The 144,179-nt window shown below is 40.0% G+C and overlaps 2 protein-coding genes across 3 annotated transcripts; both read left to right on the top strand.

The window, feature by feature from the left end:
• The first annotated feature begins 53,343 nt into the window (after window positions 1–53,343).
• On the top strand, window positions 53,344–55,151 carry SPESP1 (sperm equatorial segment protein 1). The gene has a single exon (XM_051968701.1). It carries the CDS (start codon window positions 53,687–53,689, stop codon window positions 55,067–55,069), a length of 1,383 nt encoding a protein of 460 aa, XP_051824661.1. The 5' UTR covers window positions 53,344–53,686; the 3' UTR covers window positions 55,070–55,151.
• Window positions 55,152–58,252: 3,101 nt separating this feature from the next.
• On the top strand, window positions 58,253–103,798 carry VAMP7 (vesicle associated membrane protein 7). 2 transcript variants are annotated; one of them, XM_051969208.1, is made up of 8 exons: window positions 58,255–58,551; window positions 76,355–76,510; window positions 77,114–77,171; window positions 78,469–78,606; window positions 85,966–86,056; window positions 87,807–87,874; window positions 93,088–93,180; window positions 101,751–103,798. In XM_051969208.1, exons 2-8 carry the CDS (start codon window positions 76,365–76,367, stop codon window positions 101,817–101,819), a joined length of 663 nt encoding a protein of 220 aa, XP_051825168.1. In that variant the 5' UTR covers window positions 58,255–58,551; window positions 76,355–76,364; the 3' UTR covers window positions 101,820–103,798. The 2 variants fall into 2 exon arrangements, with proteins under 2 accessions (XP_051825170.1, XP_051825168.1); XM_051969210.1 differs by lacking the exon at window positions 93,088–93,180 and having other exon boundaries at window positions 58,253–58,551.
• The last annotated feature ends 40,381 nt before the right edge of the window (window positions 103,799–144,179 follow it).

The raw sequence follows: 144,179 nt of genomic DNA, 5'->3' as shown, positions 1-144,179 counted from the left end.
TTTAACATAGCTAGTGTGGGGATTTGTTTTATATAACTATACACATTAGTAGTGAGTTTTGTTTTTGTCTTCTCAATGAATGGGACAGAGGAGGAGAAAATTTGGAACTAAAAACAAAATAAAATTGACTTTACAAAAAAAATTGATGTAAACAGACTTTTGGGGAGAAAATGATGTAAACCACGTCCCCTTTGGGGGGACTCTCAAACTCTGGGAAAAGCACATGTTTCCCAGACAAGGCCTTTCTCTAGTTTAGTAGTCGCAGACAACAGCCCTTCCCAAGTTAAGTGGTTTCATTCAATTGGAGATCTTGGCCTGTGGCATAGTCATTGAATGGCTCAAACTGCTCCCCAGCCCCCAGGGCAAGATTTACCAGATATAATCAAGGGTCTGTTAACCCACTTTTGCCAAATTCCTAATCAGGAGATTTGCCTGTTAAGAAGCTGTCTTTGTAGTAAAAATAAATCTTAGTGATTTTTTTAACCACACATAGACTTCAGGTTTGCGAATTCTTCCACAAGTGGCCTGTGGCACCAACCAGAGGGGATCTCATGTGGTCTATTCTATAGCTAGGATGACCCAAATTCCCTGGAAAATTTGGGTTGTTTGGAGCTCCACGCTCAGCAGAGTTCTCTGTCTGGGGACGTTTACACTGGAATTCCTGCACCCTGACAAAAAATCCCCTTAATCAGGGAATTTTTTGTCATCTCTCTCTCTCTCTCCCTCTCTCTCTCTCTCTCTCTCTCTCTCTCTCTCTCTCTCTCTCTCTCTCTCTCTCTGCCTCTCTTTCTGTCTCTATCTTTGTGTGTGTGTGTGTCTCTGTCTCTGTCTCTCTCTCTCTCTTCCCCTTTTTCCCCTCCCTCTTTTTTTCTATGGATGCCTAGGAGAGTGAGGAGCTATAGAATCAGGAAATCTGGAGCTTGTGGCAAAATGGGGCACAATCTCTATTCCTAAAGATTCTCCCTTACTTAGGATGTCTCTTAAAAAAGAGACAAATTCGGTTAGAAAGATCTCAAGACTAAGAAACTCATTTACTCTTGCAATGCTGCCTGGCCTCAATAAATCTTGGAGAACCGGGAAAATAGCCAATTAATGGCTCAATTAACTACAGCACTATCCAGCAGCTTGATTTGTTTTGCCGAAGGCAAAGCAAGTGGACTGAAGCTCCCTGTGTCTAAGCCTTTATGGCCTTGTCTCAAGATCCTGAATTGAGACAGAACTGCCGAATGCTGCTGGTAAGATTGACTGCAGGGAAACTAAAGGTAGATACTGACCTTCTAGATGACCCCTTCTTTTCACTCCTTTAGGGGCAAAAGACCCTTCTCCCGCTCCCCAATGCAGTCCTTATCAAAAGGCCTGCAAATCCCTTCCAAAAACCACCCCCTTATCAAAGACAGGACCTTGGGTCCCACAATATTTTGTCAACCTGATCCCCTTCACCTCCTGAACTGGATTCTGAGGCTGCCCAGCCCCCACTCCTCAGATCTTCTCATAGAGGGAGTGGGACCCCCCTTTCTCCCCCTCAGGAGCCTAATTCAGCCACATCTTCTACTTAAGACCCTGATCCAGCCACCCCCTCTAACCCTGAGAGTAGTAGCACTCTCGGGGAGGGACACTCAGAGTACAAGTGCCCTTCTCAAGGTCAGATCTTTTCCAAATTAAGGAAAGACTGGGCCAGTACTCTGAGGACCCCACACGGTATATTGAGGTCATTGCCCTCCAATTCGATCTTTCCTGGGGAGATGTTAATATCATTATCCCCTCCTGTTGTACTACAGGGGAGGAAAAGAGAATCTGGGATCGGGCCCGGAAGTTTGGGGATGACAAGGCTGCCTCCTCTCTTCTGGTAGATACCGCCCCCCCACCTCCCGAGGCTGTTGCTGTGCCTGTCCACCCAGGGTGGAACTACCAGGAGGGGAGTAGAGATAGAGAGCAAAGGGATCACCTCTTAACCTGCCTCACTGAGGCATGAAGAGGGGAATTAAGAAGCAGGTTAATTATGACAAATCGAGGGAGATCACCCAAGCAGCTGAGGAAACCCCTGCCCTCTTTCAGAGCCGCCTTGTGGAGGCTCTAAGATCATACACTAATCTGGACCCCACTTCTCCAGAGGGGGCCACTGTCCTCAGCATGCATTTTATTAACCAATCTGCCCCAGATATACGGAGGAAGCTGCAGAAGTTAGCCTTGGGCCCCCAGACTCCCAGGACCCAGCTGTTAGAAATGGCTTTTGGAGTCTTTAACAACAGGGTCCGAGCTGCAGCGGAGGAGGAAGACCGCAGGGCCAGAGCAAGAATAGAGAGCAGGCCCTCATCTTGGCTGCTGCTATTTCCAGGAAACAGAGGTTTGTGCTTCAAGTGTAATCGGCAGGGCCACTGGGCACGCAACTGCCCTGGGTAAAAACCTCCCGGCCCTTGCCCTGAGTGCAAGCAGGAGGGGCGCCGGGAGAGGGATTGCCCAGAGAGAAGTAGAGCCGCCGCCTCAAGTCTCGCCCTCTGGTCTCCTCAGGACTAGGAGTGCCGGGCCGGGCTTTGGCCGGGCCCCCCTTACTCCATCACCACAGCCGAATCCAGGGTTACTTCGGATGTGGCAGGTAAGGCCATTGGATTTCTTTTTGCTATGGGGGCCTCTGTGTTTTGCTCTGGCACTCTGGTCCCACTTGATCCTTACCCCATAGGATAACGGGAATTGAGGGGAAACTTAAGAACTGTTTTGAGACTTTCCCTCTGCCCTGTCAGTTTGGTGAACTGTTGTTTAAACACTCCTTTCTTATTATTCCCTCCTGTCCTGCTCCCTTACTGGGGCTCGATTTAATGGTGAAATTGGGGACCCAATTTTCTCCCCCTCAGACCTCCAAGTGACTTTTTTGTGCTTCTTTCAAAACTCTCCCATATTCCCTTGAAATCTGGGAGAAAACAGATTCTTCTGCCTGGGATCAAGGGATTGCAGGAAGGGCCACACTCGCCACCCCAGCCTTCATTAAGCTTCGGGACCCCACTATATTTCCCCATAAATGTCAATACCCAATAAAGCTGGAGGCTAGGGAGGGGTTGCAACCTCTGATTGAGAAATTTCTTAAGTAAAAGCTTCTCATTCCCTGCCAGTCTCCCTGCAACACCCCAGTTCTTTCTGTTAGAAAATCCAATGGGGAGTTTCACATGGTGCAGGATCTCAGGGCAATTAATTAAGCAGCCATTCCAATTCACCCCAATGTGCCTAATCCTTATACTATCCTTCTCAGATTCCAGGAGACACAGTTTACATTCGGCCCCTCTCCCAAAACTTAAAGGGGACACAATTTACATCACTCCCTCTCCCCAAAGATCTCAGTTTACATCAAGATGATATGGCATTTCTTTTCCCACAGGACATTGGAGATCAGAGAAGATATGTACAGATACAATGCTAAGACATCTGCGTCTCCACTTCACAATCCCAGAGGAGGCTAGAGATCAGGCAAAAGATAGAAACCACATGATAGAAGTTATACAATCTCTCCTCTTTCTCCAAGAAACCTATGCAGCAAGAGGGAAGGAAGATGATCAGATGGAACCCTCCTCCTCCTTTTCACCCAGTCCTAGTGGGGTCAGAGATCAGGTAGTATACAGACACTGCAAAATTAAAAGCCCTCTGACTCTTCTCCCATTTACTTCATTGATTTTGTTCAAACAAAACGTTTTAATTTTATGTCATCAAAATCACTCATTTTATGTTCTGTGATACCTGGTTGATTATTAACTCTTCTTCTATCTAAAATTTAAAAGTTAATTAATTCCTGTTCCACTCATGTCTTGTCTTATTCAAAGTCATGTATCTGTTTGTCACTTATCTGGTATAAGGTGTATATTCTGCCAGACCACGTTCCAGTTTTCATCAGTCAAAGGTATGCAGGCCTGAGCCTAGTCGCCAGGGCTTTTGGGTGTATGGAATCCTAGACTGCTGTTATGCTTGCTTTTGTATATTCTGTATCTAATCTGTTCCACTGCTTGGCCTCTATATCAATAAGAACTACTGCTCCGTAGTTTAACTTGAGTTAAGTCCTTCCTTTCCACTTAAAAATTACCTCCCTTGAAATTCTTGGCCTTTCCCTCCTTCAGATGAATTTCATCATTATCATTTTAGTTTTATTAAAAAAAAATCGGTAGTTTACTTTATATGGTTCTGAATAATTAACCCTTCAATATTAACTATTGCCATCTTTTGTCACCTTTGCCAGCTTATAAATGTGAAGGGAAACCTCAGGGTCGTTTTGATTGGCGTCTCTCTTAACATTAGTGATTCAGAGCATTCTTTCATATGGTTAATGAGTTATAATTCTTTTGAGAACATTTTTTAAAAAAAATATATCCTTTGGCCACTTCCAGAATAGATTTTGGATATATAAATCATATATATGATGTATTCCACATCATATATGTAACAGATAGGTACACATGAAAGACATTTTTTGAGTTTTCTATAAATCTTGGATAGCAAACCCTTGGAGAGAAAGGAAGAGAGAGAGACATGTAGTACAAAGGTTTTTTGTTTCCATTCATTCACTCTCTTTCTTATCTTATATGCATTTATTTTGTTGGTACAAAAGCTTTTCAGCTTCATTTAATCAAAATCATCTGTTTTGTCTTTTGCAATGGTTTGTATCCCTTATTGTGCAGGGCATATAATCTGCTTCTCTTCTAATTTTTTTATACTAAGGTTAAGTTTCTCTTTTGAATTTATTGGGGAACATGGTGTAAGTTGTTAGTTTAAGCCTGATTTCTGCCAGACTGTTTCCTAGTTTTCCCAGAAATTCATGGGTAATTTATGTTATTGAGGGTTTGGGGGGGGGTTAATACTGAATTATTAAGTGCCATCATAAGTATGTTATTGAATTTTTTGAATACTGTGTTCTTTTTAAATGCCATTATTTTTTATTTTCCCTTGTCTAGTTTATTTTCTTTATCTACTTCTCTGTCATTTAACCATGCCCAGAGTAGCAAGACAATGAAAAAAGTAGGCATGAAGCCAGGAAAGAGGACTTCTAGACTTTAAATTATAAAGCAGCAATCATTAAAACCATTTAATATTGGTTAAATGACAGAGAAGTAGTGGTAGGGAAAATGCTTGCTTTTGGTTTTAAATACTTTTTATTACCTTATAAACATAATTCTCGGCATATTTTTAGTTTTTAGTGTAAATGTTGTATTTGGTTAAAGACTTTTTCTGCCACTATTGAAATATTCATGTGATTTAGGATGTTTTTGTTTTTAATATGAAGAAAGAGACAGAAAGAGAGAGACAGAGAAAAGGAGTGGGGGAGGAAGGGAGGGAGGGAGAGAGAGAAGAAGAAAGAAGGGGGAGACAGGGAGAAAGAGAGAGAGAGAGAGAGAGAGAGAGAGAGAGAGAGAGAGAGAGAGAGAGAGAGAGAGAGAGAGAGATGGAGATGGAGGAAAGGAGGGGGGAGGGAGGGAGAGAAGTAATTGACAGCGATGTGGCCACCCACAGAGTCAGAGTCACTCATATAAAGGAGACATGACAAAGATCTCAGTGGGAGGATATGCTCACACTGGGATTTGAGCAGGGAAATTTTATGTCTTAAAGATAGATTTGGTTGAGAATAAGTAATCAAAGCCAGATATGGGAATGGACATTCCTAATCAGACCCAGACATGGTGGGGAAATTCTCCAGATTGCTTATCAATACCAGACTCAGGTGAGGGAGTTTCCTAATTAAAACCAGAAATTAGCTGAAGCTTTGAATTGGTAATCAGGGACCTTAGAAATGAGCGCTGGCACACAGCCACTGCAGTTAGCCAGGAGAGTCAATTAATCAGGAACCGTGAACATTTATATGTTTGACACAGGATCAGAATCTTTGCTTATATGTTTATGGTCATTAGGATCACTTAACCTTAAGTGATTCCATATTGGAGCCCTATCATTTATACTATAACATCAAACACTATATTTCAAAAATCACACTGTATTTTTCATCAATGCTTTCTTTGAGGAATTGCTACAGTCTATGACAGTTTTTCATTAAAAATTTTTCATCAATGCTCAGTGATGTTAGTCTATAGTTCTCCCTTTTTATTTATCCTTCCCTGTTTTGGGTGTTAGGGTTGTATTTTATGAGAAAAAATAGTTATACAATGTCAAGATGGAGTGAGAGAGGGCTGTAAGACAGAGCCATTGAAATGTGGAGGTTGTCCCATGTGAAATAAACATTCCTCACCCTAGAAACAATCTGAGACTTGAACAGCTCAATTAAAAATGAAGAGGCTAGAAATATGATGAATTGTACTTGGAGGGGCACAAACTATAATCACTCTGTTGTTTCTTCAGTGGAGTTAAGTGACTTGCCCAGGGTAAGTAAAAATAAGTGTCTTAGGCTGGGTTTGAACTTAGGTCCTCCTTACTCCAGGGCTTGGTGCTGCATCCACTGTGCCACTTAGCTATCCCTACACTCTTGTTTGTAGAGATTCATATGAGAACTGACTGAACTCAATCTAATCACAGTGCTGAGGCTCTAAAGAAATCCATCTCAATTAAAAACCATTGCCCTTAGGTCCTCTAGGTGAAGAGAGCTTAAGACCGTCCACCAGAAGCCCATGAGTGAAGGTGTAAAATGACTTCATTTGCCCATCAAAGAGAGAGCCCAGAAGCAGAGCAGCCTACCCAGGTCCACTTTTTGAATGCTACTTGGCCCAGTCTAAAAGCAGTTATCAAAGCCCAGCAAAGGATTTATTTACCCATGGCATCTAATCACCATACCTAACCATTAGATGGATTCAAAGCTTGTTGAGTATGTGGACTATGAGAATAGTTACTAATGGTTCGATATGTCAACTTGACAGTGCCTCAGGGATCTGTGTTTGGCCTGTGCTATTTCACATTTTCAGCAGTGATGGGGGCATAGAAGGAATGCTCATCAAATTTGCAAATGACAAGCCTGAGAGATATAACCAGGGGTACACTGGTGTCAGCGCAATACGGCTTGCAAAAGTTGTTTTTAAATCCAGTCTTGATTTATTGTTTTGTTGATTGTCTAGACTTAATGCAGCTTAAAATAAAAATTGTATGCACGCATTCCCCCCGCCATGAGCCCAGTTGTTTACCAGCACACCCTGAATTGCTCCATAATCATTATAAATTGAACTCAACAGGTGTGTGTGAGTAAAAGGCTAAGGCGGTGGTTCTCAAACTTTTGTTCTCAGTGTCTTCATGTTGTTAAAAAAAACTATTGAGAATCTGTTCAAAGAGTTTTTGTTCACATGGGTTATATTTATAGCTATTTACTATATTAGAAATAAAAAAAAATTGAATTTGTAGACCCTCTGAAAGGGTTTCGGAGACTCCAACCATTCTTTGGCCTACACTTTGAGGACCACTGGGCTAAGGGAACGAAGTTATCGCTAGAGTAAAATCCTAGTAACTATAGGCTAATAATAATCATATTAATAACTGGGAATTAGAGAGTGCTTTACACCCATTATTTCACTGGAGTTTCACAACACCCTGGACACAGCTAAGACGTTGCATGACAGTTGGAAACCAAAGACATCTTGATAGGCTAGCAGGGGTCCTCAAACTACGGCCTGCAGGCCAGATGCGGCAGCTGAGGACGTTTATGCCCCTCACCCAGGACTAGAAGTTTCTTTATTTAAAGGCCCACAAAACAAAGTTTTTGTTTTGACTCTAGTCCGGCCCTCCAACCGTCTGAGGGACAGCGAACTGACCCCCTATTTAAAAAGTTTGAGGACCCCTGGTATAGAGTATTGAGATGAATTTGCTAAGATGAAATTCAGTAGGGAGAAATACAAAGCATTACACTTGGGTTCAAAAAAAACTATCACCTTCACATTTACAAGATGATAGAGGAACGGTTAGACAATAGTTTGAAAATGAATCGGAGATTATAGGGGACTGTATACTCCATAGCAACCAGCAGTGTGCTGTAGCAGACAAAGACTTAATGTGGCCTTGGGTTGCACTAAGAGAGGCAGAGATTTCCCTAAACAAAGAGGTTTCTATCTCATTATATTCTACCCTGATTAGGTAACATCTAAAGTCTTCTGTTTGATTTTGGGTACCACAGTTTAAGGAGGACATTAAAAGAGGAAGATATGAAAGTTATCTAGTTGCAACTACAAACAGAACTGTCCCAAAGAGGAATGGGCTACCTCTAGAGGTTCCCCTTCCTTGGAAGTCCCAAGGAGAGACTACTTGATGGATATGTTACAGTAGGGATTTCTTTCATAGATGAGCTGAGCATTGAGTTCTCTTCTAACTCACAAATTCTGTAACTGGAATATTTATTTGGGACAGCTAGGTGCGTCGCCTAGAGTGCCAGTTCTGGAGTCAGGAAGATTCATCTTTCTGAATTCAAATGTGGCCTCAGATACTTTCTAACTGTGATCCTGGGCAAGTCACTGAACCCTATTTGTTTCAGTTTTCAACTAGAAAAGGGAAATGGCGAGTCACTCCAGTAGCTCTGCAAAGAAAATCCCAAATAGGTTTAGGAAGAATTGAATATGACTAACAAGTAACAATATTATTTATTTGGCAGGTGGAGGAATTGAAGCAGCCATTTCAAGTCACTAAGTCCTGACCCTTTCTTTTGTATTACCAAGACATCCTATTATGTGGTTGCATCTCCCACGTGTATGGCAAGACTGGCTCTCTGCGTGATGTGAAAGAAACACCATAGGCAAGAATTCAAATGGTTAAATGTATTCCTTTTCAAGGCTCACCAGGCATTTGAGCAGAGTCTAACACTCTTTTGCAATGGTCGGCTCGCCCATATTCTGCCTGGCCTGAGTCAAACTCAGGATGTGTTCCTGCTGGAGAGAGAATTGTCCAGGAGGCCCATGGGAAACGTCATTTGGGGCAGTCGATGAAATAAACAGGAGCAGGTTTCCGCTTTTGGTGCCACAGTTACACTGCAAGCTCACTCATTCATAAATACAAGCCTAGAAGAAAAAGCTTATTGAAATTGTTTCTCCTCCAGGCCCTTCCCTTTCATATGAATGTGTATAAATATATACATGTTTATACACATATATGTCTGTGTTGTTGTTTAGTTGTTTCAAGTTGTGTCTGACACTGTGATCCTATTTGGAGTTTTCTTGGCAAATATACTGGAGTGGTTTGCAATATATATGTTTACTTCTATCTCTGACCCCCCCCCTCTCTGTCTCTCTCTGTCTCTTTCTCTCTCTCTCTCTTTCCCTCTCTCTCTCTCTCTCTCTCTCTCTCTTTCTGTCTCTGTCTCTCTCTCTGTCTCTCTCTGCCTCTCTCTCTCTCTCTCTCTCTCTCTCTCTCTCTCTCTCTCTCTCTCTCTCTCTCTCTCTTCTTTTCTCTCTCTCTCTCTCTCCCTCTCCCTTTCTCTCTCTCCCTGTTTCTGAATCTGTCTCTCTCCCTCACTTTCTCAAATTCTGTCTGTGTGAATGTCTCTGTCTCTGTCTCTCTCTATACACAGACACACACATACTTTATTTCTATTTACCTTATTTATATGGATATATACCCTATGTCTATTATTTCTATATACAGACAGTTCTTGATGAACATAAATGGACCATAATGCAAATTTGCCAAGTCCTGGGAATGGGAGGAAGGGAGGCAGGAAAGAGACTTTGGGCCTGTGGCTAGAAGAGATCTGCACACAATTCAAGGACACATGGGGACCAGAGCCTGAGAAACAAAAGCAGGAGGAACACGTGGGGTCGGGGAATAAAAGGGAATGGCAGTCACATGCGAGCTGGACACAGACAGGACAGAACATGCAGGGCCAGAGTAGACACAAGATCCATAATCCAGCTCCACAGAGACCACTACAGGAGATGGGATCACAGCGCAGGTTGGGGGGAGTGGTACAAAGGTCTCTCTGGCATAGGAGGTCTCAAGCAAAGTCAGAGCAGGAGGAGGTGACAGCAGCATACCATTTTGCTTCTATTTTGCTTAAAGGGGCTTTTTTAGATTTTTTAAAGGTTTTTATTTGGGGGTGTGAGGAGATGGTGGGCAGGAGTGGAGAAAGTATAGTACTGTATAATAAAGTTAACAGGTGTTTTCTGGCATGTGAATTTCTTTAAAGAGGAATTTGTGTAATTTAAATGGATCATTATATTATTATTTCTATTATTTCCATGTTTATATCTATATATCTGATTTCTCTTTCTATATACTCTATCTAGAGAATGTCACTGACCTTTGAAATCATCTCTCAGGTTTTTAACCAGCACTCTCACCCTTTCCATATCACCTAGTCAGATACACCCCACAGTGGCTGGAAGAGTAAGAGCTAACATGAATCGCTTTTCTTATTTCTTCCGTTGTCTTCCATGCAACTATAGGGCTTTTTACAGAAGTAGTCCATCTCTCTTTTTTTGCATCTGGACACTAGGGGACATACGAGCTGATAGAAGAACCTACGTGTTCTATACTTTTGTTCTGAACGTCCTGTTATTTTCCATTCCAATTCCGATTCAACAATATATCTATGGAATACACAGATGCAAATATATAATGAACATGCCCAGGAAATTCATTCCTTTGCTTATAAGATATGTGAGTGTAGAAAGAGAGAGACATTAGTCCTTGAAAACTTTGTGTTAAGATTGCCAGGGGTACAGAAGATTGGCTCCAAAGGAGAGTTTAAGACAACTCATTTAGAGCTTACAGGCGGCCTGTAAAATGGCAAGAATTCTTGTTAAGAGCAAACTAGAAAAGGATCTTGAGCAGCCAGGAATTTGCCTCAGAAAAGACTGGGTTCCCCCCTCCTTGAAACCCCAGGTAAAAGGACTTCTGTTTCACTCGGGGAAAATAATAATATTTGTAACTTACTTAGCAGAGTTTTACAAAGAGCTTTACAAATATCTCAGTTGACCTTTACCATTATCCCCTGTGGTGTTCTTGTTCTTTTTAATAATATAATCGTTCTCTCTGAGCAGGTTTCTTGGGGAGGTTTTCTGGAGGCAGGCTTAGTTTCAGTTCAGAGTAATAATCACTCCAAATCCAGCCAGCTGATTAAATCCAAACGTTTATTTTTGGTTCCAAGAGCTCTTGCAGCTCGTCCTTTGCCTCTGCTTTCTTCAGCCTCCAGCCAGCACAAAAATGGAATGAATCTGACTCCACCTCCGAGAGTGGGCTTGTGGGCTTCTGTATCTCCGCGAGTGCTCTTTGGCCCTGAGAGCTTCTTGCTTATATGCTGTTCATTGAGTACACACCAGTCATTATATCACTGGGAAACCATTATTTGTTGTAGGATTAAATCAATGCTAAACTAGATTTAACCACTGTCTCCTCAATTCCACTTAGTACCTTGTTTCAAGTTCTGGCCCATAACATCTCCTCGTAGGATCAGATCAATCATACTGAACAAGGCTAAATTAGATAATTATTGTCTCTATCTACTCTAATGAGTTAATACTTGGTAAGGATTCCAACAATCCCCTAAAGTAGTTGATATTATTCTCATTCTACAGATCAGAAAACTGAGGCTCAGAGAGGTTAAATTCTTTGACCAGAATCACATAGCTGATAAGTATCTGAGGCAGAATTGGAATTCACATTTTCCTGATTTCAAGCTTCACAATATATCAGCTATGTCTTATAGTAAACATCCACATTGAGATTTTGTGAGTCCAACATGAGAGTAGTGACCTTTGGGAGTTGCTACTGCTGCTGCTGAGGAATAGTGTGGAAGGATTTCTAACAAAACCAAACCTTACCTCACAATTTGGCCTTGAGCTAGCTCTGCAGGAAGTTCATCCAGATGCCTGTTTCTTAGTTCCTTATTCTGATCTCTAAAACTTTTAGAGATACAGCTAGTTGGTGTCATAGTGGATAGACTGCCAGGCCTGGAGTTAGAAAGATTTGTTTTCCTGAGTTCAAATTCGGTCCCAATTTTCGGACAAAGAAAATGAAACTAAGTAAATGCTCCAAATTACCATTGATCAGAGAAATGCAAATTAAAACAACTCTGAGATACCACTACACACCTGCCAGATTGGCTAAGATGACAGGAAAAGATAATGCCGAATGCTGGAGGGGATATGGGAAAATGGGGACACTGATGGTGGAGTTGTGAATGAATCCAACCATTCTAGAAGGCAATTTGAAATTATGCCCAAAAAGTTATCAAACTGTGTATACCCTTTGATCCAACAGTGTTACTACTGGGCTCATATCCCAAAGAGATACTAAAGAAGGGAAAGGGACCCGTATGTGCAAAAATGTTTGTGGCAGCCCTGTTTGTAGTGGCCCCAAACCAGAAACTGAGTAAATGCCCATCCATTGGAGAATGGCTGAATAAATTGTGGTATATGAATGTTATGGAATATTATTGTTCTGTAAGAAATGACCAACAAGATGATTTCAGAGAGGCCTAGAGGCCTCAGCATGAACTGATGCTGAGTGAAATGAGCAGGGCCAGGAGATCATTATACACTTCAACAACAATACTATATGATGATCAATTCTCATGGAAGTGGCCCTCTTCCACAATGAGATGATCCAAATCAGTTCCAATTGTTCAGAAATGAAGAGAGCCATCTACACGCAGAGAGAGGCCTGTGGGAACTGAGTGTGGATCACAACATAGCATTTTCACTCTTTCTGTTATTGTTTGCTTGCATTTTTGTTTTCCTTCTCAGGTTTTTTTTTCTTTCTAGATCCAATTTTTTCTTGAGCAGCAGGATAACTGTATAAATATGTATACATATATTGTATTTGACATATACTTTAACATATTTAATGGATTACCTGCCATCTAGGGGAGGGGTGGGAGGGAAGAAGGGGAAATTTTTGAACAAAAGATTTTGCAAGGGTCAATGTTGAATAAATTACCCATGCATATGTTTTATAAATAAAAAGCTATCATAAAATTTTTTTTAAAAATCTGTCTCAGACACTTACCAGTTGTGGGACCCTAGGCAAGTCACAACCCTGTTTGCCTCAGTCCCTCCTCTGCAAAATGAGCTAGAGAAGTAAATGGCCAACCACGCCAATATTTCTGCCAACAAAACCCCCAATGGAGTTACGAAGAGTCAGACATGACTGAAATGACTAAACAACAAAACTTTTAGAACTAGAAAGTCAAACTGCCACCCCAAAGCTCTGTATTATCCAATATAGGTTACAATGGGAAATACTGGGAGTCTAGGCTATTATTGCTGCTCATGTTTCTCTGCTTTTCACTGGATCATAAGTTCATATCATCACCATCATCATCCTCCAATCATACTCTCATGATATGAACAGAAACCCAAAGAATTTATGTTTAACTCACAGACTAAACTTTGGTTAGCTACTTCATCCCTTTCAGCTCCTGTAAATCTGTACAATTAAGGATTCAGGTGAGATTATGTCTATAGCCCTTGTAGCTCTGAAAATACATGACTATGAATCATAGCTGCCCTTGATGACTTCAAGTCATCAGGTCCAGAATTCCAAGAAGGAATAGCTAACACAGATGACAGAGTCAGGAAACCAAAAGAACTGTCACATGATTTCTAAGCCATTGTCAGTGATCTTTGAAAGAACACAGAAAATAATAGTGGTACCACAGGACCAGAAAAGGAAAGATGCTCTGATTTTCAAAAGAAGAAAGAAAGTAGACTCCAAGCTATAAGTCGAGTTTCACGTGATTCCTGGCAAATTCTCTAACATATTGTTAACGGGATGGCAAAAAAAGTAGAAACTTTCCATCATTGCTTATATGTTTATAGTCATTAGGATCCCTTGACCTAAGTGATTCCATATTGGAACCCTATCACTTACACTATAACATCAAATAATAAATTTCAAAAATCACATTGTATTTTTCATTAATTCTTGCTTTGAGGAATTGCTACAGTCTATGGCAATTTTTAATTAAAGTTTTTCATCAATGCTCAGTGGTCTATAGTTCTCCTTTTTTATTTATCCTTCAGGTGTTAGGGCTGTATTATATGAGAAACAGTTATACAATGTAAAGACAAAAGCTGAAAGTAGGATGAGAGAAGATTATAAGACAGAGCTATTGAAATGAAGTGGAAGTCTTATATGAAATAGACATTCCTCACCCTAGAAAGAATCTGAGATTTGAATAGTTCAGTTAAAATGGAGAGGCTAGAAAGACAACGAACTGTACTTTGGGGGACACAGACTATGTTGTCTCTTCAATGGAGTTAAATGACTTGCCCAGGATAACACAGCTAGTAAAATTGAGCATCTTAGGCCGAATTTGAACTTAGGTTCTCCTCACTCCAGGGCTTGGTGCACTATCCACTGCACCACTTAGCTGCATCTATATTGTCATCTCTAAAGATTTATAGGAGAATTGAACTCAATCTGCTCACAGAGCTGACACTGAAAAAATTCATCTCAAACTAAGACTCATTGGGGAACACATATCTACAAAAGGAAGTGGGGATGATCAGCTTAGGAACAGATATTAAAGAATGTAAGTAATTTCCTATGTTGATAGGGCTACTACAATGATTGCTCAGAGGACCGCTTTCAGTAGAGTTTCTCTAAACTTTGGGAGAGCATTCAACAAAGGATCTCATGGTAGTTTAGTGGATAAAGGTGTAGATGAGCTGGAAGGATATTTAGGTGAATTTGGAACTGGGTAAATGGCCAGACTCAAAGAGCTATTTCTTGGTTATGATGAGGAGAGTTAATCAGGCTTTGGAAGCAGGTGCTAGTAAAATATGCCAGGAGTCTGTGCTTGGTGCAATGCTATTTTAACATGTATCTCAATGATTTGGATGAAGGCATAAATTGCATGCTTCTCAGATTTACAGATGATAGAAAGGTGGAAGGAATTGCTAAGGGATAAAAGAATTATTATCCAAAAGAACCTTGATAGGGCAAAACATTCAGATAAATTTATTGTTGAAGATTAATAGGATTAAATACAAAGTCTTAGACTTGGGTTCAACATGACTCAATTGTATGATATGGAAAATCAAAAAGGCAACCTAATAATAAGCATATATATATATATATATATATATATATATATATATATATATATATATATATATGTGTGTGTGTGTCTTATAAGTATAAATTATTCTTCTTCTCCTCTTCTTCCTCCTCCCCCCTGCTATCCAATCTTTCTCAACATTTTTATCAATATTTCATGTATCTGGCTCTCTTTTTGGATTTTTATTTTTTATTATTGAATTTTTCTGCTTTTTAATATAGTACACATGTACTAAATTGCTAAGGTTCTATTCAACTCTAAAATTTTATGATCCATGATAATTAGTATGTTCCTTGATATCTGGCAGGGCAAAGTGCTTTCGCCATTTTGCCCTATAATTACCCTTCATGGTCTTGCCTGTTTTGTCATAAAATTTGAAATCATTTGATCAAATTTCATAAAATAGTCCTTAGGAACTTTACACTAAATCTAACCATTAAACTTGAAGGTGCTGGCATTGACAATCTATTGTCTAACTTGATGCCTTCTAAGGATTCAGTCCATCATTCAGTTCTGTCTAAAATGCTTTTTTTAATGGGCAAAAATGCATTTTCTCTCCTTTCTACTATCATATCAACATTCAGTTCTTAAAAGAAATAAAAATAAACCCTCAACAAATATGTCCAGTCAAATCAAATTCCCATATTGCTCGTGTTCAATAAATAAAAATTTATTCAATGTTTTCTAACTGTACTAAGCACTGGGGATACAAAAGGAGACAAAAGACAATCTCTGTCCTCAAAAAAACTTACAATCTAATATCCAAAAGCATATGCCACATTTTGCTTTTTTAAGTCTAACTGTGGCTGAAGTGAGGTATTATTCACAGTCTTCCTTCCTCTAGAATCATGGCCTGTCAATGCACTGATTAGAGTTCTAGCTGTGACGACTGCGCTAGCACCCAGGATACCCCAGAATCAGCTGGAGTCAGGATAAGCAAAAGTCCTAGTCTTTATTCTTGGTCTTTAGGGTTAGAAGTGAGGGGGATAGAAGCAGGATCTCCACAACCTCCTTCTTCCTAGTCCACCGCCAGTGACTCTGGATAGTCTTACTCCACCCCCTAGTCCCTCCTACGATCCTCTGTATACACCAATCATCGAGCCAGCACAGGATAGTGGGAAGGGCCATTTTCTAAGCATATGCCCATAGATCATTGCCCAATCAGTAGTTAGCCTCAAGTGCTTGGCTGTCCTGACTTCAGTGCATCGACTCAAGAATTTTCAGCCCTCTACATCTTGCTATTGGAAGGTGTATTTCTTTACAATGCTATTGTCATTATGTGAATTGTCCTCCTAATTCTGCTAATGAACACAGCAATAAAGTGTTTGATCAACCCAAAGAACTCAGGGACTCAATATTTGACAAAAACTGCTGAAAAAAACTGGAAAGAAATCTGGCAGAACTTGGGGAAAAACTAACATCTCACACCCTAAAGCAAGATAAACTCCAAATGGATATGCAACTTAGATTTTTTTCAAATGTCAGTGAAAACAAATTAGAAGAGCAAGGAAGAAACTGCTTTTGCTATAGGAAAAGAATTCATGATCACAAAAGGAATAGAGAAGGAAGATCATACAAAATAAAATGGATGTTAAGTTAAAAAGCCCCTTTGCAGAATTTTTTTAAAAACATAAAGCAGTGTTCTATTTTATCAAAGGATATTTCCTCATCTACTGAGATAATTATGTGCTTTGGGATATTTTTATTCTTATTATGATTAATTACATTGTCTTTTTAATGTTGAACTGTCCTTGCATGCCTGGTATAAATCCAATTTGGTCATAATGGATGATTTTTTTGATGAGTCACTGTAGTCTGACAAGTTTTTATTTGAAGTTTTTTATATTAATAATGGTCAGTTCTTTCTCCTCCTCCTCCTTGAAGACAGGAACTATTTTTGCTTTTCTTTGTCTCTTCAGTGTTTAGCCTACAATAGGTGCTTATAAATTCTACTTGACTTTATACATATGACATAAAAATTGTAATATGTGCTGAAAGTGAAAAAAAATTGCATGTAGGTATACTTGGAGCCCCAAAGTCCAGAAGTGTAAGACTGTCTCCTTATTGGTGGTGACCAATATCTCACATCTGTGTGAAGGGTGGGACAGAATTTGCAAAAGCAGTAGAGAAGACAGATGTGGTCTCTTCTGTCTCTTCAGATCTTCTGGCTTCCAGCTTTGAGATAGAAGATGCATGATACCAAGCTGACGGGAGAGGAGGTAGCAGTGTTCATCATGTCTCTATTCAGAACTTGCTTCATTAGAGACAGGGGAATTTCCTCTTTGGTTGAGAGCTGAGATTCTTAATTGAAACTGCCATTTCTCTCACAGAGATAGAACTTATTTGCCTCTGTGTGTTGTTTGGAATATATTTTCTTTTTTTTATTATAATAACTTTTTATTGACAGAACCCATGCCTGGGTAATTTTTTACAACATTATCCCTTGCACTCACTTCTGTTCCGACTTTTCCCCTCTCCCTCCACCCCCTCCCCTAGATGGCAAGCAGTCCTATATATGTTAAATATGTCACAGTATATCCTAGATACTGGAATATATTTTCTTATGTATACTTTATCTGATTTCTATTTTGCTATTGACTTGGATAATTTGGGAAGGGTATGGATATCTGCTATCTGTGTTCATTATGGAACTAGTATTTGCTGAGAAAGAAGTCAATCCTCACATATAAAACTTGAGGGCCCCTTTCCATTAAAATAGCTAGTGGGAGTTTGGCTTGAACCTGAAATTTATATCCCCTAGACTAACAATACTTAAGGGAGCAAATAGATAATATTGATCCCAGTACTCCTCTATCTGAGGAAAGCAGAGCGATGGCCTCTGGCTCCAACCCTTGGCTTCCCCTCCTGGCAGGCCTTGGAAAGAGCAGGGAAAGGAAATGCTAGAGATGTCTATTCCTGCCTCTGAAGCACACACATGCACAAACACTCCATTCTTTACTACGTAGGTTAAGAAGGAATAGTAACTTTTGCCTCTGTTACTCATTATAGGGAGACCAAACCAGTAAAAAGGTTAAAATGAGGCTATATGAGAATTTTTTTTAACAATTTGTTAGAAGCAAAATCATCGGGACAAATTGTTTCTTCAGAACTACAGAGCATGCGCTTCAGTAAATTACTCTCATAGAAAGAAATGGTCAACTTCATTAATAAGGTTGCTAGTAATCTCCTTAGAACAAAATAATGGATGTATGGTTACTTTAAAATGAAGATCAAACTTAATACATACCAACGAGTTATGAATTTAAACGCTTTACGTAAAAGTATGTTTTGTTCAAAAGTCAATAAAAGCATTACCTAGAAATAAATAAAATAGATAGCAAGATCTTTTTCAAATATGTAGAAATCCTTATCCATATTGGAACCTAGAAAAATATATTGGGAAATTATTGTTAACATATTTTAATTTGAAGAGCACTTATATTTATTAGTGAAATGTAGAAATGACTTTTAAAATATGCTGCCAAATTTAAGTAATAGAATTTAGGTTTTGTAGACAAGATAAGAGGCAGGTCTCCAGTTCTTAATAATAAATAAAACTTCCCCTTTCTCTAACTCTTCCTTCTCTCCCCTCAGGTTAGTGACATAAGCTAGTTTAAGGTAAGGAGGTGATTGGAGGAAGGGGTACATTTTTATAGAAGGTGTGGTAGGCACTAGAGGAGGCTACAGGAGAAAGTGAAAGAAGAGGGACAAGGAAGGAGCAAGAGGGCGAAGGGAAGTGACTGTTTGAGAAGGAGCTGTCTATTGCAAATCTCCAGCATCTCTAGGAAGCCTGGTGTTGGCCACAGCTGCCAAAATTGCAGAAATCATCTTGCCATAGTTGTTGCTATAGTTTGGTGGCACAGGACAGTCATTGTGGCTGGAAGCCATATTGTGAAGCCATGTAGCAAGCCCTATATTGAGCTCCACTCATTTTGCCCATTTTACTGCTTAGGCCTGATATACTTCCCATCTTCAGTATGAAGGCCTACAAGGTAGCCAACCCCAAAGCTGATTGGGTAACCAGTTGCACAATTGCCTTCTGCACAGTTGGCCATATAATCACCTGCAAGGCTATCAGCATAATGAAGCGGCAGTCTGCAATGGAGACACCACAGAGCCACCTTCAAAGAAGCACTTGACCATGTGCATTCCAACGGCCCACACTCAAATGGCTCATTTTTGGCCAATCGTCCATCCCCTGGTACTGAGGATGCAAATACCTGGACAGCAACGATACTGTGATTCTGACCTGGGCCTGGGACCTACCTGAGACACAGATGTTTTTCTTGGGTGACTCAGAGAGTCACAGCCCCTCTTACCAAGTTCTATGCAGCTGCGGTTGTGGCCAATGGAGAAGAAACCAAAAGCACGGGGATCCAACCACCACCAAGTAGTAAGTGAGCTACCAAAAAACGCCTGAAAACAGGCCCTGGGGTGGACTGCTTGACAGCTCAGATAAATAGCTTGCATTTCTTCTGTGAGCTCTCCATGGTACCAAAGCTCACTGCTGTTTAGTCCCATCTGGCCAAAGCACTGGTCAGTCCAAGTTCACCCGCTGGAACTGAGACACTTAGCAGTTACAGCACTGGGGCTCTGGAGGTAAATCAGTAAAGCAGATTTAAACATCTTGGAGACCAACAACTATTACTTAGGCCCAAGTGAGCTACCAGGACACAGAGATGGGTCTTAATCTGAGTTTCCTGCTGCTTGCAAAACAGAATACAAAGGCAGCCAGATGTTCCAAAGATCCAAGGGTATAATTATAAATTCCAAGGAAGGGACTTGTCATGGTATAGGATGCCAAGAATGGCTTCTGGGGCTCAGGCCCAGTTCTAATTCTGCTAATCCAATTCAAAGAGATTTAAATCAGTCATTCAATAAGCATTTACTATATGCCTATTATGTGCAAAGAACTGTGCTGGATGGTGAGGATACAACGTTAAAAGTGAAGTCGCAAAAACCTTCAGGGGACCTAAAAGCAGATAAAGGCATACATTGTACTTTGAGGAAGATGAAAACATTAAATAATTACAGAAATGAATAATAATGGTATTTATAGAGTGTTTTAAGGCTTGCAAATATCTTTGCCTAATTTGATCCTCACAATGACCCTTGAAGATAGGTGTTATTATTATCCTCCTTTTACAAATGAGGCAGTTGAGGCTTACATAGGTTGAGTGACTTGGCCACACAACTAGTAAATGTCTGAGGCTGGATTCAAACTCAGATCGTCAGCATATTATTTACTATGCCACCTGGACCATGAAGGCGCATATTACTAGGAAGAGATGCTATGAATAAGAGGGAACTAAGAGGTATTGGAAAGGAAATGCTTATGTATTCTAGGCAAGGACATGCTAGATAAGCCAGAAACAGAGAACTTAGTAAGGCGGACCAAAGAGGCTATTGGAATTTGCAAGGTCCCAAGAAAGAGGCCAATTACACTGATACTTTGTCATGGACTCCTTTGGAAACGCCGCGCTAAAGTGATAGAATATTCCCATTGGTCATTTGTGGCCAGGATTTTAGAAGACTCTTTACCAGGGCCCTAAGATAATAACAGGAACAAGGTGGAATTGAAGATGGAGAACCAGAATATGGTAGTGATCTTTTTACTTATTGGGGTTAAGTGACTTGCCCAGGATCACACAGCTAGGAAGTGTTGTGTCTGAGGCTGCATTTGAACTCAGGTCCTCCTGACTCCTGGGCTGTTGCTCTATCCACTGCACCATCTAGCTGCTGCTGGCAGTGATCTTTATGTGCCTATTTGTGGCCATAATGTCATACAACTTTAAACTGGTATTTAAATTCTCCTTATTTCCATCAAGTTTGGCTTTTTGTTAAAGAAGAGGCATTGGAAAGAGGAGCTGGAAAATCTCAGTTCTGCCACTTAATATCTCTGTGGCCTTGGGTAAAACACTTCATTCTGGTTCTCTGTTACCTCATTTGCGATATGTAAAGGCTGGAGGGATGAAAGCCAGATGAAAAGGTCCAATGAGTTGAGGGTACTTTCGGAGAAGCACAGTCGAAAGGCCTACATAAGTGATTGCTGCCATCTTCTAATCCCCAGCTTCTTAAACTGTAGTTTATGACCCCCTATGGGGTCATGTAACTGAAGGGGGAGGTCACAAAATTATGATTTATTATCAGTAAACGTTTGATCTGAATACCTATTTTTTATACCTATTTACTCAAGCTCACATACAAATTTCTTGGGCAAAAAGGAGTCGTGAGTGGAAAAAGTTTAAGAAGTCCTGCTCTAATCCATCTGCAGGATCAATCAGAGGATCACAAATTTCGAGGGGACCTTAGTCCGAACCACTTATTTCATAGGTGAAGAACGGAGAGCCGAGGAAGTTATTTGTCCAGGGTTACACAAAAAGTAAACAGCAGATCTGGGATTTGAGAGCAGGGCTTCTGGCTCCATATCCAGCCCAGTATGATACTATAGTTCTATTGGGGTTAGCACCAGATGTCATCTTTTAGATGAGACAGTAACTAGCTGTCTTATTTAGAGTAAGGATATAAGCAAACTCTTTTTACAAAGGGCAGATAGTCAATATTTTAGAGCTGGTAGGCCAAAAAGCAAAATCAAGGGTATTATGGTTATACTTATACGACAGAGAAATAATAAATTTCCACAGATTTTTAATTGATGAAATTCAAAATACAATAATGATTGAGTATACTCTTTGCAATACACATCTGCTGGTGAGAAGAATGGAATTCTTTGAGGGAGGAATATCTTGCTTAATTGGGATTCAAGATCTTCACACTCAATCACAAATGGTCATCCTTAAAGCTAACCTGTTATAATTAGATTTTATATATTCCACCTTTGAAAATGCCTTTTCACTTAGAGAGGTACAAAATGATATCAATCCATGAGTATTTGATTTTAATTTTGTTGAAAGGCTAATAGTCTTCAACATGTTTGTTTTCTCTGGATACATCTCTTTGGCTTTATCGTTATTAAATCAAGCATGATTTAATTAACTCACCACTGGTGAATGGTTTTACTTGCTTGGCTAACACATGAGCCACTTGAAAATTTAATTTGGTTGGAACCTTATTTTAATTTTTTTTTCCATTTTTGTCAAGAAATTCTGCTTTGATGATAAATGCTGTTTTGAATTTTTTAATTTTTCTGCTTGCTGCTTTCCTATGAATTGGGAATATTATAAATGCTTAGTCTATTAATGTCAACAACATATATATATTTTAGCACAGCTATGGTATCATTGCATAATAAATATAATGCCTTGCCATCTAATTTGATAAAATAATCCTCTCTCCACTGTGCCTTAAAAGTTTGTCATTTGAAGTCTTTTGAGTCGACTCGCAACGGCCAATAATCCCAATATATTTGGGGGATATCACCCTGTACCCCATCATTTTGGTGCCCTTGTATGGATGGGAAGAATTAGACTGCATCACTTTATATCAATGCTATAGCTCAAATTTTTCCCATCTAAACATTAATAAGTTTCTGTAATAACAGAAAATTTTTAACAGAAAAGTTAGCCTAAGGATCATGTTTTTTTTTTCTTTTCATTTCATTTTCTTTTAAAAATAAATTTATTTATTTGTTTAATTTTTTTTTTGCAAGCATTTATAATGTGTCCATCTCATAGACTCTATGACGTATGATATAAAGTATTGATCTAAAAAATTTTCTTCCAGACTACTGTCCAGTTTTTTCAGCCATTTTACTCAAAAAATAACAAAATGCCAAAGAATGAGTCCTTTTTCTGGTAGCTGGGGTCTTTCTTTGGTTTTATAAAACACTATATTACTGTGTTTCTTTGCTTCTGTTTGTTTATATGCAATCTGTTCCAATGAACAATCAATCTGTGTTTTAACCAGTAACAAATCCTTTTAGTGATTACAATTCTGTAGTACCATTTGAATGTAGTATGAATAGACTCCCTTCCCTCCCATCTAAAAAAAAAAGTATTCTTCTTGAGATCCTGGATTTTTGTACCCTCAGAAAAATTTTATTATTATTTTTCTAGGTCTATAAAACATTCATTTGATAATTTGATTGGAACAGTAGTGAATACATAAATTAATTTACATAGTATTTTATTATATTGTTTGACCTGGCCATGAACAATTAATTTTTTCCCAATAATTTCCCAATTATCTGTTTCTAAAAAGAGTGAGCATATTGTGAGTTGTATTTCCATTATAGAGACAAGGACTTAGAGAAAGATCATGTCAACTGACTGAGTTAGTTGTACCAAACAAGAAATTGCTGAAATGATAAACTGATAAAAATCATCCAAAAACAAGAAGTAATTTAAAGGAAACTGCAAGCACTGACTGCACATGCTTAATGAGCTAATTAATATTAATTTCTCCTCCCCAAAGGAGGAGTTTTCTGCCATTATTGAATATAGATTGTATGATGGGGGAGGGGAATCATGTCAAGGAGAAACATGCAGTGGGAGGATCAAGAAATCTGTTAATTTTGTCATCTCCATCCAATTTGGGGGATGGGAGGAAAGACATTGCACTTCAGGACAGGAAATAAAAGGCTTATTTCCCCATCTATAAACAGAGATCTGCTCAGGGATTGCCCCTGGGTGGATCATAGGTTTATTTCAAGACTGGTAAATAAACCAACTTACTTCATACACTCCTGAGTCCTTTTTATCTTTGCAGCATATTTATTACTCTCTCTACATCTATATCTCCAAATATTTTATAGTTTCTACAGCTATTATGAATAGAATTTTTCTTTCTAGCTCTTATGCCTGGGATTTGTTGGCAATATATATATGAATGTTAATGATTCATGTGGTTACATTTTATTTAGTACAACTTTGTTAAGTTTATTATTTCAATTAATTTTTGGTTGACTATTTAGAACTAAGTAAATCATCTTATCTACAAAAAATGATACATGTTTTCCTCTTTGCTTCTATTCCCTTGATTTCTCCCCCCCCCCCCAGTTTTATTACTATGGCTAATATTTCTAACACTATGATAAATGCTAGTGATCGTACTAGCATCCTTTCTCTTTCTCTGTTTTTATTCGAAAGGTTTCTGACTCTTCATTTTATACTATTTGTTCTTGGATCTAGATAGATATCATTTACTACATAAAGGAAATGTCCCTTTCTAAAACTTTCTAAAGTTTTTGTTTTTTTTCCAACAGAAATGGGTGCTTGATTTTGTCAAAAGTTTTTCCAGCATTTATTGATAAAATCATATAGTTTTATTACAGTAGTTCCCTCTTAGCAGCAGGCGATAATACCCCTACGGGATGCCTGAAACCATAGTATATAACCCAATACTGACAGTTCTCAATTTATGTAAATTTGCATTAAGCAAATCAACTTTAAGAATTCTGAAAGAAATCCACATTCCAAAAAACCCCCAAAAGCAAACGCACTTAAGCTAATTTTATTATATAGTACTGTTGTTTCTCTACTCGTGTCTCTAGCTTTTGCATTTCATACCCTCTCCCTAGCTGAACTACCATCCAAAAAAAAAAAAACCCTTTAAGTTAAATTAGAAGAATGAACTGAGTGGGGGGAGGGATACTGCTGCAGGATCAGGACCTTGGCCTGAGACCTCCTACTTGCCCAAGTGTTGGCTTCAGATATCTGTCTTCCAGCCAACCTCCCTAGCCCCCATCTGTCCTTGAACCATGGACTGGCCCTGTTCCTCCACAAGATCACAATACCCTTTCTGCCTCCCTCATTTTCCTAAAATTCATGGTTTTAAAAAGAGTCTAGAGCCAGGGGTCCTCTAACTATGGCTCACGGTCCCGATGGGGCAGCTGAGGATGTTCACCCCCCTCCCCCAGGGCTATGAAGTTTCTTTATTTAAAGGCCCACAAAACAAAGTGTTTGTTTTGACTCTAGTCCGGCCCTCCAACAGTCTGAGGGACAGCGAACTGGCCCCCTATTTAAAAAGTTTGAGGACCCCTGGTCTAGAAGTCATCTGGCAAGAAATTGTTAAGGAAAACTGCCATGATATCTTAGAACCAGGGGATAAAATAGAAATGGAAGGAATCCATCAATTATCTTTTAAAAGAGATAGCAAAATAAAAACTCCCAGGGATATTATAGCAAATTCCAAACCTCCTAGATCAATACTTCAAGCAGCCAATCATTCAAATATCATGGAGCCACAGTCAGGATCAGTTATCACAGTGAAGGATCAGTCTGCTAAGAGGAATCTAGCAAGACTCTTGCCAGAAATGACTAAGAGAAAGGACCGACTCTTCCCCCAATTGACACAGGATAATCTGTTTCCTTTATCTTTATAGAGATAGATTGTGGAGGCATCCTTGAACTCCTGGGGAGATAATCTCCCTCTTCTACAACCCAGAAAATTTCAGTCATCTTTTACACGAGCAGTGGACATTGTCTTGTAAATTTCAGCCGAAATAGGATCCACATCCACACAGGAGAGGAGCTTAATGACATTCGAAATCTCTTCTTCAGTAGGAAGTTCAGCTAGAGAGGAATTGAGTTCAACCTGACGTATATGGCTTCAGCATTGATTGACGACACTCTCTTGAGAACACTCTGGAAGTGTTCAGCTCATCTGTCCAGGATCATGTCCTTATCACTAACAAATGTGGCTCCTTCATTTGCAAGATGGTCGTCTATTTGCGAGCCAATGTGGCTTCAAAAAGGACCAAGGAATGGCTGACATGGTGTTTGTTGCCCAACAGCTACAGGAGGAATGCCAGGAGCAGAACAGAGATCTGTACATAATGTGGTCAATCTGACCAAAGACTTTGTGCTTTCAGTGACGAGGGCTTGTGGGAAATAATGCCAAAATTTGGGTGCCCAGAGAAGTTCATCAGTATCGTATATCAGTTTCATGATGGCATTCTAACTCAGGTTCTGAATGATGATAATGTCTCACACTTTCCCATTCACCAATGAAATGAAACAAAGCTGTGTGCTTGCTCCCATGCTTTTTACCATGCTATTTTCAGCAATGTTGTCAGATACCTTCAATGAGGGCAAACATGGTGTCAAGACCAGTTACCACACTGGTATATTCTTCAACTTGAAAAGGCTACAAGGCAATGTTAAAGTGGAGGAGGAGTTGGTGCATGATTTTTTTGATTGTGCACTCAGTGCAGTCTCTTAAGCTAAGATGCAACAAAATGATGTCAACTGTGTCCCCTTTGATCTTTGGGGGAAGGGTGGTCCTGGGTTAGAGACACCCTAAAATCTCAAACCCCTCCCGACCTCTGGGAGGGGCCCCACCTTCATTTATAAGGAAAATTCCCAGATAGTAATCTCCTCATTCAATTCAATTGGAGATCTTGGCCTGGGGCACAATCACTACCCTCTATTGAGTTGAAAATTAGTCCCTCAAATTCATCTGGAAATTAGTCCCCAGCTCCAAGACAAAAGAACCCAATATAATCAAAGCCTATGTGCCCAAACCTTTGCAAAAAGTCGTAACAGGATTTTGCCTGCTGATGAAGATATCTTCTTCTCAGTGTAATAAACCTATTTTTGCCACAAAACTTGCCTACATTCGGGATTGTGAATTCTTTCGCAAAGCCTGCGACACCTGCCATTGCTATCAGGGGATCTCAACCCTCATTTCTCACACCTTAACAAAAGTATGGATCGATTCTCTGTTGCTTGTGCTAATTTTGACCTAACAATTAATACCAAGAAAACAGAGGATCTCTACCAGCCAACAATACAAAATCCACATGTGGAATCATCAGTTATAGCAAATGGAGAAATTTTGAATGCTATGGAGGAGTTCACTTATCTTGGTGCTTTCTAAAGATGTACACACAGATGATGGCATTGACACATGCATTGTTAGAGCAAGCTCAAATAGTTGGGAAACTCCAAAGAAAGGTGTAGAAGGGGAAGAGGTACTACCATACTGAAGGTCTACAGTGATCTCATTGTTGTTTGCCCACCCTCTGGTGGGTGTCACAATCCCGAATGTAGGCAAGTTTTGTGGCAAAAATGGGTTTATTACACTGAGAAAACATATGCTAATTATCACTTTAAGAAAGATTCCATTAATTCCTATGCTTTCTAGTGTTTTTAATAGGAATGACTGACAGTATACCATCGTCATGCCAGAAAACTTAACAGCTTCCATTTGAATCGTCTGTCTGGCAAGAAAAGGTACGAGTGACACTGAGGTCCTTTCTCAAACTAAATGGCCAAGTATTCAAAACAGAGTGCGACTCTGAAGGGCTGGTCATTATTGTTGTTCAAATGCCAAACACATGTTTACCTAAAAGACTATTTTATGGAGAGCTCACACAAAGGGAGTGCTGGCATGGAAGTCAGAAGAAGCAATATAAGGACACTCTCTAGGTCTCTCTGAAGAACTTTTGAATTGATTGCATGTCATGGGAGACTGACTAAGACTGCTAAACATGGTGTGCCCATATCAAAGAAGGCACTGTACTCTGTGAATGAGAATTGCAGTAGTTCAAAAGAAATATGAGATGTGCAACTTTAAAGACATTTTCATTGCAAACGTTCAGTTGGACCATTTGTGTCTGACCCATGGTAGAGCCTTCCAAGCCCATATTGATCTGATTGGCCACAGTTGGACACACTGTATACTTTGACTCCGACATAGTAATGACGTTTGGTCTTCTTCAAGAATGAAGGACAAGAGCCAACCACAGTAAAGAAATATGATCTCCCAAAAGTCACAGGAGCAGAGATTACAACCAAGAATAACCTACCTAGCAAAACTGAGTATAATCTTACAAGAGAAAAATGGATATTTAATGAAATTAAATAGAAAACTTTCAAGTATTCTTGATGAAAAGATAAAAAATAAATAGAAAATGTTACTTTCAAACACAAGACTTTACAGAAACATAAAAAGGTAAACATGAAAGAGAATCCATTGGGAACTGAATAAGGTTAAACTGTTTATATTCCTACACTGGAAGACGATACCTGTAACTCCTAAGAATGTTGTCATTATTAAAGAAGTTGGAAGAAGTCTACATAGACAGGTGTGAGTTGATCATGTTAGGATAATTCCCTCTTGATCTTATTGGGAAGACTTCAAGTTTATCTCCATTACACATAATTCTTGAGCTTGGTTTTAGACATATGCTAGTTATCACTTTAAGAAAGATTCCATTAATTCCTATGCTTTCTAGTGTTTTTAATAGGAATGAGTGTTATATTTTGTTAGATTATTTTTCTATATCTATTGATATAATCATATGATTTTGATGTTTGTTACTGATATGGTCAATTATATTGATAGTTTTCCTAATATTGAACCAATTCTGCTATAAATCTCACTTGGTCATAGTCTATGATCTTTGCAATATATTGCTGTAGTCTCTTTATCAGTATTTTATTTAAAATGTTCACAAACAATATTCCTTAAGGAAATACAGCTATAGCTTCTGTTCTCCCTGATTTAGGTATCAAAACCATACACTATGGGTTTATGGATGTTCAAGGATGACTAGCACTGTCTCTCATCCCACCATGCCCTTTTTTTTTGGACAAGGCCTATCGATTTCACCTTTGCAATATCTCTCTTATACACCCATTTCTTTACCCTGACTCTGCCACCCCCTCGTGCAGACCTGTATCGCCTACACCTGGACTATGGCAATAGGCCACTGGAGGGTCAACCTGTCTCTAGTCTCTCCCTACTCTAATCCATCCTCTATTCAGCCACCATGGTGATTTTCCCAAAGTGCAGCTCTGACCATGCCACATGCCCTAGTCAATAAATTCCAGTGGCTCTTTAGCACCTCCAGGATCAAATACAAAATTCTTTGTTTGACATTCAAAGCTTTTCATACCCTAGTCCCCTCTACTACCTTTCCATTCTTCTTATAGCTTACACCTTATCCTTTAACACATATTATTTTATCCAGTGACACAGACCTGTTCCTTGATGTTCCAGGAACATCTCTATCCGCACTCTAGGAATTTTCTCTGGCTCTCTCCCATGCTTGGGATGCTCTCTCTCTCATCATCTCTGTCTCCTGGCTTCTCTAGCTTCCTTCAAGTTTCAAAAAATTTTCATCTACAGGAAGCCTTTCTAACCTCTTAAATTTTAGAGCTTCCTTCTAGTATTTCCTATTTATCCTGTATGTGGCTTGCTTTGTGTGTATATTTTTTGCTCGTTGTCTCCATCATTAGATTGTGAGCTCCTTGAGATCAGGGACTGTCTTTTCTCTTTTTTTATATCCCTAGGTGTTAACAAAGTGCTTGGCACATAGTAGGGGCTTAATAGATGTTTGTCATCTGACTGACAACTAGCATGACTTTTCCTAAAACATTTTATTATTTGTAAATTTATTTTAAAAAATTTTAAGTTTCAAATTCTCTTCCTCTCTCCCATTTCTTCCCCATTCACTAAGGCAAGTAATATGATAATAATTATATATGTGAAATTATGCAAAGCATATATACATATTAGCTATATCACAAGAAAAATAAGTTAAGAAAATTAAGCATTGATTTGCAGTCAGAGTTCCTCAGTTCTCTCTCTGGAGGTGGACAACATTTTTGTCATCATGAGCCCTTTGGAATTATCATGGATCATTGTATGGATCAGAGTAGCCAAGTCTTTCAAGATTGATCATTATTACAACGTTGCTGTTACTGTACACAATGAGATGGTTCTTCACAGCTCACTTTATGTCAATTCATTAAAATCTTGCCATGTTTTTTTTGAAATGACTTCCCTTCATCATTTTTTATAGAAAAACAGTCTCCCCTCACAATTATATGCCACAACATTGCTCAACTATTCTCTAATAGATGAGCGTACATTCAATTTCTAATTCTTTGCCATCACAAAAAGAGCTATAATAAATCTTTTTGTGTATAAAGGTTCTTTTCCTTATTCTAGGATTTCTTTGAAGTATATCTCTAGTAGTGGTATTATATTGCTGTCAAAACGTGTGCACAGTTGTATAACCCTTTGACATATTCCAAAATTATTCCCCAGAATGGCCAGACCAGTCTACAACTATACCAACAGTACATCAGTGTACCTATCTCTCCTCATCCCCTCCAATATTTGTCATTTCTGATACGTGTGAGGTGGTACGTTTCTCTAATCAATAGTGATTTAGAACATTTTAGGTGACTATGGATAGCTTTGATTTCTTCTGAAAACTACCTTTGACCATTTATCAATTGGGGAATAGTTCTTATTTCTTTAAATTTGCTTCAGTTCCCTCTATATTTGAGAAATGAAGCCTTTATCAGAGAAACTTGCTGTAAAATTATTTCTATGGTACTTTTAAAACAAAATATTACAGCATTTTCATGGTTTCTGTTAATGTTTGCTTGTGTTTTCTTTTCCTTCTCAGGTTTTTTTTTCTTTCTAGATCCGATTTTTCTTGTGCAGCTATACAAATATGTACACATATATTAGATTTAACATATGTTTTAATATATTCAACATGTATTGGACTATCTGCTATCTAGAGAAAGGGATAGGGGGTGGAGGGAAAATTTTGGAACAGAAAGTTTTGCAAGGGTCAGTGTTGAAAAATTACCTAATATGAATATTATGGAATATTATTGTTCATTAAGAAATGATCAACAGGATGATTTCAGAAAAGCCACTTTCTTACTTATACGAACTGATGCTGAGTGAAATGAGCAGGACTAGGAGATCATTATATACTTCAACAACAATACTATATGATGATCAATACTGATGGACCTGACCATCTTCAACAATGAGATGAATCAAATCAGTTCCAATGGAGCAGTAATGAACTGAACCCAACTATACCCAGCGAAAGAACTCTGGGAGATGACTATGAACCACTACATAGAATTCCCAATCCCTCTATTTTTGTCCACCTGCATTTTTGATTTCCTTCACAGGCTAAGTGTACAATATTTGAGTCTGATTCTTTTTGTACAGCAAAATAACGGTTTGGATATGTATACTTATTTTGTATTTAATTCATACTTTAACATATTTAACATGTATTGGTCATCCTGACATCTAGGGAAGGGGGTGGAGGGGAAGGAGGGGAAAAATTGGAACAAAAGGTTTGGCAATTGTCAATGCTGTAAAATTACCCATGCATATAACTTATAAATAAAAAGCTATTTAAAATTTTTTTTTAATTAAAAAAAAGAAAAATTACCCATGTATATGTTTTCTAAATAAAAAGCTTTAATTTAAAAAATGTAGTTTCTCTGGTTATCTCTAACAAAATCCTAAAAGTCTGGCAATTTGTTGATGTCCATTTTTTTTCATTCAGGAATACATTTAATTTTACTGGCCATAGTATTTTCAGATGCAATCCTAGTTTTTTGATCTTCAATATGTAGTATTCCAACAGTTGCAGTCTTCTATTATAGCCACTGATAGGTCTTGTGTGATTCTAATTGTAGATCCAGCATATTTGAATTGATTTTGTTATTGCTGTTCTTGTTACTCCTAAAATTTTCTCTTTGATCTGGGGATTTCAAAATTTAGCAATGATGTTCCTGTAGGTTTTATTTCCATAGGATCTCTTTCAGGTGGTAATAGGTGGATTTTTTTATGCCTACTACTTCAGGACAATTTTCTTTAATTATTTCCTGTATTATTATATCGACTTTTTTTTTTTTTGGTCATAGCTTTTAGTTAGTCCAACTAGTGTTATCTTTTCTCTTCTTGATCTGTTCTCCACATTTATTGTTTTTCTTATGAAATGTCTCCCATATCTCTTTATTTTCATTCTTTATATTTTGTTTTATTATTTCTTGGTCTCATAACTTCACTGGCTTCCTTTTGCCCAATTCTCATTTTCAAAAAGTCATTTTCTTCTCTAAAACTCTGGATCTCCTCTTCTAGTTGGTTCACTTTCTTTTCATAACTGTTTGTCTTGGATTGTTCTTTTTTGTTGTTCATTTTCCTAAATCTCTCTCATTTGATTTTTAAATTCTTTTTTTGAGCTTTTGGGTGAATTCTTTGGGGCAGATAACTAACTTCCATATCCTCCTCTGAAGATGAACCCCAGTTTTCTGTATTCCCAAAGTAACTTTCTATGGCTGGGTCATTCCTGCCCCATTGCTTAGGCACTCACCCAGCCTGTGATGGTTCCTTCTTGCCCAGGGCTGCTTCTCAGCAGCACAACTGGGCCTGGCATTTTATATCAGCAGAGGTTCCCTTAATCTTCTCAGACTCAGCACCCAACTCCCCAAACTAGGAAGTGAAAGTTTCTGTGGCTGGGACCGAAACTACCTCATCCTGATATCTTCAGATCTTCTGCAATTGTCCCAGGAAGACTGCTGTTCTGCCCCAAGTCCTATTTGTTTTTAATCACTCTGTGTTCCCCCTGAGGCACAATTTTATTTGTTTGTGGGAGAAATCTGGAGACCTTAGAATTTTCTGGCCTCTTCCTAGAATCCTCTCTCCTATCTTTGCCTTTTTTACTTCAGCTGAAGCATGATAGATTCTGCTCCAGCTCTTTATCTTATGGATGTGTGTTTCTGTTTCAAGTGTGTCTCTTGTAAACAACATATTGTTGGATTCTTGTTTCAGCTATCCACTTCTGTTTTATGGGTTAGCTCATTCCATTCATATTTACAGTTATGATTACTGTGTATTTCCCTTCAGCCTATTTTCTTATATTTCTTCTTCTCTCTTTTTATCCTGTCCCTCCTCAAAAGTTGATTTTGTTTTTGATTACTGCCTCCCTCTTATTTGCCCTTCCTCCTTTTTATTATTTCCCTCCCTCCATAACTCATTCCCTTCTCTGCCTATTTCCTTATTGGGTAAGATAGGTGTCTATACCAAATTGAGTGTGTGTGTGTGTGTGTGTGTGTGTGTGTGTGTGTGTGTGTGTTCTTTCCTGTTTGAACCATTTCCAATGAAAATGAAATTCAAGGACTACTTGTAGCCTCCTTATTTTCCTCCTCTATTGTAAAAGCTCTTATACAGCTCTTTTATATGAAAAAAATTTCCCCATTTTATCTCCCCCTTCACCCTTCTCCCAGTGCATCCCTCTTTCTCACCTCTTCATTCAGGAGTTGGGGGGAGGGGAGAGAAGAGATCATTCTTACATAATCAATTCACACTCATACTCTCTGTCTATGTAGACTCCTAACTGCCCTAATAATGTTAATTCTTAGGAGTTTCATGTATCATCTTCCCATATTGTTAAGGGACAGGTCAATTCTCCGAGATCCTCCACAGCTGTGGATCATAATATCTGAAGGAGTTGCGGGGCAGCCTTGGCTGACACAGGTGTTTGTTTCAGACTGGGAATGAAATAAATTGGAGGCAGAGGGAAGAAGAGAGAAGTCAGACAACACCACGGCCTCTCAGTCAGAGAGGTCAGAGAACAGCAACTGCCTCTCAGTCTCCTTGTATTATCCTCTCACAAGAGGAGATCCATTTTGCAGGTCTGGGTTGGATCTCCAGCAGCCACTGTCAGGTGGCTCCCGTGTATTTCAACATCATATAGGTTTGTAAGCGGTTTAATTCTACTGAGTCCCTTATAATTACTGTTGAGCCTTATGTTTTTCAAATTTTCTATTCATCTCTGGTCTTTTCATCAGGAATGTTTGAAAGTCTTCTATTTCATTAAATATCTATTTTCCTCTAAAGAGTATACTCAATTTTGACTCTAATTTATAAGAAAGCAAGCCATTCTCCAATTGATAAATGGTCAAAGGACAGACAATTCTCAAATGAAGAAATTGAAACTATTTCTAGCCATATGAAAAGATGCTCCAAGTCATTATTAATCAGAGAAATGCAAATGAAGACAACTCTGAGATACCACTACACACCTGTCAGACTGCCTAGAATGACAGGGAAAGATAATGCAGAATGTTGAAGGGGATGTGGGAAAACTGGAACACTGATACATTGTTGGTGGAATTGTGAATACATCCAGCCATTCTGGGAAGCAATTTGGAACTATGCTCAAAAAGCTATCAAACTGTGCATACCCTTTGACCCAGCAGTGTTACTATTGGGCTTACATCCCAAAGAGATCTTAAAGAAGTGAAAGGGACCTGTATGTACAAGAATGTTTGTGGCAGCCCTGTTTGGAGTGGCTAGAAGCTGGAAAATGAATGGATGCCCATCCATTGGAGAATGGCTGAATAAATTGTGGTATATGAATGTTATGGAAGATTATTGTTCTGTAAGAAATGACCAGCAGGATGATTTCAGAAAGGCCTGGAGAGACTTACATGAACTGATGCTGAGTGAAATGAGCAGGACCAGGAGATCATTATATACTTCAACAACAATACTATATGATGATCAATTCTGAAGAGGACATAGCCCTCTTCAACAATGAAATGAATCAAATCACTTCCAATGGAGCAGTAATGAACTGAGCCAGCTATACCCAGGAAAGAACTCTGGGAGATGACTATGAACCACTACATAGGATTCTCAATCCCTCTATTTTTGTCCACCTGCATTTTTTATTTCCTTCACAGGCTAATTGTACACTATTTCAAAGTCCAATTCTTTTTTTACAGCAAAATAACTGTTTGGGCATGTATACATATATTGTATTTAATTTATACTTTAACATATTTAACATGTATTGGTCAACCTGCCATCTGGGGGAAGGGGTGGAGGGAAAGAGGGAAAAAGTTGGAACAAAAGGATTTGCAGCTGTCAATGCTGAAAAATTACCTAAGCATATATCTTGTAAATAAAAAGGTATAAAAATCTTCAATGAATCTTAAATTGAAAAAAAAAAAAGATTATACTCAATTTTGCTAGATAGGTTATTCTTGGTTATAATCCTAGCTCATTTGTCTTCTAGAATAATATATTCCTCCAGTTTCATTATGTGGAAGCTTCTAAATTTTTTGTGATCCTGACACTAGATCCATGGTATTTGAATTGTTTCTCCCAGTTGCAATATTTTTTCTGGAGCTTGGAGCTCTAGAATGTGTCTATAATATTCCTGGGAGTTTTCATTTTGGGGGATCTCTTCGGGAAATGATTGGTGGACTCTTTCAATTTTAGTCTCTGGATCTAAAATATTGGAAAGTTTTCCTTTATAATTTCTTGAAATATGATGTCTAGACTCTTTTTTGATCATGACTTTCAGGTAATCCAGTAATTCTTAATTACCTCTTCTTGATTTCAGATCATGTTCCACTTTTTTTCCTATTCTTTCATTATTTGGACTTTATTTTTGTTGTTGTTTTTGATATTTCATGGTATCATTAGCTTCCACTTTCCCAATTCTAATTTTTAAGGAATTATTTTCCTCTGAGTTTTTGTACTTCTTTTTCCATTTGACCTATTCTATTTTTAAGGAATTACTTTCTTCAGTATTTTTGTGGCTTTTATCAAACTGTTCATTTGCTTTTCATAATTTTCTTGTATCACTCTCATTTCTTTTACCAATGTTTCTTCTATTAATCTTATTTTTTCATGATTCCAAAAATTTTTGTTGGGTCTAGGCCCAATTAGAAGTTTTCTTCGAGACTTTGATTTTTGCTGTTTTCAAAATGTTGCCAAATTGTTTATATATAGAACTTCCCTGACACCGTGGTAGCTATTTTATGATCAAGTTCTTTTTGTTGCTGCTATTGTTGTTGCTTGCTCATTTCTCCAGCATTTTTCTTTGAGTTTTATGTTAAAGTTGGACTCTGCTCACCTTGGGGTAGGAAGGTACTGCTCCAAGCTTCAGGCTTTTTCATGCTGCTGTTTTCAGATTTAGTTCATGCTACAAGTTTTCAGTGCTTTCAAGGGGTGAGGTATGTCATTGCTCTCCTGGTCTGCATTCTGGTCCATGGCCAGGAAGGGCTCTGCTCCCCTGCTAGCTCTCCTCTTGACTCTCAACTATGACTGGGCCCCTGCTCTCCTGAATTCCTAAGCACTTGCATTTCTCTTTCCCTTGGACCACTGACCAGAGCACCTGCTCCCTTCAGACTAACCACAAGCACTCCTGTCCACCCTGAAACTATGACATAGAACTGTATATGGACGATAGAGTTGCCAAAGAGTGCCAGACCTTGCGCCCAGTCTCAGAAAAGGATCCCCTTAATCTCTTTCTGATCAAATGTCTAAGTCCCTTACTATCTCTGAGCTGAGAGCTCCCAAAGCTGCTGCTGTTGTCACTGTCATGGCTATTTCCTAGCACCAGCAACTGGTGCTGCTATCAAGCTCTAGTCTGACTCTTACCCCAGTATCACAAACTTCTTCTGCCAACCTATTAAGTTGCCTTCGGCTAGAAAATGTCTCATTCTGGCCTTTTGTTGGATGCCATTTCAAAATCTGATTTAAAGTATTATTTTAAAGTAAGTTGGAGGGGAATGTTGGGAAAGTTCAGCTGGGTTACTGCCTGTACTCTGCCATCTTGCCTCCTAGAATCCTCTTGCTCCTTGTTTTGGCCCTTCTCAGAGTTCCATTCTTGCTTTTAATCTAGTTAGTCTGTGTAGTTTGATTGTCCAAAGTCAATAGCCAAAATTATCAGCTATCACCAATGCTGCTAGATGCTTCATTTCCAAGAGAGTCTCCAGCTTTTGTTTCCTCGTACTGATGACTATATGGGCATTCCAACCAAAACCTCTCCCTCGATTTTACAACATGGACGGAGACCTTAGTCTGTATCATGGAGCTTCATAACTACTAGGACTGGAGTGATAGAATATAGTGCTTACCATTCTGTGCCAGAAAGGCCTGATCTGTGAGATAAGGACTAAGGCTAGAACTCATGTTATTGCAAGAAACAAGTCTTGAGTTTTACTTGTTAAAGGCAGTAATGTCATTTAACTTGTACAAAATAGTCCCTACCTTCAAGGAACTTCCCTCTAATGCAGGGTGGGAAAGTTCCAGCCCACAGGTACAAATATAAGACCAGGGGAGAAATTTTCATAATCAGCCACAGGCAATACTGAGCTGAAAGCTAGGTACAACAACCTCCCATTGTTTGAGTTCTATAAAGTGATCATTTTGTATCACCCTTGAATAATGTTATAAATATCCAAATGGCCTTTAGCAGAAAAAAGGTTCTTCACCCCTGCCCCGATAGGAAGGGACAACACATAATGGGGATCTGATATGATGGGCCAGTGAAGGGTTACAGTGGGAGAAAAAAGGAGAATGATTGGAACGCAGACCAATATTTCCTGGCTATGCATTGCCTTTGCGTACTCATTCTCTGAAGAAGAGCTGGAGATTCCAAAAGCAGCAGGAAAGGATTAGAGGCATCCAGATTGACTGGACCGTCTATGTTCTTGAGTATAAAGAAACATGCTTTGAGTAGAATAAGATATGTGGTCCCCATAGCCATCAAATATCTCAAGTGACATCACTGTTGCCCTGGTTTTGGTAGGAAGAGGAAGTGGGAAGAGAACCGATACAAGCTTCCTTATCATAAGGAGTAAGGGAAAGCTAGGATCAAAGTTCTGAAGACCAATCCTTCTAGACATTTGGTGCACCTAGAAATGCTTCTCCCTAAATGGGATTTCTGAATCTCTTCTATAACCTATCTTTAGAATCCAAATCATTAACTCCCTTAGTTTTCTCTGCTGTTTATCAATGTGGGGGAGAGGGGGGCATCTTTCATAATCACTTTCCTCGTCAGGCTCAAATCACTCTATCCAATAGAGTAGTAGGATATGGAAATGGGTTCTCAGAATCCTCCTGGCCTTAGGAGTGCTGAGTTAGAGAATTCATAAAAGGAATGTCAAAGAAAAAGATGAACATCAATACTATATTCTGCACAGAAATAAGGCAGGTCTGCCAAAAGCAATATAATACAGTTTAATGTTCATATACGTCCAAGCCATTTCTACTTTAAAGTGAGAGAAAAATCCAAACTGACAGTTTCCTGTGATTTTTTTTTTTTTTTTTTGCTCAGGCAATTGGGGTCAAATGACTTGTCCAGGGTCACATAGCTAGGAAGCCTTAAATTTCTGAGGCCAGATTTGAACTCGGGTCCTCCTGACTTCAGGGCTGGTAGTCTATCTACTGTGCCATCTAGCTGACCCCCCCCACCCCCCGCTGTGATTTTAGGTAATATTTATAGTCTTCTTCAACTAAGAAGAAGGCTCTTAAAATAGCGCTTAGGTTAATGTCCCAAGATTGAGCAACTATGTCATTATCCCATTCCTTCTGGACTATTCCCCTCACTTCAAGAGGGAAACAAAGGAACCTCCATCTTTCCATTAACATCTTAATCCATTCTTAAGGGTCCTAGCTGCCAAGAAGTTCCAGGCGGGTAGAGAGGCATTGATATGAACAAGACAAGTTATTCTTTTATCATCCTTAATCCATCACCCTACATGTTATTCCTAAAAACTTTCTATTTTGCTATAAATGAGATTTTAAACACACTTCCACAGGTACCAAAAGAATCATGAGTTTGTAACAGACCAGAATCTCTAACTTTTTTTAGCCTTGAAGTCATCAGACATTAGTCTTTATTCAACATCTTTATTCAACAAACAATTATCATTCATTTCCTTGGACATTGCTAGCTCACAGTCTCTAGTTGGGCTATTTCTTTTGCCCCTTCCCACTGAAAAACTGGGATCCCATGAGGTTGGATTTCATAAATACTTGCCTAACCTGCCTCCTTTAGAATACAGATACTGGGGTTGGAAAAGCATGAGGGAATTAAGAGTGCTAAACAATGAAGAATAAACCAGGCAAATATAGCAATTCTGTTCTCAATGTCCAACTGCTCTTACTTTCATTCCCTTTATTTTTCCTCCCACCACCACTACTCCTGCTAAGTATTATTTCAGAAATATCCCCAGCTTTCACTCTTTTTTCTGGAAATCCTCCACAAAAACAAGCAAACTTGCTTACACCTTTTCCATTCCCTCCACATTCTGACTGTCCTGAAACCCAGCTCTCTCTTGATGAAGTAGCTTCCCTGAATACCCTTTCTAGTACTACTAGAATTTCTCTGATATGCCTCTCAGGGGTCCTCAAACTTCAGCCCGCAGGCCAGATGCGGCAGCTGAGGCCGTTTATCCCCCTCACTCAGGGCTATGAAGTTTCATTATTTAAAGGCCCACAAAACAAAGTTTTTGTTTTGACTCTAGTCTGGCCCTCCAACAGTCTGAGGGACAGTGAACTGGCCCTCTGTTTAAAAAGTTTGAGGACCCCCGCCTCAAATAATTGATCATGGTCAGAAATTTAGAATATTCTTTGCTCCTCACTGCTAATTCTAGCCATTGCCTCTACTACAATCACTTAATAACCCCTCCACCTTTGAGGTTTATTTAATTTAATGTATCACTTAACCAAGATTTAGAAATCATCATTCAATGGCTTCTACAACTTTCTCCTTCCTTCCCCAAAGAGTTCAGTACTTGGTTCACAGTAATTTTCTTCCCCAAATCCTGCCCTCATACTAGGGAACTTTAATATACATGTTGATGTTTTGTCTTGTAAACACTGTAACCTCCCCAGTTCATCCATATACTCATTTCTCACCCTATTTCTCACCATTCTCCATAGCAACACACCTTTGATCTTTCTGTTACTCAGTGTTCTCCTTACATGTTGAACTCTAAAATTCATTTATCCTGATCTTTAGCCTGTTTTCTTTCCCTCTACCTTATGACTCATAGCCTGTTCTTTGTCAGTCCTGTGATTCCCAAACCCTTAACTCCTTCCTTCTTTTCCAGGCCATCACCCCTGCACTTGCTACATTCTTCTTACCCTCATCTTTCTGATTCCCTTGGTGAAGCAGCTCAGCTACATTATTCCCTGTCTTGGATCTCTTGGCCTCTTGTTGCATCACCAATCATGCCTTGCTAAACTTAACCCTGGATTTCTCTCATCATCTTGAAGTCTGCCTAAAGATGCAACCCATCAGTCTATTCTTAGAGAAAGGCATTGTTTGTACATTTTCATTGATAACATTTGTGTGCATCAAGAAGTCTAAGTCCAATGAATGGTTTTCCACCTAATTAGCATGTGACAATAAATCTGATATACATATGCACGTACATCATATGCTACACCTAAGGTAGGAGGTTTAAATGGGGGAAAAAAATTTCCAGTGGTTTGTCTTCTCTTCCCTTTGAACACTTCACTTCAAAGGCTTTTTTCGGAAAAGAAGGAGCTGCACTCCCTTGGAGAAGAAGCATTTCCTTGTCGTCCAAGTAGGTCCACAGGTGGTCTGCGTGTTCTGCAGGAAGCTCTGCTGCCTAGGGATTAATTCTTTCCTTTCTTCTGCCCAGGCTACCAAAGAGCTGTCAAGACTCTCGATGCTACTGGTGGCCAATGCAATGGTATGTGTAGAAGAAAGAAAGTGGAAACTTAAATATGGATCTCTTCTTGCCCACGCAGGTGCTTAGACCCTATCACCAACATGGATTAGTTAAGAAATCTGATCAGGGTAAGGTGCATTCTGTCACCTCTATGGCTTCAGCCTCTTTTTTTTTTTTTAAACAATCCTTTACCCAGTTTGACAGGCAGGTATTTTGTTTGCAGAGACAGATTATATCATTTTGAATGGAGCTAGGAGATTTGTCTAGAGACGAGTACTGTCAACACATAACACCAAAAGAAACACTCCCGCTATTGCCACTATGGTCCTTAGCTGAGGAGGGATCACCATCTTGACTAGACTAGCAAAGACCATCAAAGTGGCAGAAATGGGTAAAATTTAGGGGAATTTGACTGTTCAGGGTTAGTTGAGTCACTTGGAACGGCCTTAGTAATTCTTGATGACAAGAATCATCTTGTATTATGCTGTTGTTATGCCTTTTGAAAATATCCTGCCTTCAAATCAGCCGGAGTGGGCAAAACTGAAAAATATCAAATAGCATGTCAGCATTTAGCTCAGGAAAGCTAGTAACCAAGTGAGAGAAGGAGCTTTTGGAAGCAGGCATCTGGCTAATGATTGAAAATCTTCCCCCAGCATGCAAATCTCATGAGGAAATTGATGATGCAAGATGTGGTCAGATGGAGCAAAGTCACCAGGGTAGGACAATAAGCACAATCAAGAGAAATAGGAGAAAAGTGGTTTTTAAAATTTTATTTTAGAAGGGCAGAAATGATTTCATTTCTATTTAAAATTGAAAAGTGATTAGTTCATTCTGCCCAGCCTATGGAAGAGCTATCAAGACGCTCTCTGGATAGCAGTCATTGGCAGTGCGGCCATGGACAACAAAACTATCAACGGGTATCTGTAATACAAAGATGTGGAGAATCAAAGTGTGTCTTTTTGTTGGTCTTTACTACTAACCTGCTGCCAAATTCATTTCAGGCCTTGTGTTGAACATGTGGCTCCACAGGACTCTATGCAGCCCCAGTCCAACCTGGAGTGAGATACAACACTTTTGAAGAAGACCAACAGATACCAAGAAACCGGCAACTGAGGCAAGTGTCTTCCATAAACAGTAGGCAGAATGCCAGACTGTACGAGGAGCTAAGCCATGCTACCACCAAGAATGAAAGTACTTCAGGGCAGGGTAGTCAATCCACACAGAGAGACACTTGGCTCTGGGCCCAGCTGGGCCCTTGTGAAGCATCTTCAGTCCCACAGCTTCTCTAGCAAGCTACAGTATGGCAGGGAACATCCTGGAGAAGTTCTGTGGCCAGGCCTGGCATCTTTCAAGCTTTGTCATGAACACGAAGAAGCATGCGTTGGTTTTCTTAACCTCTGGCCTTGGGGGGTTTGCTAAGGAAGCACCCAAATATGGGAGACCTATGCATCTACCAATGCCGTCTGTCATTTGATGTTTTCTTCTGAATCTGCCAATCAAAAGATATTCTAGCCTGGGACAGAATCCACTGGAGACTATGACCGCAACTTCTGAGAGCTGGTGCAAAACCTCCAAACTTTTTTTTAAAACATGCATAGATAATTCTGCAATATTAGCCCTTGCAAAACCTTGTGTTCCAGTTTTCCTCCCCTTCTCTCACTCCCCTCCCTTAGATGGCAAGTAGTCCAATATATATTAAACATGGTAGAAATACATCTGCATACATATTTATACAATTATCTTGCTGTACAAAAAAAACCAGATCAAACCAGACAAGAAAATGATGAAGAAAATAAAATGCAGGCAAACAACAAAGAAGAATGAGAATGCTATGTTGTGAACCACACTCAGTTCCCACAATCCTCTCTCTGGGTGTAGATGGTCCTTTTGATCACAAGACCATTGGAACTGAAGACCTCCAAACTCTTAAAACATCTCAGTGATCTAGTAATGAGAATCAATCTAAGCTAAGATATTGTCAGGATTCAGTTATTTCTTCTGTGTATAGAACAGGCTTCTCCCACCAGATCGCCTTTATACCCTTTTTGGAGTAAGGGCTACCACACTGTTGCCATCAGCCTCATAGGCCTGTGACATGTTTATGTTGTTCTTTTAGGGAACTACTAAGCAGAGTCCCCAGCCAGGGGTGTGGGAGGACTGGTATCAGGATTCCAGATGAGAAGCCTCTAGAGCAACAATCTTTCCACCTGTTCCCAAATGTGAGAACATGTTAAGGATCTCCAGAGACAAACAAGAGAACATTACAATAATCCAGCTCTTTTACATTCAAGGAAACTGTTGTCCCCAAGGCTAAAACCACATAGATATTGAATGACCATGAAGATGTCATAAGATTCCAAACCAAGTTCTCATGGCTTCAGTTCTAGTGTTCTTTCTACTATATAAGTGCTACAAGAGTGATCCTGATGTAAAAGTGGGGTGACAATGAAGGTTGGAAAAAAGAGCCTCTAATCAAATGCTTCTTTAAAAAGTTAATATACAACTATCACAGTAAAATTTCCCAATTCAAGTGACAAAGATGGGGTCCATTGGTGAATAACCCTCCTGAAAACCTGCTTGCTCTCTACTAAATAATGACATTGTAAAGGCCCTCCTTCTATGTACAATAAAGAAGGCCTTAGAGTCAGTATTGACAGATGCCCCAGTTATTCTTTTGCTAGTCTTGAGGTTCAAGTTTCCCTATGTTCTTCATGACTTTGGAATCTTCCCCTCCTTCAGATACTTTGCTTATGGCCTTCTCTCACAATCATATTCCCTCTCCTGTGGCTCTTCTCTCCTTACACTTTACCCAGGCTGACTACTTTTCCCATTTCTGTTTCAGTGCCATTTCTACCTCTGCCAAAGGCACCTCTGGTCTTGTAATACGAAGATGGTAGATCTTGGGCAGGTAAAGGGTGAACAGAAAAGACTGTGCCAAAAAGAAGGTTGTCTGGGATCTTTAGGAGCCAGTATTACTTCAGGTTAGCTGCTAAAGCAATCTATTCGACCAAGATATCCCCAAATCTTCTGTGCCCCCAAATCTCTAGTTTCTGGATTGCCTTTAGTGTTCCTTGTAGAATGTGAATCTTTCCTGTTATTTTCTCCAATTTATTATGATATTTTGCAAAAAGTGAAGTGCACATCTTCCCTGGAAATTCTTTTGGGAATCTCATGGGTTCAGTGCCTACCAAGATACTGGAAAGCTTCTTAAACTTTTTCCACTTGCAACTCCTTTTCCCCCAAGAAATTTATATGCAACCAGGAGTATATAGGTACATAAAATCGGCATATAAATCAAACATTAGACAATAATAAATCATAATTTTATAACTTTCACAGTTATGAGATCCCACATGGGGTTGTAACCCACAGTTTAAGAAGCTTTCGTCTGGAGCAGTCTGTAAGAGTTGGGGCTCATGTAGACTCAGAAGACAGAGAAATTTTCTTTCTGGGTGTCCTAACTTGCCTTGAAGCATGGCATCCCTTACCAAAGGGCAAGAATAGACTTCATTTCAGAGGAATCAGACCCCTGCTGTCTTTTTGCCGTGTTTTTTGGGATTCTTTAAACTTATTCAATATCTTTAGCTGAGGACATAATGAGTCATCCCTGGACACATTTAATTGCTTCCTGAAGCAGGGCAGCCTGGGACGCCACCTAAGTGGAGAAGGTTAAATGGTTTGCTGTTATTTTGTTTTTAATTTCCCTGTAAGAAAAACACAAGTTATTTCAGGTGGTGAGGAATGGAAGTAGCATATTGGCCAATTCTAGCTCATTCTCTTGGTTTCAGCTGTCATAGCTAGTGTGGCCAGTTGAATGCTTACCCACCAGGAAAAGGTGCAATATTTGGGGCATTCAGTCAGTGTTCTAGTTACGCATGAGTTGCTTAGTCTGCCCCCTGCCAAGGTTCCTCCATACTTGTAGCACATATCTGAAGTCCCCTGAGTTGATAAATTTCTAGTAACATGAAATAGGAGTGTATGACTCGTGAGGTTATCCCTCATGGTTACTCAACTGTTTCATCCCCTCCTGTGGACTGGATGTGCCAACATCCCAGTTCCTTATGATCATCAGTTCAGTGAATCAGAAGGAGGTCCTTGTGATCTATTAGAGTTTCCAATGTTTCCATCAATTGTCAAATAATGAGTACTTACCACCACCCCCTCCAAAGCTTGTGTTTACTATGGTCATTTACTACTGTGTATTTTATACATAACCCATTCCAGTGACCCACCACTGTTTCTTACTCAATATCTGACTGTTTTGATGACAACCACTTTGTAATACAATTTGAGATTTGGCATTGCTAGGTCCCATTTTTTCACATTTTTCTTCATTGATTCCCTTGTTATTCTTGATTTTCTGTTCCTCCAGGTGAACTTTATTATATTACATTTAACAAAGGGCCAAATCAGACTGAACCCATGTAAGTCAGTATTGACAGAAGGCCTTTTGGGGGTTTTTTTGGTATTAAGAAGGCCTGAGATGTTCTCCATGCCTTTGGAATATTCCCTTTTTCAGATAATTCACATCTCAGGACCTCATTGCCCTCAATCAACTCCCATTCCCTATGTCTCTGCTCTCCTGAAACTTGATTTAGTCTACTTTTCAAATTTTTGTTTTAGTGCTATTTCTAATACTGTCAAGACATTTCCAACACTATGTGAACGGTGAATCTTGAGCAGGGGATGTTTGAGCAAAAAAGAAGTTTGAAACTTGAGTGACATAACATAGGATGATTGAGGGAGAAAGCTGTGTCCTGCCCTGTTTCCCATAGAATGTCAAGACCTGGAGGAAGGAACTCAAGGACACTTCAGCTGAACAATGATCTTAGAATGATCATGAAATGTATGGGAACTTCATGAGAATAAGGCTATTATTTTCTCTCCTTGATATTTAAGCAAAGTCTTGCAAGTAGACTATATTGCTACAGGTTCTCTTTTGAGTTTCTGCCTCACTATGGAGTATGAAACAGGGCTGGGGCAAAATAGGGAAGGGAAGTATGGCCATGGCCACACCTACACCTACATTTTGCACAGAACTTTTCCTATGAAAATTAGTTGAGGAAGTGGACTTCCACATTTTTTCACTCCACTCTTCATTCTTCTAGCTTTAAAAAAGGTTTGCTATTGGCTAAGATGGTGGAGAAAGGCCAGGAAGTTGCCTGAGATCTCCCCAGTTTTCCTTGGGAACAACATTAAATCATGCCTCTAAAAGAATTCTGGAGCTCAAGAACCTAGAAAAAGACAGAGTGAAACAATTTTCTAGCCCAAGATAACTTATAAGGACTGCAGGAAAGGTCTGTATCATTTGTGTAAAATGAGAGTGCAGTCCAGTGCAGGTATTGTCCTGGTAAGCCAGTGGGGGTCTCTTAGGCACAACACAAATCAGCAACGTAGGTCCCATGGTCCTGGCTTAGCAGGTAAGTGGCACAAGAAGCCATCTGTGAGACCACCAGCTCCAATGCAGCAGTCAAACTGCCAGCCCCACAACTCTGAGCACAACAGACACAATGAAACTGGACCACCTTAGCACAGTGGTCAAACCACCAGCCCCAGAGGCCCCAGCACAGAAAGTCAATGACCAAGCTCCTGGACACTAGTGCAAGAAGCTTAGAATGTTGTCATCTATACCTCAGGAATAAAAGTCAACTTTAAAAGTCACAAAATAAGCTAGAAAAGGAGCGAGAAAAAAAGAGCCTTAACTACAGAAAGCTACTATGATGACAGGGAAGATCAAAACACAAACTCAGAAGAGAACAACAATGTCCAAATACCTACATACAAAGCCTCAAAGGGAAATATAAATTGGTCTCAAATGCAAAAAGTCTTCTTGGAAGAACTCAAAAAAGGATTTTAAAAATCAAAAACAACAAATAAAAGAAAAATTTAGGGAAAGAAATGGAAGAGAATCATGAAAAAAATAATTAACATCTTGAAAAAGGAAGCACAAAAATTGAAGAAAATGACTCCTTCAAAAGCAGAATTGCCCAAATGGAAAAGGCGGTACAAAGGCTAAATGAAGAAAATACTTCATTAAAAATTAGAATGGGAAAGTGAAAGCTAATGACACCAAGAGACATCAAGAATTATTCAAACAAAATCAAAAGAATGAAAAAAAAAAGAAGAAAATGTAAAATATCTCATTGGAAAACAACCAACCTGGAAAATAGATCCAGGAAAAAAAACTTTAAAATTATTGGACTATGTAAAAACTGTGCTAAAACAGAGCTTAGACAACATTTTTCAAGAAATTATCTTTTTTATTAAAGCATTTTATTTTCAAAATATATGCATGAATAATTTTCAGCATTCACCCTTGCAAAATCTTATGTTTTAAATTGTTTCCCTCCACCCCCTCCCCTAGATGGCAAATAATCCATATATGTTAAACATGTGCAATTCTTCTATACATGTTTCCACAATTATTGTGCTGCACAAGAAAAATCAGCCCAAAAAGGGAAAAATGAGAAAGAAAACAAAATGCAAGCAAAAAATAACAAAAAGTGTGAAAATACTGTTGTGGTCCACCATTCAGTCCCCACAGTCCTCTCCCTAGGTGCAGATCACTCATTTCATCACAAGACCATTCTAACTGTCCTGAATCATTTCATTGTTGAAAAGAGCCATGTCCATCAGAATTGACCATCATATAATCTTGCTATTACTATGTACAATGATCTCCTAGTTCTGCTCACTTCACTTAGTGACTCTCTGAAATCATCCTGCTGATCATTTCTTATAGATTTTCAAGAAAGAATCCACCAATCACCTCCTGAAAGAGATTCCAAAATAAAAACTCCAAGCAATATTGTAGCCAAATTCCAGAATTATCAGATCAAGGAAAAAATGCTGCAAATAACCAGAAAGAAATAATTCAAATATGAAGGAGCCACAGTTAGGATTATACATTCTTAGCAGCTTTTACATTAAATTATTGGATGTTTTGGAATATGATATTTCAGAAGGCAAAAGAGCTTAATACAACCAAGAATTAATTAGCAAGCAAAACTGAGTATAATCTTTCAGAGTAAAAATGGACATTCAATGAAAAAGGGGACTTTCAAACTTTCCTGATCTAAAGTCCAGATCTGAACAAAAAAATAATTGATCTTCAAAAACAAGACTTAAGAGAAGCATTAAAAGGTAAACAGGAAAGGAGGGGGGAAGCATGCTATTTGATAAAATTCAATTGTTAACATCCCTTCATGGGAAGATACTTGATATATCTGTATGTATATGTATATCTGTTATGGCAGTTAGAAGGTAGTATACATAGATAGGGAGTTTAGATATAAGTTAACTTTGATGTGATGAGATTAAAAAAATTAGGGTAAAAAAAAGAATTATACTGGGAGAATAGGAAAAGTGAAAACAGAATGAGGTAAATATATCACATGAAGGTGACATGAATAGGTCAAAAGACCTATTACAGTAGAGGTAAAGGGAGAGGGTGAGCATTATTTAAACCACATTCTCATCAGAGTTGGCTCAAAGAGGGAATCATATAGACACTTAGTTGGGCAAAGAAATCTATCTTAACCTATAGGGAAGTAAGAGGGGAAGGGAAAAAGAAAAGGGGGGCTGAACTAATAAAAGGGAGAGAAGATTGAGGAAGGTAGTAGCCAGAAGCAAAACACTGGTGAGGAGGGACAGGGTAAAAGGAGAAAGAAAAGTATGAATGCAGAAAAACAGGAGAGAGGGAAATACATAGTAATTATAACTGTAAATGTGAATGGTAAATAATGAATTTATCCTCAAAACAGAAACAGACTGGATTAAAAAACAGAATCCTACAATATGTTGTTTAAAAGAAACACATTTGAAGCAAAGAGACATAACACAGAATAAAGACAAAAAGTTGGAGCATAATATATTGTAAAGTTACAAAAAAGAAGGGGTAGCAATCATGATCTCAAAGCAAAAGCAAAAATAGATCTAATTAAAAGGGACAAGTAAGGAAACTACATTTTGCTCAAAGGTCCCACAGATGATTGAAAGCAATTCCAATAGATTTATGATGGAAAGTGCCATCCACATCTAGGGAGAGAACTATCAAGACTGAATGTGGATCAAAGCACAGTATTTTCACCTTTTGTTGTTGTTTGTTTTTTTCTTTCTTGTGTTTTTTTCCCTTTTTGATCTGATTTTTCTTGTGCAGCATGATGAATATGAAGAAATGTTTAGAAGAATTGCAAATGTTTAACCTCTATCAGACTGCTTGCTATATTGGGGAGAGGGGAGAAAAGAAAAGGGAGAAAAATTGGGAACACAAGGTTTTGTAAAGGTGAATGTTGAAAACTATCTTTGCATATATTTGGAAAAATAAAATAAAATATAAAAATATAAAAAATAAAATTAAATACTATTTTTTAAATGGTATCACAATGAAGTAATAACGGTACTAACATACATGTACCAAATGGAATAGCATCCAAATTATAAAGGAGAAGCAAAACTATACCAGTGGTGGGTTTTAACCTCCCCCTCTCAGAAAAAATCAACAAGAAAGAAGTTTGACGAAATAGAGAAAGAGGAGATCAAAGAATTAGGTGTGCAAATTAAAAAGTTAAAAAAAGAACAAATTTTAAAACCCTCAATTAAATACCAAATTAGAAGTTCTGAAACTCAAGGGATAAATTAATAAAATTGAAACTAAGAAAACTATTGAACTAATTAATAAAACTAAGAATTGGTTTTATGAAAAACCCAACAAAATAGATAATAAACCTTTGGTTAATTTGATTATAAAAAGGAAAGGAAAAAACCCAAATCATCAGCATCAAAAATGAAAAGGGTGAACTTACCACCAATGAAAGAGAAATTAAAGCTATTTTTCCCAACTGTATAGCAACAAATCTGACAATCTAAAATGGGTGAATATTTACAAAAAAATATAAATTGCTCATATTAATAGAAGAAGAAATAAACTACTTAAATAGTCCCAAGCATTAAACAGACATTGATGCATTCCCTAAGGAAAAAATCTCCAGGGCCAGATGGATTTATAAGTGAATTCTGCCAGACATTTAAAGAACAATTAATTCCAATACTATGCTAACTATTTGGAAAAATAGGTAAAGAAGGAGTCCTGTCAAATTCCTTCTACAACACAAATATGGTACTGATACCTAAACCAGGAAGAGCCAAAACATAGAAAGAAAATTACAGACCAATCTCTCTAATGAATATTGATGCAAAAATTGTAAATAAAATATTAGCAAAGAGATTACAGCAAAGCAGAATAATATACTACAACCAAGTGGGATTTATACCAGGAATGCAGGGCTGGTTCAATATCAGGAAAACTCTTACCATAATTATCCATATCAATAACAAAACTAACAAAAATCATATGATAATCTCAATAGATGAAGAAAAAGCTTTTGACAAAATATAGTATCCATTCCCCTTAAAAACACTAGAGAGCATAGGGATAAAGGGGGCTTTCCTTAAAATAATAAGAAGTATTTATCTAAAACCAACAGCAAGCATTATTTGCAATGGAGAAAAGCTGAATGCATTCCCAGTAAGATCCGGAGTGAAAGGATTTCCATGATCACCACTGTTATTCAACATTGTACTAGAAATGTTGGCTTTAGCAATTATAAAAGAAAAAGAAATTAAAGAAATTAGAATAGGCAATGAGGAAATAAAACTATTACCTTTTGCAGATGATATGATGATATACTTATAGAATCCCAAAAAATCATCCAAAAACCTATTCAAAACAATGAACAGCTTTAGCAAAATTGCAGGATACAAAATAAGCTCATATAGATTATCAGCATTTCTATGTATTGCAAATAAAGCCTAGCAGCAAGAGATAGAAAGAAAAATTCCATTTAAAATAACTAAAGACTCAATTCTACCTCTAAGCCATAAAATTAGCATATCAGTGACATGAAGCACCTGATCTCTCTATCTTTTTCCTATAAATTTATCTTCTTCCTCTTGGTTCTTTGCTAAATTCTTTTGGAACTTAGCCCACTTCAATTGGCATTACAATTACAATAAACTTTGCCCCTTGGGAAAAAAAGAAAAGAAAAATAAATAAAGATAACATAAAATATTTGGGAATCTACTTGCCAAGACAAATCCAGGAACTATTTGGATATTTACTAAATACTTTCATACAAATAAAGTCAGATCTAAACAACTGGGAAAATATCAATTTTTCATGGGTAGGCTGAGCTAATATAATAAAAATGACAATTATACCCAAATGAGCTTACTTACTTATGCCATAACAATCAAACAAATCAAATTAAATATTTTATAGCGTTAAAAAATAATAACAAAATTCATCTGGAAGAACATAAGTTCAAGAATTTCAAGGCAATTAATTAAAAAAATACAAAGAAAGGTAACTTAGCCATACCAGATCTAAAACTATATTATAAAGCAACATTCATCAAAAATAAATATTGGCTAAGAAATAGAGTGGTAGATCTGTGGAATAGATTAGGTACAAAAGACACAGAAATAAATAATTATAATAATCTGATAAACCCAAAGACTGCAGCTTCTGTGATAAGAACTCACTATTTGATAAAAATTTCTGGGAAAATTAGAAAATAGTATGATAGAAACTAGGCCTTAAACAACATCTCCCCCGGTAAACCAACATAAAGTCAAAGTGGGGATATAATTTAGCTATATAAGGTGATACCATAAGCAAATTAGAAGAGCAAGGAATAGTTTATCTGTCAAATCTATGGAGAAGGGAAGAATTGATGATCAAACAAGAGATAGAGAGTATTATGAAATATAAAGTGAATAATTTTGATTGCATTAAATTTAAATGGATTTGCACAAATAAAACCAATGTAACCAAGATTAGAAGGAAAGCAGAAAGTTGGGAAATAATTTTTATAGCAACTATTTCTAATAAAGGCCTCATTTCTTAAATATAAGTCATTCCCTAATTAATAAATGTAGAGTATTATATAAGTCCATGTATAGGAAGAATCCGGTCCTGGTATTACTTGAGACTTGATCTTTCTAAGGGCGAATAATTCAAAACTTTGGCTGACCCTTAATGAATTGAAAAATATGTTGGAGATAAATTTAGAATAATCTTGATGAAGAATGAATTTGACAGGAACAAGGCATTACAATTATGCTATTTACAACTCTGTTTTGACAAATACTTTGTTATTAATAGTTAGTTATTTACTATCCTGTTATGATAAATATCTTGTTATTGTTCATTAAGATGGAGTTGAAATGTTAAAGTATGGTCTATGCATTAACCCTGGAAATTATATAGCATCATCTGGAGGTAGATGGTATTAATGTAATACTAGCTTAAAGAGTATATACACCCTGGCTCTCAGATTAATAAATGGAGATCGCAAAGCATATCTTCCTCCGAAATTCATTTCTCTCTCGGCTTTCTCTGGAGCTGAACTCCAACAGATAAATGGTCAAAGGATATGAACAGGCAGTTTTCAGATGAAAATGAAGTGATAAGTAGTGGTGGTTAGGGACTTTCAACTTCTATTAAAAATCAAAGAAGATCTTGGAGTATAATATTCCAAAAGTCAAAAGGAACAAGTTACAACCAAGAACAAATTGCCTGGCAAAGCTAAACATAAGAAAGTGGAAAAAAAAACTTTAATGAAATAGAAAGCTCTCAAGAATTTCTTATAAAACACCAGAGCTGAATAGAAACTTTGAGATATAAACATGAGTTAAGAGTAACTTAGAAAAGTAAATTCTTTTAATTCATTGGAAGAAACTATACCGTGATATAGTGCTACCATTCTAACCAGTAGAGTCAAGACAAGTCTATAAACATTTATTAAGTACCTACTATGTGCTTTTGGAAGGACAAAAAATAGTCCTGTTTTCAAGGAGTGCACAGTCTAATGAAGAAGACAGCAAGTAAACAATTACAAACAAACACGATATAGACAGAATAAATTTGAGATAATAAAGAGAAAGCACTAGCATTAGGTGAGATCTTAGTTGAAACTTGAAAAAAGCCAGGGAAGCCAAGAGGTAGAAATGAGCAGAGATGGAATTCCAGGTATAGGGGATAGCTGGTAAGAATGGATGTAGTCAGAAGATGATGAAGTATCTTGTATGAGGAGTTGCAAGGAGGTCAATATTACTGTATTTCAGATTACATTGTGAGGATGAGGTGGAGTTTAAGATGTGAGAAGACTGGAAAGGTAGGAAGGAGTCAGGTTATGAAGGACAGAGGATTGTATATGCTTTGAGGTGATAGGGAGTCAGGGGAGTTTGTTGAGTAAGAGGGGTGACATCTTCAGATTTGTGCTTTAGGAAAACCACTTAGTGGCTGAATGAAGGATGGACAGGAGAGGAGAGCATCTTGAGGCAGATAGACTTACTAGCAACTATTGTAATAGTCCAGTAATGAGATGATGAAGATCTGTACCAGGCTGGGGGTCATTTCAAAGAGAAGAGAAGGAAATGTAGATGAGAGATGTTGAGAGTGTAGAAATTCAACAGAGTCATAGATGATAAGAGCCACAAGAGTTTATCGAGTAGGGGGAGTTAGTTACACGGTCAGATTTTTCTTCAGATTTTCCTCAATTTCCTCTAAATTTTGCCAAATTTCTCCTCTCCAAATTCAAACTCTGACATCCTTTCCTTTTCCAAATCCCTCCTACTTAACCTACACCATTTACTTCTCTTTCTTACTTGTTTATTCTTCCTTGCTTTGTTTGTTCTATGGAAGCCAAAACTAGAAAGTGTGATCCTCTTATTTTAAAGAATTTTCTGTTTCTCTGTCTCTGTCTCTCTTCCTCAGCCTAGCTCTTCACTCTTCCTCTTCATCAATAAGAAAGGATTGAAATCCCAACCTGGCACATTTTGTACCTCCTTTTTAATTTCATACTTTAATTTCAATCTACAAGCATTGATGACTTTGTGCTAGACATTGTGAGCCACCCTCACTGTATGGGTTTCTGTTTCTTCGCCCTGGTGGGCTTCTTACTGTGGTCGTTATTTGTCCTTCTTTCTCGAAGAGGACCTTGACGTCAGGGAGATGACGCCATGACACGTAAATGAGAGGCTTCCTCCAGATGGAACCTCATCCTCTTGTTTTCACCTGCCCTAATTCCTCCCTGACTCCACCCCTTTCCGTGGGCCCGCCTCCTTTTGTGGCGCCATTTCCTGGATACAGTGGAACGCAGGGATCCATTTAGGATTCCAGGCGGCTGTTAAGTGGGGAGGTTCGGCACCTACAGGAATCTCCCTCCGGGAGTTGGCTGCCCTCAAGGCAAAGCAGGCTGGGAAAGGAAAGGCAGGTAGAGTCAGAGGCAAGTACAAGTCCTGCTCTGTAGAGGGGCAGGTCTCTCCAGAGGGTGGTCAGCCGGGTGCGGCAAGAAGAGCGAAGCTGCTGCTGTTTTCGAGCCCCTTCTGGTAGCAGCGGTGCCCCTAAGGGCTGCACACGCTGGGGTACCAACTGTTCAATTGGCTAAGGCTGCCAATTGGTGAAGCTGAGTACCAGTCAGTGGTCAATTGGTCCTGAGCGCTCTCTCTCGGTTCTGACCCCTGCTACGATGGCCTGAGACAGCCAGGGAAGATGAGTGCCAAAGTGGCAGTGCTTTTGGCCATGTTATGGCTCTGGCACCTACCAATCATGGCCTACCCACCACTGTGGACTCACGATGACGAGCGGGTGAACAAAGAAAACAGCATCCTGAAGCATTATGCTGAAATCCTACAGCAGATGGCCCTGGGCGTGCCAACACGGAGACCCCCTGTAAAGAAGAAAACTACTATTGTCAGTTCCACGGTGGGCAAGAAAACCAAGAAAGGCACCAAGAAGAAGAACTCAGAAGGTATTCGGAAGGATATTCTGGAGGAAATCCCAGATGTCCTGGCCTCTAAATCTCATAAATCTAACAGGACAAAGCCTCTGATGTTCCTGATGAAAGAGCAAGGCTGGCCTAAGGAAAAGCTGGAGCTTGAGAATGCCATCCGGCACACCAGGAATCAGGACACAAAAGAGCAAGAGAGGACAAGCAACAGTGCTGCCGTAGTGGCACCTGGCAACCTGGAAAACGCAAACAAGGACTATTTGGATGGGAAGAATACGAATTTGAAGGATGCCCACAGCCGTGCTTTAGAAACTTATAAATTGGATGGTGGAGATGAAGCTGAGAATTCAGAAATGAAGAAAACTGTGACCTCGACTGTGGAACTAACTGTAAAAATGGCTGGGGACCCTAACCTCCAACCCGTTAGGAAAATGCCCAAGAAGCTGAGCGTCCAACCACCTGTAAATGTAGCTCCTAAACCTGCCAAAGGGCTTTGGAAAGCATCTCAGGACTCGGCTTTGAAACTCACTGACGAAACTTCCCAACAATCGAAACCAGCTATCCCAGGGAAAGGGGTTAAACCAGGACAAATGGCTCTAGTGGCTCCATTCGCCATGAGCTACCCAGGGATACCGATGCCCGATTTAGGAACAGGGATCTTCCAGACAACAGAGGAAGACAAAGAACAATGGGGTAGAGATCAAGCAGTGGAAGATCTAATTCTGAGAAAAATCTCAGACATAAATACCGAGATAAAACATGCATTGAAAAATACAAAACACCACATAGAATTCAAAGACGATGTTGAATCTGCCCAAAAATATCTAATGCAAAGCCTTGCCTTAGTAGATAGAGAAAACACACCCAGCAATGGAAATAAACCTCAGAAGTTAATAAAAGAAAAGGATGAGAATGAAAAGCTTAGATTGTTTATTAATTTCTTATATGATTTCAGGTCTCAGCTAATTGCATTCTTAGATACTAGGAATATTCCATTTGATCTTCAAGAAAAAGCTGCTATTATATCCAATATTATAGAAGAAAAGCTTTGTGAAAATAAACAAAAAAAGGAAAATATTATTAAGGGATTATTAGAGGAAAATATAAGAATGTTGAACATGCTTAATATTACAGCAAACCCATGATTACCTTTAAATTGGATTGTCTATTTCTGAGAAGCTATTTTTTTTTCCTTAAATGTATAAGTAAAATTTCTACTGTCCAACATCTGACATCGTTGATTTATAATGTATTGTGAACAGTTTTCAGTTTCTTTAACTGTAATTTTTGTCTTCAGTAAAGTTCATAATTTTCTTTAAACGATTGAAAAATGTGTTCTTTTGCCTTTTTAAAAACTTATTTCCATTTATTCTTGAAAATACTTGGTTTAGAATCTATATTCTGAATTGGCATATTACAAATTCATTGTAGAAGTTGGGTACATATTCAGTGTTAAAAATTGCTTGTCAATCTCTTTTTTAGGGTATAGGCAATCTATTCATATCTGGGAAAGTTTATTTCAAATTTCTTATTGATTTCATCTTGATCAATGTCTTGATAAGCCAAATTACTGGTATTAAAAAGAAAAAAGATATATTCACAACAAATGGAGAAAAAATAAAAGCAACTATTAAGGGCTATTTCACGCAACTATATGCTAACAAAAATGACAATCTAAATGCAATGAATAAATATTAGTTATTAATAGTATATAGTAGTAGAATAATAGATTAATAGCATAAGAAATAGAATACTTAATAACTTTATTTTAGAAAAAGAAATCAAGCCATAAGTGAACTCCTAAAGAAAAAATATCCATGATTAGATACATTCATAAGAGAATCCTACCAAACATTTAAATTAATTCCAATACTACATCAATTTCTTGAAAAAGTAGTTAAAGAAAGGATCTTGCCTATTCCTCCCGTGTTCTTAATATCTAAACTAATGGTTCCACCGTGTCTTTGACAGCTAAACCAGGGAAATTCAAAACAGAGAAAGGCAAACTATAAACAGAGAAAGAAAAACTATAGAGAAATGTCCCTAATGAATATTGATGCAAAAAAATTAAATAAAATATTAGTAAGGAAATAGCACAATGTAACACAAATATCTCTGAGCAGGCTGGATTTATATCAAGAATGCAGGGCCAGATCAATATTAGTAAAACTATCAATATAATTGGCCATATTAACAATAACAACAAAAATCATGTTATTATTTCAACAAAAATGCAGAAAAGACATTGGACAAGGTACAATGCGCGTTCCTTTAAAAATATGAGTAATACTATAAATATAATTGGCCATAGTAACAATAACAACAAAAATCATGTGATTATTTCAATAAAAATGCAAAAAAGAGATTGGACAAGGTGCAATATGCATTCCTTTAAAAAACACAGCATAGAAATAAATGGAGCTTTCTTTAAAATTATGAGAATAAAATGGACTGTGAGACATGGGAGACACTGACACAGAACTAACCAGCATGGCATGCTAGCATCAGAGAAGATGCTGTGCTCTATGAGCAAAGCAGAATAAAACTAGCTCAAAAGAAACATGAGATGTGCAGATTTGGAGATATCTTGTACCCGAATATTCATACAGACTATCCTTGACTTGCAGTAGAGTTTTCTAAGCTAAGTGTCTTAAGTTAGACACACCATACATTGACCCAACATTATTATAATGTCATTCAGATCCTCTTCAAGCATAAAGGACAAACAACAACAAGCAGATTCTATCTAAAACCAAACACAAGCATGGTCTGTTAGGAGGAAAAATAAACTAGAAGCCTTTCCAATAAGATCAGGGGTGAAGCAGGGAGACTTATTACCATTATTACCATTACTAGTCAAAGACTTAGAAATACTAGCTATAGCAATAAGACAATAAGACAAAAAAGAAATTAAGAGGGGAAGCCTAGGCAAAGAGGAAACAAAACTGTCACTCCTAGGCTCAATTTGGCTTTGTGGAGTTGATCTCTTCTTTGGGATTTACTCTTTGGACATCTCTCAGTCCAATGTATTGGTTTTCAATGTTTTCTTCTATTCATTCATAATAACTTCAATTCCCCGGGTACCTATAGCAGGACCAAACTTTTCTTCCTGGGTAGACTGGATAGGCCCCAAAGAGCTGGAATTGACTAGGTCTTTCTCTTATTGTTCAGAGATTTCCTGGATACACTGCCTAGATGCTGCTCAAGGCCTTTCTCCTGCTGTGGTCTAGCCTCTGGATCTGCCATTGAGGCATTTTCCTGCTGCTGTTGGGACCCCCAGTTGCTCTTTAACTGGACACTGCCTGGGCCTTTGTCTTGCTGTGAGCCTCTTTCTGTAAGGCTTGAGACTTACTCCTTTATGCTGGATTCTTGCTTTTCCTGGGGCCTTCGCCTAGCCACTTGGCTCTTGCCAATGAACTCGGAGCCTGTTCTGGGTTGTTGTACGATGCTCTTAATGATCCTCGCCCAGTCTTGGCATTCAGTCCATTAACCCTGCTCCAAGATAACCATTGAATCGGAAGTACTTATCAGAAAACAAGCAAATCCCCAACCTGTTCAAGTTCAAGTTCATGGATTCTACATTCTATACTTGAGCACTAGGTACATTCACAATCCCTAACCATGGGATTTCTAAATGGCCACATCATGTTTATTGTTAATAGTTTATTGTTAATAGTGAATGTAACCTTTTGAGGGAACTCAAAGGTTTTGCCTACTCAAGGATAGTCTCAGCTGTACTTAAGAATTCCTGGGGCCAGATATGTGCTATGACTGGAAGGAATTCTGGGGTCTGGGAGAGAAGTAGACTGTTAGCCACTTAGTATTTCGTATGGAAGGGTTTATTTGCATTTATTTTCCTCCCTCCATTTCTTCCTGTCTCCCTCCCCCCTCTCCCCTCTCTCTTATTATTACACATGTTGTCCCAGACATTGACTGTAACAGCCCAGAGGACAGTGACTTTTATTTATCTTTGTATAGCACAGCACCTGGCACTTAATAAATGCTTGTTGACTGAACTGCATTGTGTGATTAAGGTTATCAGGCTCTGATCATTTACTCTATGAGACAGTGCTTTCTGTAATGCAGTGGGCAGAGTAAACAATTGGGTGACAGCTCAGAGGCTCAGCCCCTAGATCACCCAGAAAGCCAACCCACCTGAGGCCAGGGGATTGATTTTGGCCAAACAAAAGCATTTAGTCCTTTGCCAGGGCCAGTGCCTAAAGACTGCCTTTAAGACAGTCGGGCGACTGCCTCAAACTACAAGTCCCAGGATGCATTGTGACCTCAGAGAAGGCGTGGAAGGAGGACCACGCCCCCACATTTCATTTCCCAGAAGGCTGCGGGCGGAAGATCTCGAGTACCGGCTCGGAGCTGGGCTTGAGGGTCCAGCTCGCCCCGCCTCCTCCTCGGTCACTGCGTTCAGTTACAGAGGGCAGCGTCATTCGTCTGTTCGTTGGCGTGCGCGCGCAAGCAGCACCCGTGGCCTCAACCCCTATCGAGTGTACGCCCCCCCACGCGTCCACGCACGCACCCACGCAGTCCGTACGCACCTCCCTCCTTCCCCTCGGGCCCAGAGACCCTCTGCCGGCGACTGGGGCCATTCGGGCGGGCCCCTCCAGCCACCGAGGTAGGTGACTTCCCTCCTTCTCTGGCAGCCTCCGCCACCAAGAAGGCCACCCCCTCCCTTCTGTCTGCCATCTCCTCTCCCTCCTCCTTTCCTCTTCTTCCTCCTCCTCCCCCTCCCTCTCTCTCTCTACCTCTGTTTCCCCCACTTTACCCTCTTCTACTTCCCTTCCCCCTTCTCCTTTCTGCGGAGCGGGGCCTGTGGGAGGAAGGGGCGGGAAGGGGTGGAGCGCCAGGGCCGAGGTCACTTAGACCCCACCCCTTCCCGGAGCCGCCGCCTTTTCTTGCTTTAGCCACACCTGCCCGTCGGAAGGCTGGGAGCCTGAGATGCTGAAGGGAAGGGCTGTCTGTCTGTAGCTTCCCCGGATGTTATGGAGACCCCCCCCCCCATCTCTCTTTCCTTTAGCGAGTGGGCTTAAGGGGTGAGCATTGGATTAAAAAGAAAAACAAACAAGCGCGCAGAATTGGAAACGGGAAATGACTGAATCCAAGTTATGGTTTCTGAATGGCAATTGCATTGTACTGTAAAATGCGGGGGGTGCTTTCAGACTGAAATGAACAGGTCCGGGAGAAGAGTTTATACAACAGCAGCCATACTGTAAAAACAGTCAATTCTGAATGATTTAGTGACTCTGATCAACACAGTAACTGCACCACGATTGCAATCATGATGACACACGCTGGCCACCACAGAGAGAGGGTTTGATGGACTTGGAGGTCAGATCCAGGCATATTTTTGGACATGGCCAATGTGTGGATTTGTTTTTACTTAATTGTGCTTACTCCAAAAAGTTGCTGTGGCAGAAAGATGTTTTTCCTTGCAACCAATTTAGTGGTAAACCTGTCCTACTTCCATTATAAATAAACTGAACCTTAAAGTTAATAGGCCTTGCAGAATTTGTGCTTAACTGGCACAGACCTCCAAAGTGGGCACAGTATTATCTCCACACCCTCTATCTCTACTCCTTCTGGGGCAAAGATTTGTCATTGATTGAAAAAGCTGTGGTAATAAAGGAAGGAAGCCCAAGACACTGTATGCATACAGTCCTGGGCATGTAGCAGTATGAAATAGAGTCACTCACTGCCCTAAAAAGAACTTAAATTTTAATTGAGGAAACAATTCATATTGGAGAGGTGTTTTGGTCTAAGTTACTGCTGTTAGGAATGGGGCCATAAGAAAGCCGATTGAAATGTTGCCATTACACTTTAGATATTTTATTTAGTAGTACCGAAAGTTTTCAGCTGGTTTCTTTAAGCATCTGATTAAAATCAAATAAGCCCATCTAGAATTTTGCAGATAGCTGTCTATCAAAGCCCATCAGTTTCCTCCAGTTCATTCCACTTAGTTGTCCAAGTGTCCAAAGAGCAGTTCATTCATCCTTCTTTTTCTTTTTTTAAAAATCTGACAACATAGTGGATGTTGCTTTTAATACTTCAACCTTAACTAACCTGGATTTTATTTTATATTTTCTGTGAATAACATTTTTCCCAGTTAATGGAAAAACAAATTTAACATTCTTTTTTTTAAAAAAATTGAGTTCCACCTCTTTTCCATTCCTCTTCCCTCTCCTTCCTCCTCCCTGAAGTGGTAAGCAATTTGATATAAGGTTATGCATGTGTAGTCATGCAAAATAGATTTCTATATTATGTTGTGAAAAAACACAAAAATAAAGAAATGAAAAATAATATCTTTCAGTCTGCATTCAGATTCCATCATATCTTTCTCTGGAGTTGGATAGCATTTTTTCATCATGAATCTTTCGGAATTATCTTGAATAGTTGTATTGCTGAAAAAATAACTAAGTCATGCACAGTTAATCATATGATATTGCTGTTACTGTGTACAGTGTTCTCCTAGTTCTGCTTACTTCACTTTGCATCAGTTCACAGTCCATGCTTTTCAGAAATTATCCTGCTCATCATTTCTTATAGCACAGTTCCATTACAATCATATGCCACGACTTGTTCATCCATTCCTCAGTTGGACATCTCCTCAATTCCCAATTCTTTGCCACCACAACAGAGCTGCTATAAATATTTTTTGTACAAATAGATCCTTTTCATTTTTTTTTAATCTCTTTGGGATACAGACATAGTAGTTGTATTGCTTATCAAAAACAAATGCAGTTTTATAGCCCTCTAGGTATAGTTCCAGATTGCTCTCCACTAATTCCAATGGTGCATTAGTATTCCAATTTTCCTACATCTTTAGTATTTATCATTTTCCTTTTCTGTAATATTTGCCAATCTGATAGGTGTGAGTTGTTAGCTTAGGAGTTGTTTTTAATATATATTTCTCTAATCAGTAGTGATTTAGAGCATTTTTTTTCTTATGACCATAGCTTTAATTTCTTCTTCTGAAAACTGTCAGTTCATAATCCTTTGACTGTTTATGCCTTGGGGAACCAGTTCTGACCATATCATCTTTCCTCCCACCCATAAATTTTAGTGATTCCCAATCACCTCCAGGTTCAAATGCAAAATCATCTTTTTGTCTTTCAAAGTGCTTCTCTACCTGTGTCCCTTCCAGCTTTTTAATCAAATAAACATTCATTAATTACTTTCTGTGTGCCAGGCCCCTGAGCTAAGTGCCAGAGCTACAAAAAAAGGGAAAAAGGCATCCCCTACCCTCAAGGAATTTACAATCGAAATGAAGAGATAATATGCAAACAAATATGTGCAAAGCCAGCTATCCACAGGAGAAATAGGGAAAGGACTAGGATCAAGAGGGATTGGGGATGGCTTCTTGGAATTTAAAGGAAGCCAGGAAGGTCAGTAGGTAGTGGTGGAAGTGATGAGGTTTGGCTCAGGGCAGGGAGTTGTGGGAACCCCCATCTGGTCAGAAATTCATTCCTTCATAAATGAATTTATGAACCCAAAAGGTTAAATTGGCAAAAGAAGTTTATTATTAGAACTGAGAAAATCAGCTTTTGCAGGCTGACTTCCTTAGTGGCAGGTCCTGACAGAGAAGTAAAGATCTAGCAGAGAAATCCTGACAGAGAGGTGAATGGGGTCCTGTTAGGGAAAGAGGTAAGAGAGAGAAAGAGGGAGTAACACTGAAAAGAGAATGTCTTCACCGGGCAGAGGGTCGCAGCTATGCCAAGGAGAGAGAGAGGTTCCTACTTTTAGGTCTTCTGCAAGGAATGAGCCCCAAGTTGCCTCTTTTTATAATTGAAACTTTGGCTGGAGAGCAGTTTGAGTTAAGATCAGACAGAGATTTTCAGAATTGAATAGGAATTTGCCACTTGAATGAGTGTCCCTGGACTAATCTCCACCTCAGTAGAGATGGATAGAAATCTCATCTCCAGCTGGGGCTAAGTAGGAGTGGTCCTGGGACTCAACTAGTCCCACCCATATAACAGAATGAAACCGCTTTATCTTGATTGCCTGGGGCCAGTCTCTCAGGGGAGAGCTTCTCTGAGGGAGTTTCCCAAGCTTTCCCCCCAAAGTCTGAAAGAGTTTTGGGGCTCTGCTTGCCAGGAGAGCATCCTGGGCATGGGGGACAAATGGAGAGAATGCCCAAAGATAGAGGTGGAATATCCTGTTCATAGAACAACCAGGTGGCCAGAATCATCTGATCAAAAAGTACCTGTTGGAGAATAAGGTATGAGTTACGAAGGACTTTGAATGCCAAACAGCATTTTGTATTTGTTCCTGGAGGCCCTAGGTAGGGAGCCGCTGGTATTAGAAGGGGTGAAGGAAAGATTGACATGGTCAGACCTGTTTTTTAAGATGATCACTTTGACACTAAAGTAGAGAATGCACTGAGTAGAGACAGGCTTAAGCCAAGGAGATCCAGAAGCAGGCTTTTGGAATATTCCAGTAGCCTGGAATAATTGAGGCATGAGGTGATGAGAGTCTGCACTGCCAGTGTTGACAGTGTCAGAGGAAGGAAACAGGCATGTTTGAGAGATGCTCTAGAGAAGCTTTGGCAAGTTTGGATGTGGAGAATGAAGAAGTCGGGGGGATCCCCACATTTTGAGCTCTGGGGGACTAGGAGGATGGTGCTACCTTTTACAGTAATGGAGAAGGTAGAAGGGAAGAGGATTTAGGCAGAAAGATAATTGTTTTGGACATGTGTTTAGCAAGATGGCTGGCAGACATCCAATTCAAGATATCTGAGAGGCAGTTGGAGATTAAAGATTGGGGGTCAGCAGAGAGGTTGGGCAAGATAAAGATGTGAGAATGATCAGCATAGAGATGGTCGTTAGATCTATGGGAGCTGAAAAGATCTCCAAGTGAAGTAGTAGGTGGGGAGAATAGCAAGGCTATTACGATAGTCCAGGTCCTGCACCAGAGTGGTGTCAGTGTCAGAAGAGAAAAGAGCATATCTGAGAGATGTCACAGTGGACAGATACTTTGCAACAGATTAAATAAAGTGGATGAGAACCTGGACAACTCAGAGTTTAGTGGGCTCCTTAACAATAACAGAGAAGTTAGGAAGAGGGGAGACTTAAGGGGAAAGAAAATGTGTTTAGTTAAGGATATACTGACTTTAAGATGTCTTCAGGATATTCGATTCAACATATCTCCTAAGCAGGGATGCAAGTTTGCAGAGAATTAAGATGAGTAAGAGAAAAGTCACCTATTGTATAAAGCCTTCTCAATGAGTTTAGTCAGAAAAGGGGAGAGAAATATGGAAAGACGGTGGGGATGGATGGTCAAGTGAGGAATTTTTGAGGATGGGAAGGAACAGGCACATTTGTTGGAAAGCGATAGCAGACAAGAAGAGGCAGATGGGGGGGGGGGGGGAAGAGATGATGGGAGCAATTCAACCTGCTAGAGAGGACGGGTAGCATAGGATCAAGAGACCTGAAGCAGGCAGATATCTCCTTCCCAGCAGGCTATTCTAGCAGTCCAAGTGAGAAGATGAGGGTCCAAGTTGAAGAGAGTCAAGGGAGAGAAGGGGGCATATTCGAGAGAGGCTGTAGAGCTGAAATCAACAGGCCTTGGTAGCAGCTTGAATATAGGAAGAGAGAGAAAGTGAGCAGTCCAGGATGACTCTCAGGAGAATCAGAAACAACAGTGTTTGTAAAACTGGATAACAAAAACTAACCCAGGAAAAAAGTGCTGGAAAACCTAGAAAGTATTCTGGCAGAAATCAGGCTTAAACTAAAATAGTTTCACCAGTGAACTATAACCTTAATATTAATGATCATTCTATAGAATAATTAGGGGAGAAACATCTTCTACCTTTTGCACTATTTGGAGGAGATAGAGTCTTAACAAAAAGGAAGTTAGGCAATTATAAAAGATAAAATAGATAACTTTGGTTACTTAATATTGAAAAGTTCTGTACAGACAACATTAAGGTATTTAGGATAAGGGAAGTAGTTGAATGGAAAATTTTACATCCAACTTCTCTGATAAGGGATGTAAATGCTCGCTCTATGTGTATATATGCATATACATATGTACTGTGTGTGTATGTGTGTGTGTGTGTGTGCGTGTGTGTGTAGAGGCATGTAGGTGGTGCATAGAAAGAGTCCCAGGTTTGGAGTCAGGAAGATTCATCTTCCTGAGTTCAAATCCAGCCTCAAATACTTTCTGGCTGGGAGACTCCGGACAAGTCACTTCACTCTGTTTGCCTCAGTTGCTCATCATAAAATGAACTGGAGAAGAAATGGCAAAAGACTTCAGTGTCTCTGCCAAGAAAACTCCAAATGGGGTCAGAGTTGAACACAAGTGAAACAAAATTATGTAAGACTAACAGTCATCAGATAAATAAATGGTCAAAGGATGTGACCAAACAGTTCTCAAAAGGACTGCAAAGTATCCATAAACTACATAAAAGAGTGCTCCAGATCACTAATAATAAAAAAAGAAAAAGAAAACATTTATAAGATACTCACTGTGTGCCAGGTACTATGCTAAGTACTTTACAGTTATCTCATCTGATCTTCACAAGAGCCCCAGAAGGTATTATTGTTATTCACCTCCATTTTACAGATGGTTCTCTCTGAGAGCAGGTTTCTTGGGGAGGTTTTCTGGAGGCGGCTTTAGTTTCAGCTCAGAGTAATAATCACCCCAAATACAGCCAGCTGATAAATTGCAAATGTTTATTTTCTCCTTCCTTGGGCCTGAGTAGCTTTCTTAGAGGCCTCAGCTTTCCTTGGTTCCGAGAGCTCTCTTTGCTAATCTTTTCCCTCTGGCTCAACTCTGAATGTCTCCAGCCAGCACCAAGGTGAAAGTTGGAATGAATTTGACTGCCTCCAAGAGTGGGCTCTGTGTCTGGCCCTGAGAGCTTCTTGCTTATATGCTATTCACTGAGTACACACCAATCATTATATCACTGGGAAACCATTATTTGTTGTAGGATTAAATCAATGCTAAACTAGATTTAAACATTGTCTCCTCAGTTCCACTTAGTACCTTGTTTCAAGTTCTGGCCCATAACATCTCCTTGTAGGATCAGCTCAATCATACTGAACCAGACTAAAAATAGATAATTATTGTCTCTATCAACGCTAATGAGTTAACACTTTGTAAGCATTCTAACACATATACTTTCCAGCTGCTTTTTTTAAATGTGCATTTAAAATATATGTATATATAGCTATCTATCCTAACAACATTCTTCCCACATGTATTTTTTTTTTTTTTTTAGAAATTGTACTAAATCTCAGAGAAAGGGGCATTACCAACATGGGAAATCCTTTATATCATTAGATGGTGATCAATCAACTACCGTCACTATAGGCCAAGTATTCTATTAAGTGCTGGGGATGCAAAGAAAGGGGGGAAAGTCCCAGCTGTCAAGGAACTCAGTCTCAAGAGGGAGACAACATGCTAACAACCCCATGCAAACAAGATATATGCAGAATAAACAGGATAATCTCAGAAGGCACTGAGACTGAAAGAGCACCGAGAAAAATGTCTTGAAGATGGGGGGCCTGTAGTTGAGACTTACAGAACTGAGGAGACTGAGACAAAGAGGGAGAGCTCCCCATATGTCAGTTAACCCACATTTATGTGTTTACTCTGTGCTAAGCACTGGGGGTGGCCCGAAACAATTTTTCTCCTAAGGAGCTCTGAACCTACTAGAGGAGAAAATATGCAAACAACTATGTACAAACAAGCTACAGCCAGTGTAAAGGGGAGAAAATCAAGTGAGGGGGAGGTACCATTAGCATTAAGAATGTTAAGGAGCCTCCTGAACTTGTCTTCTTGAGTTGCCCTATTTTCCAGACATACTGGGCCGGAAACATGCCCTGAACGTGTCAAGGATGAACCTCCCCTAAGCTGATAGAATTTGTTATTTGCACCCCAAGCTGGACTCCCTGTGTGTCCTTGAGAGTCCAGACAGGCACCAGACTGAGAAACTCTGTGCAGCTGGGACCCTTCTATCTTCATGCTCTATCGGATCCCAAGGGAATAGAATGCTGCTTTTGCTATGGCCTTTCTCCTTCCCTTCAGGAGGGGATTGGTTCTTTCCCCCTCCCTTCTAACTTCCCCTTTTCCTTGTAACTTAAATACCCGAGATTTTCCCTGTACCACTGGATTCCCTGGTATGAGGAGTTCCCACATAAATGTGTCTTTCTCTTGTAATAAATCCAGTTGCAATGCATTTCTCGTGGACTTGTAATATATATGTTTTTGGTTAACATTAAATAGTGGCAGAAGGATCTGGAAAAGCAAGGTGGGATTTTCTCATAAAAGGTGGGATTTTAGCTAGGGAAGCCCAGGGGTGAAAATGAGGAGGGAAAGAATTCCAGATGTGGAGTATTGGCAATAAAAATACATGGAGATTACTCAAGGAAAAGCAAGGAAGCCAGGGTCACTGGGTACAGGTAATAACAATGGGGAGGTAAGAGGAGCTCAGATTATGAAGAGCTTTGAATAGCTGAGAACTTTTTATTTGATCCTGGAGGTGACAGGGAGTCACTGGAGTTGAATGAAGTGGGAGATGACATGTGAAGATCTGCTATTTGAAGAAGTTCAATTTGATAGTTGAGTAAAGAATGGAGTAGGGAGAGAGGGAGAGCCAGAGCGATTTGATACAAGGGTCTCCATTTCATATCGTTTCTTCCAACAGGTTGTCCCATTGGTCATCCCCACCCTTTCCCTTTTTTTTATTCTCTGTCTACTGGCTCCTTCCTTTCTGCCTACAAACATGCCCATGTCTCCCCCCATCCTCAAAAAATCTTCCCTTGGTCCTTCCACCCCTGCTAACTATTGTCCTAAACCTTCTGTTCTTTGTGGCTAAACTCCTAGAAAAGGCAATTTACAACAGGTGTCTCCACTTCCTCTCTTCTAACCTCCTTACAATTGGGCTTTTGACCTCATCATCCCACCCAAACTTTTCTCCAAAGTTACTGGTGATTTTAGTTGCTAAATCCAACGGCCTTTTTCTCAGTCCTCATTCTTCAACCCCTCTGTGGCTTTGGACATTGTAATCACTCTTTCCTTCTCGAGCCTCCCTTCTCTCTAGATTTCTGAGATGTCCCTCTCTTCTGGTCCTCCTCTTCCCTCTCTGACTGCTCTTTCCCAGTCCACCTTTGTTGGATCCCTTTCCAGACCTGTGTGTCCTCTAGCCACAGATGTCCTTCATGTTCTGTCCTGGGCCCTCTTCTCTTCTGCCAGAATACTTTCTAGGTTTCCCAGCACTTTTTTCCTGGGTTAGTTGTTGTTATCCAGTTTTACAAACACTATTGTTTCTGATTCTCCTGAGAGTCATCCTGGACTGCTCGCTTTCTCTCTCTTCCTATATCCAAGCTGCTACCAAGGCCTGTTGATTTCAGCTCTGCAGCCTCTCTCGAATATGCCCCCTTCTCTCCCTTGACTCTCTTCAACTTGGACCCTCATCTTCTCACTTGGACTGCTGGGAAGGAGATGTCTGCCTGCTTCAGGTCTCTTCCCTACTCCAGTCAACCACTAAAGTGATTGTGTTAACACTCTACTCAGTAAACTTCAGTGATTCTCTTATCACTTTCAGGAGTAAATACGAAATGTTCGTTTTGGCTTTCAAAGCCCTTTATAACCTCGACCGCCTCCGCCCTTTCCAGGCTTCTTACATCTCACAATCCAATGACACTGGTCTCCTGGCTGTTTCACAAACAAAATGCTCCATCTCTAGGATCTGAACATTCTGTCCGGCTCTCCCCGTGGCTGCAATGCTTTCCCTCCCTTTTGCTCCAACTTCTGACCTCCTTGGCTTCCTTTAAGTCCCAATTGATATCTTCTATAGGAAGCCTTCCCCAAGCTGTCTTAATTCCAGTGCCTTCTTTATGTTAATTATTTCCCCATGGAGCTATATATAAATTGCTTTGTATATATTGTTTGCATGTTGTCTCCCCCATTAGATTGTAATTTCCTTTAGGGCAGGCTCTTTTGTCTCTTTTTGTAACTCCAGCTCTTAGCTCAGGGCCTGACCCATAGTAGGCAATTAATAATTGGTTGCTAGTGTGTTCCATTGATCTCTTTTTTAATGACTGCTGCATTTTAATCTATTTGTCCCTCCCTTTCATCATTTCCTTTGATAGGCTAGATCTTTGTTAATTTGATTGATCTAACATTAAAAGAGTAAATTAATTTTGGTAATATTGTCTTGTTATTCTATTGGCATGCCCTTGTTATAAATACTTAATATTTCTCTAGTTATTTAAGTTCTTTAATTCTTTTTTTAATGAAATTTTATTGTATTTTCCATCCCAGAGTGTATCTTACCTTCCCTAGCCCTTTGAGAAGGCAAGAAATACAAAACCCATTACAAATATGAAGTTATACAACTCAAATGTCTGAATTAGCCATGTCTTAAAGAAATAAGAACAGAAAAAAAAAATATGTTTCTGTCTGCTCTTTTGAGCCCATCAGTTCTGTCTCTGGAGGTGGGCAGCACATTTCATCATGAGTCCTTTGGAATTGTGGTGGATTGTTGTATTGATCGGTTACTAAGTATTTCACAGTTGATTATCTTTTATTTCTTATTACTGTTTACCTGGTTCTGCTCACTTCATTTTGCCTTTCTAGGTCTTTCTGAAATTAATCCCTTTCATTGTTTCTTAACAGTACAATAATATTCCATCCACTTTATATACCATACCTTGTTCAGCCATTCCCCGGTTGATGGACATACCTTTAATTTCTAGTTCTTTGCCACCACACAAAGAGCTGCTATAAATATATTTGACCCATGAGTTCTTTTCCTTCTTTGATCTTTTTGGGTCATGTATCTAAAGTGGTGTTTCAGGGGCAAAGGTTATGTAGTTTAATAGTTTTAGAGGCATAGTTCAAACTTGCTTTCTTTTCATGATGGTCAGACTAGTTCACAGCTCCACTAGCAGTGCATTCGTGTACTTATTTTCCCATATCCTTTCTAGCATTTATCATTTTCCTTTTTTTGTTCGTCTTAACCAATTTAATAGGTGTGAGATAGTCTTTCTTTAATGCATACTTTGTAATTTAATCTCTACATGTCTTTTGAGTGCTCTGGTTGGTAGATTACCCAGATTATTTCATTCATTTTGTAGTTCTGGAATGGGATTTCCTTTTTTATTATTGCTTCTGGTGTTTTGTTGTTATTTTAAAGAAATGACGTTGATTTTTGAGGGGTTTTATTATGTAGCCCACAACTATTGAAACTATTCGTTCAATGGATATCTTTGCTGATTCCCTATACTTGTCCAAATATACCATCACATCAGCAATCGGGGATAGTTTTATCTCCTATTCATCTGTGTTCCTTTCTTTTATTTTCTTGTCTCATTGCTATTGCTAGCATTTCCAGAACGGTATGAAATAATAGTGACAAAGAGTCAACATCATCGTTTCCCTCACTTTTTTTGGAAAAGGTTCTACTGTAGTATTGATAGGTGATTTTTATAAAGGCCCTTTTGTGCCTATGCTTTGTAGGGTTTTTGGCATAAAGGAGTTGTACTCTAAGACTTTTTGTTTTTTGCATCTGTTGAGGTAATCATGTGTTTGGGATGTATTGGTTTTTAATACCATTAATTAGGTTGATCCCCTAATGTTGAACGATTCTCACATCCCTAGTATAAATATTGCTTGGTCATAATGAATGGTTTCTCATCTATATTGTTGTAATCTGTTTCTTAGGATTTTGTTTAAAATTTTTCACATTGGCTTAATAGTTTTCTTTCCAAGAAGTGTTTCTTCCATTCTCTTCATGAAGCATCTTCTCTTTCTCTCATTTAGCTCCTCATTCTCTAATTCATGGCCCCTCTTACCAGCTGGTCTTTTCTCTTCTCTCTGTATTCTTTGTGCAATCAAAGCTTCCAAGGTATCCATTTTGGGCCCTCCTCCTTAGGTGCTTTCTGCCACTGCCTTGTAGGGCTTAACCTGTGGATTCCCCTTTTCATAGTACTTTACTCCTAGAACAGAGTTAATTATTGCAAGTATCAGAAAGGCTACTGTCCCATGGTAGGGCCCTCTCCCACTGTGTCCCTCATGAAGTCCAGATTTACCTCAAAAATCTCCACCATGGGTCCATGATGTTCTGTTCTTCCAAGTGCCAGTTACCCCTGAGGGTTCTATTGCCTTTCCATCTGTGGAGGGCAAGTAGACTTTCAAGCTTTAAATCCTACCTGTACCTAGCTGGAACATTCATCAGTGGAACCCCCTCCCATCACCAAAGTGAGACTTTCTTCCTTTCTCCCCATTCTTCAGGGACACTTTTCAGTCCTTCTTTCCTCCTCACCTGCTCCTCTATGGACTCTTTTCTTGAGATCATAGAGATCACTCTCCCCTCATTGCTAACCTTTGATTTCACCTTGGCACATCATAAACTTGTCTCTATACGCTTTGGTTTTGTGTATCCTCCTGTGTTATAATGTAGTCCCAACAATAACAACAAAGATTTACCTGTACGCTGGATGTCATCAGGCTTTTTCTGTCATGCCCAATGTCCATTTCTTCACTGATGTTTCCACCAGGTTTTTTTTGCCTTTACACTTTTCTCCTTGTATACATTTAGAAAGCAGTCTCTTACTGATCTGTCTGCTGTCACTGTGTTGCTTCTGTTGTCCTTAGCTGCCGCATTTATTCTTTACTCCTGCATTTCTGTTATTTAAGAAGCAAAAGAACTCTTAGTTTGGGTTTTCTTTTAAAAATTTTTTAAACATCCCTTTATTATTGAACATCCCATCTTTTTTTCCTGTATGGTTTAGCTCAGATTTGCAGGGTAGGTCACCCTGGGCTGCACCTGAGCTCCATTACTCTTTGGAACCCATTATTCTATTCCCCCTTACATTTTCTAGTGGGCATCAAATGGTCTTGCATTATTCACATTTCTTTTTCTTTCTGTTTTTGCCTAATGGTTTACCAAGCGTCTCTCTAAATTGAATGATTAAATTTAACCACACTCTCTGTCTTGAGTGTTTGCAGCTTTGTTGTTGGAGTTTTTTTTTCTTTTTCTGGAATATTTAAAATTGGTATTTCATTTTTTATATTCAGAAGTTCTGGCTAGTTCTCTTCTGCTACTGTCTACATTATGCTGTTGAAGTTTTTTGTCCTGTTGTGTTCTTCTGAGAAACTTATGATCCTTAGGCTGTCTCCATATATCTTGTCTTCAAGATCCGCGTTTTTCTTGAATAATGAGCACAGCTTTTAATGTTTTGTTGTTTTGCTTTTCTTCAAGGTTGTTCTTCACTTCTGCATATTTACATTCCAGATCTATAACTTTCTCTTTTATTTCTTTAGTGAGGCTTGCCGTGGCAGATTTCATTTATTCTTTTTTGCCCCTTATTTCTGCTGTATAGATCATGAATCCTGTTCTCACGATTCTCATTTTCAGCCATTCAGGAACTATGTTCTCCTCAAATTTCACAGGGTCCTCTGCCTCATCAAGTGTCAGATTTTTTCCTTTTATTTTTGTTTAAGGTCTTTGGATTTTTTTTTCCTGAAATCTTTGATAATTTCAGTCTTTTTAAAATAAAAATTCCCCTGTCATTCACTTCTCTTGACTCCCTTTACTTTGATGTTGGTTTCCTTGGGAGATTGATATCACAGCCTTTTCTCATACTGGCCAATTCAGTTGACCAGTCAGGGTCTCTCTGCCTCAGCTGACTTTTGAGGGGACAGATTTGGTCCCAGATGGATGCTGTGTTCTTTCCCGAAGGTTTGGTAGAGTACTACATAGCCCCTCCCTCCTCCATCTCTCTCTCCCTCTCTCCTTCCTTCCTTATCTCTCCTCTCCCCATTTCCCCCCATTCCTGTCTCTCTTTCTTCCTTCTTTGGCTGGCACTAGCTTTTAGGAGCTTTGCACCATTGGTGCTGCAAGTTTATCTGTCCTGCCATTGGCTTTGCTAGTGCTCTACAGGGTTGTGACCTCTGACAGGCTTTTGTTCCTGCGGGGCTGTGGACTGCTGACTTTCTGTCTAGGCCAGGATTAGGTTCCACAGCCTGAATCTGGGGGCTCTTTGCCACTGGAGATGGGAAGGGGGGATCTTGGATATAGGATAGATTTGGAGGCTGCTAGTGTGGCCATGCTGCCAAGTGAACTCATGGTTAGTGAGAATCACTTCCTGGGGTTTGGGCTTACTTTTGTTTTCCTTTTTTGGATTCTTTTTGTGCTAGACCATGGAAACAGCTGAAGTTGCTTTATCTTTGGCAGGTAATTCCTGAATTGGAGAAGTTCCAGAGGTTGTGGGAATGGGAGAAATTATCTAGTCTGCTATCTTTTTACTCATGTGATCCAAAACTTAAAAGTGAAATTTTATTTTTTACTGTTTTAACATCATGTTACATTTCCCAGAGTGTAATCCCACCAGTCCCCTCAGAGAATCCTTCCTAACTTGGCCCTCTCCTACCTTCTCAATCTTCTTAGGTCTTACTCTCCTCCTTTATTTTCCATGATCTCGTCACACTGGCCTCCTGGCTTTTCCTTATGGAAAATGTTAAGAATCACATTCAGATAGTCATTATTGAGTGTTATGCAGATGCAGATGCCAATAACAAGCAGATTTAGCAATCTGATCAAGAAGCTTTTCAACTGAAAATCAAGGGAGAGGAAAAAATAGCTTATGTATTTCCACTAGTTCAACACTGCTTCTAATTCTTTTCTCTGGAGTTTTTATTTCACTGTTTCATCTCTTGCTTTCTCTCTTTTAAGGATTTTTGTATTTCTCATGGAAAATCCCTTTTTTTTTCTTTTACTTTCTGCTTATAGTTAATTTGGAGGTAGGATTATCCACTAAGGATGGTCAAGAAGTGCCCTGGATGGTTCAAAGCAGTGGTCAGTGAGAAACAGGACTGCTGAACCATTCATAAGGAACTGTGAGACCACATATCAACTTAGAAAACATCTATTAACCTCATTTATGTTCTATTGTATTTGTATTTAGTTTGTTAGCTATGTCCCAATTACATTTAGTCTGGTTCCTGAGATATTCTCAGTGTTAAGTGATCTTAAGAAGTACCTCCAGATTTGGTTGACTCAGAAATAAAGGTGCTTAGTTAGCCAACTGACATGGATCGTGGCTTGTGTACAGAGCAGTCAGGAGGAGTTCCTGGAACTCTCCATGATACTTGGCTGGTGGATTACAATGGATCATTTAGGCAAGAGAGCTTCCCCTCCTAGCTGAATCAACTCGGGGAGCCCTTAGCGCTCTTATTATTTTTGAATGTCATTCTTTGGCTAGAAGAAAATCTCTTCTTTCATTCTAATTATTGAATCTTTTTGTTCCAATATTGACCCTAAACTACCAGGGGCCTATCCTGAGTTAGCTAAAGAACAAGAGATAATTAATTGGTTAATGTCTGCTGGAAGGAAAGTAAGTCACCAATGTTCTGTTCTGGGATCTTGGTGATTGGAGTTTTGGGCACTACCCAATTAGAAGTAATAGTCAGTGTGTTAAAAGATAGCTGGAAGTTCTAGAAATCTCAGCAAACTAGAATACCATGCTAAATTGGACAGGCTGCACTTATTTGATCCTTAGTACTATACAGAATTGGGTTTGGCCAGGGTTCATGTGATAAAAGATCCAGTATGAGCGAACAATATTTTTGGCAGCCCAAAGCATTCATGTGACATTAGGCTACACTCATAGAAGTTTTTTGTTTTTATTTTTTTGGTTTGTTTGTTTGTTTGTTTGTTTTTGTTATTATAGCTTTTTATTTACAAAACATATGCATGAGTAATTTTTCAACACTGATCCTTGCAAAACCTTCTGTTCCAACTTTTCCCCTCCTTCCCCCCACTCCCCTCTCCTAGATGGCAGGTAGTCCAATACATGTTAAATGTTTTAAAATATATGTTAAATCCAATATATGTATACATATTTATATAGTTATCTTGCTACACAAGAAAAATCGGATCTTTTTATGTTTCTCTTGAGTCCTATATTTGGAGGTCAAATTTTTTGTTTAGCTCTGGTTTTTTCATCAGAAATAAATGCAATTCACCTGTTTCATTGAATGCCCATCTTTTTCCCTGGAAGAAAATGCTCAGTTTAGCTGGGTAGTTTATTGTTGGCTGCATTCCAAGTTCCTTTGCCTTTGGGAATATCAGATTCCAGGCCCTTCGATCCTTTAATGTGGATGCTAGATCTTGAGTAATCCTTATTGTGGCTCCTCTGTATTTGAATTGTTTTTTTTCTGGCTGCTTATAATATTTTTTCCTTGGTCTGATAGTTCTGAAATTTAGTCACAATATTCCTTGGAGTTTTAATTTTGGGGTCTCTTTCAGGAGTTGTTCGATGAATTCTTTCAAAAGCTATTTTACTTTCTGATTCTATGACATCTGGGCAGTTCTCTGATGATTTCCTGAAAATAGTATCTAGACTCTTTTTTTAATCATGATTTTCATGAAGTCCAATAATCTTTAGATTATCTGTCCTAGATCTATTTTCCAGGTCTGTTGTTTTCTCAAGTAGGTATTTAACAATTTTGCTTGACTGATTCTTGATGTCTCATTGAGTCATTCACTTCCATTTGTTCAGTTCTGATTTTTAATGAATTATTTTCTTCATTTATTTTTTATTTCTTTTTGTATTTGTCCAATTGAGTTTTTAAATGAGTTGTTTTGTTCTGTGAAATTTTTTTTAATAAGTTATTTTCTTTTTCCAATTCACAAATTTTGTTTTCCTGGGAGTTCTTTACCTTTTCCATTTCACATTTCAGGGAATTGTTTTCTTTTTCCACTTTATCAAATCTTTCTTTTAATAAGTTATATGCCTTTTCCATACTGTCTTGCTGAGCTTCTTTTTCCTTTCCCCATTTTTCTTCTAGCTCTCTTTTAATATATTTTCTAATTTCTTCTAGGAGAACTTTGTGTGGTGGGGATCAAATTATATCCCCCTTTAGGGCTTCATCTGGAGATAATCTGCCTTTAGTCTCCTCAGACTGTGCTAAAAATGAAAGCTAATTGAAAATGGCCTGCAGCACCTCCCAGGATGCCTTCCCTGGAAGTGTTCTGAGGGGGTCCTGTGGCCATCTTGCAGGTGAGCTTAGCGATTTCAGAGGAATAAGTTCTGAGGCTGCTCACGGGGCTTGATCCATGCTACTCTATGGCTGACTTATTGAGAGTAGATCAAATCAAATATCAACTGTGCTGCCTTCTATCTCTGATACTTTTTAAAGGTTATTTTCATAGTCATATTGTTGATTGGCTATTTCAGTGTCTGATACTTTGTGACCCCATTTGGAGTTTGGTTTGGTTTTTTGACAAGGATACTGGAGTAGTTTGCCATTTCTTTCTCCAGCTTACTTTACAGATGAGGAACCTGAGGCAAACAGGATGAAATGACTTGCCTAGGATCACACAGCCAGTAAAGGGCTGTGGAATCTTCCCACTGCCAGGCGGCATTTGACATTTGAACAACATGTCATCAAGCTTGTAGTTTTTGCCGTAGAGTTGGAATCCTTGACAGTTCAACTCAAGAAAGGACCTCAGTGTCTAGTACCTCATCCTGCCACGTGATCTTCAGAATCTTTTTAAGACAATTCAGGTGGAAGCGATTCAGTTTCCTGGCATGTGCAGGTAGACTGTTCAGATTTCACAGGCATGCAACAATGAGGTGTGCTAGATGGTGCACTGGGCTTGGAGTCAGGAAAACTCATCTTCATAAGTTCAGACACTGCCCAGCTGGGTGACCCTCTGCAAGGCACTTCATCCTGTTGCCTCTGTTCCTCATATATAAAATGAGCAGGAGAAGAAAATGGCAAGAAAACCCCCCAAAAGGAATCACAAAGAATAGGACGTGACTAAAACAGCTGACCAACATAGTGGCTCTGTAGACCTGCAGTTTGATAGAAGGCCTAATGCCTCTTCTCTCCCACCCTTTCCTTCAGATCCTCCCAAACACTGAGCCAGCTAATTGATGTAGACATCCCTAGACAGTTTACTGCCAAGAAAAGGGGACTTATTCACACATTCAGAATTTTTCCATTTGTTTAATCAATGGTTCCACATATGGATGGTGTGCCGTTGACTGGTAGAGAACCTCTGTTTCCTTGCTGTGAATTGTCAGCACACACAAATTCATATTCTGTTGTATTTCAGTCTGAGGCTGCATAGAGCACATGGTCATCTACAAACCTAAAGTTGCACACCAACTCTTTCTCTACTTTAGTGCTAGCTTGTAGCCTTTTCAAGCTAAATAATTTACTGTCAGTGTGGCAGCTGACCTCGATACCATTTTCATCCTTGTTGAAGGTGCCTGACAACATTGCTGAAAACATCATGCTAAAAAAGCATGGGAACAAGCACACAGCCTCCTTCACTCCATTAGTGACTGGGAAAGTGGGAGAGCATCATCCATCTAATTAGATGTTCACAAAATACTTTTTGATTACAAAAAAAAATTCTGGTGGAAGAACTATTCTGTCTCACTTCTGTTTTCTTTTATTAGGATTGAAAGCATGGCTATCCTTTTCGCCGTTGTTGCCAGAGGCACAACCATCCTTGCCAAACATGCTTGGTGTGGTGGAAACTTCCTGGAGGTGACAGAGCAGATTCTGGCTAAAATACCCTCTGAAAATAATAAACTCACTTATTCACATGGAAAGTGAGTCCTGCTTGGTGATGATAGAGGGGGGTGGGGGAAAAGGAGTTTCATAGCTACAACTAGAACAACACTAAAAAACAGACTTTTGGGTGGTTCTTTGAATTAGCTGCCAATAACCCATGACTGTTTTTTTAAGTTAGGACACTTTGCCAAACTAATTTTGCCACAGGTCATTCTGTGCTTGAACTGTATTGAGAAGATCCAATATGACTAAGGTGGGATCACTGGAGCCCCAGAATCAAGCCTTGAATAAAGAGGGAGGGCCCAGCTGTCTATAATTTTTCAGATGCATAATGTCAGATTTAATATTTTGGGGAGAACCATATGGTAAGAGTAAGTTGGATTTATTTGCACTGAATCTTTAGACAGCAAGCATACGGTGGCCTAGGCCCAAAACCTCTGTCTCAGTAGGCCCTACTAGGCCTTCTCCACTTATATGCCCTTCAAAAGCCCTAAGCCGCCGTGATGAGGCATTGAAGAGTGTTGTCATTAGTAGAGTTGTGAAATATTCCATGTGTTACATATACTCTAGCATAGAGGGAAAGACTTTTTTTTTTTAACGTTGCTGGTAAGTATGGTTAAGTTTTTTATTTGTTTCCACAGTTACCTATTTCACTACATCTGCCAAGACAGGATCGTGTACCTTTGTATCACAGATGATGTAAGTACCTTGGAAGTAGATTGCTACTAATAACCCACTTACATTTTCTGGTACTGTCACATAGTGTTTCAGTATATAAACGGAGGGGACCGTGGTACAGAAAACAGGCTAAACAGGCCACAAGAATTACTGAAACTCACCCAGCCTAAATTCAGTGATTTGAAATTTATCTTCTGAATATACCTCTGAATGTGTCAGAAACAAATGATAGCACCAAACAAGCTGACAGCAAGGATTCTGTATTTTTTTAATGGTCTCTGGCCTGGTGGTCAGAATGGTTCAGTGATGGCTTGTAAGACTTCTCAACCTGCAGAGTCTTAATTTTCCAAAGGAAGATTGCATTCTGTTCACTAGACTGGATTGCAGCAGGAATGTAGCCTAATAAATGTTAGAAAGATTTCCAATCTCATTTAATCCTTCACTAACCAGAAAATTTAAGTAATGGGATATTGGGTATCAGAATAATTGTGATTTTTCTCCCTCTCCTCTGCCTCCTTTTCTTGTTGATTTCTCAAGTTATTCTGTGAAACTGCTAAGGGAAGGAGATAGAAATATGTTAAGTGGCTATGCAAAAACTGTCTTGAGATGTCCAATTTCTCTGGATAATTGAGAATGGATCATATTTATAATTAATCTAATCAGCCATTAATCAAATTCTGAATCTCCCTTCCTCCCCCCATTCCATTTCTTAGCTTCTGCTAAGGCCTGGAATTGAAAGGCTGATTGGTCAAAATGATTTTTCAGAGCTCTAGACTCTGCTGGAAGAGTTTGGTGAGACAGTACTTTAATATAGAAACACTTTCCAGATTGGGGGCATTGTGGGACATGATCAGTGTCCTCCCATTCTCAGTGACTGCTTTTTGTTTTATTTAAAAAACAAACAAAAACAAAAAACCAGACAGCCCTTATGACTTTTATATGGGGAAGTTATAGATGAAAGTTTAAAATGTGCAGATCCTGAAATCAGGATTTAGATTTTCATCATTTGTAGACTTTCAAGTAGCTTCTTGCTAACATGAGAAGGAGGGAGATTGAAAGAAAGAATATAAATGCGATTGAGTGGCCTGGGCGACATAGCTGCTGTGTGTTTGGCCTAGTCCTCTCGGGTACTAAGAGTGTATCTGGCAGGTTCATTCCCAGAGAGCCAGCTTCCCCATCCATCCCCTCTTGCTTGCATATTCCCTTTTGCTGAGTGTGTCCCTGGTACAAGCTGCTGCTCAAACTCTAGAGCCGGTTGCAGCATCTACTACAGAGCGTCCGGCCTGCTCTCTTTACAAATATGTGGGTATCTTTGCAGGATTTTGAACGTTCCCGAGCTTTCAGTTTTCTGAATGAAATCAAGAAGAGGTTCCAGACTACTTATGGTTCCAGAGCACAAACAGCCCTTCCCTATGCCATGAACAGTGAGTTCTCCAGTGTTCTGGCTGCACAACTGGTAAGATCTTTTTCGGCATCAGATGTTTCTATTTGCAATTTTTGCCACCTCTAAATATTTTCTCTTGACAGCTGTTGGATAATAAAGTCTGGCTCGTTCCATAGGCAAGAACTTAACTATAAGCTCCTGCTTATTTGGAATGGAGGGGACCCTGAAGGCGGCTGAGATCAGAATGTGGCTCTTGTTCCTCCACCAATCATGGCGGCTTTGAGTTGGCCTGGTCTCAGCACTCCGGGCCTGTTCATATTCTCACTCATGCACATTGGTAGCAGTCATACTAACTATACATACTAACGCATACTATTCGTGGCATTCCTGTTGGCAGGGTGCCCACACAGAAGACTGGTACTTTTTATTCTGATCGGCAAGACAGGCTCAGCCGTGGGTGCCATGCAAACCTTTCTAGCAGATAACTCCTCCCTATCACCTCCAGGATCAGATACCAAATCCTTCCCAACTTGGCTCCTTCCTGCCTTATCATTCTTATACCTTCTCTATGATCCAGTGACCCCAGCGGCCCCTTGCTCTTCCTCCAACAAGAAATTAGATCGTTTCTCAGCTCTTTGTCTTTTCACTGGCTGTCTTCCATGTTGAAGATGGTCTCTTTCTTGGCCTCGGTTTCCTGGCTTCCTTCAAGTGTCTGCCAAAATCCCACCTTCTCCTGGAAGCCCTTCCTTCTCCCCTGAGTGCTGGTGTCTTCCCTCTGATGCTGCTGCCTCTAATTGAAATTTAGTCCATCTATATCTTAAGGGCCTTTCTTTGTATCTGTTTGGCGTAGTACCTGGCACGGAAGTAGGTACTCAGTAAATGCTTGTTAACTCTAGAAGTTTCTGCCGGATTATTCAGTATTTGTCATGGCTGTTGATGTGAACACTTGAAGGAAACACCAAGAGCTTTTTCAGGAAAATCTTCATGGAACAGCTTGTGGAAGTACATTCTGCCTAGAAAAGTAGAAATAGCCCCTGGACCTGCTGCTGGTCTGGTTTGTACTCTTGCTCCTGAGAGCTTCTCAACACCAGCCACTTACCTGGTTCTGTCCCGGTTTTGCATTTCAGAAAAAGCATTAGAGCAGAAATATGGCCACAAGCTGAGGTCAGGAAGCTGTTAGAAGAACCCCATAGTCTCCGATACACACGGGCTGAATCAGTTAGAACCGTTGCCGTTACACAACGTGCCACGTCTCCCCAGATTTCCACTTGCCTCCCTGCCTGCCTTGCTGCTTCCTCACACACATGCTAGCTGGAGCCTGACACGGGATCTTTCCACATCTCCCTCACCCACATCACTCAGTACCTTTTGAAAAAGACAAGTTATTTCAAAAGGGCAAAACTTCACTTACCCTTTATTTGGGGAAGAGTGTTGGAATGAGATTCTATAGAATTATTTTTCTCAGCTTATTCAGATAGTACTTTAGCTTTTTCTTCAGCAAAATACGCCCTTAAAACAGCAGTTTCCCCTGTATATGCATACTAGGTTTGGTGAGAAGTTGGGTGGTCACTATGTTGCTTCTTAGGAAATGATGAATTCAAGATTCATCAAAGAATAGGATACTAATTTCTGGGTCTTCCGGTTAATGTCGTCTCTGAAGACCCAATTAAGAGGGCATTGGGATAGTCATTGTGTGCTTACTTTGTGCCAGGGACTGAGTGTGTTAAAAAAGACAGAGCTATGGGACTCACCTTTAAGGAGTTTCCATTCTCTCCATGCAGAGAGCTTGCAAGCCTTTCTTTATGAAGGGGATGGCAGTTGGTCATCGGGGGATGCTGCTAGTTCCCATGGGGACTGTTACATGTAAGGCCTTCCGCCAAGAGGATTCCTCTTTGCATCAAGTTGTAAGGGAAGCCAAAGAAACCAAGAATTGCAAGGGAAAGTAGTGCAAGAGTGGAGCAGGGTCCAGTGACCCTGCCCAAAAGAAGGAAGACTACAGAAAGGGCCCATGTTAGGAAAAGCTTTCCAAAAACCTGGAGGCCTTGGGGAGTCACTGCAGGTGGGGGTGGGGGTGGGGGGATGAGGCAGCCCTGCTCTTTACAAAAATCATTTTAGTGGCTGAGTGGAGGATAGGCTAGAGTGGGGAAAGCCTGGAGGCAGCAGATCCACCAGAAGGCTGTTCCAGTACTCCAGGCCCAAGGTGATGAGTGGACAAGAGAGGTGTTATAAAAATAGAAAAGACCAAACATGGATTGGATATGTATGATGAAAGAGGACCAAGGTTAGAGGCCTGGATGACAAGGAGTTCAAAAGAAGAAAGTGTTTGGGGGGTAGAGAGAAAATTTGGGGAAGGGCAAGTTAGGGGGCATGCCCATTCCCCTCTTCTCCCCAACTTGCTAGGCTCAACCCCAATGGCTGCTTTGCCTGTCTTATGGTTTAAATTCTAAAATGATGGGGGAAAGACAATCAGGAAGGAGACAAATTCTTCTATCATCAGTTCCTCAATGGGAGACGGTGAAAGGGCATGGAATTTTTTAGAGTTAGGTGGAGTATATTTGGACCCCTTCTGCATGATACCCCCTTCCTCGCTGCTTCAGGTACAATTACACTCCACCCTTTTCTGCCTCTTCTTCCTCTAATCTCATTTTGGACTTCAACATACCCTGGTGGCCAACATTCCCCAGAAATGGAGCATCAGAGGTACCACAGAGGGTCTGCACCCAGAGAAATGGATTCTTTAGCAGTTGTTGAGCATCTGTTCCAATGTCCTCCTTCCCCCCTTCCACTCTGAGGAATGGGGGGGTGGCATAACTACACCGTGCCCCTTCATCTTCCTTCCCTTTCCTCTTTTCTGGTCACTGTAAAATCAAAATAACAGTCCACACCAGCATCTGATTTTCCTAGATACCCAAGTTCTTTTTAAAGCCTAGAGAGCAGGGTTCCTTCCATAGTCTGCCTAGTAAGAGAACACCTTCCCCCAAAACTTTTCTTCTCAGGGCCCCAAGAAGAGTCGACTTTTTGACTACATTCCCTCCATTGCTGCCAACTGGAGGACCATGAGAGGATTTAATAGATTTTTTTTTTTCAATTCTTTTTTTTGCCATCAATCAACCAGTCGGTGTATTATTGCAGAATTCACCACCATTCAATCATCAAAGGGATTTTCCTAAATTGCAAGCCACCTCCCTACTCAATAAGTCTCCTGACAGGTACATTTTGGTCCAGTGACCTGGTCTCCTGACTGTTCATGAACAATCCCTTCATTTCTCAGCTCCAGGCATTTGCTCTAGCTGTCCGCCATGCTGAGAATGCTTTCCCTCATCAGCTCTGACTTACTGATTTCCCTATTTTTCTTTGTCTTAATTAAAACTCTTCTCTTTCACCAAAAGCCTCCTCCACCCCCTCTTAATTCCTGTGTGTGTGAGTATGTGTGTATTACTCGCTTCATATCTGTTTGCATGTTATCTCCTCCATTAGAGTGTAAGCTCTTTTAGGATTAGGACTGTCTTTTGCACCTGTATGTCCCCCATGGGACTTAGCACAGTGGTACCTGAGACACAGTGGCCATTTCATGAATTTTGATTGAGTGGTTGCTGTCCCTCAGTCAGACTGACCAGAAGCCGCAATCTGAAACTCTCTCTTGTCTTTCTTTGCATCTGTGTAGTCGTGTGGGGGCTGTTTTCCCCGAGAGAACGTAAACTCCTTGAGGACAGTATTGTCTCATTTTTGTCTTGGTATCTCCAGCACCTGGCTCAGTGTATGGCATATTTGTCGACTGAGACACAGACTTTTAGTTTGAGTGGTGGCAGGGGGGAGCACTGAAATGCCTTGATTTATAAAGTGCTCACTGGGAAGCTTACATCTGGTGGCAGTTGGCAGGCTGAATTGGAGGAGAAATCAGAGAGAAACAGACTAGGATATTGTTAACTGTAGTTGAGGTGTGAGATACTAAAGGTACTCCAGTACTAACTGGAGTGGCAGCCATGACAGTGTGATTTTGGAGAGAGAACCAAGAGCATTTGGTGCTTGGAGGTGAAGAAGAGATAAGAGGAGGAGGCCCTTTGAAGCCTGGGAGCAACTGACTGATGGAGGAGGACAGGATGCGAGTTCCTTGGTTCCTGCACTGTTTAAGGTTATAATGGGATATCTTCATGGAAAAGTGTAGCAGGCAGGTGGAGATAGAGGTCATGTTAAGGAGAAAAGTTAAAGTAAGAAATCCCTAAGATTTTGGAGTCATGGGTATAGAGGTGATGCTTAAAGCAGTGATTAATGGAGCCAGTTCTTCATTGGGAGAGTGAAAAAGAGAAGAAACAGGATTCAGGGATACATCTTAAAGTGGGGATCAGTTGTGTGAAATACAGACAGGTAGGTCTCTGAAATTCAGACTGAGAAGGGGTCAGAAGACTTACCAAGTAGGTAACCGTTCCAAGTAGCTCATGAAGTTAAGAGAAAGATCAAAAAATGGTAGCTTTGGGGACCAGAGACTAGAATTTTTGGTATTCTTGGAACTGGAGGGATCTACTTTAGAACTCTTGTTTTTACATTTTGACTTTTTTAAGATGCTCAAAGCAGAATTCTCAAAATCTGAATCCAATCGGAAGTACTTTTTGATGCATTGATTGTTTCTGTTTATTCTGGTGATTCTAAGTCACAGATAATAGAAAATTATGTTCTTTTCTGTTTGGACACTTCGATTTTGAATGATCTTAAATGGTTTTTTGAATTTCTGTCTGTGACAGAATGCCTTATGAAAAATATTTGTATTGTTCAAGCCGGACTAATCATTCACATTTATATCTCGTCAGGATTTATAAAGTGCCTTCCTTACAACAATCCTTCCAGTTATGTGTTGCAAGTAATATTAGCATTCAACAGATGAAGAAAAGCTCAGTTAGATGGCTGGTTGCCTCTAATCACACAGGTGGTAGGTCAGATTTGAATCCAAGACTCTGCTGCCTCCAAATCCAGCATAGTATTCATTATGCTACATAATTGAGCTTTAAAAGATAGGAATGATATCATTTTGTGATTAAAGTTCTAGTTTTTTTAAAAATTGTTTCATTTATTCCTTTGGTCATTGCCTTTTGTGTGATGAATAATGCTAGATTTGAAAATCTGAATTCAAATCGTATTCAGCACTTACCTGCTCAATGACCCTAGGTAAGTCATTGAAGCTTTTTGAGCCTTAATTTCATCTGCTCCATAGTTCTTGGTTGGTGGGTGGTTGTTGGGAATGTTTTGTTTGTAAAGCCCTTCACAAACTTTCCCAAAATATCAGCACTCTAGGGATGTAATTGTCATCATTTTGCCGGCTTAGGCCCCAAGGTGTGCAGATTAAGGTAGACAAAGAATAATTTCTGCTGTCTTGTTCATTCAAGGGAACCTCTAATAGAATGGTATGCCCCCATATAATTTGTCATTATTTGGGACTCTATCCAAATTGCACAGAGTTCATTAAACATCCACGATAGAATTGTGCAGACAATAATACAATAAGATGGAGTTGGACTTGCTGGAAGGGCCCGGTTTGAAGAATGCTCATTAATAGCTCAATATCTACGTGGCAGAATGTCTACAGTGGAGTGCCACAGAGATCTGTGCTTGGCCCCATGCCACTGAACATTTTTAACAATGACTAGAGTAAAAGCCTAGAAAATGGGCTTATCAGTTTTACAGATGACTGGAAATTAGAGGGAAAACCAACAGCATGGATTACAGTCAGCATCCAAGGAGCTCTGAATCTAGTAAGAAGAAATTCGATAGGCATGAAGTCTTATACTTAAGTTCCAAAACTCAACTCAAGGTACAAGATATGTCATAGACTAATGGAATACTAGCTAAAGTGCTAAAAGGGAGCTTAGGGATCTTATCTAACAGATGAGGAAATGAATAAAATTCAAAAAAGCTTTTCTTGTGTCCTGAACCCCTTTGTAGCCTGGTGATACAGGTGGATCTCTTCTCTGAATAATATTTGCAAATGCTTAAAATACATAGAATTACAGAGGAAACGAATTTTGTTTAAATACAGTTATTGAAATATTTTAAAAACAAGTTCATAGCCCCAGGTTAATTCTGCTCAAATGTCCCCCTTGGGTCTGACTGTTCATAGCTGTGGCCCCCTGCCTGTGTAAGGAAGAGGGGAACCTGGGCCAATCAATGAGTTATTGTTTCTTCCATTATATTCGCTTACCACAATTTTTTGGGTTTTTTGGGTTTTTTTTTAGTTTTTCCCCAATCAATGTTCATCCTGTTATTTGCTACCAAAAAAGTACTGCTATCACATTTTCTATTGCATATTAACACACACATACACACACACAGAAATTGAAAACAATGCTAGGTAATCAGAGATGCACACAAAAAAATATTTAAACCATCTTAGGGACAAGAGAGGAATAAAAGGAATAAATGATGGCCTAGATGTCGATTCTTCTCAACTCATTTTCATTCTTGTATTTTGTTTTATAGGGTTTCGGGGGGGGGGGTTCCCAAAAATGTTGGTTTCCAGATCAGCGTTGAAAGGTGTCTCAAAAGAATTTCCAGACTCAGACCCATCTCCCAGTCAAAGAGCACAGTTTATTATAATTGTAATGCCAATTAAAGTGGGCTAAATTCCAAAGTAAGGAAAAGAGCCAAGCACTTCCCTTCACTGATATGCTTTTTTATGGCTTAGAGGTGGAGTTGAGGAGTGGTTTGGTTCTGACTTTTTGTGCAGATTCAGTGCCCGTAGTTCTCTGGGCAGAGCTTGCACAACCTTCCAGGGGTTGTGTTTTTACGCCTGAAACCACTAAGTCAAGTGTCGGACATCCACTTTTGTTCTGGGCCTGCATTAACTTTAAGCACCTCATTATTGTTGCTCATTAGTCTCAGAAACCAAATTATCACAGACCAACAGGCTGTTTTCTGGCAGCCAGCAATATTTATGGGCTCAGCATCCAGCTCAGAGTAAATTGGGGCAGGATAATGTAAAGGAAGAAATTCATCATTTCCAACTACATCCCTCCCAAGGTCAGGTGGGATTATTGCTACATCCTTCCTAAGGGCGGTACCACATCAGTTTGGGGTTTTGGGTGTCATATTAAATGATCCTTATTCTTCCTCTGCCTCCTTCTCATTCTCTACTCTCAGGTTCTCAGATGATATTTATATTTTTTGTATGTTTTCTCTTATTTTTTCCTTAGTATAAATGATATTTTATACAATGATATTTTAGTACCTTAATCCTTCCTTTTCTATTTCCTGTATGTTCCTTTCTGCTCTCTGTGTTATTTCTGCCTGTGACAGTGAAGTTTCTGACCAAGAGATAGGCTATACCCCTTAGTTACTAGACATATTTCTTCCCGCAGTCTTGTCATTCTTGCTGTTTTTTGCAGTGTAAATAAGTTTTCATTGCATGTTAGGTTGTCTCACACAAATCTTCTTTTCTCATAGAAACATCACTCTGAGAACAAACAGGTGGACAAAGTGGTGGAGACTCAAGCCCAAGTGGATGAACTAAAAGGAATCATGGTCCGGAACATTGGTATGACTTGTGGTCTAGTAGGAGAAGCCTCTGGGCAAATGGAGAGGCAGGAACTGAGCTGCTTGGGCTCTTCAGGATTTGGCACTGACTAGAAAGATCCCCACCTCTTCCCCCCAGTTTACTCCCAAGCATAGTTGTCTACTCAGGTAACTCATGTGTGGCCCTGCTTACGTGTTTTATATCTCTTTGATACCTTCTGACCATGCTTGGGTACAGAACAAAACAAATTCTCCCAAAAGAGCACAGAGAGGGGTGTGTGTGTGTGTGTGTGTGTGTGTTACATTGGTAAGTAATACAAAAATAGAGTCAGGTAGACATCTCCTTGTAAATCTATACCTTAAATTCTAACTTCCTTAGAAATACAAGTTTTTGTAGACTTCAAAAAAGCATACATGACTGAGTTTCAGTGCTTTAAAAAAAAAAAAAGGAATCTGCCATAATCTCCAACTTGTGAAGTCTGTTTTTGTCCTGACTCTCAAACCTAGCTTATTTCTCCAAAACCTTACATCATTGGCTTCTGCAAAGCACTTGAAGTTAACTTGTAACTTTCAAGATGACACTGTTGAAAGGGAACTGAATTTTAGTTCCCAAATTTGATCTTTTATTAATAGCTTGAATATTTACAGTATGAATAGCTGTTAGTCTTTAGGCATTTGGTCACAGAAAGATTAGAGAAATCATTGGACAAGCTACTTCCATGTCTCCCTCACATTTTGCAATAGCAATTACCTCTTCTTTATAGAGAGAAAGTGCTAATATTTTGGTTTTTCTCATTTCTTCCAGTGATTTAAGGGTGTTCATGTTTCTGTGGTGAACAAACACTGGAAAAATTTAGTTATAATTGAGAGCAAAACTAGCAGAATTTTAAAAAAATTTTTGTATTAAAGCTTTTTATTTACAAAGCATATGCATGGGTAATTTTTCCAACATTGACTCTTGCAAAACCTTTTGTCAAAATTTTCCCCTCTTTTCCCCCATCCCCTCCCCTAGATGGCAGGTAGTCCAATACATGTTAAATACATTGAAATACATGTTCGATCCAATATATGTATACATATTTATACAGTTATCTTGTTGCATAAGAAAAATCAGATCAAGAAGGAAGAAAAAGAAAAATTGAGAAAGAAAACAAAATGTAAGCAAATAACAACAGAGCGAGTGAGAATGCTATGTTGTGATCCACCCTCTGTTCCCACGGTCCTCTCTCTGGGCGTAGATGGCTCTTTTCATCACTGCCCAAGTGGAACTGGTTTAGAGCCACGTCCATCAGAATTGATTGTTGTATAGTCTTGTTGTTGCTGTGTACAATGATCTCCTCATTCTGCTCATTTCACTCAGCATCAATTCCTGTAAGTCTCTCCAGGCCTCTGATATCATCCTGCTGATCATTTTTTACAGAACAATAATATTCCATAACATTCATATACCATAACTTACTCAGCCATTCTCCAATGGATGGGCATCCACTTAGTTTCCAGTTTCTTGCCACTACAAACAGGGCTGCCACAAACATTTTGGCACATGTGGGTCCCTTTCCCTCCTTTAAGATCTCTTTGGGATATAAGCCCAGTAGAAACCCTGCTGGGTCAAAGGGTATGCACAGTTTGATAACTTTTTAAGCATAGTTCCAAATGGCAAACTAGCAGGATTTTAATTTAGCTTTTTTCTTTCTTTTCTATTTTTCCAATCTCCCTGTTCTGCTGCTACTCCTTATGACTTCCCTCCCTCTTTCACTGATTCCTACTCCCAGATCTTGTGGCTCAACGAGGAGAAAGACTGGAATTACTGATAGATAAAACAGAACATCTGGTCGATTCTGTAAGTATTTCACAAGAACCAGATTCAATTTGATGGCTGAGTTATTGGGGGAAATTCCAGAGTAGTAGTCCAAAACTGGTTATTATCAAGTGCGAACTTCCATGTGGTAGGCAGTGTATTGGAAAAATACAGAGATGAGTAAGATAAATCCCTCACAATAAAGAGCCGCCTACATGTTTGAAGAGGGAGAAAAAGACATGTACACAGCTAAGAGAGAAATAGCTTTCAGCTTTGGGGCTTAGAGAAAGTTCATGCAGCCTTTGGGTTGGACCTTGAAGATGTGTGAAAACAAACACATTGCAAGTACCTGGAGGACAGAGTAATTCAGAATCCCATTTGGCTTTCTCTTGAAAATGTGTAAGGGAGGTAGTAGGAGTCAAAGTTAGAATTGGCCACAGCCTGTTTGGGGAGGCTTTGAATACAAGCCTAAAGACTCTGGGTTTTAACGTACTTTTTATCAGGTAAGCCTTTATGAGCTAACATTTTTCCTGTTAGCTTAGGAAGGAGTATCTTCATAAGTCCCAAGGGAACAAATCCCCAGTGGTGGAATTTGGAGAACTAGAATGGCTGGTAGTAGTAATTTTGTGGAGGGAGAGAAGGAAGGAGATTCACCACCAGTCTTCCTCCATTGCCTCTTCATGGTGTGGAGGTGACACAAGGTTCTCAAAAGCTGGAAAAGCTCTGGCCAGGCCTGCCAGACTGGAAAGATTTTGATGGTAGACTATGTGTCTATTGTCTTGGGCTGATTTGATTTCAATTTGTTTAACTGGGGTGGGGAGTGTGATTGGGGGGGGGGGGAGGGTTTGGCCACAGAAACTCATGAAGTTAGAGGGGCTGTGATCTGCATTGGTGAAGTGAGCATCCTCACTGATGAGGTCACAGTTCTTTGAAGCCTTCCTGGCCCCCCTCTCATAATATCAGTTTGACTAGTAGCCACTTCTTTGCTTATGGAGAAGATTGGCCTTGCCTGGAGTAGCCTTGAAGCAAGTCGGATTTAGGGAAACAAAAATCAGTTAGGCAAATGAATTGCTGCATGCTTTTTATTCAGAGGTCACATTCATTTCATATGCTGCTTGAGAGCCATGTGTCTTACTGTTCTTGCTAACCACCCTGAGACATGGAGGTATAGAATATAAGGGAGAGTTGGGCAGAAGCAGCAAAGCTACCAGCTTGTCACAGATTTGTAAAGTAAAACAAACCAGAGAGAGCATTGCACCTTCATTTTGCCCCTGTCCGTTGACCATTGGCTAGGCTCATTCTTCCAGAAATCAGTGAACAACAGCTTGGTCTGGATTGGAAAACTAAAGCTCTTCCTTTGGAATAAGCAGTGAATCCACTGACCTCATGAGGGCTCATGATTTCTCCATGGTCCTGAGATGTATCACTTGAAGTCAGAAAAGAACTAGGAGATTCAGCAAGGACCCCAGCTGCTCTTCTTCCCAAGGTCTCCCTGAAGATGGCACAGGCCCTCATCTCAGGCCGAAGCAGCTTCTCTCTGTTTTCTCTTAATCCTCTTCTCTCTTTGAATTCTTTAAACGGGCACACTTGTTTTTTTACATGAAGCTAGACAGAATAAGAGAAAGGCAGAATTACAAACTTGATCCCATTAATAGTCCATAAAGATTGGTTTGAGAGGGCTCTCATATTACACAGAAAAAAAGTTTTTCCCAAACGACAGAAGTGTCAGTGTCTTGGCCATATGGGCCATTTTGCTTCTTGCCAGAGCCTGCCTGTGGCAAGTGCCTGTGATTCAAGGCATTCCACGATCTGCCACTAAGCTCGAGGTAACAGGTTGCTGTCGTATACCCGGCCCTCTAGACAAGCTCAGCAAAGCTTGGACACCTCCGGTGTCTTTGGATGTGCTGTTGCCAGGGTTCAGCTCAAATTGCCACCTTTTCCACAAAGCCTTTCCCAGTTTCCCTGACCACTGAAAGCGATTTCTCCATCACATATAATGATGTCCTGAGTACTTTGTTCTCCTCTGATTTACTTTTTAGGTTCCAATTTTTAGTGTATTTATCTCTTTGTAAGTTTTATGTAAAAAGCCTGTCTGTCTTCCCTCTGTATTTCCCCCAATGCCTAGCACCATTCATTGCATATAAAGAAGTTTAATAAATGCTTATTAAATTTCAAGAAAGGGCCAGCTGGAGCTAAGTGCAATTCATGTAGCTCTTTCCTAATCTATGTGAATCCAAAATAAAAGAGTGTTGATAAGCTCCATGTTAGGTTGCCAGATTGAGGCTGGGATTCACTTTTGTTTTTGTTTTTAAGAAACATGTAGAATTGCTTGAAGAGTGGACATGAAGTAATGCTTGTTTACCTCTTAAAATCTTTCTCTAGTTTGAATCAACTTAGCTTTTTAATATGTCATCCTGACTTAGTTTAAGGTAAAGTAGTGACGTTTCTTTGTGGATGAATGAAATCAAAAGCTTTGTGATTTCAACAGAAACTGATCTATGATTTCCAGATGAGCAGTTGAGGTAAGCCACTCTGTTTTATTATACTCAAGTATTCAGATGGATCTGGGGATGTTCCTTCCACCAATACAGATTCCAGCGTATCCATGCCTGCCCAGCCTGCTCAGCTATTGGCAGCGTCCTTCCATTAGCTTGCCAGAAGCAGTCCTCCCAGTGTACTGAGGAGCTTTCTTAGTTTCATCTCACATTGTAAGGATGCTACAGGTGGAACATAGACTCTTATCCCCTACCACGTGACCAGCCTGTTTTATTTTTCAGTCATGCATTTCCCTAATAATATCCTGTTTTTACTCCTGTAAAAACTCCTGTTTTGCAAAGTCCCTTATTTATTTTATGTTATAGCTTGTTTTCATATCCACCATGAGTTTTTCCTTGACCTTAACATAATATTTATTTTTGATTCTTTAGAGACAATCATGTTCTATGTCTTACACCTATATGATATAAATAGGATATTGGTATTAAAAAGATAGACTTTTGTTTCTGGGAGAAATTTGGGATTATTAAGAAAGCTTTGCAGATTCCTAAAGGTAATCTAGCATTCTCTGTCTTCTTTCTCTTTAATTCTGAGCTCCACTAAATGTCCATTTGCATAGTGTATTCCAGGTATCTGTACTGATAGATATGTTTTCAGCTGTGTGCGGTATACAGGTAATAGACATTCTTCATCCACTTGGTTTTTCCTGTGTGGATTGTTAGTTCTGACTCCTCTTTGCTATTGCAAATTTCTTCCAGAAGGCTCTGCTTCTCCATCATAGTGGTCAATACTTTATGTAGTCATACTCCTCTCTGTTGTAAGTCCTATCTGCTATTATCACTGTTGTTTTGTCTTTTAAAAAAAATCTTGAGCAATTTTGATACATAGAAAGGATATGCTTTGTTGGAAGAGGTGGTACTTTATCAAATCACATTTTTTTCCATTGTATTCTCAGTGTTTCTTAGTCAATTGCATGATAGTAAAGATGTGATTTGCTGTAGCACATCACAGGAGAAAGCCTTCCTCTTCCTTTAGGCTCACTGGATCCTTGATCTAGAGCTGGAAGTGGCCTTAGAGGTTATCTAATCCAATTCCTTCATTCGACAGATAAGGAAACTGAGACTTGGAAGTTAAGTGCCTTGGGTAATAAGTATTAGGGCTGGAATTTGAACTCAGGTCCTGGAACTCTTTTAAGTTTTGTGGTCTTTCCACTACACCACACTGCCTACACACACACCTACTATTCCCCTACTAAGGCGAGCTTAATTCAGGAGTAACAGTGATTACCACATCAGTAACAAATCATTTCCTGTCAAAATACAAATCCACTTCCCTTTTTCTGTGGTGTTACTAGCACTCATTATGTCTAGCATCTAGTGATACTCTAGTTCTCAAAGGTTCACGATATAGAAACATGACATTTCTGTGTACAGTTTTACAAGAATTTTTCAGTCCTTATTCCCAAATGTGCTTTCCAGTGTATTCCTCACCGTCCTTGCTAGTTCCACCTTTTCACTGAAGGATCCCAGTATCCCAGCCTCTGTTGACCAAATCAGGAAGGTCTTTTGGAGTTCTGTGTAGAATGTCTCTCCCTTTTTTTCCTTTGCAATAACTCTTGGTACATAAGCTGCAGTGACTCTTTGGTAGTCTTTTCTGCAGATACTTAGGAGCACTGCAATGTGAGCTAAAAAATTGTGGAATAGGCCTTTGGGCAACTTAACAGCTCCTCTGCCTCTCCAAGGAGTGCTTCTCGCCATCTTTCCATTTGGTGGCTTTATTTATAGCCAGAACGTCAAGACTGGTAGACTCCTAGGCTTCAAATAGTCTGTCTGCTTGTTGATCTTGATACAGGGATCTCATATTAAGAGTCCCAGTAACCAAATTAAAGGTGAAAAATAGGAATTCTTAGCCCCTTTGTCAAAGCTCTGCCACCACTTGGCTACTGTCACTGCAGAGGCTGCCCAGATCTAAGGACTACTTTGAGTTTATTTCATGGGTCCCCACGAAATTGTCCACAATGGGCAGCCTCTTGGTGATGAGCCTCTCTGCCCTTAGCAAGAAGTGGTTCATGAGCTCCAATTCAAGTTTTATTTTTCATTCAACTATTGCAGCATGAGCAGCTTAGTTGCAGAAATAACATCGAAACTTAAATGTCAGCTTTTGTTAAAGAGTACCAAGTGCTGACATTTTTCGTAGCTGCATAAATGTGAAGCCAGAAGATTTGCCGTATTGTACAAACCCTTAACCAAAGCTCATAAGAATAAACAAGCTCCATTTGACCACTAAAGTTTGTTTAGCCCCCTTCTTTGTTTAGCCCCCTTCCCCCACCTCTTGTCCTTCCTCAGTGTACAGTGTCACTCAGAAGCAATATGATTTGTGTTTCCCATGCAATTGGAACCCTTTAATAAGTGACCAAAATGCAATGGGGCAGTGATACAGTAGTAAGGAAAAAAGGGACATTATCAGTTGGGAGTTGAAGTTTGGAGCCCACGTTGAGTTTTGTTTTTGTCTTTTTTTTTTTCAAACAGATGCTTACTATTAGCTTTGTTTAGAGTAGATACTATTTTTGTTACCCTTTGTTTTTGTTGCTCAGCTTTCTCTAAGAAATCAGATGTTTTAAACAGTTCAAAGAAAATGTTCGTCTAGTTTTACATGTATGCTTAACAGCTTTCTGGAAGAAGCAAGATATATTTCAGGTGATACTGAGATAATGAAATATTGAATATTACAGATCAAACTGTTCACTCATTTTCTTCTAGTCAGTCACCTTCAAAACTACTAGCAGGAACCTTGCCAGAGCCATGTGTATGAAGAACCTAAAGCTCACCGTCATCATCATCATCGCAGCGATGGTAAGTTTGATGAACCCCTCCTGTGAGCGTGGGTAGCTCACATTGTCCTTAGAGAAGATGAGCTGCTAAGAAACTGCTTCATGGTCACTAAGCAAGAAACGGAACGTTCTGCTCTAAGTGATTCTAAAAGGTTGACAAGATAATGAAAATATGGACATATGAAAATACTTCAATATTCTCTCTGATCTCGTGCATTTGAATATCTCTTGCTCTTACCACTTCTTTTCCAGTTATAAATGTGGAGGGTGCTAAGAATCTCAGTTTTGAGAACATCTGTAAACTCTAATTTAGCTGTTCCTTGTTGGTCCTCCAAATCTGAGTTACGAATAGCACTGCCATGATTAAAACCAAAGTTCTACTGTGATGTCAAAAAGCTGAATTTTCGGTTTCAGGGGAAAAACATTTAAGGAGGAGCCCTGTCTATCTCTTCAAAGCATGTGACTGGGCATGAATCAGTCAGGTCAGTCAAAAGTATTTATTAAGCATCTTCTATGTGCCAGACAATCTGGGAAGCATTGGGAATATCAAGAAAGGCAAAAGATAATCAAGGAGATTACAATCAAAACATGCAAAAAAAATTTTTAATGCGAGCAATATAAAGAATAAATAGGAAATAATTAACAAAGAAAGGCACTGGGTTCAAGAGGAGCTGAAAGACGCTTCTTGAAAAAGATGGGAATTGATTTGGGACTTAAAGGAAACCAGATAAATCCGTAGACAAGTTGAGGAAGGAGGGTGTTCCGGGTATGGGTGACAGAGAAGATTTCAGGATCTTAGAGCTGGACCTGACTTAAAGGGCACATGCCAAGAAGTAAGCTATAATGAGACTAAAAAGATCGGAGGGCCATGTCATGAAGGGCTTTGAATGCCAAAGAAGTTTGCATTTGAACCTAGAGATCATGGGGAGCCACTGGAGTTTATTGAGTAGGGGGAGAAGTAATCAGTCTTGTGTATTAGGAAAATCACGTCAATGGCCAAACAGAGGATGGTTCAGAATGGGGAGAGATCTGAGGCAGGCAGAGCCACCAGCAGCTCCTGTTGCAGTCCAGGTGTGAGGTGATGTGACCTGCACCAGTGTGGGCAGGTTCAGAGGAGAAATGTTGCAAAGGGGTCAAGGAGAATGAGGATTGAGAAGAGGCCGTGAATACTCGCTGCACACTCCCAAGTGGTATTTCACACAAGCAATTGGACAACCAGATACTTAACTCATGTGTCAGGTACAAGAAATTTTCCTTCTGCCCATCGTTTCTTCCTTTCTTTCCCCTCACTGCTACAGAATCTACCACTGGCTCTGTCTTTCCTCCTCCTCTCTCTTTGTCATCTCCATAGGGACAACTGGCAACAGAGGGAAAGGAGAAGAAGAAACAGGTAAAGCTGCATCCTTAGGTGCTTACCTCCCCCTCCAAACCATTCCATTCTGGAAGGTCCATCACAGGCCAGAAGAGCTACCACTAGGAGAGCTTGGACTATAACATGAAAGATTCATTCTATTGTGACAAGCTTTTATTAATCACTTACATGTGTCAGATGCCTCCATTTGAGAAGCTTCCCTTCTGGTAAATACCATTCAAGGATAGAAGAGAGCATTAATGAAGCCATGAAGAAAGGCTTTGTAAGAAAGTAGCAGCTAGAGGGGAGGGGAACCAGCCTTTGCAGAGCTGCAGAGGTGGGAAATGGCTTCTTTGGCTGCAACTAGAATGTGTGAAGGGAAGTGATGTGCAGTCTACAAAAGTTAGCTGAGTCCCTTCTCTTGACAGATAGCAGCAGGTCAGAGACTAGACACAGGCCATGTGCCACTTTGTTTGGCCCAGCTGTACTTCTCTGCCACAAAAGAGAATTCTATGGGGTAACAAGGGGCAGCAAGTTATTGGCAGTGATGCGGGGGGGGGGGGGGGGGATGTTACTTTTTTTTTCTTTTTTAAAGAGAAACAAAGGTAAAGAATGTTTTAAAAAAAAAAAAAAAAGCTGTTCCAGTCCGGGGAAAGTGACTGGGCCCACTACAAATATATGTTCTATGATCTCAATCAGACCCTCATTGAATCTAGGCAGTCTTTTTGCCTTAGCTCCTTAGTTCACTCTCCCACTTTCTACAGAGGGTCTTGCAAACCTTTCATACCCTTTTCAAACCTTCCATGACTTCCCCTTCTCTTATTTTATCAGATAAGAAACTTGCCTTTTATTTTACTGAAGAAAAAAAAAAAAACATTCACCAAGACCCTTTCTTATCTCTTCCTTCTTATCTCACATTATTCAGGTACCTTCTGTCACTGTCTCCTTCACCCCTACCTGTGGTGCTTTCTTCTTTTCTATAATATATGATGGTTCTTTCTGGGAGCATGTTTCTCGGGGAGGTTTTCTGGAGGCAGCCTTAGTTCCAAGTAATAATCAAATACAGCCAGGAGTTAAAATCCAGTCTTTTATTGTCTCTTCCAAAATAGCCCCGTTAGTTTTCCTTGGTTCCGAGAGCTCTTGTTGCTAGTCCTTTGCTTTTGCTCCTGCCTCTGCCAGCCTCAGCCTCTCCTTTTCCGAATCCCCTGCAACTGACTTACTTCTGACTCCAGGAGCTCCTTATATATGATCTCTTAAAGGTGTGAACCCAAAGGTTGACTCCTCCTCTGAGAGAGTGGGATTGTGGGTTTCTGACTTGTGAATCTCCTGAACTTGTGAACTCCAGTGTGTGAACCGTCAAAGGTGTAAGCATTGTTTCTGTCATTTCTAGTGATTTAACACCTTGTAAGGATTCGCTCTAATGTGTGAACCAGTAAGCATTGTTTCTATCAATTCCATTGAGTTAACACTAGGATTCTAACACCTACCCACAGGATGAGGTTGCTGTTCTCACAGTGGACTTTTATGAATCTGGAAGAGAAAGTGAGGCTGACAACTCTGTCTCACTTAAATTCAATTCACGTGAAAGTTGACATCACCTGCAATGTCATTGTTCCCCTTTGAAGATGAAGGATGAACAATGACTCCCCTATGTGCACAAGTAATCCCCGCCTTCTCCAACAGATTGCATCCTCCTCCTTCCCTCTCCCATTATCTTCCCTCTCTCTTTTCAGTCTCTTGCTTCCTTACTGCCTATAAATATGTCCATGTCAAACCCATCTGCAAAAAACTCTCATTTGATCCATCTCTCCATATCCTTGATACTCTGTTCTCTCTCAGGTTTATGAACACAACTCTACTGGTTCTCTTCCTGCCTATCTGACTACTCTATCTCAGAGTCCTCTATTGGACTTGCATCCAGTTTATACTCTCAGAGGGTTTCTCTCAGACTTTCCTGGGTGGTCTCTTCCCTCTGTCCTGCTTCACTTGATAATTTCAATACTTCCCATGGACTGAATTATCACCTCTGTGCATCTGATTATCCAGCCCTAACCTCTTAGCACATATCAGCTATCTATGCGATATCTCAAATTAGATGTCCTATAGACATCTTAGGACTCAGTATGACCCAGAGATTAATTGTTTTTCCTTTTAAACCCTCCCCTTCTCCACTTTCCCTTATAATGTTGAAGGTATCACCTTTCCTCACAAGCTCCCAGGCTCATAACCCAGAAGTCATCCTGGGTTCCTCACACTCACCTCCCAGACCAAGTTATAGCCTTATTGCCCAAGCCAGTTGAGTTCACCTCTGCAGCCTCTCTCAGATGTTCTCCCTTTTCTGCTTTGACACTGTCTGCACCTTCATGTCTGGATTATTGCAATAGCTGCTGGTGAGTTGGCCTGCCTCGAGTCTCTTCCCCACTTGAGTCCATCCTCCTTTCAGTCACCAAAGGGATTTTTCTAACTCGAAGGTATGATCGTGTCGTTCCCCTCAATAAATTCTAGTGGCTCCCTCTCATCTCCAGGATCAAATACAAAATCCTCTGGAAGCAAAACTTTATAACAAGCCATCCCCAACCCCTTCCCAATCTTTTTACACATTACTTTGTGCCATGTACTCTTCTACCTAGTGACACTCCCCCTGGCTGTTCCATGAACAAAACGCTCCATCTCTTGGATCTGAGCATTCTTTCCTGCTGTTTCCCCATGCCTAAAATGTTCTCCCTTCTTTCTCAGGTTCTGACTTACCAGGCTTCCTTTAAATCCCAACAAAAATCCTATCATTCGCAGGAAGCCTTCCCCAACCCGTCATAATTCTAGTGCCTTCCCTCAGTTCATTATTTTCCTTGTATCTTGTTGGTATGTATTTCTTTGCTTGGTGTTTTCCTCATTAGACTCTGAACTCCTTGAGGACAGGGGCTGACTTGCCTTTCTTTGTATCTCTAGTACCCAGCACAGTGCTTGGCATGTTTTGGGCACTTAATAAATGTTTGCTGGCTGGCAGAAAGTGTATGAGACCACCTGATAGAGATTTCAAATTCTTGCTACTGCTGCCTTGGGCCCATTTCCTTGCCTATTCACCAGGCTTTTGTCTTGGGCCTTGTCTTGCCTTCACCTTCACTATATTTTCCCTGATTCCTTGCCTGCTTATTGACCTGATGCTTCTTTCTTCATTTTGATCCAAAAATCATTTCTTGGGTGGCAGTTATGGGCCAGGGGTGCCATTCCTGCTCTCAAGGAGCTTAAATTCTCCCAGGGGTGAGGATAAAACCCATAAACTGATACATGTTGTAGGTATTTCTATCTGAACACCTAAGGGGCAGCTAGGTAGTATAGTGGATAGAGCACCAGTCCTGAAGTCAAGAGGACCTGAGTTCAAATTTGGCCTCAGACACTTAACACTTCCTAGCTGTGTGACCCTGGGCAAATCACTTAACCCCAATTGCCTCAGCAAAAAAAAAAAAGGAAAAAAGAAAAGAAAATGACACCTAAACTAAGTCTTGAAGGCAGACAGGGGCCTTCCAGCCATGGTGGACAACCTCTGCCTCTAAGGGAGGAGATGGAGTAAACAAGCCAATTTGACTGGAACATCATGTCTGCAAAGGGAACTGCTGTGCCCCGAGAGGTAGGTTGGAGCCATATTGTGAAGGACTTCAAGTTCCAAGCTGAAGACTTGTTGAAATTGTGAAATTTTAAAGTTGCCTTGGGGCAATCGAGGAGAACTCCTGAACATTATTAAGCAGAGAAGTGATGTGGTCAGGTTTATGCAATGAGAAATTGTAGAGTATGGATTAGAGAGGGGCGAATTGCCATGTGAATATCAGTGACAGCTTTTACCAGAGTGGTGGCCATGGAAGTGTGGATACAAGCTAATGATATTGGTAAGGAAGGATCCACAAGACCTGCCAACTGACTGGCTGACTGGAAAGGTGGTAGGCCCCTCAGAACCTCAGTTCTTCCAAACCATCCACTCTCCTTAGCTGGACTTGCCCCATTTTTTTACTGCTCTACTGTCAGTCATCATCACTCAGAGCATGTTTAGGCATCTGTTTGCTTAATGACTTGCATAATGGTAGAGGTGGTGTGCCAATGTCATGAAAGTAGAAAGTTGGTGGTCAGGATCTAGAACTAAGGCTGAACAGTGTTGAAATGTTATTTCTCAATTAGCAAAAAATAAATGAAAATGGCTCAGGGTACAAAATTGTCAGCTGCACTGGTAATGCTTGTAAGGAGAAGACAGTGTGGAGGACTGTGGGAACTTCAAAGGGGCCATCAGTGTCATGTGCTAGTCAGACAAGCAAAATAATGCTATACCGTGTTACTTTAGAAACACGACGGCCAGAACTGTCTAGGAAAGGAATAGCTGCCATGATAGATAGTGAAGGATGAATGCAATAGTAAAGATACTGTCAAGTAGGGTTCACTCCAGTGAAGGGTTGAATTGGATGATAAATGGTTAAGATCTCTTCTTTCTAGATGGGAGATGAGGAGGTAACAAATATTTGGTGATTGATTTAATTGATGTATTGGTTGGTTTTATCAAATGGGTTTTTCCTCCTTTTTTCATTCTTTGTTCCAAGGATAGAAAGAAAGGAAAAATACTCGAAAATGAAAATAAAAGCAAAATAAATCCGTAAAGATTTTGAGGACATTTTTAAAAATATCATATCATTCAACCATTCTGATTGGGACTATGCTCATAGGGTTATCCAACTGTGCATACCCTTTGACCCAGCAGTGTTTCTATTGGGCTTATATCCCAAAGAGATATTAAAGAAGGGAAAGGGACTTGTATGTGCAAAAATGTTTGTGGCAGCCGTCTTTGTAGTGGCCAGAAACTGGAAACTGAGTGGATGCCCATCCATTGGAGAATGGCTAAGTTATGGTATATGAATGTTATGGAATATGATTGTTCTGTAAGAAACAACTAGCAGGATGATTTCAGAGAGGTCTGGAGATACATGAACTGATGCTGAGTGAAATGAGCAGAACCAGGAGATCATTGTACATGGCAACAAGATTATATGATGATCAATTCTGATGGACGTGGTTCTCTTCAACAATGAGATGATTCGGGCCAGTTTTAATGGTCTTGGGATGAAGAGAGCCATCTACACCCAAAGACAGGGCTGTGGGGACTAAGTGTGAATCACAACATACTTAGTATTTTCACTCCTTTTGTTGGTGGCTTACATTTTTTTCTTTCTCAGTTTTTTCCTTTTTGATTTGAGTTTTCTTGTACAGCAAGATAATTGTATAAATATATATGTCTATATTATATTTGCATACATTTTTACCATGTTTAATATATATTGGATTACTTGCCATCTAGGGGAGGGATGGGAGAAAGGGGTGGGGATTGGAACACAAGGTTTTGCAAGGGTCAATGTTGAAAAATTATCCTTGCATGTGTTTTGAAAATAAAAAGCTTCCCCAAAAAATATTGTATCATGGGAATCCCAGAATTTGATTTGAAGGGACTTTAGCAGCATGCTGAGAAGGAATCATCATTATATTATACATGCAAGCAGTTATTCAGCACTTCTGTAGGCAGCCCATTCCATTTGGGGATTGCTCTCATTGTTAGGAAGTTTTTTGATTTTTTTTTTCCCTGACATCAAATTCAAATTTACAACCTCTACCCATTTCTTGCTGGCTACTGGGGCCAATCCAAAACTAGTCTAGTCTTTCACATATCAGCTCTTCAAACCCTTGAGTCATCTCTTCGCAAGGCTACATATATCCTGTTCCTATGACATGATAGAAGACTAGCCACCATTCTGGTTATTTAGAACTGTAGTCTAAAAGGATTGTCCCCTCCTTATTCTTTTAAGGTTGTGTTAGCTTTTTCGGCTGTCACATCACACTGTTAACTCGCCAAACTTGCAGTCCATTAAGACCCCTCAGATCTTTTTCAAACAAACTGCTATCCTACCAAATTTCCTCATTTTATGCTGGTGAAGCTACCAAGTTTTTTCTACCCAAATACAAAACTTTATATTAACCTCCGTTGAATTTCATCTCATAAGATTCACCCCAATGTTCTCATCTTTTAAGATCCATTTGGATCCAGACTCTGGCATCCATGTGTCACCCAGCTTCATGCTGGACCTGCTTGGGGGTCATTAGGTCTCTCCAAGAGGTGGCAGAGAGTCCATCTACAACAAGTGCCTCACTCTTCCATCCTCCTCTTTTCCTGACCTTATTGCCATCCTGTATATATGGCGTTATTAAAATCTTTTAAGTCAGTTGGTAGATTTTCTGTGCATACATATATACTCAAGTCCTATTTTTCCTCATTGGAATTGTTCCCTTTCTTCGGGCTGACTGCTCTTTAAGCATGTTAGTCCATAAGATCATTCCTATCCTGCCTTTGAAGTGTCTAGGGTCTTGTCAGAGGATGCCCAAATTGCCTCTCTTTCAGTGGTGGTCATCTACCCTCAGTATTCCCCGCATTTCTGTCCTAGCAGCTGGTTCCTCTATGGTAGTAGAAGTCAGATCCAGAATAGAATTTCCCCCGACTACCTTTTGGAGGATAAAATTATTGCTAGCAAGTCAAGAAGTATTTCATCTCTGCCAGAGGAATTCCAAATTCCTCATCTGTTTTTTCGTTCTTTCTGGGTAGTCTGTGTAACAAAATCTCTTCTGTTTCTCTAGACAATCCTCAGTTTCCCTTAACATGTCAGACCTGTCCTCCTCCTACATGATTAAGATAAGCCTCAGTGAACTAGAGTACGGTACCCTTTGCCAGAAGCTGGCCCCGACTACCTTTAACGTTTGCACCTGAAATGCCGTAAATTCCGGTTCTGTCAAAGGAATCGGTGCCCAACTTGAAAAAATTAGATAAATTCTGAATTTATCAGTTGGATCAATGAGACCTAGTTAGCCCATCAATTTGTATAAGAAGGAAATGCAGCTTGAGAAGCAGCATAGAAAGATAGAAAGAACTGATCTTGGAATCAGCAGTTCAAGGTCTAGTAGTTAGGTTCTAGCCTTAGTACTAGACCACCAGCCAGTGATCCTTGAGTTTAGATTACTGCTTTGTAATGTGCTCGAGTTGCCTCACCAGAGTTCGCAAATCTTAAAGTACTTGTTCGACTTGTTATTGACTTTCAGAATGGTGGAATCGGAGGGGCTGTGGTGGAGTATAGTGAGGTGATTCCTGATGAATGTACCTTGGATGGAAGAGCCTCAGTGTACTTGCTACGTTGCTCACGAACAGAAATGTCATTTCTCCACAGATTTTCATCTATGTCGTCGTCTCGGTCGCCTGCGGTGGGCTCACCTGGCCAAGATGTGTGGCGAAATAAATCCAGAACAATCTTAAACTAAGAATATGAGGGAACAAGGATTTAAGAAGCAACCCAAGTAACTTCCTCCTGATTGCTGGTCTGTCCCTTCCTTCCACTTTTCTTCCATTGTTCCCAGACTGCGGTTTTTTCTTTGTGTATTCCAGTGCCCCCCAAATGGAGCCATCAAGTCACTGCTTCTGCACCACTGCCACCTTTGTTGGAAAGGGACTTGTAATTTTGAACTCTTTGTTGTCACCCAGATGGAGCCACCTCACTTCTCCAGTTGCTGCTTGGGAATAAAGAGGGCAAACATATTGGTGTGACCATTATACACCGAAGCATTTGCACTTTAATGGAATTTAAATAATGCATCTCAGCCACATCCCCTATGATCCGTATGGACGGACACCATTCCCAGTAGAGAATCAGTATTAGGGCCACGCCTTTGCTCCTTTGGGGGGGTTGAAGTTCCGGGATTGGTGCCATCCATCCATTCATGTAGATCCCACTTAAAGACTTCTCTTTGAGAACCAGGTAGGGATCAGCTCAATGATTAAAAGAACCCATGTGGTTCTTAAACCAGGAGGCGTCCTGTTCAGAAAAATGGACCAAACCGTTCCTCTGCTTTTCTCTTGCAGTTGAGTTGAAAAAGTGATGGTTTTACTCATGTCCAAAGTTGGAACAATGTAGCTACTTTCCCTATTTGTGTGTTTAAGTATTTTTGTCCTCTTGGGGGGAGGGGCTCTTCAGATCACCCTCTTGTTCCCAGAGTGGTAGAACTTCTTTGACCAAGCTCGATCCAGGAAAAGAGACTCTTAACAGCTGGGATTAGCTTGGAAGTTGTTTAAGTAGGACACGGGAAATATTTTTCTTCTGGGGGCTTAACAGTTGTGTTGCCTTGAATGAATAAACTGAATACCAAGTCAGCAATGGCGCTGGTGTGGTAGCTGAGAGTACTTCTCTCTTCCCATCCCCTGTATTGGGTTTGGTTGCTGCTGAGCTACAGGCTGCACATCCTTCAAAGCCAGGCCTGCGCATGTGTCTGTCAATGGCCAAACGAGAGATTTAGCAAATACTTGGCCAGAATTCAGGTCACCGAGCAAAGCACATTTTGCTGACTAAAGAGCCTTCATTAGGGGGATAGGAGCCCTTCAAATTTTGAGATTTCAAAAATCATTTGCCTAGAGTGGAGATGGAAAGAGAGCAAATAGAATGGTGCATAAAAGGAGCCAAAAAGCAGTGTAATAATCCGGATCTGGAAGCTAGCTAGAGATCGTGTAGGTTAGAGGTCACACCTGCCAGCTAGGAAATTGGTACGTGTACATCTCAAAGGGAGCCAGAGATCCGTCTATCGATTTCTCAATAAGTGCCCTTCCATGAGATTATGTATGAAGCTCTGACCCCTTTGTTACCTGAAGAATTAGCGTTTACTCCGTTCTCTCCGATCGCAGCTCCTCTGGAATGATCCTAACTAACCATGTGCCTTGACTATATATGCATCACATCATATGGCTCAGAGTGCCTACCCTTTTAACTGTATTCCATAATTCACACTGTTTTATTGCTACCTGTTCCTTCACATCCACACTTCCCTCCCCTTAACCTGAAATATACATCAAAAGCATTACTATCTCCTCTCTTGCCCCCCCATGTTGTCAGGACCCTGTTGGTCAAGTTCATCACAGTAGCTCTTTCAAATCTTTTTTTTTTTTTTTTTAAACATGACTTTAGCCTACTTGGTCCAGAACAGAATTGTGTCCTTGGGTTACAAGCACCAAAATAGCTTTACTCAGAATTCCAATTCCCTTTTGTGTCCACACCTGCACCAAGTTACCAGTGCACCAAACTGTGCATGTTTCAAGGAATTGACTTTGCTCTTGATTCTGTTTCTGTATAAAACCACTTTTAACAAAGATGCTCTTGTCTTAAAGAATGCATTCATTGACGGCGTCATTGAAAAGCTTCACCTCTTGAAATAAAACAGCACAGAAATGTGAGTGGCCTTTGTTTTTAAAACATTTGCTCCAATGACTTCATTTTGGCAGCTGGGAGGTTGTTGCCTCTGCCAGAGTGGGGCAGTGTTTGCATAGTGAGGAATCAAAAGCATCTGAGCCACTGGTGTCAGTGACATCTTGAAGAGTTTTAAGATGATTTGTTTCTCCAGTTACTGAAGATCTTATGGGAACCTACAGGACGAGTGCATAGAGAAAGGAAAATGAGATTGAATTGTCTGGCTTATGTACCACCTAAACACAAAGGTTATGGATTACCAGGTTGAATTTCACAGGACCCGAGTCCCTCCCTTCTATGACATGCCCCACAAGTGGCCATCCAGTCTCTGCTGGATGGTGCCTTTCCCTGCAGAGATGCAGCAGCATTTGGGGACTGGATCTGGGATCTCCTTGATAGCACTGTTTGCTCCAGCTATGTGGATCACAGCCTTTCCGTGCCTGTCCATCCCATGGGACTGCACTCAATTGGTAAGTTTTTCTGCAATTTCAAGCCAGCCCATTATTTTTCACTCTGTCCCTTGGAGCCAAGTAGTACAAATCTTAACCCTCTTCCATTCGATGGTCCTTTGAATAGATATACGATCATAGAATGTGAAGGGACCAAGCCTCTCACTGGTGGCACACCTACAGATAGGAAGCACCGGAGCAGGACTCGAACTCAATTCCTTCGACTCCAGACCTAGAGCTTATATGAATACTGTCTGTGCTTTAAGGTCTGCAAAGCCTTTACACATTTTATCTTTTGATCCTCATAACAGCCCTGGGAATTAGGTGCTGTTACAATTCCCCTTTTACGAAGGAGGAAACTGTGGCACGTAAACGTGAAGTGACTTGCTTCAGGTCACAGAGCTAGTCAATGTCTGAGGCTGGATTTGAATTCAGGACTCACTGACTCCAGGCCCAGCACTCTGTGCACTTCCTCTTTCCAGCCTCTCAATGAAACGTCTGACTTGGGCCAAACTGTTTCTCTTTCTCGGCAATTCTGTTAATCTGTGGTTTCCTCTGCTGCCTTTCCACAGATGACTCATGAGGTCTGACCTCTGAACTCAATTCAGCAAGCCCTCAGTGAGCACCTAGCAGTGCTGGGCATAGGAGATACAAACAAAACAAGGAAAATAGCCCCTGTTTTCGGGGAGCCTATCTTCTACTGGAGTTGGGACAGGGAAGACTTCTAACTGAAAGGGACTTCTAAGAGTTCCTTCCCAACATCGCCATCTTCCATATGGTTAAACTGAGGCCCAAGTTCCCATGGTTCATAAGTGACAGCTGGATTTTGAGCCTACAATACTTGATTAAAAATCTTAAGGTGCAGTGTCACATGGGGAAGGCCAAATAGGCTGGTTTGGGCTGCCTCTCCCCCTGCCCTGGTATAGTCTCCTAATAAAACCATTTTTTCCATATCCTGAGGGTTAGGCTTGTGATACTTTAGCAAGCCTCTGTTTATACTATGCTTATTGTGCCCCACATGGAGGACCCTCAGTATATTTTTCTAGAGTTCTACACTCAAGATGGTGACCGACAAGTGACTCGAGAACTTTAGGGACACCTAACACATTCCAAACCTTTGGCTTGCAGCTACTCTCCTTGTTCGTAGGCCTTTGATCCACATGGACATGCCCCCAATAACACCATTAGGCTTAGGCTTGGATTTCTTCCACATCAAGATGTTCCCCTAGGCCCTAGTAGCTTATAGCCCCTTTTCTGACCACCTTGTAGTATATATATTCATTTACCACAGCCCACTGTCTACTATTATATTTTTATAATCCAGCCTGAGACCCACTGGTTTCTATGGGTATGCCCCAGTGTCTATCACATTCAGTCCCAGAGTCCTGGGATTATATCAGCTCTCTGCAAGTGGAAATCTGATCAGCAGGAATCAAATGATATGAACAAAACATTTTTTTAAATAGAATTATCGAGGGGGAAAAAGTATCAATATTCACAAAAGAGTGATTCAAGTCACTAAATTAAACGACTCTGAACTTTCCCTTCCCACGAGCAGTAAGCATGCTGTGGGCAGTTAGGCACACCGATACACTGTGGGGAGCTGTGAGTTGGTCCAACCATCCTGGAAAACCATTTGGACTTGTTTGAGAAAAGTTGCCAAGTTGTTCATAGCCTTTGACCCAGAAATATCACATTAATAGAGTAGGGTATGTACTCCCAAAAGACCAATATGATGGAGATAGAGCAGGTAATAAAATGATGTGAATTATGAAATGCAGTTAAAAGGACAGAGCTCATAGATACAAAAATAGCAAAAAGTTAGAAACAAGATGGGAGCCAATCACTTGGGGATTTGTGGCATATAAATTTAATGGAATACTATTCAACTACAGAAAATAAGATGAAGAATTCAGAGAAAATCGAGATGAGAATCAAGAAGTACTACAAGGAGCCCTTTACAGACTTTCTGGTCTTCTTACCCCCCAATTCTCCCAAGTACTTTATGATACAGAAACACCGGAATCTTTGCTATTCCTTGGATAAGACACTCCATCTTCTGATTTCCTTTTCACTGGCTGTCCCTGGTGCCTTGAATGTTCTCTCCTTTCATCTTCACCTCCTGGCTTTCCTCTCCTTATTCAGCTTACAGTTTTTCCTATTCCCCTTCAGTGTTAAGTCCCTTCCCTCTGAGATTACCTCCAGTTTGTCCTGAATATATCTTGTGTATCTTCCCCCATTATAAGGCAGGGACCATTTTACCTTTCTTTTTATCCTAGGTACTTAGCACATATGTCTGGCACATATTCAGAGTTTAATAAATATTTGTTGACAGAAACCTGGGAATGAATTAGTTGATGCAGAGCGAAGAAAAATAGAATCAGATGATATGCGTAATGGTAATAACCTAGACAGTAAAATTCAGATTATATCCTAACTCTAATTCTGACTTTGTTAGAAGTGTTCTATTGGGATAGGAGAGAGTATTGGGAAAAAATGGCACAAAAAGTAAAGAGAAAACCTTTTTGGTTTCTTTTAAAGAAAGAAAAAACACCCCAGGAACAGATGGATTTACACGCAAATTCTGTCATTCAAAGAATAATTAACATAATATTACATGAATTGTTGGTGAAACCAGAGAAAGACAACATCCTACCAAACCCCTTTTATGACACAAATATGGTCCCGATATCTAATCTAGGGAGAAAGAAGGCACAGAAAGTAAACTATAATATCTACTGCATATCAATAAAAATATTCAATCGTTGAAAATTAGCAAAGAGGCTATACAAACAAAAGAAGTACATAGTAAGATGACTCTGGATTTATGCCAAGAATACAGGGCTGACTCAATATTACATGAGATCATATTAATAACAAAAATACAGTGGTACATAGTTTTTTTTAAAAAAGCTTTTGACAAATACAATACCAATACATATCTGAAAAAAGAAATTGAAAAGCAAGAATAAATGGACCATTCCTATTCATGGGAGATTACAGATAATGCTACCTCTTAGTTTTAGATAGAATGAAGAAATACTAAAGATTAACAATATCTACTCATTACTGTGTTAGGGTTCCAGAAATAACTACAGCAATAAGACGAGAACAAGAAACTGGGAGATGGGTTTAGGTTTAAAAAAAAAACTAGTACAATTGTAGTTTTTGTGGATGACCTGATGGTTTACTTGGAGAACTCAAGATTCAACTAAAAATTGAAACAGTCACATTAGCAAGGTAGCAGAATATAAAATATATAAAATCTCTTGTGCATAGCTCCTGTTTTACCTAAGTTTGGGAGCATCTGGAAAGTTATCTAGCCCTCCATCTTGTTCATCACGTGACCCTGAAGTTCTCCAACTGCCTGTTCAATATCTTAAAACTCAACATTTCAAAACCAAACACCTTATCTTTCCTCCTAAACTTTTCTAAGCTTTCTACCTTCTCTTTTATTGTAGAGGACAGCACCATCCTCCCCAGCTCACAACCTAGGAGTCTTCCTGAATTCCTCACTATTTCTCACCCCCTGTATCCAAGCTGTTGTCACGGCCGGTGAGATGTCACCTCTGCAATATCTCTTGATGTCTTGACACTGTCACCCCCTTGGTGCAATAACAGCAGTAGCTGGGGGTGGGAGTGGGGGGTGGGGACAGGGGGCTGCCAGCCTGCCTCAATTCTCTCCCTACTCCAGTCCTAAAACACAGAGCTGACCATGTCTCCTCCTAGGAAACTCAGTAAATCCCAGTGGCTCCTGTACCTCTAGGATCACATGCAGAATGCTCACTTTGACATTCAAAGCTCTTCCTAATATAGCTCCCTCCTCCCTTTCCAGTGTTCCTATACCTTAATCCCCAACACATACTGTTTGATCCAGGGACATTCACCTCTAAGCCATTTACTGAACAAAACCCTCCCATCTCCCAGCTCTAGGCATTTTCTCTGGTTGTCCCTGGTGCCTGGAATGTTCTCCCTTCTTTATTCTACTGACCCCTGGCTTCCTTGAAGCCTCAGTTAAAATCCCATCTTCTACAGGAAGCCTTCACCAACCCCTCTTAATTCCAGTACCTTCCTGATCTTAATTATTTCTTATTTATTCTGTCACAGCTTGTTTGTACATATTTGTATGTTGTCTCTTGTATTAGATTGTAACCTCCTTTCGGGCAGGGATTGCCTTTTTACCTCATTTTGTACACCCAGTACTTAAGCCTAGTTGGCCCATAGTTGGCATTTAATAAATGTGGATTGATGATGTCACAGATTTAACACTAAAACATTGTGATTTCCTTAAGTACTTTCCTTACGGCTCAATCTATTTAAAAAATAGGGAAGCTTCATATTGTGTATATTGTCATCTAATGACTATTTTGACACACGGAAGTGTCAACTGAGCGGACCTATGACACTGTGAAGATCAGAGTACTGAATGAGGCAGGATTCATGATCTCCGTCTATGGGGAAGGCAGGTTCCATCCCCAAATCAGAGCACTGTCTATGGGCAAACCGAAGTTAACTATCTCACAAGCGAAATAGGGCAGTGGCCTGTATCGGGAATCCTCCCTGGATGGACACTGTCTTCCTAGGGAACAAAAATGAGAATTGGGGGTTACTCAGGTGACATAATAATCATAAGATAGGCAGGCACATGTTTAGAAACAAGAAACCGATTAATTGAGCCTTAGAGATTTAGATTTTCAATCTTTACAGAGTTTGAAGACAACCAAGCATGAAATCACATGACAAATCCGTTAGCCAAGACTAGACAGACAACACCATGGCAAGCATGTGCTCCGTTCAATAAATGTACAATTACAAAGCAGAAATGCTTTCTGAATTTGTGATTCCTATAAGCATCCCATTACAGAGACTAGAAAAATTAAAGGGGGGTATTCATTCGGGCCTGAAGCAGAGACCCCAATAAGACTAGAGCAGCACTATTCTACAACAACACTTCCCACTTCCTCAAATCCCTTTTTACCACCAAAATGTGCTATGAACCCTGTGACAACTTCTTATAATGCAACTCATGCTTTTTTTTATTTTTAAAATCTATTCATTAAGTTTCTCACATAAACCACCATGATAACTTTTGCCACCATGCATGGGGGCCCTGGGTTCATGTATTCTCTATATGTGTGTCATCCCCCCCCCATCTGGTCCTGGGGAGTTTTTCTTAGAGAATCCCTCTTTTAAGGCTTGTAAACAACGAAGATGAACTTGGACAGATTTGAAGGGATGGTAGAAAATCAAAGGGTCTGATGTGCCCATCAGGCCGTAAAGACTTAAACATGACTGTCCAAGTCAAAAATAAAAGAGCTGCTCTTTTTCTTTTTTATTGATGTAAATATTCAAAGACAGAAAGTTCTGGGTATGTTGTCTCATTGTTGTCATCTTTAATGAAATTGTTGCTTGCTTATATAATTTGCTCTTTGACCCACTCATTTTTTAGGATTAAGTTAGCTTCCAGTTAATTTTTAATCTGACTTTCCAAGGCCTTTTATTGAATGTAATTTTTATTGTGTTATGGTCTGAGAAGAATGCATTTAATATTTCTGTTTTTCTGCATTGATTTTTGAGGTTTTTATGCCCTGATATATGGTCATTTTGGGTGAAAGTGCCATATACAGTTGAGGAAAACAGGCATTGTTCTAAGTGCTTATCTTAAATATGATCTTATTTTGTCCTCACAACAACTTTGGGAGAGAGGTAACTATCCTCATTTTACACACAAGGGCACTGAAGCAAGACAGGTGAAGTGACTTTCACGGGGTCACACAGCTAGTCAATATCTGAGGTTGGATCTAAGCTTTTCCTGACTCCAGATTGGGAGCTCTGAACAACATAATGCCACCTGCCTCAAGCAGCTAGCTTGCAGAATGCACCACCTCCTAGTGAAGTAGTGAAGATCAAGTTTAATTAATTATAGCTATAATCAGGGCAGCTGGGTTGCACAGTGGATAGAGCACCAGTCCTGAGTTCAAATCTGGTCTCAGACTTTCTATCTGTGTAACCCTGGGCAAGTCACTTAACCCCAGTTGCCTCAGGGGAAAAAAATAGCTGTAATCAGTTAAATATGGATCTATGGATCTCCTATAAAATCTTAATAACCTGCTCACAAGGATTAGGGTGTAATGGGAGAAATAGCCTAATCCTCCCCATACAACTCAGCTAATTTTTCTTTAAAAGATATAGAGATCACTGTCAAGATTTGATTGGCTCAGAGGAATAAAAATTCAGACTCGCATCACTTCCTTATCACCTTAGTACTAAACAGCCATTAGGAGCTCCAGGTGCATTGTGGGCAGTTCGGGCAAACAAGTTAGGCTCAACTGAATGACCTTCAAAGGTGATGGAAGTTCAGAAAAATGCTTGTCTTTGTTGACTAGCCTTTAGCTAAGTAAGGTTCCTTTTTATTTTTTTGAACCGTCGAATGACCTATAAGCATCTTTTGTTCCAGTATCAAATCAGAGGACCAGGCCGAGTCAGGACCAGCTCACAGACAAAGTGGCCAAATGTTCAATAAACTCCAAAACTTGAATTACTGGACAAGAGAAAACAAAACCAATTTCTCAGGAATTATACTTCAGTGTAGAATACCCTTCGACATACCATAATAAGCTTTGGAATATTAACTATTAAACTTAGCTCTGTAATAAGCATTGTAATCTTGACGTAAAAGATCACGTTATATTTAAAAAACTGGAAAACAGAAGATGGGCACATGTATGGTTTGGTAGGAATTCTTAAAGCAAAAAAAGAAGTCTTAAACAAGAGATTGAGGCAATTGTAAAAACAATGAAAATTTTGACTCTATAAACTTGGAAAGTTTACAAATAAGCAAAATCAATAAGTACAATAGTAAGTACAAGAAGTTACCCACTCAGATTCCCTTGTCTATTGGAAGGAAATGGGCATTTCTAGAGGGCCAGGCACTGTACTAAATTCTTTTACAAATAATTATCTCGTTTGATCTTATGACAGCCCTGGGAGGAAGGTGCTTTTTGTTGTTGTCCCGTCATCTTTCAGTCTTGTCTGACTCTCCGTGACCCTATTTGGGGTTTTCTTGGCAAAGATACAGAAATGGCTTGCCATTTCCTTCTCCAGATTGATTTGCAGATGAGGAAACTAAGACAAACAGGGCTAAGTAACTTGCCCAGGGTCACACAGCTAGTGTGGAAATGTAATGCCAGAGAAACTGAGGCAAGATAGAGATAGAAAATTTTTAGTATTTTATTTGAAAGGGAGAGATTTACTGGGACCAAATGGATCATGGTTTGGTCCCAGGGCTGAATGAGATTATCATCTCCAAGAATCCAGCAAACAATGTGAGTTCTCAATGACTTATATAGGCATGTGGCTTCAAGCTACCAGGGGGTAGACTGAGGCAGGGATGGAGTCAGAGCATTGAGAGAGGGAACAGACTATCAATCCAGTTCTGACAGAATGGGGGGAGGCACCAGACATTCTGGCTGGGGCCATGATATCTAAGATAGAAGGTCTTTTTCCATTCTGTATCAAACATTTACAGTTTATAATCTTAGTATAGCCAGCCCTAAATTATATCAGTTCTAATGATTAGGAGGGAAGGGTGGTGATTGAGGCAGAACAATTAGGGAAACAGAGGCAGGTCAATTAAAGGGAACCGGCATAACAGAACAACACTTTGAATTAGAACAACATTTCCTGGCTAGTGCTCTATCCATTGTGCCACCAGCTGCCTCTCGGGAAAGTTGATGGGGGGAAGGGATGTGACTCTTTTTATGAAATATCTCTTATAAAAATCCAATATATTTAGAAAACTATCACAAATATATGACTAAAAGACAGTTTTGCAGAGATCAAACGTTATAAACATACTGTTTTCAAAAAAGAAATGAATATGATTAGCAACTATATGAAAGAATATTCCAAATTACTAATCAGATTACCATCAATTTAACAAAAATTAAAATAATAAATGTTGGAGAGATGGTGAGAAGACAGACTGGGAATTGGCCCAATTATTTTGTAAAACAATCTGGAATTAGACTTGAAATCACTAAATTGTTCATATCATCAGAGCTGGTGATACTACAGCTGGGCATATAGCCTAAGGAGATAAGAAACAAAGAAAAGTCCCACATATGCAAATATTTATGGCAATCCTTCTCATGTTAGCAAAAAAAAACTGGAAACAAATCATCGGTTGGGCATGGCCAAATTCGCTGTGGTGTGTGATGTAAGGAAATATTATTCCATAAGAAAAAAAAGAATATGAAGATTAAAAAAAACTTGAGAAGCCTTGTATGAACCGATATAGAATGAAGCAAGAAATGAGGAAAACGAAGAGAACAATTTCTATATTAACTTCCTTGATGTAAAGGCCAGCTCTGAAAGACATCTAAACTTGGATTGATTCAGTGTCTAATCTGGTCTCCAGGGCCAGAAACATTCTTCCCACCCACAGGTGCAGAGGAAGGCATGCACTGTTAGACATTACCAATATGGCGATTTGTTTTTCTTAACTGGATTTCTTCAGTATGATGGGGAGGGAAAGTTAAGAAATATCAGTGATATTTTTTTAAAAGCATTAATTAAAAACATTAAAGTGTTTCAATATTTTACCTTGCTATACCTCCACACCTGATCTGGCAAGGAATCCTTTGATTAAAGATGATTTACCCCCACTGGAGTTAAAGATGTCACAGGAAGAGAGAGTAGAGGGCCGAGCCAAGATGGTGGAAAGAAGCCAGGACATTGCCTCAGCTCTCCCCAGCTTCCCTTAGAATCAACGCTAGATCAGACCTCTGTATTTTGGAGTGACAGAACCCACAAATATTTGGAGTGTAATAGTTTTCCACCTTAAGATATTTTGGAAGGACTTCAGGAAAGGTCTGTCAGAAATGGGCAGGAGGGAACATGGCCCAGGGCAGGGAGGCCCAGGATGGGGAATCTAGTGGAAGGCTCTTAGCCAAAGTACAGCAGTATGCTATTCTGTCCTGTTTCGGAGATCAGTAGGCCAGCTGTGAGACCTCCAATGTAACCATAGAAGACAAATTGTGAGCCCCCAAACCCAGAAAACAGGTGGAACTAGACCAGGCCAATATAGCACAGTGGAAAAGCCTGCAGCATTGACCCCAGTGCAGCAGAAAGTCATTGAGAAACCCCTGTCCCCCTGCCCAAAAAAAGAAGAAGAAGAAGAAGAAGAAGAAGAAAGCTTGGGACAGTCTTTCCTGTTTGTACCCTAGAAGCAGAGCTCAACTTTTAAAAATGAGTAAAAAAAACACACACACACAAAAACAAGAAGAGCCCAGACTAGAAAGCTATTATGGTGACAGGCAAGAGTAGTATGTAAACTCAGAAGAGGACAGCAGTGGCAAAATGCTTACAAGTGAAGCTTAAAGGGAGAATATGAAATAGTCTCAAGTTCAAAAGGAGCTCTTGGAAGAGCTCAAAAAGAATCTTAAAAAAAAAAATAGTAGAAAAATGGGGGAAAGAAGTGAGAGCTATGCAGAATTATAAAAGTTTGTAGGGGAAAGCCAATAGCATGGAAAATGAAGAAATTGAATGAAGAAATGTTCCTTGGAAAATAAATTTGGCAAAATGGAGAAAGAAAATTGTTAGGATTCTTACAAGGTCAGTGGAATTGATGAGATAATGATTCTCTAATTTATATGTACTTAGTACTTACTATAATTCCTAAGAGAGCATATATAAGGAGGAGCTGTCAGGACCAAGAAGGACAAGCCCACTAGAAGCTCTGAGCCTCAGCCAGGATTCAGTCAAGGAGATTCACAAGCCAGAGAAGGCAGCTTAAGCTCTCAAAACCAAGGAGAGAGATAGGCCTCTATTAAAGCTAACCGGGCCCCAGGAAAAGAGACAATAAAGGATATGGACTTTAACTCCTGGCTGCATTCGGGGTAATTACTTTGAACTAAAACGAAGGCTGTCTCCAGAAGTCCTCCAAGAAACCTGCTCCCAGAGAACATTATACGTTAGAGAAGAATATTACCTTTAAAAAAAGCCTGTATTCTCTCCAATTGTAATCCCTTTCTGCTATTTGATTGCTTTTCTGCTGATTGATCATGTGATCCCTTTCTGCCATTGTAATGTTCTTCTTTAAAATATAATGTTCTCTTAGAGCAGGTTCAATTATCACCTCAAAAGCAGCCAGAAGTTAAATTCCAAATCCTTTATTGTCTCCTTCAAAGTCTTATCTCCTTCACTTGGGGCTTGGCTAGTTTTTCTTAGAGGCCTATCTCTCTCCTTGGTTTCGAGAGCTTAAGCTGCCTTCTCTGGCTTGTGAATCTACTCGACTGAATCCTGGCTGAGACTCAGAGCTTCGCAGCCAGAAAGAAACAATTCAGATATCAGGATTGAGGCATATTTTTTCTTTTTTCCAAAATGGCCAATTTGGAATGTTTTACATGATTTTATTTATATATATATATATATATATATATATATATATATATATATAGGATAGGGAAGGGAGTGAAAGAAAGGAGAAAATTTGGAACTGAAAATAAAATGAATAAAAAAGAGATAAGGTGAGGATCTAGAGTAGTGTCTTGGGATATATTCTCAGTTAGAGGTGTACCGTGGAGAATAAACCATCAATGAAGACTTAGAAAGAACAGATAAGAGGAGAACCAGGAGAGAACAGTGTCATAAAACTCTACATAATAAAAATCATAAAAATCTACAGAGTAAGACCCTGTGCAGAAAAAAAAGACGAATGAAACTATTCTTAGAACAAACCATTGCATTCTGCAAAGCAATTCAAACAAAACCAACTGATGCACCAAGGACCCGAGTCCTTGAGTTAACTAACAGCTTTGGTGCTGACAGTATTGTACATGATTGTGACGAGGAGAGCCCCGAAAATTCCAAGATTCTCTATTTTGATTCCAGCTCAAACTGCTCCCAGCCCCCACCAAGAGCTTCCTCCAGCTTCTAGCCAACTTTTCAATTATAAAAAGAGGCAACTTGGGACTCACTTCTTGCGAAAGGCCTAAAGTAGCTTAATCAGCTACCCACTGAAATGATATTCTCTTTCAGCACCACCCCTTCTTTATCTTTCTCACCTATTTCCCTTACGAGACCTTATTCACCTTTCTGTCAGGATTTCTCTGCTAGAAACATTATCTCTCTCTCTCTTTTCCAGGACTCCTCCACTAGAAGCTTTACTTCTCTGTCAGGACCTTGCCACCAAGGAATTCAATCTTTCTATTTATGCATAGCAAAGGCTGACTTCCCGATGCCAATAATAAACTTCCTTTTGCCAATCTAGCTTTTAGTGTTTGTAAATTCCTTTACGAAGGACCTCTGCCCAACCAGAAGGGGTTCCCACAACTCCTTACCCTGTACCGAATCCTAGGGGAATTGATGGGATCCTGCACTGAGCCTCATCATTTTGGGACACAACCCCAAACCTCTTCATTCAGTTCCCTGACCTCCAGGAACCCCAAACCTCTTCAATTGAACCACTCAGAAACAGTTGTAGAATTTGAGTTGGAAGTATCTGTCTAATGCAACCCACACCCAAAAGAAACCTCAGCTATAATATAAACATATAATTGCTCATCCGGCCTTTGCATGAAAATTTCCAATGAGAGGGTACTTCTCCCAAAGTAAATTACTCCACTTTTGGATAGCTCTAATTGTTCAAAAGTTTTTAGTCATAGGATCATGTTACCAATAAGAAGAGATAGACTTAACTTTTTCCCCAATCCCCACTAACTTTCCAAAAACAAAACAAAACCCATCCCAACAGGCCAGGTCTAAAACAATTGCAGCCGAGTCCATAGGACAAGAAAGGGAGAACTCCAACAAGATGAAAACCATAGATTTTAAGGAATAAGGAACATTAATTCTTGAGCTTTACCTTCAGTACACCTCTATCACCAACCTCCATGTTCCTAAATAGGTACATGGGTACATGCAAACTGATCCATACCATTGAGATCGATTCCTGCTACAGACTTTATTGACAAACCCCTCCTGCAGGGCAAACATTAATTCTTCCCAGTCACATGAGGAAGAGGCAGAAAAGAGAACCATACTGCCTCCTATTTAGAATAGCCAGTAAGTTAGAGACACCCTCCCCCCCAAGACTGCAGAGATTTTGTCCAGAATGCCCTCCCTGCCCTCCCCTAACCTTGAAAAAGGCAGGAGACATTGATTTAATCTAGCCAAAAGAGGAAAGGCGAGCCCAGGAAGGAATGGGATAGAAATCCAGCATGAGTCACTGTACCTTACATAAAGAAAAGGGAATTAAGACCCAGCTGGGGCCAGTTCTATCCTAATAGAAGCTACTTAGAACAGGAACGGAGGGCAATGAAATGTAAATCTTCCATTGTGGAAGTCAAGTTGGAGTGAATTTAATGAAACACTCAAAACACAACAGGTAAATCCTCAGAAACAGTCCTAAAACTAGGAGGAAAGACTACTAAAACTTCAAAGACATTAGGAAGCTCTATTAACAAATATCAAGATAAAGAAAAATGAATCAGGGTCGAATGAAATGCTGTATTTCACAGGATACACCTGTGGGTAAAATGTGGTGCTAGTGGTTGAGAAGAGGTGTGAGAATTGAGGTGGGGAATCCCCTCTGGTTAGTGCAGGTCCAATGCAAAAAGTCTGAATGGCAGAAAAGGAAAGTTTATTGTTTACTAAGAAGGATCCATCTTAATGGGCAAATTCCTAATGAGGAATTTGGCAGAATGTGTTTAACAGATCCCCTGGTTGTATGGGCAAAATATTGGCCTGGGGCTGGGAGCTGTCTGGGCTAATCAATAAAGGACCATCAGACAGAGATCTCCAATCGAATAAAATTGCTTAACTGGGAGTTTGAAGGCTTTTCCCAGAGTCTGGGAACCCCCTGAAAGGGATCTGGGCCACCCCCAAAAGATCTCAGTTTCAATGGGGTGGGGGGAGTGGGGGGGGAGTTGACCAAGATCTCCAATTGAATGTAGCCACTTAACTTGGAAGGGCTTATCTGGGAAGATATGCTTTTCCCAGGGGAGAGCTTGAGACCCAAATCACTCTTCTTTTAAAGATTAAAGGGGATACAGTTTCAGGGTTCACCCCCATCAAGTATGTTTCAAGGCAGCATGGAAATTCCAAATGATACAAAATAGAAATGAAAACCATGAAAGAAGAAATTAGGAATGAATGAATAGCTCATTTATAGCTCATAAAGCTTTAAAAATCAGCAGATTACAAAAAAAAAAAAAAAACAAAGATAAAGTGGTAGTTTCTAACAAAACAAAACCAAAAAAACCCACTACATAGATTTTGAATACAAATATTTTGAAATCGAGGACAGTCTGGCAGAGGAGAAGCAAAACATAATGGCATTTTTTAAAAAAATCTCTATAGAAGCCAAAGCTTTGCAAATAGAGACAATACAAAAATCATACATGACTGAAAAAGAAAAAAAAAATCCTGAACACCATAATTTAGTAAACTGTCTAGAACTTCTGGATATTGAAAACAAAGCATTAATTGAAAGAATACACAGATCATTTCTGGGATTGGGGTTGGGGGGGTGGGGGGAGAACCTTCATTCAAACTCTAAGACTATAGCAGTTAAATTGAGCAATTTTAATGACAACAAATTCTGCAAGCATCCAGGAGAGGGACATTTAAATATAAAGGAAAGGAAATTTAAATAATATGACTATTGTGCATCCACTAAAAAGTAGATAATAGGCATATTCTAAAAAACAAAGGAATTCAAGATACAATCAAAAATTAAACACCCTGAAAATTTAAGCCTAATCAATGAAAAGAAGTTGGATGTAACTTGGACAACAAAATAGAGGACTAGACATTTTTTCTGATCCCCATACCCTCTCAAAACCTCTCCCAATCAAAAGCTATACACCAAACAAAGTGACTCCGATTGTTTCCAGGGTCTAAGACACTCAAGATCTAAAAAGTTGTTTTTTAAAATAAAAACTGATGCTTGCTGATTCTGAGCTTACTCAGTACTCTTTTCTCATCTCCCATGCTAATGAACCCAAAGACACAAAATATTCTTACATCAAGATCCACCCCTGCATCCTGTTGCCCCTTCCCTCTTTCCAGTGCTATAGAGACCCTGACTCTAGGCTAGTAAAGTTTATTTTGGCCTCAACAGCCAGCTTGGCCACAGCTCTTCAGGAGCAAAGGCTTGACAGGGTCTGCAACCCAGAAGTAACAGCACTGCAAATCACTGAACTGCTGCTGCCAGAGAAAATAGACTGAACTGCTGATGGCCCAAAGAACCCTACAAATGATGAGGTTTAGAGTTCCTGATGGTCAAGGAGTTAAATGATGAAGTTAGTGGCAGGTTCAGGGTTCAGGGAACCAAATGAAGAGGTCTGGCTCCCCTAAATTCCCCTAGCATTTGGCACAGGGCAGGGAGTTGTGGGAACCCCCTTCAGGTGGCACAGAGGTCCTTCATAAAGGAATTTATGAACCCGAAAAGCTTGACTGCTAAAAGAAGTTTATTATTGGCATTGGAAAGTCAGCCTTTGCTATGCATGAATAGAAAGACTGAATTCCTTAGTGGCAAGGTCCTGGCAGAGAGATATAAAGTCTTGTTAGGGAAATAGGTGAGGGAGATAAAGAGAGGGTAATGCTGAAAGAGAATATTGTTTCAGTGGGCAGAAGTTGCTGCTATGCCATGGAGAGAGATTCCTTGGCATATTAGGTCCTCTGCAAGGACTGAGCCCCAAGTTGGCTCATTTTATAATTGAGGCCCTGGCTACAAGCTGAGGGTTGCTCTTAATGGGGGCTGGTGCAACTTGAGCTGGAATTTGAATAGAGAATCTTAGAATTGAAAGAGTGTTTCTCAATGAATCTCCAATTCAATGGGGTTAGAATCTCCAACTCCAGACTCAACTAGCCCCACCTAGATAACAGAATGAAGCTGTTTGTCCTGTCTCCCTCAGGCAGGGTCTTTTACAGAGGCCAGGATTCAAGGAGAAGCTCTGTGGTGTTCTCCTTTTTTATAATATAATGGTTCTCTCTGGGAGCAGGTTTCTTGGGGAGGTTTTCTGGAGGCAGCTTTAGTTTCAGTTCAGTGTAATAATCACCTCAAATATAGCCAGCTGATAAAAATCCAAACATTTATTTTCTCCTTCCTTGGGCCCGGGTAGCTTTAATAGAGACCTATCTCTCTGCTTGGTTCCAAGAGCTCTTGTAGCTTGTCCTTTGCCTCTGCTTTCTTCAGCCTCCAGCCAGCACCAAGGTGAAAGTTGGAATGAATCTGACTCCGCCTCCGAGAGTGGGCTTGTGGGCTTCTGTATCTCCCAGAGTACTCTGGCCCCGAGAGCTTCTTGCTTATATGCTATTCACTGAGTACACACCAATCATTATATCACTGGGAAACCATTATTTGTTGTAGGATTAAATCAATAAACTAGACTTAACCATTGTCTCCTCAATTCCACTTAGTACCTTGTTTCAAGTTCTGGCCCATAACATCTCCTCGTAGGATCAGATCAATCATACTGAACCGTGCTAAATTAGATAACTATTGTCTCTATCAACTCTAATGAGTTAACACTTTGTAAGGATTCCAACAAATCTCTCCTACAAAGAGTTTTAGAGAGAGTTTCGGGGTCCCCCCTCGTCACCTATAGGTGAATGATTCCTTCATTGGACTATATCATAATATGGGAGGGTTGGGGCAGGCAAAGAGGGGAGTGAATGATGCATCAGGGTCAGGTCAAAGGCTAGCAGTGAGAGGAAGGTGACGTCTGTGGCCTTAAAGAGGAGTGCTGATAGGAGAGTGGATGAAGAGAGAAGAAATTAGGAATGAATGAATAGCTCATTTATAGCTCATAAAGAATAAAAGGGAGGAAGAAAGGAAGGAGACCTTACTTTTGAGGGGTTCCAATGATGAATTCTCAATGAGTGAAGGGAGATGAAGACTTTATGATGGATGATGTGCTGCTTGAAAAGTACTTGTCCTAGAAAGGGGGATGTTGGAACCCCTGGAGGTAACTAGCATCTCAGGACTGAGAGAACATGAACACAAAGATTTCTAGGCAAATAGAGAAGAAGAAACAAAGGTCAACAAGAGAGGACATAGATTACTGAGGACCTAATATGATGTAGTGTCCTCTCTAACTCTTGCAATAATTGGCATTGTCCTAAGAATGAGGCATAATGAAAAAGGGAAATCCATGACTCTACAAGGCAGTGGCACAAAGTATATAGAGAGTGAGAATGAATCCCTTGGAGCTTTGATTGTAGGAAGAAGGCGGGGAATAGACCAGATGGTTGTAGGGATTATGAAAGAATGAGAGAAAGCGAGAGAGGGTTGATAGTGAGAAAAATCCTTTTTGGAAAGGGTTGCAAATATGAAATTATACTATTTATAGTATATAGTATAGTATTATAGAATAATATTAGCTGAAGAAAAAGAGAGGAAAGGGTGATCTACCTTAACTGAGAGGGAAAAAAAGATTGGGAAGAAATAAAGAAGGATATAACAAATGAGAATTAACTGGATATACATTTTTAAAAATTAGAAAATCAACAAATAAACCTAAAATAAGCACATAAGAGATGTTAACATTAGAGAGTAAAATATAAATTGGAAACAAAAAACATAAAAATGATCAAACTAAAAGTGTTTTTAAAAAAACTAATTGGCAAACTCTTAAATCTGATTAAAGAGAAGAAAGCAAAAAAAAAAAAAAAATCAACTCAATAAGATAGCAAATAAGCAAAGTGAAATCATACCAAACTAGAAAAAATAGAAAGAGTAATCAGAACACATCATGTACAATTATATGCTAACAAAACTGAGAACACAAACCAAAAAGAGGAATATCTTCAAAAATATAAAATATCCAAACTATCAGAAGACCAGATAGAGATCTTAAAGATTCGGATCTCAGAAAAGGAAATAGATCCAACTGTAAAGGAAGTACGAAAGGCTGGAGGGACTGAATCTAATGGATTCATAGGAGAATCCTATCATATTTTTAAAGAACAATTAATACCCATACTTCACAAATTATTCTCAAAAATTGAGAAAGAAAGCACTTTATTAGAATCCTTTTATGAGACAAATATAGAACTAAAGCCTAAATCAGGGAAAGGCAAAACATAGAAAACTATAGGCCAATATCATTAAAGAATATTGACACAAAAATGGCAAACAAAATCCTATCAAATAGACTAGAATGATTTCTTCAAGAAATCATTCATTGTTCAAGTGGGATTTACACTAGGTGTGCAAGGATGGTTCAACCTTAGAAAAACAATATTGAAAGGGGAGGGAAACTGTTCCCTTTACAGAAACTGTGTTCCCTTTATTGAAACTGTTCCCTTTAAGATTATCACTGTGAAACTGTATTTCCTATTGATCTATGATCCCTTTTGGAGTCTCAGCCCCTCCTGGGAAAGGCATATCCCCCAAGATGTTATCTTTCTGGGATGCCAGAGTCTTTGATTCAATTAGAAATCCTGGTTAAAAAGCCTCCCTTTGAAGTGTTGTTAATTCCAATAGGAGAGCTGGGCTGGAAACTGATAAGAATCTGAGCTTGGGAACCTCAGTCCTGAAGCCTCAAGATTCCTTTTAAACAAACTCCCTCCTTGCAGAGGGCCAAAGCAGGATCATGACAGGCCAAGGGACCTTTCCTTGGCATAGCTGCCTGTGAGGACCCTCTGCCCCCTGAGAAGGCATTCTCTTCCCAGTGCCAGCTTCCATTTACCTTATAGGACTTTGCCACTATGGAAGTCAGTCTCTTAGCAAACTGCTTTCTATCCAACAATAAACTTTCATTTTTACCAACTAATATTTTGGGATAAGTGAATTCTTTCATTTTGAACCTGTGGGATGACCAAAAGGGGATTTTAACAACTCTCTTATTGCCACTAACCTCATCACCACTGGGAATTGAGGGGATACAAACCTCATCAATATGAAATTAAAACCCTCAAACTACTTGATCATCTCGATAGAGGCAGAAAAAGGCTTTGACAAAGTATAACATCCTTTTATATTATATTTTTAAAAACTTCAAAGCATAATTAGAGTGGAACTTTTTTTTAATATCATAGAAAGCATTTATCTAAAACCACAAGCCATCATCATATGCAATGGTAAGATACTAGAACTTTTTTCAAATAAGTATGGGAATGAAATAAAAATGTTTACTCCACTATCATTTGATAGAGTTCTTGAATTGCTAGCAAAATCAAGACTAGAGAAGGGAATTAAAGAAATAAAGATAATTAAAGAAGAGATAAAACTATCTCTATTTGCTTATCTTATGGTTTTTTACTTTAAAAACCCCAAGCTATCGACAAGAATATTAATTGAAACAATAGTTTTGGCACTTACAGACAACAAAATAAATCTTTAAAAATAAATAGCTTTTCCATTTGATAATAATTATTAGGCAGCTAGATGACACAGTGAATAAAGCACTGGCCCTGAAATCAGGATTTGAGTTCATATCCAGGCTCATACACACTACCTGTATGACCCTGGGCAAGTCACTGAACCCCAATTCCCTCACAGAAATAATACAGAGTTGGACAAAATAATGACAAAATTCATGTGGATAAACAAAAGATCTATAATAAAGGGAAATAATAATAAAGACAAAGGGAGAATAATACTTCCAGACTTCAAACTATATTATAAAGAAGCAGTCATCAAATCCATGGAACAGATAAGGGAGATGCAGAAACAATAGAATTCAGTAACTCAGTGTTTAATAATGTGAAAAATGCAAGTTTCTAGGGAAAAACCCCTTATTTGATTAAAATTGTTGGGATAACTGGAAAGTGTTCTGGCAGATAAGTTTAACACATTAAGTGGACTGTGGCCTTAACATAAACGATCACATTGTAAAATATTAGAAGAGATGATATAACTCTAATAGCTATGGATAAGAGATATATTCTCAACTAAATAAGAGCTAGTAACAATTACAAAAGCTAGAACAGATATATTTGATTATTTGAAACTGAAAAGCTTCTGCACAGATAACATTAATGCATCTAGAATAATAAGGAAAGTGACCAAAAGGGAAATTTTGTATCAGCTTTCTCTAAAGTTTTGGTATCCAGTTATAAACAATAAATAAACAAATGAATGAATGTGTGAACATATACATACATATGATAGCCATTCCTCAATAGATAAATGGTCAGTGGACATGAGCAGAGTTCTCAAAAGAACTGCAAGGTATTCACAACCATCTGAAAAAAAAATGCTCCAGATAACTAATATGAGAAATACAAATCAAAACAATCCTACAAATCGAAAAATAACCAAAAAGATTGGCTGGTGGGGGGAGTTTTGGGAAGGATGGGCATATCAATACATTGTTGTTGGAGCTGTAAAGTGGTATAGCCATTTTGGAAAGAAATTTGAAATTATGCAAATAAAATGACTAAAATATCCATATCCTTTCAACGAGAGACTCCATCACTGGACTTAGACCTCAAGGAAACAATAGATAAGAAGAAAGTCCCCACGGACTCCAAAAAACTTAAAGCAGCACTTTTTTATTGTAGCAAAGAAAAGGAAAAAAGTAGACATCTTTCAGTTCAGGAATGGCTAAAAGCATGATACAGTGTTTATTAAAGTAACATAATGAAATATTATTGTGCTGTAATAAATGGTGTATATGGTAAATATGAAAAATGGAAAGATTTATATGAATTGATGCAGAGTGAAGTCAGCAGAGCCAAGGAAAAAAATCTACACAATGACACAATGATGTAAATGGAAAGAACAATGATATGCCAAAAAATAATAAATATGAAAAATTATAAAGATCAAGAGTGACTAAAATGAGAAGACCCCCCCCCAACCTGCCTCTTGGTGAAGGTGGAAGGTCCATGTGTGTCACACATAGCACATGGTTTGGGACTTTGATAATGTATTGATCAGTTGTGCTAATTGTAAAAACATAATATATCCCTACTTGTCATATAGGATAGTTCTCAAGGTAGGGAGGGAAAGGAGGGATACAGAGGATACTATATTTATGGAAGAAAAATCTTCCAATAAAAATATTTCTTAAAGAAAAGATAAATGTTCAACAAAAGAGAGTAAGTTGTGACAATAACTCTCCTTTTTCAAAAGAATCCCTAGCTATAGACAGTTCTAGCACAAGGAAGCAGCAAATCCACAGTGAATCTCAGCAGCTGATAATAGCAGTAGCTCCACAGAGAAACAGCAAATGGTAGTTTTAGCGAAAGAGAAATAGCAACTGTGGAGGAAGAGTACAGAGTCATGGGAGATGGGGTTATAAGGAATGCCTTAATAAGACAACTATTCTAAGAGCATGAGTTTGCCAAATAGTATTCTTTTCCCAGTAGTCACATCAGAAAAGCAGCATATTGCATTGCTTTGTGTAGTGGGCAGTTTTCCCTCAAGAATCAAGTTAACACAAGCAATTATCTGGATAATTCAGACACACTCTATATGATCTACTGTCCCTATGTACTATGCACTCATCCAATGCAATAAACATTTATTAAGTGCCTATGGTGTACCAGGCACTGAGTTAAGCACTGGGGCTTAGACTGGCTAAATAAGACAGATCCTGCCTTCAAGGAGTTTCCAATCTAATGGGGGAGACAAAATGCAAACACATACAGTGGTACAACCTATGAGTACTGAATGAATTTTTCCCATAAGGAGTCATCTCCAAGCCTAACCATCCCTCCCCACCCAATTCCTCGAGACTCAGGGCTTCCAGGAATCCTGGGTCTTCTGCCACAGTCACTACTGCCTCCACCTGGGCTCCCACCAGTGCTGTTTGCACCACTACAGCATCTCCTGGTCCTGCTGCTTTTCTTCCTGATGAGCACACATGCCATTCTGGGCTCCTTCTAGTACTACTGTTTTGATAGCCAGGAAACTATGCTGCAGCCACAACATCCTGCCCAAACTGGCCCACAACCTGTTGCCCAATGCACACAACTTCAGCATCATAGGTTCTAACCAGCCCTCAGTCCTGCCAACTGTTGTCTTCCCTGGGGAAGAGCTGCCCCTAGCCAAGGGCAATAGCAACAGTAGGGACTGAGCAGTACGCGTGGCCAACCTCACAACTGCTCCACCAAGACAACAACCAAGCGTGACGAGTGCCAAGCAAGCATCAAATGCGGAAGCGGTTTTTTTTCTCCTGGAAATGAATGGAATACAGAATTCAATGACTTTCAAGTAGACAAATACTGAGGTGCCACTGTATATACAAAGCTATATACAGTATAAATAGGAAATAATTAACAGAAGGAAGGCGCTGGAATTAAAAGTGGTTGGGGGAAAACTTCCTATAGGAGGTGGTATTTTAGTCAGGACCTAAAGGAAGTCAGGTAGTGTGAGGGGTAATCAGGAAGACTAGTACCACTGGTCCAGGGGAAGGTCTTTTCAGATCTGTTTATTCATTCTTGGGGGTCTACCTCTCATCCAACTCTCACCATGGTTCCAAGAAGCTGCACCTTGTACAGCAGTCACACACTCCAGTAAAAGCCTCTCAGGAGGTGGATTAGACCACATTTGGGATAACCAACAGGCTTCAAATCCATTGGTGAGGTAGAGGGGTGTCTACCCCAAGCCTATGTAGGGAGAACCCAGCAGAATGGGCACGTGAGAACAATTTGTTAGGAAAGCCACGAAGGGAACCGGAGCAGGCATTATGGGAGTGTTTAGAGCTTGGTCAGTCAACAAAGACACCAAGGTCAGCCAGTGTACCCAGGCCATCACCATTCATCCTAACTTTTGCTACTAGGTTTTGATTTTGATGACTCTGAAGGAGAGAATGAGGCTGATGATTTTGTACTTCATTTAAATTCAATTCACACTCAAGACATCATCCATGATGTTGTTGGGCCTCTTTGAAATGAAGGAAAAGCAACACAAGAAGCCAGGGAGATCAATAGTTAGAAGAGAGGAAGGAGCTCATTCCAGGCAAGGGAGACCTGAGTTCAAATCTGACCTCGGACACTTCCTAGCTGTGTGACCCTGGGCAACTCACTTAACCCCAATTGCCTCAGCAAAAAAATAAAAATAAAAATAAAATCATCCTGATAGGAAAAACGGGGTGAGAAAAGACTGCAATACAATTTTGTTTAAGACTTTAGGGGAGATTTTCAGGATTTTTGCTACCTACAACCCAAATAAGCCAGCACAAGATTCTGGCATATAAACTGCAGTCTATTCTGTGTATCATTTTCAGAGATAACCTATTTTCTCCTTTGGAGTAAATGAGCTAGAGAGAAGAAAAGCTTCTTAAAAGTGAGTATTCACTCACATCACAAGAGACATGTAGACAAAAAAGGTAGACATTGAAAGAGACAGACATCGTGCTTTATTTAAACCATCCCTGAAGTACCGTAGCCAAAAATGGCAACAAAATAGAGTTATGTCAACTCTTAAAAGACCACTTTTAGCTCTTCCAAAAATTCTCTTCCAACAGGACAAACTAAATCAAATCAAATCTGGTTTTAGTTACAAACAGTACAAAATGGAATCTCAATATAACCAAGAGTCATTTCCAGCCAATTTTTTTTTCTTCTTCGTTTTGTAGTACATTCTCAGCTCTTCTGAAACAGGAGAATGGCAAATAGAACCTCTGTTATATGGTAATGAAATGAATGTCTATTCCCCACATAAAGGCATAATGATACCCTTTTATTGGTCCTTCAGCAATATAATTTTAATGTGCTTTACTCATTTCCATGCTATAAAATTTCTACATTTCTTAATAAGTGTTGTAACTAAATCAAATTCTGATGGTTTTAATCAAGCTATGTGTCCAGCTATTTTTCAGTTTTGTCAATAAAAATGTCTAAATGGCTGAAATAAAATTCAGAAATCATGAAAAATCTCAAGACTAATTCTTTTTTCCTTTTAATAATATTTTATTTTCCCAAATACATCCAAAGATGATAGTTTTCAGCATTTCTTTTTGCGTTTCAAACTTTTCTCCTTCTCCTCACCCCTCCTCAAGATAGCTAGCAATTTGATATTCTTCTAAACATATCTCCATATTCAGCGTACTGTGCAAAAAACCAAAATATTAGATCAAAAGGGGGAAAAAAACACAAAAAAGGGAAAAAACAAGTAAACAAACAAGAACAAAAAAGGTGAAAAGACTATGCTTTGATCCACACATTCAATGTCCCTGGTTCTCTCTCTGGATGTGAATGGCACTTGCCATCACAAATCTTAAGACTAATTCTGACGAGAATATCTCCAAATAGCGTTCACAAATATATAGGCATAGAACTGTCCCCATTCTCCTCTAATCTCAATGAGATCCAAAACTTCCTGAAGTTCAATTGAGAACCTACCTTCCATATTTTATAGAAAAAATGAAAGTTATTCATCACGAGTTCCTTCTCCCTTCTTTCTTCTCTCCCCTTGTGCCCCTTTCTCCTCTTTTACTCTGCCTCACATGATGAAGTGGCCTTACTCCTTACCAAGGTAAACGCTAGCAACTCCATTCTGTCCATCTCCTACAATGGATTGCCCCCTCGGACTTAACCCTTTCCCTTCTTTTCATTCTCTCCCTCTCTGCTGGCTTCTTCTCTCCTGCCTACAAGCATGCCCAAATCTCCCCCATCCTGAAAAAATCCTCACTTGATCCTTCCAAATCCTGTTACCTATTATCCCATGACTCTACTGTTCTTTGTGGCTAAACTCATTGAAAAGGCCATTTGCAATAGGTGTCTCTACTTCCTCTCCTCTCACTCTTTTCTTAACCCTTTACAATATGGCTTTTGACCATATTCCACTGAAGCTGCTCTCTCCAAAGTTACTCCTCATCTTCACTGCCAGATCCAATGGCCTTCGCTTGGGCCTTATTCTTGACTTCTCTGCAGCCTTGGGCCCTCTAGGTCACTCTTTTCCTGGCCACTCCCTTCTCTCTAGGTCTTGGGGACGCCCGTCTCTCTCTTTCTTCCTTGGATCTCCTCCCCACTCTATGACCACTCCTGCTGCCTCCTTTGCTAGCACTTCATAATCATGCCCTTTAACTGGAAGTGTTCCTTCAGGCTCCATCCTCGGCCCTCGTTTTGCCTTCTGGGCAATCTCTTTCTAGGTCTTGGGGATATTTCTTTCTTCTCTCTCTCTCTCTCTCTCTCTCTCTCTCTCTCTCTCTCTCTCTCTCTCTCTCTCCCCCTCTCTATCTCTCTCCCTCTCTGTCTCTCTCCCTCTCTGTCTCTATCTCTCTGTTTTTGTTTCTCTCTCTCCCTGCTTCACCTGTCCTGAACCTTCTTATTTTTTTATCCTACTTCATTTGGTGATCTCACCAGCTCCTATGGATTTAATTACCATCTCCATGCTGATAATTCTCTAGCCTATAATTTTTCTATCCTATTACCATCTCTCTGCTGACTTTTATTCGCACACCTCCAACTGCATTTGAGACAGTTTGACCCACACAGCTGAAATTCAGTATGTCCAATATACCCTGCTATTGTACTGTTTATAATTGCCATGATGCCATAGATCATGTTCTTGTTTCCACCATGCGTTGAAAACAGATCTCATCATCTTTTCCCCTTAAATCTGTCATCCACTTCCACCTATCTTCCCAAATATTGTAGAAGGCAACACCATCCTCCATTGTCCTTATAGTGACAATCTAGGAGTCTCTTATTCTCCATAGACAAGCTATTGACAAAGCTTGTTGACTTCCTCTTTGCAGCATATCTTAAATATACTATCTTTTCATCTCTGACTCTGTCCCCGCTCTGCTGTAGACCTTCATCTTCTCATGCTTGGATTATTGAAATAGCTGCTGCTGGGGGAGTGTAATGTTCTCTTCTCTAAAATATAATGTTCTCTTGGAGCAGGTTTCTTGGGGGGCTTTTGGGGGCAGCCTTTGTTTTAGTTCTAAGTAATAACCCCAAATGCAGCCAAGAGTTAAAGTCCAAATCCTTTATTTTTTCTTTCCAACTCTTATCTCTTTTCCTGGGGCCCAGTTAGCTTTCTTCAAGGCCTATCTCTCTCCTTGGTTCTAAGAGTTCTTGCCACTAGTCCTTTGTCTCTGCCAGCTTCAGCCTCTAGCTCCCTCCAAATGTCTCTAACCAGCCCAAAGGTGGAAAATGGAATGAATCTGACTCCTCCTCTGAGAGTGGGCTTGTGGGCTTCTGTCTTGTGAATCTCCTGGACTGAATCCTGGTTGAGGCTCCTAGCTTATATATGCTCTTTTTAAAGGTGTGAACTCTAATAAGTACTAAGTTCATTAGTGAACTAGAGAACTGTTAAGTACCATGATAAATTAGATAATTATTGTCTCTATCAAGTCCAGTGACTTAGCACCTTGTAAAAATTCTAACATCTCCCACTTTCTTTGATTTAGAACATAAGGTGGTCATGACCTCCCTGACTTCTCAAGGAGGTGAGAACCCAAAAAAAGAAGGTGATCATGCCTTCCCTGATTGCTCAAAAAAGGAGTGAAAACACCATAAAAAGGAGGTGGTCACGCCCTCCCTGACATCTCAGGAAGGGAGATGAAAACACCAAAGGAAATGGAAAATCAAATCAGATTAGCAGGTTTCTGAAGGGGCTCATTCTTAAAACAGTATGCATAAATCCATCAATATGGGAGGCATTACATATAATTACATAAATTACATAAGCACATAGCAATATAACACAGACTAGTAGTGATATAACAAATAACATGAATCAACATGAGGAATTATACATGTCCATATGTCCTAGGAATAGTCCAAAAGAAATCTAATGTCCATTAGTTCATGTGCCAGGAATCCCATAATTCCTGCAAGCTTTGAAGTCCTGCAATAGTCCCTCATCTTGTGTTGGGGAATCCTATGATTCCTGCTGGATTTCAAGTCCTGCAACAATCTTTATCAACAATTTTTCATCTCAAGGAATCTAATGATTCCTGCTGGTTTTCAAGTTCTGCAACAGTCTTCTTGTGTTAGGGAATCCAATGATTCCTACACATTTTGTTCTTAGCTCTTCTCCTTTGTTTCCACGTTTTTCTCTTTTTCTGTCTCTCTCTGATGGACAAGGTGAATACGGCTCATTGGCACCCATCTGATTCCTTCCCCATCTGTAGAAATACAAGCCCAAGCAATTAACCTATCTGGTCCCTTCCATTCACCAGTTTCTGGATCTCTCCACATCACCTGGCGATTATCTAAAGATAGTGGAGCTGCTCGCACTGGACACTGCCCTTCTGGTGGGTAATAAAACTTGTCTGCTGCAGCCAGTGCGTCTTTATCAAAAATTAAAAAATTAATGGTATAGAGAACTAAATTTAGAAGTTCTCTAGGGTTACCCATGGCTCTCCCTTTCTTTTGTTTTTGGAGGAATGTCTTTATGTCTCTGTTTCTTCTCTCTACTATTGGCTGACCTTGAGGATTAAAAGGTATGCCAGTCAATAAGAGTTGAGAAAGAGATTAAAGGAATAAGAATAGGCAATGAGGAAATCAAATTATCACTCTTTGCTGATGATATGATAGTATACTTAGAGAACCCCAGAGACTCTACTAAAAAGTTATTAGAAACAATCCACACCTTCAGCAAAGTCGCAGGATACAAAATAAACCCACATAAGTCATCAGCATTCTTATATATCACTAACAAAACCCAACAGTTAGAGTTACAAAGAGAAATTCCATTTAAAGTAACTACTGATTGGATAAAATATTTAGGAATCTATCTGCCAAGGGAAAATCAGAAACTTTATGAGCAAAACTACAAAACACTTTCCACACAAATTAAGTCTGATCTAACCAACAGGAAAAATATTAAATGCTCTTGGATTGGGTGAGCAAACATAAAGATGACAATACTACCTAAACTAATCTATTTATTTAGCGCTATACCAGACTCCCAAAAGACTATTTTGATGACCTAGAAAAAATAACAACAAAGTTCATATGGAAAAACAAAAGGTCAAGATTTTCAAGGGAATTAATGAAAGAAAAATCAAATGAAGGTGGCCTAACTGTACCGGATCTAAAATTATATTATAAAGCAGCAGTTACTAAAACCATCTGGTATTGGCTAAGAAATAGACTAGTTGATCAATGGAATAGGTTAGGTTCAAAGGACAAAACAGCCAATAATTTTAATAATCTAATGTTTGACAAACCCAAAGACCCCAGTTTTTTGGGATAAGAACGCAGTATTTGATAAAAATTGCTGGGAAAATTGGAAATTAGTATGGCAGAAACTAGGCATGGACCCCCACTTAACACCATACACCAAGATAAAGTCAAAATGGGTTCATGACCTAGGCATAAAGAATGAGATTATAAATCAATTGGGAGAGCATAGGATAGTTTACCTCTCAGACCTGTGGAAGAGGAAGGAGTTTATGACCAAAGAAAAACTAGAGATCACTATTGACTACAAAATAGAAAATTTTGATTATATCAAATTGAAAAGTTTTTGTACAAACAAAACAAATACAGACAAGATTAGAAGGGAAACAATAAACTGGGAAAACATTTTTACAGTCAAAGGTTCTGATAAAGGCCTCATTTCCAAAATATATAGAGAACTGACTCTAATTTATAAGAAATCAAGCCATTCTCCAATTGATAAATGGTCAAAGGATATGAACAGACAATTCTCAGATGAAGAAATTAAAACTATTTCTAGCCATATGAAAATATGCTCCAAATCATTATTAATCAGAGAAATGCAAATTAAGACAACTCTGAGATACCACTACACACCTGTCAGATTGGCTAGAATGACAGGGAAAGACAATGCGGAATGTTGGAGAGGATGTGGGAAAACAGGGACACTGATACATTGTGGGTGGAATTGTGAGCACATCCAGCCATTCTGGAGAGCAATTTGGAACTATGCTCAAAGAGTTATCAAACTGTGCATACCCTTTGATCCAGCAGTGTTTCTACTGGGCTTATACCCCAAAGAGATACTAAAGAAAGGAAAGGGACCTGTATATGCAAGAATGTGTGTGGCAGCCCTGTTTGTAGTGGCTAGAAGCTGGAAAATGAATGGATGCCCATCCATTGGAGAATGGTTGAGTAAATTGTGGTATATGAATGTTATGGAATATTATTGTTCTGTAAGGAACGACCAGCAGGATGAATACAGAGAGGACTGGCGAGACTTACATGAACTACAGCTAAGTGAAATGAGCAGAACCAGGAGATCATTATATACCTCAACAACGATATTGTATGAGGATGTATTCTGATGGAAGTGGATTTCTTTGACAAAGAGACCTAACTTAGTTTCAGTTGATCAAGGATGGACAGAAGCAGCTACACCCAAAGAAAGAACACTGGGAAATGAATATAAACTGCTTGCATTTTTGTTTTTCTTCCCGGGTTATTTCTACCTTCTGAATCCAATTCTCCCTGTGCAACAAGAGAACTGTTCGGTTCTGCACACATAGATTGTATCTAGGATATACTGTAACCTATTTAATATGTAAAGGACTGCTTGCATTCTGGGAGATAGGGGTGGAGGGAGGGAGGGGAAAAATCGGAACAGAAGTGAGTACAAGGGATAATGCTGTAAAAAATTACCCTGACATGGGTTCTGTCAATAAAAAGTTTGAATGAATAAATAAATAAATATTAAAAAAAAAAAAAAAAAAGCTATGCCAGTGATGTGTAAAATCTTATACTGTGCACAAAGAAGAAACCTTCTCCCAGAGAACATTATATTTTAGAGAAGAGAACATTACATTTTGGTGCCCGAACTTGGGACAGACACAATCCTGATTTCAGTGGAAAAGCCTCCTCAACCCAGAAATTAGGGTGAGTACAAAAACAGACAAGGAAACTTTGTTAAAGGGCTAAACTAGTATTTCAGCTAAAATAGGACAAATGTTTAGAAAACAGCCTTCTTTTCCAATTCAAAGAAAATGTTTATAGAGCATTGTCAGACTTATGAAAAGCCATGGTTTGATTATAATTTGGAAGCAGATCACTGAACTTTTAGAAACTGTATAGTACACATCTCCTTGATTCTCTATGGAAAAAGAATTGGATCTAGAGGAGTGGAAATTAGTAGGAGAATACTAGGTGAATACTACAATTCCAATCCAAATTCAATTTCCAAAAATACTCTTTATACATACAATTTAACACAACTGGCTTTAAGAAATTATATAAGTGTTAGAATAAGGAAAAAGAGGAAAGATCAGGAGGGGAGGAGCCAACTTAACTAGGTGAAAAGGATGAAGAATCAGATAAGAATGGAGTTAAGTACAATTCTGAGTGTGGCACTTCACAACAGGAGCATTTCCCATCCCCTGACCTACTTCCGATGGAGGGAGAAGGAAGAGGGGGAGAGCCAGTGACACAAACAGAACCACCTATTAAGCAGCCTAAGACAAGATTAGAAAAGGCATTGGTTAAGACAAAAAATGAAGGAGAGAATATATCTGATTTTAAAATAAATGCATATCCTGTGATTGAAGAGCTTGACTCTTCAAGCCAAAAAAGAGAAGATACACTCCTTTTGATTTGGAAAAAAAATAAGGATTTGAAAAAAGGTTGCACTCTTTATGGGACTACATCATCTTATGTTAAGATGTTACCAGACCATCTGTCTTATGAAATCCTAACCCCTAGTGATTGAAAATCCATAGCAAGGACATGTTTAGAACCTGGACAAAACTTGTTGTGGCTTTCAGAGTATCATGAATTATGTAGGATTCAAGCCCAATTCCATAAACAAACTGGAGTTAACAGGGGAGGGGTCTGACAGCCTTTAGTTTCTTTATTCTAGCCCAGGGGTCCTCGAGCTTTTTAAATAGGGGGCCAGTTCACTGTCCCTCAGACTGTTGGAGGGCCGGACTATAGTTAAAACAAAAACTATGAACAAATTCCTATGCATGCTGCATATATCTTATTTTGAAGTGAAGAAACAAAATAGGAACAAATACAATATTTAAAATGAAGTAAAATTAAATCACCAAACTTACCAGTATTTCAATGGGAACTATGGGCCTGCTTTTGGCTAATGAGATGGTCAATGTCTGGTTCCATGTTTGTCACTGCTAGTCGTTAACAAGTGATGCAAATGTGCATCTGTTAGTCTTGATCTAAGATTTCAAATCTGGAGATTTCAAATGTTTCATTCTAGAAAAAGTCTGTTCGCAGACATAAGTGCTGCCAAAGATGGTTGCCATTTTGAGTACATGGTTCCTGAGATGAGGATATGTCTCACAGGGGAGAGATGTATAGAAATTATGAAGGCTGCTTGACTTGAATGCGTCTTTCAGAGACTCACAATTCTGCAGTTCAGCCAGTTCCATTTGGTAAATTGTATCCACATTTTCAATGTCAATAGAAAATGGGTTATGGAAAAGCTGTATGTCCTGTTCATGGAGATGAAGTTCTTTAAATCTAAATTGGAACTCCTTTTGTAATTTTTCCAGTGAATTCGCACATGTTTTGTTTGGGAATGCAATCAGCGGTTTTTCGTATGGGGAGATGGCAGAAGTTTTCCTTTCACTTGTTTGATGAGGAGGCCTAATTTTACTTCAAATGCTTTGACATGTGATTGCATATCACAGATGAGCTTCCCCTTTCCTTGAAGTTACATATTAAAATTGTTGAGTAGTTCTGTTACATCTGTCAGAAAGGCAAGGTGCCATTTCCATTCTGCATCATTGAGCTCTGGTACTACTTTGTTTTTTGAAAGCAGAAAAGTTGTAATTCTGGAAGTAAGTCATAGAAACGTTTCAAAACTCTCCCTCGACTCAGCCAATGGATTTCTGGGTGATATAGAAGCTCAACATTTAGCTCAGGCAGAAATTCTTGAAATTGTCTGTGATTTAGTGCATTAGCTCTAATGAATTTAACACAAGATACCACAATTTTCATAACAGAGTCCCACTTCAGTGATTTACTATACAATGCTTGTTGGTGGATGAGGCAGTGTATGGCTATTGGATGAGAATGGTTATGTTTGTCCATCTCTTGGTTAATGCTAGCAATTACTCCTTTCTTAGACCCCACCATGCTAGGAGCACCATCAGTTGTCACGCTGGCTAGTGTAGCCCAGTCCAGCTCCAAATCATTCATAGTTTGGCAAACCTTTCCATAGATATCCTCTCCTGTAGTTGTTCCTTTGATGCTTTGCAGTGTAGCAAGCTCTTCTATGATTTCAAAATAATCATTCGTCCCACAAATAAAAATTAGAAGTTGTCCAGAATCACGAACATCATTGCTTTCATCGAGTGCCAAGAAAAAACATGAAATTTTTTTATGGAGTTTTGCAAATGCTGATGCAGATTATCTCCCATTTCTTCAATCCTCTGTGTAAGTGTAGGTCCTGAAAGACTCACTGTATTAAATAAATCGGCCTTCTTTGGACACATCTCTTTGGCAACAGAAAGAAGGCATTCTTTAACAAATTCTCCCTCCACGAATGGTCTGCCGGTGCGTGCTATTAGCTTGGCAACTTGAAAACTTGCTCGCAGTGATGAAATATTTAGCTGCTTCTGCTTCACAAAAGTATTTTGCTGAGTTGTCAATGTATTTTTCAGGTTTAATAGTTTATCTTTTCTCACTTCTCCAACCAATCATATTTATCTTTATGTTGAGTTTCATAGTGTCCATGCATATTATATTCTTTGAACACAGATACTATATTCTGGCATATCAGAAATACAGCTCTTTCCTTGTACTGCATGAAAAAGTCCATAAGTCTACTGTTCTTTGAATATCTTACACTCTGAGTCAATTTTTCTTTTTCTTGATATCATTATTTCCTAGGGATTCCAAATTGCTATTAGTAAAATACCAATATAGATATACAGCACTACAAAAACAATATACCAGCAATAACTTTGCCTACACAGAGACATACAGATTGCAATGTCCAATTTCCTCCAAGCTGCCTCTGCACTGTGATGCCTCCGTTTCCCACACTCTCTCTCCCGCTCTTTGTGCTCCCGCTTCCGACCTTCACTGCTGCAGTGAATCCCCCCTGCAGCAGCTATGACATGGGCAGCATACACAGTACATCCTCCGCACCTATCTGTTATGGTGGCTGCTATTACTGTACAAGGCTGTGGGCTGTTAGTTCTCTGTCTTCTGCATCTCTCTCCCTTCCCCACACCACACATCCTGGCCTGGGAACTCACCTCACCTCAATATCATCTCACACTCTGTCTCTGCCACCTCAGCCCAGTGCCAGAAGTGTGTGTTACTAATGCGAGTTTAGGTTGGACATCACTTCTGGTCTGATTTTGCCAAGCCGGCGGGCTGCATAAACGTCCTCAGCAGGTCGCATCTGGCCCATGGGCCATAGTTTGAGGACTTGTATTCTAGTCCGTTCACCATTCAACCACTACCCTATTCAATAATTTCTTTTTTTATCTGTCTTTTCTTTCTTTTTTTAAAATTATTATATTATTTTATTTACAAGATACATGCATGGGTAATTTTACAGCATTGACAATTGCCAAACCTTTTGTTCCAATTTTTCCCCTCCTTCTCCCCACCCCCTCCCCCAGATGGCAGATTGACCAATACATGTTAAATATGTTAAAGTATAAATTAAATACAATATAAGTATGCATGTCCAAACAGTTATTTTGTTGAACAAAAAGAATCGGACTTTGAAATAGTGAGCCTGTGAAGGAAATCAAAAATGCAGGCGGACAAAAATATAGGTATTGGGAATTCTATGTGGTGGTTCATAGTCATCTCTCAGAGTTCTTTCCTTGGGTGTAGCTGGTTCAGTTCATTACTGCTCCATTGGAACTGATTTGGTTCATCTCATTGCTGAAGAGGGCCACGTTCATCAGAATTGATCATCATATAGTATTGTTGTTAAAGTATAGAATGATCTGGTCCTGCTCATTTCACTCAACATCAATTTGTGTAAGTCTCTCCAGGCCTTTCTGAAATCATCCTGCTTAGAACAATAACATTCCATAACGTTCATATACCACAATTTATTCAGCCATTCTCCACTGATGGGCATCCACTCAGTTTCCAGTTTCTGGCCACTACAAAGAGGGCTGCCACAAACATTCTTGCACATACAGATCTTTTTCCCTTCTTTAAGATCTCTTTGGGATATAAGCCCAGTAGTAACCCTGCTGGATCAAAGTGTATTCATAGTTCAATAACTTTTTGAGCATACCTACTCAATAATTTCCAATGGCTCCCTATTGCCTGTAGGATCAAATGCAAAATGTTCAGATTGACATTGAAAGCTCTTCATCACCTAACTCCCTTTTATCTTTCTATTCTTCTTACCTCTCACTCCCCAACATGTAGCTTTGGATCTGTTCTATGAATAAGATCCTCCATCTCTTGGCCCTGGGCATTATCTCTGGCTGTTTCCTATCCCTGAAATACTCTCCCTCCTCTGCTCTAGCTACCTACCTCCTTGGCTTCCCTAACCCCTCCTACTTCCAGTGTTTCTCTCTTTAAATGTCCTATTTTTAAGAGCTTGTTCAGTACATATTTGTTTGCAAGCCATCTCCTCCATTATGGATTGTCAGTTCCTTGAGGGTAGGAACTGTCTTTTCCCTCTTTTTATTATCCTCAGGGCTTACCACAGTGCCAGACACATAATAAACATTGGTCGATTGATTGACATTCGTGGTTTTATGTTAGGCCAGACCAGACCAAGACAGGGAATGTAGCTGAGACAGTAAAATAATTACAGATAGTCAGGCAGACAATACAGAACACTAATCTGTCTGTGATTTTCAAGAAAGAACAGCCATTTTTTTTGATTACTTGATGTTTCCTGGCCAGAAATCACCCTGGGTAAATTTTGTGTATGTTTGTGTATGCTAGAAGGTTTCTGGGCTGGAAGATTTAATCTTGATCAGATTTAGCCTATCCCTTTCTGTGGTTGCTAGTTTTATTATAAAAATTATCCAATGTTGATACTTGCAACTGTCAGTTATACTTAGGAATATGCGGAAATATATAAAAAGCAGTTTACTCTATGCTCAGAGCATAGAACTATGATATAAAAAAAACCAGAGGCCTTAAATTATATTATATAGGTTTTGGTCACACAGGAATCTTTTTAGAGACCTAAAGAAGGTAATGATTACATATCAAAGAAAAGAGAGCAGAAGGGGAAGACCTATATCAGATAAAGTAAACTGGTCAGTAAACACGGGAGATACAGTTGGAACTTGCAGACTAACCATTAACACCAGAAGCTATGGCTTTGACATGCCCATAACATGACATGTTCATCTTAACAGAGGCAATAAAGCAGAGCCAGAAATTCTCTTATCACTAGTCGATTAGTGATTGCACTAAAGTTTGAGGTCTCAGCTAAATTTAGCATGCTCTAGCTAGTTATGTGATCTGCTGGAAATTCTCTGCTTATTCCTCCATGGCCTGAAAAGTCTGCTCTATGACCTTGTGTTTTTATCATAATCAGCTCCAAAATACATTTCACAAGAGGTCACCCAAGTTTTTTTTTTTTTTGCCCCCTGAAGACCTCGAGATCCTCACAATCCACTTCCTCCTGAAGTAGACTGTTCTACTTCATTGTTTAGGAAGTCCATCTATTATGTCTAAAGTTGTCTCTGTCCAACATATTCTTACTTTATTTTGCTTGACTCTACAGATTTGAAGTAAAGGTTTTGTTTTTCATTTTATCCCCAGAAGGGGAAAGATAGGAGGGAAGGGAAATAAAAGATTGTTCATTTTAAAAAAAAAAAATAACAATAATTAAAGCAAAACCCACACTTTTCATTGCTGCTAGTTATGTCCTTTGAGGCCAAGCAGAATAAATCAAATCTCTTTTCCACATGACAAATCTTCAAATGTTGAAAGATAGCTAGCATGTTGCCCATTAGTCTTCTCTAAGCTAAAAATTCTCAGTTCCTCCACATAAGATATCTTTTCCCGTCTCCTCACTGTTCCTGGCTATCTTCCTCTGAATTTTCTCTAGTATAACATTATCTTTCCTAAAAATGCAGTTCTCAGGCTAGAATATGCTACGGTAACAGATCCTTATTGGGAATTAATGCTCATTTTATTTAAAATTGAGTATTTTCTCATTTTTGTTGACTAAGAAAAAAGCACTGGCTTTTAGTAAAAAAAAAAAAAAAAAAAAAAAAAAAAAAAAGTCTCTGAGCTGCTCCATAAGGTCACCCTTCCCTACACAGGGTAGGAGCTAGCTTTTCCACAAAGCCTTCGCCAACTGTCCAAAGCAAAGGTGGTCCTTCCCTGCTCCCTGTGTCCTAGGTCCTTAACAGAGTTCAGCTCATACTCTGCATATTTCATCAGTCAGTCAACCAGCATCTCCAAAGCCCTCATGGTGGGCCATATGCTGGTGCTCCTCTGCCTGGTGGGTACGTGTCTCACCTCCCTAACTGATCGGAAGCTCCCTTAAGACAAGGTCTCCACAGCTTCTCCTCACCGGGTCCCCCAGCCCAGTTCCTGCAGATGGTAGATACTCGGTAAATACGAATTTGGTGAATTGCAGTCAGAATTCTCCAGTCCCTTGGTGTAGGAAGAGCCTAGGATTCTCTGAATTCGTGGTCTTCTTCCTCCACCTAGTGGCCATCAGTTTCCCATCGTGTCCACAGACCAGGGAACCTCCTGAGGCTCCTCCAGGCTGACAGAGCATCTCCTCCATGACACCTCTGTGAGGTGGGCAGTGAAAGGGTTGCTGTAACCTAGGTGACTGAGGTCAGGTACACAGGATTAGTGCAAATGTCCAGAAGGGCTCTGGCTGAGACCCAAATCTGGATCTTCTTGATTGGAGACTGATGCTGGGATGGAAGCCCAGGATGGCCAGGAAGCCCATTGGCTTACCAAATAGAGATGGGGAAGGAGGAGAATCTCAGAGTTGAAAGGGACCTTAAAGGTTGTGTCCAGTCAAACATGTGCTCTTTTCATAACATCCACGAAGGAGCGGGACAAGCTTTTTCTCAGTCCTCCACCCAGGGGGCACCAAGTCGGCCATCGGGAGCTCTAATTTTTAGGGAATTCTGCTTTATGTCGAAAGGTTAAATGGAGCGTTCCACTCAGCTCGTTCAGTTACCATTGCTGGTTCTCTTGAGTCACGGAGGGGTTTGGGGCCCTGTTTTTGGCCAGGTGACTCCAGGCTGAAGGGACTTTGTATGGCAGTCAGTGGACAAGCTAAGTCCTTGCCCTCGGGGAGCTCATGTTCCAATGGGGGCAAGATACAGCTGAGAGAAAGCTTTGGGGAGGGGGCAACGGCCCCAGCGCAGAGGCCTGGGAGAGGAAACCTGAAGCTTCAAAGGAGGGAGGCACGGCTCGCTGGGGCAACCACTGGAAAGGGTCGGGCTGGAGCCTTCCAGTCAGAGGGAGCCTTCTTGAGACAAAGCGTCCTTTGAACGAGTGACTTTCAGGGCCGGCATGGTGCGGTCAGCACTAAGTGGTCCCTTGGTCTTTGCCCGTCCTGCCAGGGCGGCGGGTACTCACCTCATAAGCCCCAGGCTCTCTCCAGGTGGCTTGTTGAAATGCCAGCTATTTCAGGGCAGGGCAGGGCTAGAGCCCTTCTCTGCAGAACATCCCTGCAGAATGGTCCTCACCCCATGGAGTCTGAGGCCCATGTCCTGCCTAACCCAGCCTGGGCCTGGCTTGGAGCCGCCTCATCCCATCTGTCGAATGCAGGCCTCGAGCAGACAAGTGCCCGCCTCAGGACGGGCACACCCAGCTGTGAAGGCAAATCCCAGTGGGCTTGTGGGTTGGAGGCATCCCAATCCCAGCAGGTCAGAGTTGAATGGCAGAAAGGGAAGGAGACTTTAGCAACTGACCTTATTGTGTTTCTGCCTAAACTCTCTCCTCTAATTCTAATTTTCCTCCCATTGTCGAGGACGTCCCGTCCTCCCAGTTCCCTAGGCCCTCATCCAAGGTGTCCTCCTAGCCTCCTTCCTGTCTCCCACCCCTCATACTCAGTCTGTCAATGCTACCTGTGTAACATCTCCCAAATACACCCCTTTGTCTCCTCTGACCCTGTCCCCCCCCCCCACTGGACTATCCCAATAGCGGCTGTGGCCCCGCCTGCCTCAGTCTCTCCTCACTGCACTTCATCCCCCATTCAACCACTATAGGGATCTTCCTAAGGCTCAGCTCTGACCATGTCACACGTGTAGGCCCGTGCCGCCAAAATGCACACACACTCTCCAATAAATTCCAGGGGCTTCCCGTGGTCTCCAGGACCAATACAGAAAGCTCTGTTTGGGCTTCCAAGTTGTTTTTCTTTGCCATAATGTTACCTTTCTGTCCATTTTCCCCTGGCTCTATTCCCTTCACATTGTATCTGTTCTAACACACTAGTCTCTAAAATGGTCTCTTTGTTACACTTTGTTACACTCACACATCACAATTCGTTCAGAATCCCCTTAGATCCTCATCCTTTCTTTTTCTTTTCCCCTTTTAATTCTTCCTTCGGGATCAGGAAGCTTGTTTTGTTTAGGACTTTCCTCCCTGGGAGAGAAGGTGAATTTTCATTCATTGAAAAAAATGGATTTTAAAATGTGCCGGAGAGCTCCTTTCAAAGACAGTTTCTGTCTTCTTCCGATCCGACCCACCGAGGTCCTGAGTTCTCCCTCTGGGTTAGGAGCCCCCCCTCAGGGTTAGGAGCCCCGCTCTGGGTTAGGAGCCCCGCTCTGGGTTAGGAGCCCCCCCTCTGGATTAGGAGCCCCCCCTCTGGGTTAGGAGCCCCCCCTCTGGATTAGGAGCCCCCCCTCTGGGTTAGGAGCCCCCCCTCTGGGTTAGGAGCCCCCCCTCTGGGTTAGGAGCCCCAAAGTTCCTCCAGAATTTCTGCCTCTTCCTACGAGGTTGTGGCACTGATGTGCGCATGTCACACACCCTCTGGAAACTGGTATCCTTGCCCCTCTGTCCACTTAAAAGAAGAATTCTGCAGCTCTAAAAGTTGGGCTAGGAACGGATTCTCTGGCGGGGGCAGCTGTAAGTAAGTACCTGCTTGGCTTATGTTTTACCTGGTTTTTTCTCCTTGAGATGACACTTTTTATTTGCTTGTTAATGCTAAGCTAACAGTAAAAGCCACGTACCTACGTGTCCAAGCACGGGCACCCGCTTCCTCTGAGGGCTGACTTGTGCCAGGTACTTAAAGTCCACCGAAGTCTAATGCGTTTGGAAAGGATTGGGGTTTGCCAGAGAGCGGAGGCTCAAGAGTCAGTTTCTGAGGGGCTCAGTCCATATCCCCCTTGACACTCAGTCTGTGATGTTAGAGGAGGGGGGTGGGGCTGAGCTGAAAGATCCCAGCTCTCCGCCTCTCTGATGAGATTGAGGTCCGGCACCAAACGATGGGGATCGAATAACAATTCCTAATTTGAACACGAGGCCCAAAACCCATGTGAAGAATTCCCGATGGCTTTCTTATCGCCAAATACGAGATCTGTATTTATTCATTTGTTTGTTTGTAATAGTTTCCTATTTTTCCAAACACATGCAAAAGTGGTTTTCAACATGCACCTTTGCAAAACCTTGTGTTCCAGATTTTTCTCCCTCCTTCCCCCTCCCCCACTTCCACAGACAGCAAACAATCCAATACAGATTAAACGCGTGCGGTTCTTTTAAACATATTTCCATATTTGTCATGCTACACAAGAAAAAAAGATCAAAAGGTGAAAGAAAAATAAACAAGAAAAACCGACCAAACACAATGACAACAGAGGTGAAAATGCTATACTTTGATCCCATTCGGTCCCTACAGTCCTCTCTCTGGATACGGAAGCTCTCTCCCTCACAAACCTACGGGAACCACCCCGAATCACCTATTGTTGAGAAGGGCTGCGTCCATCCCATCATCTTGTTGCTGTGTACCATGATCTGGTTCTGCTCGCTTCACTCAGCATCAGTTCCTGTCAGTCTTTCCAGGCTTTTCTGAAATCGGCCTGCTCGTCATTTCTTACAGGACAATAATATTCCATTGCATTCACAGAAGGTACTTGGGTTTATGAGGTTATGGAGAAAATGAAGGGGTAAAATAGACACCAGGAGTGCTAAATAGGAAATCATTTGGGAGAACATGTCATGTGTTTGGGAAGGATTTTTTTTGTTTTTTTAAAACAATTAACAATGGAAAAGTTCCCCAGTAGAACTCACAATTAACCAAGAGAAAGGCAATCTGTCACAGGTGGGAGTGCGGCCCTTGGCTGTCAGGCTAAATCCAGAGAGGGGTTTAGCACCCTAACAGAGTGCATTAGAATAAGGAGAAAGATACCTTGAGGCAGAACACCATGGTGGGGGGGGGGAGCCCAAGGGGATTCAGCAAAGATGGCGTAGGCCATGAACAGATTTACAAGGGAAATTTAACCTCGTGGGATTGACATCCTAACTTGGCTTTCTGATCGCACCCAGTAAGAAGGCATTACCCAAGACCACCCGGGGGTGGGACAATAAGGCTGAGCTGATCCCCATGGGGCCCTTCCCTGCTTGCCTCAGGCAGCAATTTTATCGGTACTTCAGGCTTTCTCTGCCTGCCCGCCCACCCCAGGACCTCCTCATTTCTGTGGGCCATAGAAAGCTTGCATTTGGGCAGCGTTTCTGCCCCCGACCCTCCACACACACATCGCCCCTCCCCCATCGCCATTCAGGGTCTCTGTGGCCGGTTGAATAGCGATTCCTTGTTGTCTCTGGCTCTTGGCAGTCACCAGGGTGAATACCCAGACCAACTGTTGCCAAGCAACACTTCCACTGTTGCCTAGTGCTCCAGTGCTGAGCCCCAGATCCTTTCCTCAAAATGACAGATCATCTCAGCTGAATAAGTACTGAAACCCTGGCTGGTCAAGAAGAACGAGCCCACACCCTTTGGGCCTTTGTGGGGTCCCAATCACTCAAACAGGATCTCAGTTTAGGATGTGAGACATTCCTGGAAATTGGGCCTGCGTTTCAAATTGATGTTAAGTAGGAATCCAAAGGATTCTGGGGAGATTAAGTGACTAAAGATGTGTAACTCAGATCAAAGAGAAAGTCCAAAATGAAAGGCTCCTCTGACAAAGGC

The sequence above is a fragment of the Antechinus flavipes genome, chromosome X (genome assembly GCF_016432865.1).
Source record: "Antechinus flavipes isolate AdamAnt ecotype Samford, QLD, Australia chromosome X, AdamAnt_v2, whole genome shotgun sequence".
Lineage (NCBI taxonomy): Eukaryota > Metazoa > Chordata > Mammalia > Dasyuromorphia > Dasyuridae > Antechinus > Antechinus flavipes.
Note: the sequence above shows the minus strand (reverse complement) of the source record. Positions and strands in the feature narration are given on the sequence as shown.

Excerpts from the sequence above, each read along its gene's own strand:
- VAMP7 (XM_051969208.1), top strand. The coding sequence starts at position 76,365 with ATGGCTATCCTTTTCGCCGTTGTTGCCAGAGGCACAACCATCCTTGCC. Across the intron at positions 77,172-78,468 it reads ACCTTTGTATCACAGATGAT|GATTTTGAACGTTCCCGAGC; the intron begins GTAAGTACCTTG and ends GTATCTTTGCAG. Across the intron at positions 87,875-93,087 it reads CAGAACATCTGGTCGATTCT|TCAGTCACCTTCAAAACTAC; the intron begins GTAAGTATTTCA and ends ATTTTCTTCTAG.
- SPESP1 (XM_051968701.1), top strand. The coding sequence starts at position 53,687 with ATGAGTGCCAAAGTGGCAGTGCTTTTGGCCATGTTATGGCTCTGGCAC.